The sequence below is a fragment of the Lissotriton vulgaris genome, chromosome 1_1 (assembly GCF_964263255.1).
Source record: "Lissotriton vulgaris chromosome 1_1, aLisVul1.2, whole genome shotgun sequence".
Lineage (NCBI taxonomy): Eukaryota > Metazoa > Chordata > Amphibia > Caudata > Salamandridae > Lissotriton > Lissotriton vulgaris.
Window position 1 is genome coordinate 212153207 of NC_141685.1, and position 140760 is coordinate 212293966.

General features: G+C 48.5%; 1 protein-coding gene across 1 annotated transcript; it reads right to left on the bottom strand.

Moving 5' to 3' along the window:
• Window positions 1-13787: 13787 nt before the first annotated feature.
• LOC147740903 (cathepsin S-like) lies at window positions 13788-90442 on the bottom strand. Its single transcript, XM_086952196.1, has 8 exons — window positions 90371-90442; window positions 89039-89142; window positions 78589-78731; window positions 72816-72998; window positions 66955-67137; window positions 52562-52721; window positions 49164-49263; window positions 13788-14779 (listed from the first exon to the last, which is right to left on the bottom strand). Exons 2-8 carry the CDS (start codon window positions 89139-89141, stop codon window positions 14680-14682), a joined length of 972 nt encoding a protein of 323 aa, XP_086808322.1. The 5' UTR covers window position 89142; window positions 90371-90442; the 3' UTR covers window positions 13788-14679.
• Between the last annotated feature and the right edge of the window lie 50318 nt (window positions 90443-140760).

Here is a 140760-nt window from a genome sequence, read left to right on the forward strand (position 1 = left end):
AATCATCTACCATCTCCAAGTTGGTAAGGCACAAACTTCTCACAGGAGACACGAGACGTGAACATAAATCATATACAATCAAAACAGATCGTCTGCAGATCTCGGGGTAAGGTAGGGTCAGATTTCATGCCAGTGACCTCCAGTTCTATGTTATCACCTTCCTCACTGATGTGAGTTGAGTTACCTATGTCCAATGGGCCTTTAGGGGACCTTTAGTGCACCAACTGTTCAAGGAACCGGGCATGCTCTGTTGCTGTTTGATATTTCATAGGATTTCCACCTGGGAGATGGCATTCAAAATGCCAGCTCAGTTGACGACCCTCTTCTCCTACCCCAAACGGGAGTCATAAAATGATGTTTTGCTTTCATGCACCACACATAGGTAAGCCTCAAACAGCAGAGCATATTGGAGGTCAACTTTGACTGAAAGAAAAGAGCTGCCGTATAGTCAGGGAAAGTTTGTTTTACGCCATGATTTATGGGCCATGTTTCTGAGCAAAATGTAAAATGTGGTCCCTGTACCTATAATTGAGCAAATGTGCTACTGTTGCCCTGGGTGGTGCTCCAAGAGGGGGGCCACGTCAGGAACCCTTTGTGCCTATTCCACAGAGAGCAATTTAGTGGGATCAAGTCAAAGTTCCAAGCATTGACCCTCCATGCCTTCAAGAAGTCCCCCTATGCATATGTTATTTTGCATCAGTCGACTTTCGACATCTTCGGACCGCACCTGCAACATAACAACTTCTCATTGTTGTACTTTTACTGTGCGAGTATCCGTGGCAGGCATGGCGTCTGTCGAAAAGACCTAGTTAGCCAAGACGTTTTCTTTGAGATTTTTCTAATTATCTCAGTGGAGGCTAATATCAGTTGTTTCCAGAGCCCCCTTAGATTAACTTAAAGGAAATAGGTCTGCATTTATGGAAAAAATGTAATTTAAAAAAAGTTTGTTTTAGAGTTGCCGATGGTTATATGGATCACTGCCCAATCAAACTTTTTTTGTAAATGTATCTCACATGGACCTTTTCCCCTCTGCAAATGATTAACCACTTACTTTAAGGAGACTGTGACCTATCAATAGCTCACAACCAAAATTGCTTTGCAAACCACTGACACATAGTATTCCGAATCACAATTTGGAAGGTACTCACTAAACAGGCCTCTTCCAATTTGTGATTCGGTATGTATTCTGAAACCCATCCTACAATTGAGTAAAATGCAAAATGGATTGAGCACATTGAAAAACAGTTAGCAGTCTCAAATACAAGGATCTAGGAAATCACAATTACTAAATGGCTTCATCCATCTGGCTCCAGGTTTCAGGTTATGGGACATGTGCAGTCTGAAGGTATTGACACATAAGAGAATGCGCAGACATCTGTATTCTCAGCACAGGACCGTCTCAAGGTACTTTGGTGACGCAGGCGGGTTCCATTTTTTGCACCCCATCCCTTTCTCATGAACGCACTCACACCAACCCACTCCATTCTACTAAAAAAGGAGGAAGTATTGGTCCATCTACATGTACTTATTGTATGCAGTCACTTGAATAAGATTAATGAGTTTATATTTCACAATCAATTCATTTGAAAACATGTGCAACAGTGTCTATGTGTTGCTAATTACATTCAGTGTCTATGTGTTAATTAATTTTCTTGACTGATTTTGTGCATGGGGGAAGGGGGTCGCTAGTACTTCTGCTGTTGGGTAATGTTGGACCTATCTGGGTTTATTTTTTTTAAGATACTACAATGGAAAATATTGCTGATCTCATTCACTCTTCTGACATTATCAAATATGTAATATTCAGAAGGTCCTTCCATTGTCCATTCGATAAGCTAAAGACAAACTAAATGTTCAATCGATGAGTCGAGCCAGGCAAGGTTGTAGGTGAAGATGAGAGGGTCCGGACTGAGGAGGTGTGTGTGCCCATCACTATGGGTATGTGGGGGTTTTGATGCAAGTGCCACATCTGAGTCCCATATGATGGATCATTCTTTCTGCACTATAATGTTTAGAATCGTTTTACAGAGCCGGGGAATGGTAACACCTGTAATATGATAGTCCAAAGACACCAGATCTCATGATTCACAGAAGGCCTCAAAACCAGACTAATTTCCCCTTTCCAGCAGTTGAGCGCAGTCAGACATTGGTGGAGTTTCAGGAGTTCTGTAGTGATTCATTTATATAGCATTCTCACCTTTTGTCTTGCTTCTCACTTTTCCTCATTTAAAATCTTCGCATCTTCTTTTGTGGGTCTTTTCTCTCATTGGTTTGCAAAGTTTCAGATTTACTCTTTGTCTTTCATCTATCTTGGTTATCTTTCTGTTTTCTTTCATTATTGTTTATATATGGAAGGAAAGGGGATATGTTGTATCCTGGCTTTGATGTTATTCATGCAAACTCTTGCTCTGCCAGTGGAATGTTCATTGGATGATGTGTTACAGAATGTTGGGAGCCAGAGATGTCAGTTGAGAAGGGCTGAGCAGCATGCTGGCTGCTCCTGGTGAAGTTTTGTACTGGACTTAACTGGATGACCTGTAACTAACTATAAATAAACATCTGAAGATCCTCTATATGTCTGGACTCAGTTACCACATTTAAAAAAAAAGATTTAAATTAAATTATCCCCCACCCCCTCCCCGTGCGACACCCTCCCGTCATGCCAGCCGTGACAGTCCTGGGGGGATTGCTAGTCCCCGCTCGGGTCAGTGCAGTGCTAATTTCACATAATGGGAGCCGGCCATGTCTGGGATGCGTTTCACGCCTGCTTTGTGGTCAGGGATGATTCACGTGTTCCAGAGATGGTTCTGCTCTGATTAGGAAACTATGGATTATCTGAAGCAGTTACTCATGGCCCCTCTGTTTGGGCCTGGTGCACGCCTGGGCATTGTGGCAAATTCACTTCCCCCAGCTGTGTGAATATCTTCGGTGCGGTGTGTCTGATGCTCCCCTAGCCTCCGAGGGTCCATCACCCCGACCGGCACCAAATCCCAGATACCCTGGGCTGCGGCTCCCATTGAAGCCCGTGGTGAGGCTGCACAGCGCCTCTTTCAGTGAGCACACATCGAGGGATGGCATTTTACGTTTCTTCAATGGATAGCAATTACCTACATATATTCTTAAAGCCATGGACTCACAAAGGCACACCAGCTGGCCACTCTTTGTTCTGTTTTTAAAACGATGAGAATGCGTTATTTTTTTAATTTAACGAGGTCTATTGAGTTTAATGAGTTTATATTTTGCAATCAATTCATTTGAAAAGATGTGCAACAGTGTCTATGTGTTGTTAATTACATTTTGTGTCTATGTGGTTATTAATTTTCTTGACTGATTTTGTGCATGCGGAAGGGGGTCGCTAGTACTTCTGCTGTTGGGTAATGTTGGACCTATCTGGGTTTATTTTTTTTAAGATACTACAATGGAAAATATTGCTGATCTCATTCACTCTTGTGACATTATCAAATAGGTAATATTCAGAAGTTATAGGCAGAAATGATTACCGACTGTTGTGTTATGTTATGTTTGCTACGTCAACTTATTTCATGTCCAGTTCTTATGTGCTATTATGGCAGTAATTCTGAAAAATACTAGGTTTTTGGGAGGCAGTGCCGAGATGCCCCATTCAATTTTGAAGAGATTTTCTTTTTTGTCAGCATGAACTGCTATTGCTTGACCAGTGTCCCATTTTAACCTGCTCGTAAAGCTTAGCCTTTGTTGTTGTTCCTCGGGCTGCAAAAGGTGAATTGAATTCACAAACAATGCATTTGCCATTGATTGGAAACTTGCAAAGTTAATTAGGAACCTTGCTTAATGTTGCTTAGGAGGTTCAAGTTGAGAGCATGTGTGGAGAACAGGTATTCAAACTGCAAGGCTTTTTCTGCTTATGTTTTTATGAGCAAAGTTTGTGGACTGTCGACATGATGAGCCCAGATACTAAAATATGATCGGCCACAAGTTAAGATAATTTCAAATGCTTAGACTAATAATACCGGTATTGTGTTTTTGGATGTGCACGGATGTATATTTGCAATATTGCCACATTTTTAGGTCGAGCAGACCTACTCTCAATGCGTGAGCATTGAGAGTGTCTGCTTCAGACCTTTTGTGGCCCGTATTTAGGAATGTGGACAGCTACCAGACGCGCGCTTTGACGAGGTCAGATTTCACCTCGGGAGCGAGCGTCTGGTAGCTGCGCATGCGCGAATGAAATCCCTTGCTCACACACACACACAGGCAGCCCCCACCCCTCTGCATGCACGCACACACACACACACAGGCGCGCGCATGCACACGCAGGCATACAACACACATACAGGCACACATACAGGCACACTATCCCCTACCTCGCATTCTCTCTCAATCACACAGTCACGCATGCGCACACACATTCCCACATGCACACACGCGCGCACACACTCCCCCTCCCCCTCCCCCACCCCTCCCAGGCATACACACAGGCACGCACGCACTTCACTTCAGCCCTGGGCCCCACTCACCGACTGCGCTCTTCCGGCGGGCTCCTCTCGCGCTCCGCGCGCCTCGTCTCCTCTTCACAATCGGGGCTCCCTCAGGTCCGAGGAGCCCCGCAACAGGCGCCACACTCCTCCTTCTCCCCGGCCCCCTCCTGGGGACCCGGGCTGATTCGAACCGGCAGGGCGCTCCATGCGCCGGCAGCTCGCGGACCTCGGGAGGCGGGACTTCCGGTCGGCCGCGACCGGATTGGCCGGCCGGCTAAGAGCTTCCGGGTCACTGCGGGCCGCCTCCTTCCACCCAAAGCGGCCCGTAACCATCGATTTCCTCTAGTTTAAAGATTGCGGTGGGTTGACCATGAATTCAGAATCCTTTTCGGAACAGGGAACAGAGGATACCGAATTTGCACGGTATGCTATATTTGGCTGAATTCGAGAATGCTTGGTTTACCACTTAAAGTTACGATGCAAATGCGATAATTACTGCTACAAGCCATGGTGTATTATTGCCTGGATTTGACAAGGCTAACTATTAATTTGAGGTTATGCCTGCTAATTGTGTGATGATGTGGCCTAAAAGGGACTATTGCTTCAGGTTATGCCTCATAACTGTGTAAGAATGCGGCGAGAAACTGACTTAGACCATTGTCACAACGGCCGATATAGTGTATTGCTTTACAATTGGCGAAGGCGAGATTCCCCCTAGTGTGTGGTTCGCCGATTTCCTTGTCAACATGTCCATGGCGCTACGGTTAACTCAAATTCCCCTTGATTGAATGTCTTTAAATATGAGGGACACACTATGTGTGATGGAATTTTGCTCCCCTCTACCCTCCCCCTTTTGTAGTTGTTTAAGCTGATTTGGTTGTAATGATTTTGCTAACCCGGATGCAGGAAGTATGACAAGGACAGAGGGGGCTCTGTGTGTCCTCAGTCCACCATCTCGGCACTGGCACTGCACCTCGCAGCCTTCCTCTCTTCGGCACAGCGCCTCGCAGCCCTCCTCGCTCGGCACAGCGCCTCGCAGCCCTCCTCGGCACAGCGCCTCGCAGTACTCTCCTTTGCAGCACAGCACCTCGCAGCTCTTGTCCACTTGTCCGGCTGCCATCAGGACTCTGCAGTGTTTCACGCGCTGCACGTGCTGCGGTGCTCGGCACATTTCAGAGTGGCTGGGGGGTGGGGATTGGATAAAAGGTGTGCTCAGCTGTAGACATTAACAGCCCATAAAGGCCTTTTAATAGCCCTCCTGCCCTGCCTTCCTCAAACACCCCATCCTCTGTTCAGAGGAGGCGTTCATTGCTGGGTTACTGACACCCCTCCTCGCCCCTTCTTGCCCCCTCCCCCACCCAGCAGACGGCACCGTGAGTGGGGATTATCTGGGCAGGGGGTGGGGTATCCAGGTACCACGTGCAAGACCACCTGGCAGAGGCGCCCCCCTCCCCCCCCAGCAGGGAGGGGGGCAGTGTGTGGGGGGGGGGAGCAGTGTGAATACCTTGGAACCTCTGCGAGGGTGACTCCCCCGTCCAGACACCCGAGGCGCTACCCGTGGCACGCCTTTCATCTTGTCTGACGTGGGCTCTCAGCTCAGGCTTTTGGCACCGGGAGGGCAATTTGGCGGGATGGGGCACTGTAGGGGAACAGTGTGAATACTTTGGAACCTCTGCGAGGGCGCCTCCCCTCTCCAGATACCCGAGGCGCTACCCGTGGCACGCCTTTCATCTTGCCTGACGTGGGCTCTTTTGGCACAGGGAGGCAGCAGCGCCACAGAGAAGCCAATAAATAAATAAACATCCATCGGTTGTGTCAAAAATACCAAAACTCCAAAAGCAAAACACTTGAGTGCACGCCTTCAGCAAGCACGGGACCCGTCATGCCAGCTGTGCTCAGGGGCTGTACGGGCCGCCTACGTCATTAGTTACAGTGTGTGCGTGCCACAAGCTACCGTCACCAACCCCAACAGTGCGCATCTTATCGACCGCAGAATGATGAAAGGCTTAGCAGGCATAACCTTCATCAGCAAAGAGACACACCCCAGCAGTGCGCATGTTATCGACCGCAGAATGATGAAAGTCTGAGCGGACATAGCATTCAGCAGGCAGGAAACAGACCTCAGCAGCAGGCACTAAACCCCTTGAGCTGAGATGAGCGCAGCCTTGTGATGGCAGAGGAGACTCCGAAGCTGCGCTTACCACGTGTGTCTCTCGAGGTCCCAGGGCTCCACATTTCACGTGTGTCTCTCGAGGGCCCGGGGTCCGCATTTCATTTGTCTCACTAGGCCGCACATTCCACTGTTCACAAAACCAGGCCTTTTAAGAATGTTGCTGGCCTCGGGGTACACACTTCCTCGCCTCCAGTCACGATTAACAGTTGAGCTTCACAAACCCAAGCACTTTAAAAACGTGTTCTTTGAGTAAACACTTGGAATGACCCTGTTGTGGCCTCGAGGCACTTTACTGAGCCATAAGGCCACGGATTAAAGAGCGGGCTCAGGAGACGGCTCTCCTCTCTCACCACTCTCCCCTCTCTCACCACTCTCCCCTCTCACACCACTCTCCCCTCTCACATCACTCTCTCCCCTCTCACACCACTCTCTCCCCTCTCACACCACTCTCTCCCCTCTCACACCACTCTCTCCCCTCTCACACCACTCTCTCCCCTCTCAGACCACTCTCCCCTCTCACACCTCTCTCTCCCCTCTCACACCACTCTCTCCCCTCTCACACCACACTCCCCTCTCACCACTCTCCGCTCTCACCACTCTCCCCTCTCTCCTCTCACCACTCTCTTCTGTCCCCTCTCTCTCCTCTCTCCCCACTCTCCCGACTCTCCCCTCTCACCACTCGCCACTCTCTCCACTCTCCCCTCTCACCACTCTCACCACACTTCCCCCTCTCACCACTCTCCCCTCTACCCTCTACAACTATTAGCATTGTAAATGACAAAGCTATTAATTGAACTATTTTCAAACCAAACGCATAAATAAAAAATTTGTCATTTACAATACCGATAGCTCAAACTTTCCTAATGCGAGACCTATTGCATTGCAAATGCTTGTTTAAGTTTCTTTTCATCTTAGTTTCTCGGACACCCCAGTGCGAGGTACCTTTTACTGTATAACCGCAGCAAACCCTGAACATTATTTATTACCTACTTTATATTACACGCCTGCAGGTATTTATTCATTGCATTTTGCTAGAGCACTTCATGTAGTATTAAATTCCTATAGCAGTAGCATGTCACCTATTTATTAAAACCGCGGGTCACATTTCTTCTGTGACCATCATATTCCCACTGCTTCTGATTTTTCCATGATGACAAAGTGCCCTCGGAAACACCCTGGTAGGCTAGAGGACAGTGCGCTGCTCTCACTGGATGAATTATCTGGGGAATCTTAAGTCCAACATTCATGTAGAGGGAGCGTTGCACCGGCACTTTGCAGACACATGTCTTATGATGAGGGTAGAGTCGCCAGGTAATAGTGCACAAGACCTCCATGGCATAGGGAGAACAGGGATATCATGTGGTCTAAGATTGAGAAGGATTCCAAGGACATAAGGAGCCACAGGGGACCAGAGATGTGAAAATAAGCCTATAAGTCCTACCTCGGACCCTAGGATGCCTTTTTTACTGAGAATTTTGGGAAAAGGTAACATGGGAAGCCTTTGCTGTTACAAGCAGCATTTTTTACACAAAGTACTACTTGAAATGCATTCATATTTTCTGCACCTCTTTTTAAAATGGCTTTACTTGCATGATCTCTTCTTGTTCCCTATCTTCCAGGCAGAGCCCTTCGATACTCCGCCAAAAATCTTCTCAGTCCCTAGATTTTCCAAGACAAAATGGGGAGGTAGAGCTTTCTCCACCTTGGCTCCCAAACTCTGGAACTCCCTCCCCTCCGCCCTTGCAGGGCAATCATCCTTCCACACTTACGAAAGGCGCTGAAAACTCTGCTTTTCCGAGAAGCCTATCTATAGCCATGGACCCCGGGACCCGAGACTGCCTTCCTGATATTTGTTTTGCCTGGCACCTTGATGTCCTTGGGCTAAGTTGCGCCCTATAAATAGTTTTCATTCATTCATTCATTTAAAACAGAAAATTAATTAGAAATAGTGTCATCATATTGTTGTACAGTACTGCACAGTCAATGAATGTATTTATTGTATAGTGAAAACCATTACAAGTGAATCAGTGTGTTCAAAAGCTAATATGGGCAAAAGATAACATGAGCATATGCAAAGATTGTCCTCCATAGCTCATAAAAATTGGCAATTTCTTAAATGAGAAATACTTCAATCGTATTGCTTTTAAGCATGGGCGAATTTTGCGAATCTCGCGTTCGCGAATTTTGCGGATTTGCGAACTCGCAATTTGCAAAATCCGCGAATTCTCGCGAATTTGCGGATTTTTTTGTGTTTTTGCGCGTGTTTCTGCCAGTTCGCGATGGTTTTGTACAATTTCGCAAAACGCGAACTTACCTTTCGGCTCGCAAGTTTTGCAAACTTGTTGTTTCTACGTGTCCAGCCTGTTTGGGACACTCTTCTTCATCACTGCCACTCTCTGTCACCACTGCCACTCTCTGACTACTCATGCCACCCTCTGGCCCACCCATGCCATCCTCTGTTTCATCACAGCACCCTCTGGTTGTCCAGTCAGTGTACATTATTGTGGCAAAGCAAAGCACACCTTCCCTGCCTCAAGTGACCTGAATTAATTTGGGGCTGATTAATGTGTCACAGAACATTTTTTTAGCTGGCACCTGCTTCCTTAGTGCTTCCTGATTAGTGATCTTTTGCACTTGCTAAGTGCTTTCATTGTTGCAAAATTAGTTACAACACCTGCCCTGCCCCTACTGACAATAATGAATTAGGGGCTGATTAATGGATTTGAACTTCCAGCCTGGCTCCTGCTTGTCTCCCTTAGCTGTAATTCAGGACCTTTGTGGCATATGTGTAACTATTCTGAGGTTCAGAGCTGGGTCACATAATAGTTGCAAGTAGGCAACTGAACTCTGGAGGGGCCCCTCAGGAAGCACTACAGGAAATGGCTACTAATGATGAGCCTGAACTTTTGAACCTGGTAAGTAGTTTTAGTTTTGCTAAGATCGTATTTCTGCAATTTAGCGCTTATTCGCGGGGCGCAAAGTTGTACTGGGAAGCCGCGAACTCACGCGAACAGTGCGAGCAAGCCATAAAATCCGCTGCTCGCGGATTTGCGGATTTTGCGGGAGATTTGCGAATCTCGCGGATTGCGAATTTACCGAAAATCCGCAAAATCCGCGAGCGAAACGGATTTTCCGCCCATGCTTAATTGCTTTATTAACCTTCTTGTTTCCTCAAATTTGCTTGAAAAGGCACCATTTGTCCACTCTTTTTCAAAATGTTCTCGGGGGGAGAACCCCCACAAAACCTCCATAGGTTTTTCAGGCTCGCTACGCTTGCTCGCCGGAGTGCAGTACAACAATAATTTTACACCCCACCATCAAATGTCACCAACCACCAATTTATAGACAGCCTTTGTTTTCTCTGAAATTAAAGTAACCAACCTCTCCGGCAGTGATTACGAGGTGTAGGAAGCTTAAAATGATAAAAACAGGGGAAAGAGCGGAGTTCAGGCAGGAGTAACAAGAAGAGCAATCAGTGAAAAGAGGATGGGACAAGGAGAGAGAGGAGTGGGGGTGTCAAGGAGCAACACAAAGCAGAAAGAGGGAGGAGCGAGAATGTGCAATGAGAGAGAGGGACAGCTGTACAGGAAACGGGGGACCTGAGAGGAATGAATACGGGAGTGGGACGTACAAGGGGGAGGCAAGGAGCTAACTGAGGAGGGGGCGACAGTAGTAAAATAGCTCCTCTAACTTTTCAAAGCAGGAACTCCATTGGAGGCACAGACTGCATTTATCCACATGAGCTGAGAGACACATCCTCCACTGTTCTAAGGAAAGGCTTGATAGTATCAAGTCAATGGCTAAAAGAGGCTGGTCCAAAGCAGACCAGGAGCTGAGGGAGTGGGCCCAATGCTCACAGTAAATATTTATGAACAATGGGTCTGCTTGACAGCTGTGCTGTCTAAATACAGGCTTTCATACAGTCACAGAGAGGTATAGGGATTTCCACTGCAGTACACAATTAAAATCTGCCAAGTATTTCTGGGTCCATATTTTTCTACTAAAACCCATATTTAGTGTTTGGTGAACTGGATGTCCACCTGATCCACCAAAGAAGCATTTTCCCATCTTAATGTAGACTTAGGGAAACCACTCATTGCACAGAGACAGCTGTGCTGTAGTTTTGAGAGTAAAATTACCAAATATGTGCAGGGAAAATATTACATGGCCCATTACCCAGGAAGAAAGATCACTGGGCGTATTTTTGTTCAGAGAAAACTAACTTCCACTTTGCAGAGCGGGCCTGCTTGGAAAACTTCAGTGGTGTGAAGGGAACCGATGTGGCAGCGGGTCCCTCCACAGAAGAGAAGCCCCTTTGCCGACATGCTGGGATTTTTAAATATGGAGGACAGTCTTCCTCCAAGATTGGGGAGGTCATGACCTTTGAAATTCCCCGCATCAGCCTCCCCGGTCCCCAGAGGGAGATTGGGATGTCTATTATTATTATTAATCGGGTTTTGTAGAGCGCAAACAACCCGGAGACCTCGTAGCGCTAAGTACCGTCATACTAAAAGGGAAGAGATTAAATGAACAGATACGTTTTCAGATCCTTCCGAAATTTTAAAAGGCTGGGTTCACTGCGAAGGGAGGTGGGCAGAGAGTTCCATTCCTTCGCGGCATTCCAGGAGAAGGAGCGTCCGCCCCATCTGGTCCGTCTGATTTTGCTGACAGTAGCCAGAAAGGCAGTGCTGGATCTTAGGGATCTGTGAGGAAGATAGGGTTTTGCCAAGGAACAGATCATAGTGGGGGCATTCTTCCACATAGCTTTGTGCATAAAGCAAAGAGATTTAAATAGCACTCTGGCCTTAACAGGGAGCCAGTGCAGTTTCCTCAGGGCAGTGGTGGCTGACTCTCGTTTGTTGAGGCCCAGCAGGAGGCGGGCTGCAGCGTTCTGGGTCACCTGTAGCTTTTTGATTGTAAATGCGGGGGCACCTAGATATAACGAGTTCCCGTAATCTAGACGGGACAGGATAATGGCTTGAACCATTATTCTGCGGGCTTCAAAAGGGAGAAGAGGCAGCACTTTTCTCAGCATACGCATTAGCCCAAAGCATGTGGCAGAGAGAGTGGTAGCCTGCTGCATAAAGCTGAGGTTGGAGTCCAGCCAAATGCCTAAGCTCTTTATGTGGCACTTTGGTTGGGGTATGGGCCCCATGCACAGTGGCCAATCTGACAGAGGGCTGGGAATGGTTGAATTGCCCAGCACCATGAGCTCAGTTTTCTCGCCATTTAATTTTAAATGCGAGATGGCCATCCATTGAGCCACCGCTACCAAACAGTTACTTAAGTTGGACGGGGAAGAGTCTGCCTGATTCATAGATACGACTAATTGTGTATCATCGACGTAGGTTATTATATCAAGGCCGAAAGAGTGCACTATGTCGGCTAACGGCTGCATGTAAATATTAAAAAGAGTAGGGCTCAATGAAGAGCCCTGAGGTACACCTTGATCCAGGGGCCTGACTTTTGAGTAAGTGGTACCCTCAACTACCCTGAAAGATCGATTCTCCAGGAATGACTGGAGCCAGTGCATGGCCTTTCCAGAAATTCCTATCTGATTGAGGCGGTGAAGAAGAATGCTGGTGTTAACGGTATCGAAAGCGGCACTGAGGTCAAGCAACATAATTGCTGTAGTGCCGCCTTGATCCATTTGCTTCCTGGCCAGCTCAGTTACCGCCAGGAGGGCCGCCTCAGTTCCCAATTTTGGGCGAAAACCCGCTTGGGAGTCGTGGAGAAGATGATGGTTCTCTAAGAATTGAGTAATAGATGAATTGACATGTTTTTCTAGGAGTCTACCAAGGTTTAAATGAAGGCTATTAGGCGCTTTACTGTTCCTCATCCTGTCTTTACTTTTGAGCATATGTAAAGGTCTTTGTGCATTCTTGACCTTAATAAAAATAATCATTAGTAGTAGTACATCAATACAAATCTCTCATATGTGTTTGGAGGGCTGATTACAAGTAATCTATGTAGAAAGGAGATACCTCTAGTGGGGAATAACAATTGCAAAATTTCGAATTGCCTGATTTATTTTTGGCTATTAAATTCATACTATGGAAGTTTTATTGCAATTATTTTAATGTATCTATTTCTCTATAGGGTAATCTGAATGTTTGTGATGCATACTACATATATAACACAACGCTCCTAGAATAGGAAGACATTGTACATATGAAGCGAACAGAATGAGAGATACATTGGTTTACAGGTCAGTACAGAGTTCATGGAAAGCTGAGGCTTGTACCATGTGAGCCACAGTTCCCCAGCTGAGAACTCGCCTGCATGTCCAGTGGGACCCCATCAGATGACGACTGCTCTTTAAAATGGTCCTGCTGCACAGCAGAGAGAGTTGCACAGAATGAAGGGTGTGGATTGCAGGAAGTCAAAGACAGATTCACTTATTCACTTGATTGTATATAGCTTCAAGCACTGAATGAGGATTCTTCACAGTATAGCAATACAAGGAACACACAGGTATCACTTTAAAGTACGAGAAACGTGGATACCCATCTGGGCTTTCAATGATAATGATTCAAAAGGGGTGGGTTTGCAGAGAGGAAAAGGAAGAGGTATTCATGTGTGAAGAAGGCAACAGGAAGAAGAAAGGCAGTAGCAGTCAGGGCATTTGTGAAAGTGCAGTCTGAAGACAGGTGTATGTAGGTGTTGTCGAATGACAGGAGGAGAGGACTTCTCCCGAGTGCATCTGGATGGTTGTTCCACAGCAGTGTTTCTGCTCAGGAAAATATTTTGGAAGCTTTAACTTTTCAGCAGGAAACTACTTTTATTTCAGATGAAGAGGTATTGTTAAGACAGAAAGTGACATTGTTTGGGGCATTTACAAGAAAGTTTTCCTCAGACTTAGAGACTTCCTAAATTTGTTGCCATTTGCTAAACTTGAATTGTGGTAAAAGCCATTGTTGGAAATTTGAGAGGCCATGGTCTGTGGTGGTCTGTGAATGGGGGCTGGAAGGACAGATATCAGACCTGGGTGACAGTGGCCTGCAGTGAGGACGGGCTTGGTCACGACACAAAGCTGAAGTTCTAATTTCACGGCGCTCTTTACTCTCACCCGCATTGGAATCAAATAAAGGATGCTTTATTGCAGGATTACACCTACTGTGTATAGTAGTGAACCAAGAAAATACAGAAGAAGTTGCTTGAAATATTCTTTTGCCTTTATTGTGTATTTTTAATAATGAGTAACTGCTGCAACACAATTTAACAATTCAAATGCTGGGACCAGTTGTAAAAAAAAATGTGAACACACTGTTTGGAATCGAAAACTAGGTTGACCACCTCCAAAAAGATCATTACAGACACTGTTTCCAGTCCTGGATGTTCTGTGATATGCTGATGTATTCTGGGAATTGTAGTCTTTTTTTGCTTCTGATGAGCTATTTAGGCTAACACTGAAGGAATTAATGATTTGTAGATGAAAAGTTCAGAATTGTTGACAGTGTCCATAATGACCTAGAGTGTGGATAATATGATGAAACAAATCAACCAACAGCAAGGCCCAAGGGGGAGGAGAGTGTCAGTTAAGTAATTCCAACAGGTGTGAGCGGAGACTTTTAGTGTCAATTTCTTGGCCTTAGCACATGCACTAGTGTTCATGTACAACAGAGTGTGGCAGGGCAAAGAGAACAGCCCGGTAGGCATTGGGTGGATAATGGGAAGGAATATTAACAAGTCAAAAGCTCCAATATAGACTATCTCTGGAACATGGTGGTCAATTGAATAGTGAATCGGCACTTTGGCTACAAGTGTTCCTGTCTTAGAGGATTTAAATCAAACAATATTTGGATTTTTAAAAATATGACAAGACATCATCTTAATTTTCTGAGAACATGTGTCCAATTTTGTATGAGCAATTTAAAATCTGAAACTCCTTGTAAGGTCTTAGCATTCAGAGCTAACCTACCAATGTAAAGTATATACTGTGCTCAATCATAGGTATTTTAATATTTTTTTTAACATTAACAGCGTGTATGACTTATTGAGATGCATCAACTTGAAAACTATGTTATCTTCCAGGTAGGACTGCAAGCCTCACAAAAGATCCATGACAGATCCCATGTCACCAATGGTGCAAACGTTGGAGTTGCGTCTGATCTTTGCATATCCCTGGTCGCCCCAGTAATGTCCCCAGCTGAAAATAAGAAAAAAAGAAAAACATTAAATAAGGAGTGAAGTTGCAAGACAAACTAAAGAGACACAACAGCGAGAACATGATACCACATCAACAGAAGAAGAGAAAAGAGAAAAGCAAATTTTCAGGGACAAAGAGAAGCAAAAGGAATTGACATTAATGTGTAGCAGATTATCGATAAAATGATGTGCTTCACAAAGTATCTTTTTTGCCTAAATAAATGAGAGTTAAACAACAAGTGAGAGATGCAAGGAAGAAGGAATGCACGCACAAATATTAATGGTGTACAATGGAGGAAGCCTCAAATTTGAAAAAAATACCATAGAGAAAAAAGAAGATATAAAAGAGGAAAAAAGAAAATGTACATTAGTTTTGAACTTGTGCACTGTGGCTTGATTACAAGCTGCCTGGGTAATTGGTGTGATTTTTATTGAGTCTTGATTTATTGCGTGCAATTAATTGCACCCAGTTACGATTTATGGGTGAATAACATGGGGATTTTGGTGCTCACTGCATAAAAATCTGTATGTTCCGGTAAATATATCATGGATTTTAACTCTGATAAATATCATCAGGTTTGACCTACCGATGTTAATCACAAAAACTCATAATTGTCATATGTTTGTGGTGGTAATTCACTGGGACGCGTATTGAGGTGCTATGTAATCTGAGTAAATGTGTGTGAGTTTCAGAGGGAGCAAGAGGGTGAAATAATGAAGAAATTAATTGGAAGGAATAATCAATTAAAAAAACAATAGTTGGAAAGTTGTTATCTGAAGATAAAGAAAAGATTGAGAATATTCAAGATAAAAAAACTAACCAAAGAAAAAGGGAGAAAAACTAACCGTATCACAGGATAAATGCATACTCAGAAAAGAAGCAACAGAGATACAGAAATCGTAAGTAAATGAAGCAAATACAGCAAGATGGTGTGCAACAACTGCTAAGGAAACAAGCATTGGAAATGCAATAGCGCTCGCATTAGGAAAGTTTGAGCTATTGGTGTTATAAATGAATTATTTTTATTTATGTGTTTTTTTTAAAATAGCTAAATTAATAGCTTTATCATTTACAATGCCAATAGTTATAACTTTCGCAAATGTGACACCTGTAGCATTTGCAATGCAACATGTTCTGTATTTACGTGACTTAGATGTATTGATATTACAAATAACAATGGCTTTTAATTTTTTTAAATAATTAATACTTAATTATTTATTTAATTTGTAATGGCATTAGCTTAAACTTTTGTAAATAACATTTGTGAAGATTATGTTCAGTGTTTTTTATTGCGACGAAAATCCAAGAACAGAAGTGAAATATTAACATCTTTTTGTGATTTGTAATAAAGCGTGAAAGCTTGAAAAATTGAAAGAACATATTTGAACCAGTCATGCTGTGGTTGCGCTGAGTGGTGTGTGCATCGGTGTAGCTGTTTGGTGGGTGCAATGGTGGAGCTTAGTTGGAGCATCGGTGGAGCTGTATGGTGGGTGCCACGGCGGAGCTGTGTGGTGGATGCCACGGCAGAGCTGTGTGGTGGGTGCCACAGCGGAGCTGTGTGGTGGGTGCCACGGCTGAGCTGTGTGGTGTGTGCATTGGTGGAGCTGTGTGGTGGGTGTATTGGTGGAGCTTAGTTGGAGCATCGGCAGAGCTGTATGGTGGGTGCCTCGGCGGAGCTGTGTGGTGGGTGCCTCGGCGGAGCTGTGTGGTGGGTGCCTCGGCGGAGCTGTGTGGTGGGTGCCTCCGCGGAGCTGTGTGGTGGGTGCATCGGCGGAGCTGTGTGGTGGGTGCATTGGTAGAGCTGTGTCGGTGGAGCTGTGTGGTGGCTGCATCGCTGGAGCTGTGTGATGGGTGCATCGCTGGAGCTGTGTAGGTGGAGCTGTGTGGTGGGTGTATCGGTGGAGCTGTGTCGGTGGAGCTGTGTGGTGGGTGCATCAGTGGAGCTGTGTGGTGGGTGCATTGGTGGAGCTGTGTAGGTGGAGCTGTGTGGTGGGTGCATCGGTGGAGCTGTGTCGGTGGAGCTGTGTGGTGGGTGCATCGGTGGAGTTGGGTGGAGGGTGCATCGGTGGAGCTGTGTGGTGGGTGCATCGCTGGAGCTGTGTAGGTGGAGCTGTGTGCATCGGTGGAGCTGTGTGGTGGGTGCATCAGTGGAGCTGTGTAGTTGGAGCTGTATGGTGGGTGCATCGGTGGAGCTGTGTGGTGGGTGCATCGGTGGAGCTGTGTAGGTGGAGCTGTGTGGAGGGTGCATCGGTGGAGCTGTGTGGTGGGTGCATCGGTGAAGCTTTTTGGTGGGTGCATCGATGGAGCTGTGTGGTGGGTGCATCGGTGGAGCTGTGTGGTGGGTGCATCGGTGGAGCTGTGTGGTGGGGCATCTGTGGAGCTGTGTGGTTGGGGCATGTGTGGTGGGGGCATGTGTGGTGGGTGCACCGGTGGAGGTGTGTGGTGGGTGCATCGGTGGAGGTGTGTTGTGGGTGCATCGGTGGAGGTGTGTGGTGGGTGCATCGGTGGAGGTGTGTGGTGGGTGCATTGGTGGAGCTGTGTGGTAGGTGCATCGGTGGAGCTGTGTGGTGGGTGCATCTGTGGAGCTGTGTGGTGGGTGCATCGGTGGAGCTGTGTGGTGGGTGCAGCTGTGGAGCTGTGTGGTGGGTGCATCTGTGGAGCTGTGTAGTGGGTGCCTCGGTAGAGCTGTGTGGTGGGTGCCTCGGTGGAGCTGTGTGGTGGGTGCATCGGTGGAGCTGTGTGGTGGGTGCATCTGTGGAGCTGTGTGGTGGGTGCATCGGTGGAGCTGTGTGGTGGGTGCAGCTGTGGAGCTGTGTGGTGGGTGCATCTGTGGAGCTGTGTAGTGGGTGCCTCGGTAGAGCTGTGTGGTGGGTGCCTCGGTGGAGCTGTGTGGTGGGTGCCTCGGTGGAGCTGTGTGGTGGTTGCATCAGTGGAGCTGTGTGGTGGTTGCATCGGTGGAGCTGTGTGGTGGTTGCATCAGTGGAGCTGTGTAGGTAGATCTGTGTGGTGGGTGCATCGGTGGAGCCGTGTCGGTGGAGCTGTGTGGTGGGTGCATCGGTGGAGTTGGGTGGTGGGTGCATCGGTGGAGCTGTGTAGGTGGAGCTGTGTGGTGGGTGCATCGGTGGAGCTGTGTCGGTGGAGCTGTGTGGTGGGTGCATCAGTGAAGCTGTGTGGTGGGTGCCTCGGTGGAGCTGTGTAGGTGATGCTGTGTGGTGGGTGCATCGGTGGAGCTGTGTCGGAGGAGCTGTGTGGTGGCTGCATCGGTGGAGCTGTGTGGTGGCTGCATCGGTGGAGCTGTGTGGTGGCTGAATCGGTGGAGCTGTGTGGTGGCTGCATCGGTGGAGCTGTGTGGTGGCTGCGTCGGTGGAGCTGTGTGGTGGGTGCATCGGTGGAGCTGTGTGGTGGGTGCATCGGTGGAGCTGTGTCGGTGGAGCTGTGTGGTGGGTGCATCGGTGGAGCTGTGTCGGTGGAGCTGTGTGGTGGCTGCATCGGTGGAGCTGTGTGGTGGGTGCATCGGTGGAGCTGTGTGGTGGGTGCATTGGTGGAGCTGTGTCAGTGGAGCTGTGTGGTGGGTGCATCGGTGGAGCTGTGTCGGTGGAGCTGTGTGGTGGGTGCATCAGTGGAGCTGTGTGGTGGGTGCGTCGGTGGAGCTGTGTCGGTGGAGCTGTGTGATGGCTGCATCGGTGGAGCTGTGTGGTGGATGCATCGGTGGAGCTGTGTGGTGGGTGCATCGGTGGAGCTGTGTGGTGGGTGCATCGGTGGAGCTGTGTGGTGGGTGCATCGGTGGAGCTGTGTGGTGGGTGCATCGGTGGAGCTGTGTCGGTGGAGCTGTGTGGTGGGTGCATCGGTGGAGCTGTGTCGGTGGAGCTGTGTGGTGGCTGCATCGGTGGAGCTGTGTGGTGGGTGCATCGGTGGAGCTGTGTGGTGGGTGCATTGGTGGAGCTGTGTCAGTGGAGCTGTGTGGTGGGTGCATCGGTGGAGCTGTGTCGGTGGAGCTGTGTGGTGGGTGCATCAGTGGAGCTGTGTGGTGGGTGCGTCGGTGGAGCTGTGTCGGTGGAGCTGTGTGATGGCTGCATCGGTGGAGCTGTGTGGTGGATGCATCGGTGGAGCTGTGTGGTGGGTGCATCGGTGGAGCTGTGTGGTGGGTGCATCGGTGGAGCTGTGTGGTGGGTGCATCGGTGGAGCTCTGTCGGTGGAGCTGTGTGGTGTCTGCATCGCTGGAGCTGTGTGATGGGTGCATCGCTGCAGCTGTGTAGGTGGAGCTGTTTGGGTGGGTGCATCAGTGGAGCTGTGTGGTGGGTGCATCGGTGGAGCTGTGTCGGTGAGCTGTGTGGTGGGTGCGTCGGTGGAGCTGTGTCGGTGGAGCTGTGTGATGGGTGCATCGGTGGAGTTGCGTGGTGGGTGCATCGGTGGAGCTGTGTCGGTGGAGCTGTGTGGTGGGTGCATCAGTGGAGCTGTGTGGTGGGTGCATCAGTGGAGCTGTGTGGTGGGTGCATCGGTGGAGCTGTGTAGGTGGAGCTGTGTGGTGGGTGTGTCGGTGGAGCTGTGTCGGTGGAGCTGTGTGGTGGGTGCATCGGTGGAGCTGTGTGGTGGGTGCATTGGTGGAGCTGTGTGGTGGGTGCATCTGTGGAGCTGTGTGGTGGATGCATCGGTGGAGCTGTGTGGTGGGTGCATCAGTGGAGCAGTGTGGTGGGTGCATCAGTGGAGTTGGGTGGTGGGTGCATCGGTGGAGCTGTGTGGTGGATGCATCGGTGGAGCTGTGTGGTGGGTGCATCGGTGGAGCTGTGTGGTAGGTGCATCGGTGGAGCTGTGTGGTGGGTGCATCGGTGGAGTTGTGTGGTGGGTGCATCGGTGAAGCTTAGTGGATGCATTGGTGGAGCTGTGTGGTGGGTGCATTGGTGGAGCTTAGTTGGAGCATCGATGGAGCTGGGTGGTGGGTGCATCTGTGGAGCTGGGTGGTGGGTGCATCTGTGGGGCTGGGTGGTGGGTGCATCTGTGGAGGTGGGTGCATCGGTGGAGCTGTGTGGTGGGTGCATCGGTGGAGCTGTGTGGTGGGTGCATTGTTGGAGCTGTGTGGTGGGTGCATCGGCGGAGCTGTGTGGTGGGTGCCTCGCGAAGCTGTGTGGTGGGTGCCTCGGCGGAGCTGTGTGGTGGGTGCCTCGGCGGAGCTGTGTGGTGGTTGCCTCGGCGGAGCTGTGTGGTGGGTGCATCGGTGGAGCTGTATGGTAGGTGCAACGGTGGAGCTGTATGGTGGGTGCAATGGTGGAGCTGTATGGTGGGTGCATCGGTGGAGCTGTGTCGGTGGAGCTGTGTGGTGGCTGCATCGCTGGAGCTGTGTGATGGGTGCATTGCTGCAGCTGTGTAGGTGGAGCTGTGTGGTGGGTGTATCGGTGGAGCTGTGTGGTGGGTGCATCAGTGGAGCTGTGTGGTGGGTGCATCGGTGGAGCTGTGTCGGTGGAGCTGTGTGGTGGGTGCATCAGTGGAGCTGTGTGGTGGGTGCATCGGTGGAGCTGTATAGGTGGAGCTGTGTGGTGGGTGCATCAGTGGAGCTGTGTGGTGGGTGCATCGGTGGAGCTGTGTGCATCGGTGGAGCTGTGTGGTGGGTGCATCGGTGGAGCTGTGTGGTGGGTGCATCGGTGGAGCTGTGTGGTGGGGGCATCTGTGGAGCTGTGTGGTTGGGGCATGTGTAGTGGGGGCATGTGTGGTGGGTGCATTGGCGGAGGTGTGTGGTGGGTGCATCGGTGGAGGTGTGTGGTGGGTGCATCATTGGAGCTGTGTGGTGGGTGCATCAGTGAAGCTGTGAGCTGGGTGCATCGGTGGAGCTGTGTGGTGGGTGCATCGGTGGAGCTGTGTGGTGGGTGCATCTGTGGAGCTGTGTGGTGGGTGCCTCGGTGGAGCTGTGTGAAGGGTGCCTCGGTGGAGCTGTGTGGTGGGTGCCTCGGTGGAGCTGTGTGGTGGGTGCATGGGTGGAGCTGTGTGGTGGGTGCATCGGTGGAGTTGTGTGGTGGGTGCATCGGTGAAGCTTAGTGGATGCATTGGTGGAGCTGTGTGGTGGGTGCATTGGTGGAGCTTAGTTGGAGCATCGATGGAGCTGGGTGGTGGGTGCATCTGTGGAGCTGGGTGGTGGGTGCATCTGTGGAGCTGGGTGGTGGGTGCATCTGTGGAGGTGGGTGCATCGGTGGAGCTGTGTGGTGGGTGCATCGGTGGAGCTGTGTGGTGGGTGCATCGTTGGAGCTGTGTGGTGGGTGCATCGGCGGAGCTGTGTGGTGGGTGCATCGGCGGAGCTGTGTGGTGGGTGCCTCGTGAAGCTGTGTGGTGGGTGCCTCGGCGGAGCTGTGTGGTGGGTGCCTCGGCGGAGCTGTGTGGTGGTTGCCTCGGCGGAGCTGTGTGGTGGGTGCATCGGTGGAGCTGTATGGTGGGTGCAACGGTGGAGCTGTATGGTGGGTGCAATGGTGGAGCTGTATGGTGGGTGCATCGGTGGAGCTGTGTCGGTGGAGCTGTGTGGTGGCTGCATCGCTGGAGCTGTGTGATGGGTGCATTGCTGCAGCTGTGTAGGTGGAGCTGTGTGGTGGGTGCATCGGTGGAGCTGTGTGATGGGTGCATCGGTGGAGCTGTGTGGTGGGTGCATCGGTGGAGCTGTGTGGTGGGTGCATCGGTGGAGCTGTGTGGAGGGTGCATCGGTGGAGCTGTGTGGTGGGTGCATCGGTGAAGCTTTTTGGTGGGTGCATCGGTGGAGCTGTGTGGTGGGTGCATCGGTGGAGCTGTGTGGTGGGTGCATCGGTGGAGCTGTGTGGTGGGGCATCTGTGGAGCTGTGTGGTTGGGGCATGTGTGGTGGGGGCATGTGTGGTGGGTGCACCGGTGGAGGTGTGTGGTGGGTGCATCGGTGGAGGTGTGTTGTGGGTGCATCGGTGGAGGTGTGTGGTGGGTGCATCGGTGGAGGTGTGTGGTGGGTGCATTGGTGGAGCTGTGTGGTGGGTGCATCGGTGGAGCTGTGTGGTGGGTGCATCTGTGGAGCTGTGTGGTGGGTGCATCGGTGGAGCTGTGTGGTGGGTGCAGCTGTGGAGCTGTGTGGTGGGTGCATCTGTGGAGCTGTGTAGTGGGTGCCTCGGTAGAGCTGTGTGGTGGGTGCCTCGGTGGAGCTGTGTGGTGGGTGCCTCGGTGGAGCTGTGTGGTGGTTGCATCAGTGGAGCTGTGTGGTGGTTGCATCAGTGGAGCTGTGTGGTGGTTGCATCAGTGGAGCTGTGTAGGTAGATCTGTGTGGTGGGTGCATCGGTGGAGCCGTGTCGGTGGAGCTGTGTGGTGGGTGCATCGGTGGAGTTGGGTGGTGGGTGCATCGGTGGAGCTGTGTAGGTGGAGCTGTGTGGTGGGTGCATCGGTGGAGCTGTGTCGGTGGAGCTGTGTGGTGGGTGCATCAGTGGAGCTGTGTGGTGGGTGCCTCGGTGGAGCTGTGTAGGTGATGCTGTGTGGTGGGTGCATCGGTGGAGCTGTGTTGGTGGAGCTGTGTGGTGGGTGCATTGGTGGAGTTGGGTGGTGGGTGCATCGGTGGAGCTGTGTCGGAGGAGCTGTGTGGTGGCTGCATCGGTGGAGCTGTGTGGTGGGTGCATCGTTGGAGCTGTGTGGTGGGTGCATCGGCGGAGCTGTGTGGTGGGTGCATCGGCGGAGCTGTGTGGTGGGTGCCTCGGCGGAGCTGTGTGGTGGGTGCCTCGGCGGAGCTGTGTGGTGGTTGCCTCGGCGGAGCTGTGTGGTGGGTGCATCGGTGGAGCTGTATGGTGGGTGCAACGGTGGAGCTGTATGGTGGGTGCAATGGTGGAGCTGTATGGTGGGTGCATCGGTGAAGCTGTGTCGGTGGAGCTGTGTGGTGGCTGCATCGCTGGAGCTGTGTGATGGGTGCATTGCTGCAGCTGTGTAGGTGGAGCTGTGTGGTGGATGCATCGGTGGAGCTGTGTGATGGGTGCATCGGTGGAGCTGTGTGGTGGGTGCATCGGTGGAGCTGCGTGGTGGGTGCATCGGTGGAGCTGTGTCGGTGGAGCTGTGTGGTGGGTGGATCAGTGGAGCTGTGTGGTGGGTGCATCGGTGGAGCTGTATAGGTGGAGCTGTTTGGTGGGTGCATCGGTGGAGCTGTGTGGTGGGTGCATCGGTGGAGCTGTGTTTTGCGGTGGAGCTGTGTGGTGGGTGCCTCGGTGGAGCTGTGTGGTGGGTGCATCGGTGGAGCTGTGTGGTGGGGGCATCTGTGGAGCTGTGTGGTTGGGGCATGTGTAGTGGGGGCATGTGTGGTGGGTGCATCGGTGGAGGTGTGTGGTGGGTGCATCGGTGGAGGTGTGTGGTGGGTGCATCATTGGAGCTGTGTGGTGGGTGCATCGGTGGATCTGTGAGGTGGGTGCATCGGTGGAGCTGTGTGGTGGGTGCATCGGTGGAGCTGTGTGGTGGGTGCATCTGTGGAGCTGTGTGGTGGGTGCCTCGGTGGAGCTGTGTGAAGGGTGCCTCGGTGGAGCTGTGTGGTGGGTGCCTCGGTGGAGCTGTGTGGTGGGTGCATCAGTGGAGCTGTGTGGTGGGTGCATCGGTGGAGTTGTGTGGTGGGTGCATCGGTGAAGCTTAGTGGATGCATTGGTGAAGCTGTGTGGTGGGTGCATTGGTGGAGCTTAGTTGGAGCATCGATGGAGCTGGGTGGTGGGTGCATCTGTGGAGCTGGGTGGTGGGTGCATCTGTGGAGCTGGGTGGTGGGTGCATCTGTGGAGGTGGGTGCATCGGTGGAGCTGTGTGGTGGGTGCATCGGTGGAGCTGTGTGGTGGGTGCATCGTTGGAGCTGTGTGGTGGGTGCATCGGCGGAGCTGTGTGGTGGGTGCATCGGCGGAGCTGTGTGGTGGGTGCCTCGCGAAGCTGTGTGGTGGGTGCCTCGGCGGAGCTGTGTGGTGGGTGCCTCGGCGGAGCTGTGTGGTGGTTGCCTCGGCGGAGCTGTGTGGTGGGTGCATCGGTGGAGCTGTATGGTGGGTGCAACGGTGGAGCTGTATGGTGGGTGCAATGGTGGAGCTGTATGGTGGGTGCATCAGTGGAGCTGTGTCGGTGGAGCTGTGTGGTGGCTGCATCGCTGGAGCTGTGTGATGGGTGCATTGCTGCAGCTGTGTAGGTGGAGCTGTGTGGTGGGTGCATCGGTGGAGCTGTGTGATGGGTGCATCGGTGGAGCTGTGTGGTGGGTGCATCGGTGGAGCTGTGTGGTGGGTGCATAGGTGGAGCTGTGTCGGTGGAGCTGTGTGGTGGGTGCATCAGTGGAGCTGTGTGGTGGGTGCATCGGTGGAGCTGTATAGGTGGAGCTGTGTGGTGGGTGCATCGGGAGCTGTGTGGTGGGTGCATCGGTGGAGCTGTGTGGTGGGTGCATCGGTGGAGCTGTGTGGTGGGTGGATCGGTGGAGCTGTGTGGTGGGGGCATCTGTGGAGCTGTGTGGTTGGGGCATGTGTAGTGGGGGCATGTGTGGTGGGTGCATCGGTGGAGGTGTGTGGTGGGTGCATCGGTGGAGGTGTGTGGTGGGTGCATCGGTGGAGCTTAGTTGGAGCATCGATGGAGCTGGGTGGTGGGTGCATCTGTGGAGCTGGGTGGTGGGTGCATCTGTGGGGCTGGGTGGTGGGTGCATCTGTGGAGGTGGGTGCATCGGTGGAGCTGTGTGGTGGGTGCATCGGTGGAGCTGTGTGGTGGGTGCATTGTTGGAGCTGTGTGGTGGGTGCATCGGCGGAGCTGTGTGGTGGGTGCATCGGCGGAGCTGTGTGGTGGGTGCCTCGCGAAGCTGTGTGGTGGGTGCCTCGGCGGAGCTGTGTGGTGGGTGCCTCGGCGGAGCTGTGTGGTGGTTGCCTCGGCGGAGCTGTGTGGTGGGTGCATCGGTGGAGCTGTATGGTAGGTGCAACGGTGGAGCTGTATGGTGGGTGCAATGGTGGAGCTGTATGGTGGGTGCATCGGTGGAGCTGTGTCGGTGGAGCTGTGTGGTGGCTGCATCGCTGGAGCTGTGTGATGGGTGCATTGCTGCAGCTGTGTAGGTGGAGCTGTGTGGTGGGTGCATCGGTGGAGCTGTGTGATGGGTGCATTGGTGGAGCTGTGTGGTGGGTGCATCAGTGGAGCTGTGTGGTGGGTGCATCGGTGGAGCTGTGTCGGTGGAGCTGTGTGGTGGGTGCATCAGTGGAGCTGTGTGGTGGGTGCATCGGTGGAGCTGTATAGGTGGAGCTGTGTGGTGGGTGCATCAGTGGAGCTGTGTGGTGGGTGCATCGGTGGAGCTGTGTGCATCGGTGGAGCTGTGTGGTGGGTGCATCGGTGGAGCTGTGTGGTGGGTGCATCGGTGGAGCTGTGTGGTGGGGGCATCTGTGGAGCTGTGTGGTTGGGGCATGTGTAGTGGGGGCATGTGTGGTGGGTGCATCGGTGGAGGTGTGTGGTGGGTGCATCGGTGGAGGTGTGTGGTGGGTGCATCATTGGAGCTGTGTGGTGGGTGCATCGGTGGAGCTGTGAGCTGGGTGCATCGGTGGAGCTGTGTGGTGGGTGCATCGGTGGAGCTGTGTGGTGGGTGCATCTGTGGAGCTGTGTGGTGGGTGCCTCGGTGGAGCTGTGTGAAGGGTGCCTCGGTGGAGCTGTGTGGTGGGTGCCTCGGTGGAGCTGTGTGGTGGGTGCATGGGTGGAGCTGTGTGGTGGGTGCATCGGTGGAGTTGTGTGGTGGGTGCATCGGTGAAGCTTAGTGGATGCATTGGTGGAGCTGTGTGGTGGGTGCATTGGTGGAGCTTAGTTGGAGCATCGATGGAGCTGGGTGGTGGGTGCATCTGTGGAGCTGGGTGGTGGGTGCATCTGTGGAGCTGGGTGGTGGGTGCATCTGTGGAGGTGGGTGCATCGGTGGAGCTGTGTGGTGGGTGCATCGGTGGAGCTGTGTGGTGGGTGCATCGTTGGAGCTGTGTGGTGGGTGCATCGGCGGAGCTGTGTGGTGGGTGCATCGGCGGAGCTGTGTGGTGGGTGCCTCGTGAAGCTGTGTGGTGGGTGCCTCGGCGGAGCTGTGTGGTGGGTGCCTCGGTGGAGCTGTGTGGTGGTTGCCTCGGCGGAGCTGTGTGGTGGGTGCATCGGTGGAGCTGTATGGTGGGTGCAACGGTGGAGCTGTATGGTGGGTGCAATGGTGGAGCTGTATGGTGGGTGCATCGGTGGAGCTGTGTCGGTGGAGCTGTGTGGTGGCTGCATCGCTGGAGCTGTGTGATGGGTGCATTGCTGCAGCTGTGTAGGTGGAGCTGTGTGGTGGGTGCATCGGTGGAGCTGTGTGATGGGTGCATCGGTGGAGCTGTGTGGTGGGTGCATCGGTGGAGCTGTGTGGTGGGTGCATCGGTGGAGCTGTGTAGGTGGAGCTGTGTGGAGGGTGCATCGGTGGAGCTGTGTGGTGGGTGCATCGGTGAAGCTTTTTGGTGGGTGCATCGGTGGAGCTGTGTGGTGGGTGCATCGGTGGAGCTGTGTGGTGGGTGCATCGGTGGAGCTGTGTGGTGGGGCATCTGTGGAGCTGTGTGGTTGGGGCATGTGTGGTGGGGGCATGTGTGGTGGGTGCACCGGTGGAGGTGTGTGGTGGGTGCATCGGTGGAGGTGTGTTGTGGGTGCATCGGTGGAGGTGTGTGGTGGGTGCATCGGTGGAGGTGTGTGGTGGGTGCATTGGTGGAGCTGTGTGGTGGGTGCATCGGTGGAGCTGTGTGGTGGGTGCATCTGTGGAGCTGTGTGGTGGGTGCATCGGTGGAGCTGTGTGGTGGGTGCAGCTGTGGAGCTGTGTGGTGGGTGCATCTGTGGAGCTGTGTGGTGGGTGCATCGGTGGAGCTGTGTGGTGGGTGCAGCTGTGGAGCTGTGTGGTGGGTGCATCTGTGGAGCTGTGTAGTGGGTGCCTCGGTAGAGCTGTGTGGTGGGTGCCTCGGTGGAGCTGTGTGGTGGGTGCCTCGGTGGAGCTGTGTGGTGGTTGCATCAGTGGAGCTGTGTGGTGGTTGCATCGGTGGAGCTGTGTGGTGGTTGCATCAGTGGAGCTGTGTAGGTAGATCTGTGTGGTGGGTGCATCGGTGGAGCCGTGTCGGTGGAGCTGTGTGGTGGGTGCATCGGTGGAGTTGGGTGGTGGGTGCATCGGTGGAGCTGTGTAGGTGGAGCTGTGTGGTGGGTGCATCGGTGGAGCTGTGTCGGTGGAGCTGTGTGGTGGGTGCATCAGTGAAGCTGTGTGGTGGGTGCCTCGGTGGAGCTGTGTAGGTGATGCTGTGTGGTGGGTGCATCGGTGGAGCTGTGTTGGTGGAGCTGTGTGGTGGGTGCATTGGTGGAGTTGGGTGGTGGGTGCATCGGTGGAGCTGTGTCGGAGGAGCTGTGTGGTGGCTGCATCGGTGGAGCTGTGTGGTGGCTGCATCGGTGGAGCTGTGTGGTGGCTGAATCGGTGGAGCTGTGTGGTGGCTGCATCGGTGGAGCTGTGTGGTGGCTGCGTCGGTGGAGCTGTGTGGTGGGTGCATCGGTGGAGCTGTGTGGTGGGTGCATCGGTGGAGCTGTGTCAGTGGAGCTGTGTGGTGGGTGCATCGGTGGAGCTGTGTCGGTGGAGCTGTGTGGTGGCTGCATCGGTGGAGCTGTGTGGTGGGTGCATCGGTGGAGCTGTGTGGTGGGTGCATTGGTGGAGCTGTGTCAGTGGAGCTGTGTGGTGGGTGCATCGGTGGAGCTGTGTCGGTGGAGCTGTGTGGTGGGTGCATCAGTGGAGCTGTGTGGTGGGTGCGTCGGTGGAGCTGTGTCGGTGGAGCTGTGTGATGGCTGCATCGGTGGAGCTGTGTGGTGGATGCATCGGTGGAGCTGTGTGGTGGGTGCATCGGTGGAGCTGTGTGGTGGGTGCATCGGTGGAGCTGTGTGGTGGGTGCATTGGTGGAGCTGTGTGGTGGGTGCATCGGTGGAGCTGTGTCGGTGGAGCTGTGTGGTGGGTGCATCGGTGGAGCTGTGTCGGTGGAGCTGTGTGGTGGCTGCATCGGTGGAGCTGTGTGGTGGGTGCATCGGTGGAGCTGTGTGGTGGGTGCATTGGTGGAGCTGTGTCAGTGGAGCTGTGTGGTGGGTGCATCGGTGGAGCTGTGTCGGTGGAGCTGTGTGGTGGGTGCATCAGTGGAGCTGTGTGGTGGGTGCGTCGGTGGAGCTGTGTCGGTGGAGCTGTGTGATGGCTGCATCGGTGGAGCTGTGTGGTGGATGCATCGGTGGAGCTGTGTGGTGGGTGCATCGGTGGAGCTGTGTGGTGGGTGCATCGGTGGAGCTGTGTGGTGGGTGCATCGGTGGAGCTCTGTCGGTGGAGCTGTGTGGTGTCTGCATCGCTGGAGCTGTGTGATGGGTGCATCGCTGCAGCTGTGTAGGTGGAGCTGTTTGGGTGGGTGCATCAGTGGAGCTGTGTGGTGGGTGCATCGGTGGAGCTGTGTCGGTGAGCTGTGTGGTGGGTGCGTCGGTGGAGCTGTGTCGGTGGAGCTGTGTGATGGGTGCATCGGTGGAGTTGCGTGGTGGGTGCATCGGTGGAGCTGTGTCGGTGGAGCTGTGTGGTGGGTGCATCAGTGGAGCTGTGTGGTGGGTGCATCAGTGGAGCTGTGTGGTGGGTGCATCGGTGGAGCTGTGTAGGTGGAGCTGTGTGGTGGGTGTGTCGGTGGAGCTGTGTCGGTGGAGCTGTGTGGTGGGTGCATCGGTGGAGCTGTGTGGTGGGTGCATTGGTGGAGCTGTGTGGTGGGTGCATCTGTGGAGCTGTGTGGTGGATGCATCGGTGGAGCTGTGTGGTGGGTGCATCAGTGGAGCAGTGTGGTGGGTGCATCAGTGGAGTTGGGTGGTGGGTGCATCGGTGGAGCTGTGTGGTGGATGCATCGGTGGAGCTGTGTGGTGGGTGCATCGGTGGAGCTGTGTGGTAGGTGCATCGGTGGAGCTGTGTGGTGGGTACATCGGTGGAGTTGTGTGGTGGGTGCATCGGTGAAGCTTAGTGGATGCATTGGTGGAGCTGTGTGGTGGGTGCATTGGTGGAGCTTAGTTGGAGCATCGATGGAGCTGGGTGGTGGGTGCATCTGTGGAGCTGGGTGGTGGGTGCATCTGTGGGGCTGGGTGGTGGGTGCATCTGTGGAGGTGGGTGCATCGGTGGAGCTGTGTGGTGGGTGCATCGGTGGAGCTGTGTGGTGGGTGCATTGTTGGAGCTGTGTGGTGGGTGCATCGGCGGAGCTGTGTGGTGGGTGCATCGGCAGAGCTGTGTGGTGGGTGCCTCGCGAAGCTGTGTGGTGGGTGCCTCGGCGGAGCTGTGTGGTGGGTGCCTCGGCGGAGCTGTGTGGTGGTTGCCTCGGCGGAGCTGTGTGGTGGGTGCATCGGTGGAGCTGTATGGTAGGTGCAACGGTGGAGCTGTATGGTGGGTGCAATGGTGGAGCTGTATGGTGGGTGCATCGGTGGAGCTGTGTCGGTGGAGCTGTGTGGTGGCTGCATCGCTGGAGCTGTGTGATGGGTGCATTGCTGCAGCTGTGTAGGTGGAGCTGTGTGGTGGGTGTATCGGTGGAGCTGTGTGGTGGGTGCATCAGTGGAGCTGTGTGGTGGGTGCATCGGTGGAGCTGTGTCGGTGGAGCTGTGTGGTGGGTGCATCAGTGGAGCTGTGTGGTGGGTGCATCGGTGGAGCTGTATAGGTGGAGCTGTGTGGTGGGTGCATCAGTGGAGCTGTGTGGTGGGTGCATCGGTGGAGCTGTGTGCATCGGTGGAGCTGTGTGGTGGGTGCATCGGTGGAGCTGTGTGGTGGGTGCATCGGTGGAGCTGTGTGGTGGGGGCATCTGTGGAGCTGTGTGGTTGGGGCATGTGTAGTGGGGGCATGTGTGGTGGGTGCATCGGCGGAGGTGTGTGGTGGGTGCATCGGTGGAGGTGTGTGGTGGGTGCATCATTGGAGCTGTGTGGTGGGTGCATCAGTGAAGCTGTGAGCTGGGTGCATCGGTGGAGCTGTGTGGTGGGTGCATCGGTGGAGCTGTGTGGTGGGTGCATCTGTGGAGCTGTGTGGTGGGTGCCTCGGTGGAGCTGTGTGAAGGGTGCCTCGGTGGAGCTGTGTGGTGGGTGCCTCGGTGGAGCTGTGTGGTGGGTGCATGGGTGGAGCTGTGTGGTGGGTGCATCGGTGGAGTTGTGTGGTGGGTGCATCGGTGAAGCTTAGTGGATGCATTGGTGGAGCTGTGTGGTGGGTGCATTGGTGGAGCTTAGTTGGAGCATCGATGGAGCTGGGTGGTGGGTGCATCTGTGGAGCTGGGTGGTGGGTGCATCTGTGGAGCTGGGTGGTGGGTGCATCTGTGGAGGTGGGTGCATCGGTGGAGCTGTGTGGTGGGTGCATCGGTGGAGCTGTGTGGTGGGTGCATCGTTGGAGCTGTGTGGTGGGTGCATCGGCGGAGCTGTGTGGTGGGTGCATCGGCGGAGCTGTGTGGTGGGTGCCTCGTGAAGCTGTGTGGTGGGTGCCTCGGCGGAGCTGTGTGGTGGGTGCCTCGGCGGAGCTGTGTGGTGGTTGCCTCGGCGGAGCTGTGTGGTGGGTGCATCGGTGGAGCTGTATGGTGGGTGCAACGGTGGAGCTGTATGGTGGGTGCAATGGTGGAGCTGTATGGTGGGTGCATCGGTGGAGCTGTGTCGGTGGAGCTGTGTGGTGGCTGCATCGCTGGAGCTGTGTGATGGGTGCATTGCTGCAGCTGTGTAGGTGGAGCTGTGTGGTGGGTGCATCGGTGGAGCTGTGTGATGGGTGCATCGGTGGAGCTGTGTGGTGGGTGCATCGGTGGAGCTGTGTGGTGGGTGCATCGGTGGAGCTGTGTGGAGGGTGCATCGGTGGAGCTGTGTGGTGGGTGCATCGGTGAAGCTTTTTGGTGGGTGCATCGGTGGAGCTGTGTGGTGGGTGCATCGGTGGAGCTGTGTGGTGGGTGCATCGGTGGAGCTGTGTGGTGGGGCATCTGTGGAGCTGTGTGGTTGGGGCATGTGTGGTGGGGGCATGTGTGGTGGGTGCACCGGTGGAGGTGTGTGGTGGGTGCATCGGTGGAGGTGTGTTGTGGGTGCATCGGTGGAGGTGTGTGGTGGGTGCATCGGTGGAGGTGTGTGGTGGGTGCATTGGTGGAGCTGTGTGGTGGGTGCATCGGTGGAGCTGTGTGGTGGGTGCATCTGTGGAGCTGTGTGGTGGGTGCATCGGTGGAGCTGTGTGGTGGGTGCAGCTGTGGAGCTGTGTGGTGGGTGCATCTGTGGAGCTGTGTAGTGGGTGCCTCGGTAGAGCTGTGTGGTGGGTGCCTCGGTGGAGCTGTGTGGTGGGTGCCTCGGTGGAGCTGTGTGGTGGTTGCATCAGTGGAGCTGTGTGGTGGTTGCATCAGTGGAGCTGTGTGGTGGTTGCATCAGTGGAGCTGTGTAGGTAGATCTGTGTGGTGGGTGCATCGGTGGAGCCGTGTCGGTGGAGCTGTGTGGTGGGTGCATCGGTGGAGTTGGGTGGTGGGTGCATCGGTGGAGCTGTGTAGGTGGAGCTGTGTGGTGGGTGCATCGGTGGAGCTGTGTCGGTGGAGCTGTGTGGTGGGTGCATCAGTGGAGCTGTGTGGTGGGTGCCTCGGTGGAGCTGTGTAGGTGATGCTGTGTGGTGGGTGCATCGGTGGAGCTGTGTTGGTGGAGCTGTGTGGTGGGTGCATTGGTGGAGTTGGGTGGTGGGTGCATCGGTGGAGCTGTGTCGGAGGAGCTGTGTGGTGGCTGCATCGGTGGAGCTGTGTGGTGGGTGCATCGTTGGAGCTGTGTGGTGGGTGCATCGGCGGAGCTGTGTGGTGGGTGCATCGGCGGAGCTGTGTGGTGGGTGCCTCGGCGGAGCTGTGTGGTGGGTGCCTCGGCGGAGCTGTGTGGTGGTTGCCTCGGCGGAGCTGTGTGGTGGGTGCATCGGTGGAGCTGTATGGTGGGTGCAACGGTGGAGCTGTATGGTGGGTGCAATGGTGGAGCTGTATGGTGGGTGCATCGGTGAAGCTGTGTCGGTGGAGCTGTGTGGTGGCTGCATCGCTGGAGCTGTGTGATGGGTGCATTGCTGCAGCTGTGTAGGTGGAGCTGTGTGGTGGGTGCATCGGTGGAGCTGTGTGATGGGTGCATCGGTGGAGCTGTGTGGTGGGTGCATCGGTGGAGCTGCGTGGTGGGTGCATCGGTGGAGCTGTGTCGGTGGAGCTGTGTGGTGGGTGGATCAGTGGAGCTGTGTGGTGGGTGCATCGGTGGAGCTGTATAGGTGGAGCTGTTTGGTGGGTGCATCGGTGGAGCTGTGTGGTGGGTGCATCGGTGGAGCTGTGTGCATCGGTGGAGCTGTGTGGTGGGTGCCTCGGTGGAGCTGTGTGGTGGGTGCATCGGTGGAGCTGTGTGGTGGGGGCATCTGTGGAGCTGTGTGGTTGGGGCATGTGTAGTGGGGGCATGTGTGGTGGGTGCATCGGTGGAGGTGTGTGGTGGGTGCATCGGTGGAGGTGTGTGGTGGGTGCATCATTGGAGCTGTGTGGTGGGTGCATCGGTGGAGCTGTGAGGTGGGTGCATCGGTGGAGCTGTGTGGTGGGTGCATCGGTGGAGCTGTGTGGTGGGTGCATCTGTGGAGCTGTGTGGTGGGTGCCTCGGTGGAGCTGTGTGAAGGGTGCCTCGGTGGAGCTGTGTGGTGGGTGCCTCGGTGGAGCTGTGTGGTGGGTGCATCAGTGGAGCTGTGTGGTGGGTGCATCGGTGGAGTTGTGTGGTGGGTGCATCGGTGAAGCTTAGTGGATGCATTGGTGAAGCTGTGTGGTGGGTGCATTGGTGGAGCTTAGTTGGAGCATCGATGGAGCTGGGTGGTGGGTGCATCTGTGGAGCTGGGTGGTGGGTGCATCTGTGGAGCTGGGTGGTGGGTGCATCTGTGGAGGTGGGTGCATCGGTGGAGCTGTGTGGTGGGTGCATCGGTGGAGCTGTGTGGTGGGTGCATCGTTGGAGCTGTGTGGTGGGTGCATCGGCGGAGCTGTGTGGTGGGTGCATCGGCGGAGCTGTGTGGTGGGTGCCTCGCGAAGCTGTGTGGTGGGTGCCTCGGCGGAGCTGTGTGGTGGGTGCCTCGGCGGAGCTGTGTGGTGGTTGCCTCGGCGGAGCTGTGTGGTGGGTGCATCGGTGGAGCTGTATGGTGGGTGCAACGGTGGAGCTGTATGGTGGGTGCAATGGTGGAGCTGTATGGTGGGTGCATCAGTGGAGCTGTGTCGGTGGAGCTGTGTGGTGGCTGCATCGCTGGAGCTGTGTGATGGGTGCATTGCTGCAGCTGTGTAGGTGGAGCTGTGTGGTGGGTGCATCGGTGGAGCTGTGTGATGGGTGCATCGGTGGAGCTGTGTGGTGGGTGCATCGGTGGAGCTGTGTGGTGGGTGCATAGGTGGAGCTGTGTCGGTGGAGCTGTGTGGTGGGTGCATCAGTGGAGCTGTGTGGTGGGTGCATCGGTGGAGCTGTATAGGTGGAGCTGTGTGGTGGGTGCATCGGGAGCTGTGTGGTGGGTGCATCGGTGGAGCTGTGTGGTGGGTGCATCGGTGGAGCTGTGTGGTGGGTGGATCGGTGGAGCTGTGTGGTGGGGGCATCTGTGGAGCTGTGTGGTTGGGGCATGTGTAGTGGGGGCATGTGTGGTGGGTGCATCGGTGGAGGTGTGTGGTGGGTGCATCGGTGGAGGTGTGTGGTGGGTGCATCGGTGGAGCTTAGTTGGAGCATCGATGGAGCTGGGTGGTGGGTGCATCTGTGGAGCTGGGTGGTGGGTGCATCTGTGGGGCTGGGTGGTGGGTGCATCTGTGGAGGTGGGTGCATCGGTGGAGCTGTGTGGTGGGTGCATCGGTGGAGCTGTGTGGTGGGTGCATTGTTGGAGCTGTGTGGTGGGTGCATCGGCGGAGCTGTGTGGTGGGTGCATCGGCGGAGCTGTGTGGTGGGTGCCTCGCGAAGCTGTGTGGTGGGTGCCTCGGCGGAGCTGTGTGGTGGGTGCCTCGGCGGAGCTGTGTGGTGGTTGCCTCGGCGGAGCTGTGTGGTGGGTGCATCGGTGGAGCTGTATGGTAGGTGCAACGGTGGAGCTGTATGGTGGGTGCAATGGTGGAGCTGTATGGTGGGTGCATCGGTGGAGCTGTGTCGGTGGAGCTGTGTGGTGGCTGCATCGCTGGAGCTGTGTGATGGGTGCATTGCTGCAGCTGTGTAGGTGGAGCTGTGTGGTGGGTGCATCGGTGGAGCTGTGTGATGGGTGCATCGGTGGAGCTGTGTGGTGGGTGCATCAGTGGAGCTGTGTGGTGGGTGCATCGGTGGAGCTGTGTCGGTGGAGCTGTGTGGTGGGTGCATCAGTGGAGCTGTGTGGTGGGTGCATCGGTGGAGCTGTATAGGTGGAGCTGTGTGGTGGGTGCATCAGTGGAGCTGTGTGGTGGGTGCATCGGTGGAGCTGTGTGCATCGGTGGAGCTGTGTGGTGGGTGCATCGGTGGAGCTGTGTGGTGGGTGCATCGGTGGAGCTGTGTGGTGGGGGCATCTGTGGAGCTGTGTGGTTGGGGCATGTGTAGTGGGGGCATGTGTGGTGGGTGCATCGGTGGAGGTGTGTGGTGGGTGCATCGGTGGAGGTGTGTGGTGGGTGCATCATTGGAGCTGTGTGGTGGGTGCATCGGTGGAGCTGTGAGCTGGGTGCATCGGTGGAGCTGTGTGGTGGGTGCATCGGTGGAGCTGTGTGGTGGGTGCATCTGTGGAGCTGTGTGGTGGGTGCCTCGGTGGAGCTGTGTGAAGGGTGCCTCGGTGGAGCTGTGTGGTGGGTGCCTCGGTGGAGCTGTGTGGTGGGTGCATGGGTGGAGCTGTGTGGTGGGTGCATCGGTGGAGTTGTGTGGTGGGTGCATCGGTGAAGCTTAGTGGATGCATTGGTGGAGCTGTGTGGTGGGTGCATTGGTGGAGCTTAGTTGGAGCATCGATGGAGCTGGGTGGTGGGTGCATCTGTGGAGCTGGGTGGTGGGTGCATCTGTGGAGCTGGGTGGTGGGTGCATCTGTGGAGGTGGGTGCATCGGTGGAGCTGTGTGGTGGGTGCATCGGTGGAGCTGTGTGGTGGGTGCATCGTTGGAGCTGTGTGGTGGGTGCATCGGCGGAGCTGTGTGGTGGGTGCATCGGCGGAGCTGTGTGGTGGGTGCCTCGTGAAGCTGTGTGGTGGGTGCCTCGGCGGAGCTGTGTGGTGGGTGCCTCGGCGGAGCTGTGTGGTGGTTGCCTCGGCGGAGCTGTGTGGTGGGTGCATCGGTGGAGCTGTATGGTGGGTGCAACGGTGGAGCTGTATGGTGGGTGCAATGGTGGAGCTGTATGGTGGGTGCATCGGTGGAGCTGTGTCGGTGGAGCTGTGTGGTGGCTGCATCGCTGGAGCTGTGTGATGGGTGCATTGCTGCAGCTGTGTAGGTGGAGCTGTGTGGTGGGTGCATCGGTGGAGCTGTGTGATGGGTGCATCGGTGGAGCTGTGTGGTGGGTGCATCGGTGGAGCTGTGTGGTGGGTGCATCGGTGGAGCTGTGTAGGTGGAGCTGTGTGGAGGGTGCATCGGTGGAGCTGTGTGGTGGGTGCATCGGTGAAGCTTTTTGGTGGGTGCATCGGTGGAGCTGTGTGGTGGGTGCATCGGTGGAGCTGTGTGGTGGGTGCATCGGTGGAGCTGTGTGGTGGGGCATCTGTGGAGCTGTGTGGTTGGGGCATGTGTGGTGGGGGCATGTGTGGTGGGTGCACCGGTGGAGGTGTGTGGTGGGTGCATCGGTGGAGGTGTGTTGTGGGTGCATCGGTGGAGGTGTGTGGTGGGTGCATCGGTGGAGGTGTGTGGTGGGTGCATTGGTGGAGCTGTGTGGTGGGTGCATCGGTGGAGCTGTGTGGTGGGTGCATCTGTGGAGCTGTGTGGTGGGTGCATCGGTGGAGCTGTGTGGTGGGTGCAGCTGTGGAGCTGTGTGGTGGGTGCATCTGTGGAGCTGTGTAGTGGGTGCCTCGGTAGAGCTGTGTGGTGGGTGCCTCGGTGGAGCTGTGTGGTGGGTGCCTCGGTGGAGCTGTGTGGTGGTTGCATCAGTGGAGCTGTGTGGTGGTTGCATCAGTGGAGCTGTGTGGTGGTTGCATCAGTGGAGCTGTGTAGGTAGATCTGTGTGGTGGGTGCATCGGTGGAGCCGTGTCGGTGGAGCTGTGTGGTGGGTGCATCGGTGGAGTTGGGTGGTGGGTGCATCGGTGGAGCTGTGTAGGTGGAGCTGTGTGGTGGGTGCATCGGTGGAGCTGTGTCGGTGGAGCTGTGTGGTGGGTGCATCAGTGGAGCTGTGTGGTGGGTGCCTCGGTGGAGCTGTGTAGGTGATGCTGTGTGGTGGGTGCATCGGTGGAGCTGTGTTGGTGGAGCTGTGTGGTGGGTGCATTGGTGGAGTTGGGTGGTGGGTGCATTGGTGGAGCTGTGTCGGAGGAGCTGTGTGGTGGCTGCATCGGTGGAGCTGTGTGGTGGGTGCATCGTTGGAGCTGTGTGGTGGGTGCATCGGCGGAGCTGTGTGGTGGGTGCATCGGCGGAGCTGTGTGGTGGGTGCCTCGCGAAGCTGTGTGGTGGGTGCCTCGGCGGAGCTGTGTGGTGGGTGCCTCAGCGGAGCTGTGTGGTGGTTGCCTCGGCGGAGCTGTGTGGTGGGTGCATCGGTGGAGCTGTATGGTGGGTGCAACGGTGGAGCTGTATGGTGGGTGCAATGGTGGAGCTGTATGGTGGGTGCATCGGTGAAGCTGTGTCGGTGGAGCTGTGTGGTGGCTGCATCGCTGGAGCTGTGTGATGGGTGCATTGCTGCAGCTGTGTAGGTGTAGCTGTGTGGTGGGTGCATCGGTGGAGCTGTGTGATGGGTGCATCGGTGGAGCTGTGTGGTGGGTGCATCGGTGGAGCTGCGTGGTGGGTGCATCGGTGGAGCTGTGTCGGTGGAGCTGTGTGGTGGGTGGATCAGTGGAGCTGTGTGGTGGGTGCATCGGTGGAGCTGTATAGGTGGAGCTGTTTGGTGGGTGCATTGGTGGAGCTGTGTGGTGGGTGCATCGGTGGAGCTGTGTGCATCGGTGGAGCTGTGTGGTGGGTGCATCGGTGGAGCTGTGTGGTGGGTGCATCGGTGGAGCTGTGTGGTGGGGGCATCTGTGGAGCTGTGTGGTTGGGGCATGTGTAGTGGGGGCATGTGTGGTGGGTGCATCGGTGGAGGTGTGTGGTGGGTGCATCGGTGGAGGTGTGTGGTGGGTGCATCATTGGAGCTGTGTGGTGGGTGCATCGGTGGAGCTGTGAGGTGGGTGCATCGGTGGAGCTGTGTGGTGGGTGCATCGGTGGAGCTGTGTGGTGGGTGCATCTGTGGAGCTGTGTGGTGGGTGCCTCGGTGGAGCTGTGTGAAGGGTGCCTCGGTGGAGCTGTGTGGTGGGTGCCTCGGTGGAGCTGTGTGGTGGGTGCATCAGTGGAGCTGTGTGGTGGGTGCATCGGTGGAGTTGTGTGGTGGGTGCATCGGTGAAGCTTAGTGGATGCATTGGTGAAGCTGTGTGGTGGGTGCATTGGTGGAGCTTAGTTGGAGCATCGATGGAGCTGGGTGGTGGGTGCATCTGTGGAGCTGGGTGGTGGGTGCATCTGTGGAGCTGGGTGGTGGGTGCATCTGTGGAGGTGGGTGCATCGGTGGAGCTGTGTGGTGGGTGCATCGGTGGAGTTGTGTGGTGGGTGCATCGTTGGAGCTGTGTGGTGGGTGCATCGGCGGAGCTGTGTGGTGGGTGCATCGGCGGAGCTGTGTGGTGGGTGCATTGGTGGAGCTTAGTTGGAGCATCGATGGAGCTGGGTGGTGGGTGCATCTGTGGAGCTGGGTGGTGGGTGCATCTGTGGAGCTGGGTGGTGGGTGCATCTGTGGAGCTGGGTAATGGGTGCATCTGTGGAGGTGGGTGCATCGGTGGAGCTGTGTGGTGGGTGCATCGTTGGAGCTGTGTGGTGGGTGCATCGGCGGAGCTGTGTGGTGGGTGCATCGGCGGAGCTGTGTGGTGGGTGCCTCGCGAAGCTGTGTGGTGGGTGCCTCGGCGGAGCTGTGTGGTGGGTGCCTCGGCGGAGCTGTGTGGTGGTTGCCTCGGCGGAGCTGTGTGGTGGGTGCATCGGTGGAGCTGTATGGTGGGTGCAACGGTGGAGCTGTATGGTGGGTGCAATGGTGGAGCTGTATGGTGGGTGCATCAGTGGAGCTGTGTCGGTGGAGCTGTGTGGTGGCTGCATCGCTGGAGCTGTGTGATGGGTGCATTGCTGCAGCTGTGTAGGTGGAGCTGTGTGGTGGGTGCATCGGTGGAGCTGTGTGATGGGTGCATCGGTGGAGCTGTGTGGTGGGTGCATCGGTGGAGCTGTGTGGTGGGTGCATAGGTGGAGCTGTGTCGGTGGAGCTGTGTGGTGGGTGCATCAGTGGAGCTGTGTGGTGGGTGCATCGGTGGAGCTGTATAGGTGGAGCTGTGTGGTGGGTGCATCGGTGGAGCTGTGTGGTGGGTGCATCGGTGGAGCTGTGTGCATCGGTGGAGCTGTGTGGTGGGTGCATCGGTGGAGCTGTGTGGTGGGTGGATCGGTGGAGCTGTGTGGTGGGGGCATCTGTGGAGCTGTGTGGTTGGGGCATGTGTAGTGGGGGCATGTGTGGTGGGTGCATCGGTGGAGGTGTGTGGTGGGTGCATCGGTGGAGGTGTGTGGTGGGTGCATCATTGGAGCTGTGTGGTGGGTGCATCGGTGGAGCTGTGAGGTGGGTGCATCGGTGGAGCTGTGTGGTGGGTGCATCTGTGGAGCTGTGTGGTGGGTGCCTCGGTGGAGCTGTGTGAAGGGTGCCTCGGTGGAGCTGTGTGGTGGGTGCCTCGGTGGAGCTGTGTGGTGGGTGCATGGGTGGAGCTGTGTGGTGGGTGCATCGGTGGAGTTGTGTGGTGGGTGCATCGGTGAAGCTTAGTGGATGCATTGGTGGAGCTGTGTGGTGGGTGCATTGGTGGAGCTTAGTTGGAGCATCGATGGAGCTGGGTGGTGGGTGCATCTGTGGAGCTGGGTGGTGGGTGCATCTGTGGAGCTGGGTGGTGGGTGCATCTGTGGAGGTGGGTGCATCGGTGGAGCTGTGTGGTGGGTGCATCGGTGGAGCTGTGTGGTGGGTGCATCGTTGGAGCTGTGTGGTGGGTGCATCGGCGGAGCTGTGTGGTGGGTGCATCGGCGGAGCTGTGTGGTGGGTGCCTCGGCGGAGCTGTGTGGTGGGTGCCTCGGCGGAGCTGTGTGGTGGGTGCCTCGGCGGAGCTGTGTGGTGGTTGCCTCGGCGGAGCTGTGTGGTGGGTGCATCGGTGGAGCTTTATGGTGGGTGCAACGGTGGAGCTGTATGGTGGGTGCAATGGTGGAGCTGTATGGTGGGTGCATCGGTGGAGCTGTGTCGGTGGAGCTGTGTGGTGGCTGCATCGCTGGAGCTGTGTGATGGGTGCATTGCTGCAGCTGTGTAGGTGGAGCTGTGTGGTGGGTGCATCGGTGGAGCTGTGTGATGGGTGCATCGGTGGAGCTGTGTGGTGGGTGCATCGGTGGAGCTGTGTGGTGGGTGCATCGGTGGAGCTGTGTAGGTGGAGCTGTGTGGAGGGTGCATCGGTGGAGCTGTGTGGTGGGTGCATCGGTGAAGCTTTTTGGTGGGTGCATCGGTGGAGCTGTGTGGTGGGTGCATCGGTGGAGCTGTGTGGTGGGTGCATCGGTGGAGCTGTGTGGTGGGGCATCTGTGGAGCTGTGTGGTTGGGGCATGTGTGGTGGGGGCATGTGTGGTGGGTGCACCGGTGGAGGTGTGTGGTGGGTGCATCGGTGGAGGTGTGTTGTGGGTGCATCGGTGGAGGTGTGTGGTGGGTGCATCGGTGGAGGTGTGTGGTGGGTGCATTGGTGGAGCTGTGTGGTGGGTGCATCGGGGAGCTGTGTGGTGGGTGCATCTGTGGAGCTGTGTGGTGGGTGCATCGGTGGAGCTGTGTGGTGGGTGCAGCTGTGGAGCTGTGTGGTGGGTGCATCTGTGGAGCTGTGTAGTGGGTGCCTCGGTAGAGCTGTGTGGTGGGTGCCTCGGTGGAGCTGTGTGGTGGGTGCCTCGGTGGAGCTGTGTGGTGGTTGCATCAGTGGAGCTGTGTGGTGGTTGCATCAGTGGAGCTGTGTGGTGGTTGCATCAGTGGAGCTGTGTAGGTAGATCTGTGTGGTGGGTGCATCGGTGGAGCCGTGTCGGTGGAGCTGTGTGGTGGGTGCATCGGTGGAGTTGGGTGGTGGGTGCATCGGTGGAGCTGTGTAGGTGGAGCTGTGTGGTGGGTGCATCGGTGGAGCTGTGTCGGTGGAGCTGTGTGGTGGGTGCATCAGTGGAGCTGTGTGGTGGGTGCCTCGGTGGAGCTGTGTAGGTGATGCTGTGTGGTGGGTGCATCGGTGGAGCTGTGTTGGTGGAGCTGTGTGGTGGGTGCATTGGTGGAGTTGGGTGGTGGGTGCATCGGTGGAGCTGTGTCGGAGGAGCTGTGTGGTGGCTGCATCGGTGGAGCTGTGTGGTGGGTGCATCGTTGGAGCTGTGTGGTGGGTGCATCGGCGGAGCTGTGTGGTGGGTGCATCGGCGGAGCTGTGTGGTGGGTGCCTCGCGAAGCTGTGTGGTGGGTGCCTCGGCGGAGCTGTGTGGTGGGTGCCTCGGCGGAGCTGTGTGGTGGTTGCCTCGGCGGAGCTGTGTGGTGGGTGCATCGGTGGAGCTGTATGGTGGGTGCAACGGTGGAGCTGTATGGTGGGTGCAATGGTGGAGCTGTATGGTGGGTGCATCGGTGAAGCTGTGTCGGTGGAGCTGTGTGGTGGCTGCATCGCTGGAGCTGTGTGATGCGTGCATTGCTGCAGCTGTGTAGGTGGAGCTGTGTGGTGGGTGCATCGGTGGAGCTGTGTGATGGGTGCATCGGTGGAGCTGTGTGGTGGGTGCATCGGTGGAGCTGCGTGGTGGGTGCATCGGTGGAGCTGTGTCGGTGGAGCTGTGTGGTGGGTGGATCAGTGGAGCTGTGTGGTGGGTGCATCGGTGGAGCTGTATAGGTGGAGCTGTTTGGTGGGTGCATCGGTGGAGCTGTGTGGTGGGTGCATCGGTGGAGCTGTGTGCATCGGTGGAGCTGTGTGGTGGGTGCATCAGTGGAGCTGTGTGGTGGGTGCATCGGTGGAGCTGTGTGGTGGGGGCATCTGTGGAGCTGTGTGGTTGGGGCATGTGTAGTGGGGGCATGTGTGGTGGGTGCATCGGTGGAGGTGTGTGGTGGGTGCATCGGTGGAGGTGTGTGGTGGGTGCATCATTGGAGCTGTGTGGTGGGTGCATCGGTGGAGCTGTGAGGTGGGTGCATCGGTGGAGCTGTGTGGTGGGTGCATCGGTGGAGCTGTGTGGTGGGTGCATCTGTGGAGCTGTGTGGTGGGTGCCTCGGTGGAGCTGTGTGAAGGGTGCCTCGGTGGAGCTGTGTGGTGGGTGCCTCGGTGGAGCTGTGTGGTGGGTGCATCAGTGGAGCTGTGTGGTGGGTGCATCGGTGGAGTTGTGTGGTGGGTGCATCGGTGAAGCTTAGTGGATGCATTGGTGAAGCTGTGTGGTGGGTGCATTGGTGGAGCTTAGTTGGAGCATCGATGGAGCTGGGTGGTGGGTGCATCTGTGGAGCTGGGTGGTGGGTGCATCTGTGGAGCTGGGTGGTGGGTGCATCTGTGGAGGTGGGTGCATCGGTGGAGCTGTGTGGTGGGTGCATCGGTGGAGTTGTGTGGTGGGTGCATCGTTGGAGCTGTGTGGTGGGTGCATCGGCGGAGCTGTGTGGTGGGTGCATCGGCGGAGCTGTGTGGTGGGTGCCTCGCGAAGCTGTGTGGTGGGTGCCTCGGCGGAGCTGTGTGGTGGGTGCCTCGGCGGAGCTGTGTGGTGGTTGCCTCGGCGGAGCTGTGTGGTGGGTGCATCGGTGGAGCTGTATGGTGGGTGCAACGGTGGAGCTGCATGGTGGGTGCAATGGTGGAGCTGTATGGTGGGTGCATCAGTGGAGCTGTGTCGGTGGAGCTGTGTGGTGGCTGTATCGCTGGAGCTGTGTGATGGGTGCATTGCTGCAGCTGTGTAGGTGGAGCTGTGTGGTGGGTGCATCGGTGGAGCTGTGTGATGGGTGCATCGGTGGAGCTGTGTGGTGGGTGCATCGGTGGAGCTGTGTGGTGGGTGCATAGGTGGAGCTGTGTCGGTGGAGCTGTGTGGTGGGTGCATCAGTGGAGCTGTGTGGTGGGTGCATCGGTGGAGCTGTATAGGTGGAGCTGTGTGGTGGGTGCATCGGTGGAGCTGTGTGGTGGGTGCATCGGTGGAGCTGTGTGCATCGGTGGAGCTGTGTGGTGGGTGGATCGGTGGAGCTTTGTGGTGGGTGGATCGGTGGAGCTGTGTGGTGGGGGCATCTGTGGAGCTGTGTGGTTGGGGCATGTGTAGTGGGGGCATGTGTGGTGGGTGCATCGGTGGAGGTGTGTGGTGGGTGCATCGGTGGAGGTGTGTGGTGGGTGCATCATTGGAGCTGTGTGGTGGGTGCATCGGTGGAGCTGTGAGGTGGGTGCATCGGTGGAGCTGTGTGGTGGGTGCATCGGTGGAGCTGTGTGGTGGGTGCATCTGTGGAGCTGTGTAGTGGGTGCCTCGGTGGAGCTGTGTGAAGGGTGCCTCGGTGGAGCTGTGTGGTGGGTGCCTCGGTGGAGCTGTGTGTTGGGTGCATCGGTGGAGCTGTGTGGTGGGTGCATCGGTGGAGCTGTGTGGTGGGTGCCTCGGTGGAGCTGTGTGGTGGGTGCCTCGGTGGAGCTCTGTGGTGGGTGCATCGGTGGAGCTGTGTGGTGGGTGCATCGGTGGAGCTGTGTGGTGGGTGCATCGGTGGAGCTGTGTAGGTGGAGTTGGGTGGTGGGTGCATCGGTGGAGCTGTGTCGGTGGAGCTGTGTGGTGGGTGCATCAGTGGAGCTGTGTGGTGGGTGCCTCGGTGGAGCTGTGTGGTGGGTGCCTTGGTGGAGCTGTGTAGGTGAAGCTGTGTGGTGGGAGCCTTAACGGAAATTACAACTCTCAAAACAAAAAAAATCTATCCTTAAACGGTGCTGGATAAATTATGACAAGTGCTTGCTACTGTTCCAACAGATACATGCAGAAAAATATGTAGGACGTTATTCTGGAAGGAAAACTAAATCACAGAAAAGAAAAGAGTACGAACCGTAAATGAGAGAGGTTTGTTTGTTAACATCTGCATTGGGAGAAGGTTTTGTTAAACCTGTCGGTGTTTAAATAATACCGAAGCTACACTATATTTTAAGGAATGACGAATTTTAAAGGTCTGCTTAGAAAATGATAAGTAGCAGGGCAAAATAAATCGCAACAATGTGTGCAGAAAGGAAAGAAAATATATATGAATGTTGTCTGGGCACGGCAACAGCACATGGCAACATAACTGCACCTTAGCTAGCTACTACACAGTGCACTCAGTACTTAAACCAAAACTCCGAAAAGCCCTCTTAAGAAGCATGGAATTCGTGGTCCTAAGTTATTGAGGCACATTTTTGGGGGAGATGTGTTCCCAAAAGACGGCACACTGATTCACTCAAAAAATGGTTTTACTGACAGAGCGGCATTTATCTTTACAGAAAAGGATACAGAATGCATTCCATGTTTCTTTTCAAGCAGAGCATAAACAGTTGTTGCAGCAAGGGGCGGGAAGATTAGGAGACGAAACTGAAAATACGGCCGGCAGGCAGTGAATAATTAGGAGGTGACAAATGACCTGGGACGGCTGCCTTTGATGTGGTAATGCGAGGCAGGCAGGCAGATGGCTGGTGGCATTGTGCACGCGCTTTTTAGGGCTTGCGCTTGCGCAATGACCTAAAAAGCACATGCACTCAAAGGAATCGCCAGTGGAATCGCCAGTGGTGGTTAAACACTGGATAAGCCCCTATAGAGCTTCCAGCTGTGCGCATGCGCACAGCAGGCGAGCCCTAATAAATAAAAAGGGTACAAAAGAGAGCACACGGGGGCACTACATATGACAATAACTGTGGGAGACAGTAGGAATGAGTGCACGAGGGAGAAAGAATGCATATGTTTCGGGATAAAAAGAAACAATTATAAGAGAGCATTGGCAAAGCCAGTAGGTCTCGCCTCGAACAGTCTGAGCTTTTGACCTTACTAATGTTATTTGCCAGTTGTATGCGAACCAGTGGGCTTATTTTCAAGCCTCTTCGCCACTTTGGCGTAATTTTTCCCATGTTAAAAATTATGAAAAAGTGGCGCAAGGGGCTTTAAATCTGCCCTCATGAGCTTGTGCACACACAGGAGGGAATTTGCAATGTACTTTCTATTACGGAAATCCATTCTATAATGGTCATTAATGCGTATGCATGCATGTGCACACATATGTTGTGATGCATGCACCAGGTGTCACGGCATACACATTGCTGGGGTTCATGGCAGTTATCATAGTTGGTGCCATGATGCATTTTTAATTGGCCGGTTATAACGGCAAAGTTGACTGTAAAAAAAAAAAGTGAATAACAAATCCGAGCAAAAATGGAAGCAAGAAGATACACTTTGCTGGTGCTAGGCCCTTGTAAAAATGTAAAAGTGGGACGGGAAGTGAGGCAGGGAGAATCAGGAACCAGGGCGAAGGAGCAAAATGGGAAGATAAAGGGAGGGGGGATACAAGGAAAGACTTGCACTCTCCTGGAGTGCTAAATAATAAATTGCTCCCTTCCTTGTGCTGCTGCGCCTGTAGCTGCTGCCCTGAGCTCCCTGCTGCTGACTATCTAACTTTCGGGTCAATCGTTCAAAGCCCTTCTCCACCTGCAGGCACCCGCCTGCGCCTCATCCCTGGTGATCTAGTTGTAGAGCATCTCTACTTCCCTGCCGGGCTGCCAGGCAGCCCACTTTCTCTGCCTTTCTCTGATTCATTTCTGTCCTTTCACCCTATTTTGCACTTTTTCCTTTTTCTTTCCTTTAGCACCTTTTTCACTGCTTTTGCACCTGCCGCTGCAATCCGCCAAAGTCCGCCCCCCTATAGTGGCACTTTCCCACTCCCGGTGTCTCCCGACTGCCAGCTGTCCAGCCCCCCCGCACAGTGCTTATTGGCAGCGGCTATGTGGTGAAGTTGCAATCCACTGACCTTTAAAAAGACTTCTCCCTTCCTTGTGACACTCTGCCTGGTAGTTGCTGCCCGCAAGCACCCTGCTGCTGACCATCTGTCCCCTCCCACAGCCCAGCCAACCCACAGCGCATCCGACTGGCTCAGCTGCATATTCCTCAACATGCGCTCCCTCCACAAACATGCCACAGAAATCTGGGACCTCCTCAACTCCATCTCTCATGACATCACCTTCCTCACGGAAATCTGGACAACCCCAGCTCTGGCCCAGGCATCACCACAGCCAACCCCAACGGTTACAAGATCACCCAAAACCAGCCTATGCTGCACCCTCATCTACAGACCTCCTGGCCTTCGCCCCCTTCACCGATGCCATTATCCACTTGATCGCACCCAAGGCTCTAGCATTCACGGATGACATCCTACTTGGCTACGTCAACTTCACCTGGACAACCCCAATAACCAGAACATCACATCCTTGCTGGAGAACCTCGCTAATATGGGACTCAAGCAGCGAGTAACTTCTCAAACCCATGCAGCAGGACACATACTCCACCCCGTCTTCGCAGACAATAAAAACATCACCTACAGCCATACCTCTGAACTCCTCTGGATCGGCCACCATTGTGTGCACTTCGCCTTCACCAAACTCACCATACACCACTGCGCTCAACGTCCCCCCGCAGTAGCTGGAACTAAGTCACTGAAGAACACCTCATTGCCTCTCTCAGTACAACCACACCGCCAACATCCATGGATGCTAAATTCTCAGCATGCAATCTGCACCAATGGATCTCCAACTGTTCAGACACTCTGGCACCCATCAAGAAGGCACCTGGGAAGTAACACTCCAAGAAAGCCAGTTGGTTCACTCCCGCCCTCCCCAAGTCCGGACTCACGACTCACAGAGAGGCCGATGGACGCGACGCGCTGGGCGTGCAGAAAAAAATCTCATTTATAAGATTCCAAACGCTTTTGAAATACGCCCAGATGCCTAATGAAGCCTTTCTACAAGGCGGTGTTGGACTCTATGAATAATTGATGAAATTGGAAATCCCTTATGAAACCATGAAGTATTCTCCTGGTTGTTCATGAAATGAATGAATGAATTAATGAAATGAAATAAGATTTGTAAAGCGCAAGGCTGCCCGTGAGTGTCCCAGCGCTGGTGAGTGTGCTAAAATAAGAAAAAAGTTAGAGGAATAACCAAGTTTTCAACAATTTACGAAAAGAAAGACGGTTAGGTTGAGCCCGAATTGCAGTAGGGAGGGAATTCCACAGTTTGGAGGTGTTATAGGAGAAAAGACGTCCCCCCATTCGGGCTTTCTTGATCCGGGGCACATAGACCAGGTGAAGGTGAGTGGAACGAAGGGCTCTGTTAGTTTTGTTGGGCACAATGAGATCCTACAGAATGGGAGGGGCATTGCCATTGAAGATTTTATGACTAGTGCATAAGGATTTAAAATATACTCTTTCCGGTAGAGGCAGCCAGTGAAGTGACCTGAGAGCTGGTTTAGCTGAACAGCGGCTCTTAATGCCTGTAAGGAGACAAGCAGCTGTATTTTGGACAACTTGAAGTTTAGCAGTTACCTTCTTGCGGGCGCCAAGATACAGGGCATTGCCATAATCCAGCCTTGACAAAATGAGGCCCTGAATCAAGAGCTCCCTAGATTGAGGGGGGAAGCAAAGGTAGGATTTTCCGGGAGTTGCGCACAAGACCATAACAGATCCCCGCAGTTTTCCTGGCTTGAGTGTTAAACGTGAGTTCCTGGTCCAACCAAATACCCAAACTTTAAATGTCAGGTTTGGGAGTCGGGGCGGGCCCATACAAGGTGGCCACATGGTTTCAGGGCGGAAGTGTGATTGATTGCCCATGACCAGGATCTCAGTTTTGTCACTATTATCTTTAGATGGGAACTGTCCATCCAGCTAGATATGTCTTCAAGACAGAAATAAAGATCCGAGAGAGAACGATCCAGCTGACTCAAGGATACGATAAGCTGGGTATCGTCAGCATACGTCAAGAGTTTGACCCCATGTGCGGTAACCATTTCTTCAAGGGGGGACATGTACACATTAAAAAGCGTAGGGCTCAAAGATGAGCCCTGGGGGACCCACAGTGTACTGGAGTAATATTGGAAATAGAGTTCCCCTCAGCCACCTGAAAAGTGCGGCTGTGGAGGAAAGATTTCAACCAGGATAGGGCAAGCTCCAAGCCGGTGAATCTGGGTTAGATAGTTCACGGTGTCAAAAGCTGCGCTCAGATCCAGGAGGATCACTGCCACTGATCCTCTTGAATCTAAGATCTTTCTGGTCTCCTCTACCACCGCAATCATTGCCGTTTCCGTACCCTGACCAGGGCGGAATCCTGTCTGAGATGGCTGGAGTAAGTCCCCTGATTCAAGGAAGGCGGATAGCTGACGGTTAACGCATTTTCTGCCACCTTGCTGATACCTGGAAGTAGGGAGATGGGCCGATAATTGCTCAATACCGAAGGATCAAGGTTGGGTTTTTTGGGAAGGGCTTTTACTATTGCCCTCTTCCAGTTCAGAGGGACAATGCCCTGCGAAAGAGAGGTGTTAATCAGTTCGACCATTGGGGTAAGGATGGTAGATGTAACTAACTTCAAGATGTTAAGTGGAGCTGGGTCTCGCGGGGAGCCGCTCTTGATGTATTCTGAGCGTCTTGATACCCCCTGTCCCCGTCCAGATGAAGACCCGCAGCAGAAGATTTTACTAACCCTTATGCGTTAGGGTCGAAACGTCGACAACCCCTGAATAGGACTATACCCTACCTCGACCCCCCATACCGTATTCACAGATGTGGACACACTGTGACAAAAAAACGAAAATTACTACTGAAAAAAGCATTGTATTTAATATATAGGGGCTGGACGGAAATTCTGAGGGAAGACCCTTTTTGTCAAGTTTATCACTGGATCCTTTATGCATTATTTAATTTGAATTATTCGCCTGTGGAAATCCACTCCTGTTTCTCTATTTCTTCTTCACTAGAGCACATTTTCTCACACCCTTTCTCCTTTTCTTGATGATAACCGTCACGTTTGAAACTGTGTATCATGCATTTGAACTTTTGATTTGGGAATAGTTGTCTTGTACTTTACTATGACTAAATAAATAGAACATAAACTTGTTATTTTGAAGTAGCCTGTAGCCTGTTTGTCTTTTCGTATATGTGCCTTTGAATGCCTTTATACTCATTTAATGATATAAAGTGATATGCTTAAATAAGAATTGTCTAGGACCACTGTTTTCTTTACCGATCGACACCCAGGTTCTTTGACATATACTGGGTCACCCCATTCCTCAGCACCCTGCTGTAGCAATAGGGAAATGTTTTACAAAAACAAGCATTGGCAAAGCCAAAAGGATTTGCCTTTGCAAAATCTGTTGGCTTTGTTAATGTTTTGTTTACATGCTGCAGAGCAGCACTACCTGCTGTGCAACATGGCTTGAACTTTAAAATTCAGATAAATTGCATACTAAATAAAAAATACAATTATTTAAATAACTCTTAAACATGGTTCTAATAGACTATATGAGGAGCGACTGTATAGAAACTAGAAGGCACCACAGAATTTGCCTGAACATGTTACCACCATCATCAACAAAGAGAGAAAGGGAACATGTACTGGCCCCACAACAAAACAAAACAAGAAGACAAAGTGCTGGGAGAAAACATGGGCAAAACTCAGTCCCAGACTATACTAAACTTAAAATGATTGGATGCAAGTGGAAAAGCCAATAAAAAAATGTACATGAAAAATTAAGAGTTAGGGAGTGAAGGAATGAGTGGTGAATGGAAAGAATCCATATGAAGAAAGAGACAAGAAACAAAAAGCAAAATATAGAATTAGAGAAAATATAGATTTCTTGGGTGTAAAGGAAATACCTCGTTAGAGTAGTAAGGGCTGAATGGAGAATTGGCCACAGAAACATGAAATAGAATAGTTTTAGTGTGAAACAAGTTGGCTTTAGGTTAAAAATGGGAAATTAAACTTCTTGTTTAGAACAAAACATTACATAAAGAAAGTGTAGCAATGTGACTTGCATATCCCTGTGCAGTTGCAAGTACCCTCAACATATAGCCTTTATTACAGGTATAAGTAATCTTAAGTCTTGATATTGGATGATAAAGGCCACCAACAGGAGCTAGATGATTGTTGATGCTCAGCCCACGTCCTTCTGCCAACATCAACCTCCGAGACCCAAGAGCAGGCACATACTAAGATCTCACGGATGCAGCCAGGAGGTTGTCCATGACACCACCAACACAACATACTCACTCAATCACCAGCATGCCACACAAAGGCAGGAGGAAAAGTGGAATATAAACACCCCACCTGTTCTTAATGATCCAGTAGCCCTCGTGATCTTCCTCTCCATATCCCACGATTATGATGGCGTGATTGGCATCTGGACAATCTTCTTCCTCATAAATTCCTGTATGGTGATAGAAGGCAGCAAAGTGAGCTATTAGATGAGAATCCATGTTAGCTAGGCACCACTCTAGGTCAACAAGCTGAACTAGCAAGACCTAAAGGCACACCTTTCTTTTAAATAGCATTACATAGATCCATAAACTCACAGGGTGAACAAATAAAGTCACAAATCAAATGGGATCATTCTTGATTCAGTAGCTAAGAATGTACAACTTTTCTGTTCAGACTATGTGTACGCAAAGGAAATTGAACCATGACGCACAGGCATGGATCTGTCTGCACTGGCTTCTGGCAAAGCAGAGAACTGTCTTCTAGATCCTGTGTGTGTCTCTGTCCTAACTCTCAGCTAATGATTTCTATTCCATATGTTCAAATCTCAAGGTCTAGTGGGCAGGATATTTTCCAACTTTGTCCTCAACTTTGGAATGGACTCCTGGGTCTCCATTCCATTCCATCTCTTCTGTGCCTCGGAAAGGTTCTGTAAATATTCTGGGTTGTTAATTGACTCGTTGATTCTTCTTTTTAAATCTAAAGTTGTGGACTAGGAGCCTAATAAACTCATTCCATTACATTCCTGGAAATGCGGTTACACCTGCCCCTGACAGAAGTAAGTTCTCAACCGTTCCCAGAGCAGAATGGGTTAGAAATACATTTGTGAAAACTCAAAAACTTGAAATTTAGGAGAGTTTCTGATATTTAAAAAACATCCTTTTCCTAGGACGCCTACTTCCAACCCCAGGATTAGGACTGTGCATACAGAATATTAAACCATCATGTGTGGAACGGGACATATGTCTAAAACATTTAGATATTGATCATGCCACACTTGGAGTCACAGTGGTGAATTTCACACTTGAGAAAAACAAGGGAAACACTGCGTTTATGTTACAGAAATTCTTACAGAGCGCACAACCATCCCAGGGGGTCTCTTAGCACAACTCCACTACACAATGGGAGGAGGATGGGGGAGGGGTCAGCGGTATCTGCTGATCCGCTGATCCCTATCAATCTCAATCCATAGGTGTCCAGTATGGTGTGCCGCAGCGGTCTGCTATTAGTCCCATTTTACTTAATATCTATCTGAGACCTCTGGTTGCCATCATAAAATCACATAATATCAGTCTTGTGAATTACGGTGATGAAACCCAACTGATCCTGTCGTTAGAAAGCCATCATTCACTTTCATTGGAAACATTTCAAGAATGTCTGCAAGACACTGCTGCATGGCTACATAATAACTATTTGCAATTCAATGGGAACAAAACTGAGATTTTGTGTTGTCCAGTCGGGAAGGTTTCCCGCCCATTGCCAATGGACTTCTGGCCATTCCCGGTGACAGCACCAATGATCCCTGTTAAAGTAATACGTAATTTAGGTGTCAGTTTTGATTGTAATCTAAGTTTAGAGCCCCAAGTGACTAAGATACTTGCTAGCTGTTTTGCTCTGATACGAGTGTTGCAAGGGATCCTTCCGTTGCTCCCTACACAAGCAAGATCATTCGTGGTAGGGAGCATTATTTTAAGTCGACTAGATTATTGTAACAGGTTACTACTGGAGTCTCCGAGATATCTGATTGGAAGAATCCAGAGAATCCAGTAGAATCCAAACTAGCTCTAGGGAAACCACGCCCATCATTGGCATCCCAGGCTCTCTCTGAGCTTCACTGGCTTCCAGTCATGCAGAGAATTTAGTTTAAGTCCCTCTGCATAGTTTTTAAGGCTCTGCATTGTCTTAGGCCCAAGCCATTACAGTGGAGAATTGTGTGGTACATTCCAGTGCTCAATCTCCGCTCCTCTTCTGCTAAATTGGTAAGAGTGCCCAGGGTTAGGAAAGCCAATACAGGAGGTAGGGCTTTCAGTACTGCAGCAACATCAGCTTGGAATAAACTTCCAGCCCAAATTAGGCAGGTGGATAACCTGTTACAGTTTAGAAAAAGATGAAAGACCTGGCTTCTTCCTAAGATATAGCTGTGATGTTTTTAACCTCTGAATATACACCCTCCTTACACTCTATTATCTAGTTCACGTGTGCAAGCGCCAGGATACCCGTAAGGTCACAGTGCGCTTTATAAATGTGGAAATCAAATCAAATCAAATCAAATCAGATCTGAATGGCTATTTTCAAGTTCTGAGTGCTGTGAGGAAGTCACTTGGCTGAGGACGAGGGGCCCTTACCATAGAAAGAATGGTGCTAAATGCGCATGTCATTCAACACAATGCAAGCATTCACAAGGAGCTAGTGCAAGGACCATGGAAGGAGCAATGGGATCAAATGTGTGAGCTTCACCAAGAAGGCAAGCCGCAGCATTTTAGGGTGCTTGAAAGACACCAAGTGTTTGAAAGGTCAACTAAAATAACATTTTCATAATTAATTTGTGAGTGTATCAGGGCTGTAATGAGCAAAGTTCTACTAGAAAAATCCATTAAGATGGGGACACTTCCAAGATGTGGGCATCCAATGAGAGTTTTTCATCAATAAACAACTCAAGATTGCAAGTATATGATACTGGAAGAGAAGAAATGCTTATCAAAGAAAGGCATTAGGACTTTGGTGCTCAAGGCTACACCCACCACCACTATTAACATCCATCCTGTCGCATTAAAACAGTAACCACATTTTCTTCAATCAGTCCTAACTTTCCAAGAAGCAAGAAATGCAAGATTGAGATCAAACATGTAGGTCTGACGCATCTTGGTCCACATAGATGTTGAGGTTGCAGCACATTAAGTGAATGCAATGGGAAAGTGGCTTGACATCAGAGTTAAATATGAATCTACAAAAAAGGAGTGTACCATGCTCATTGTGTTGCAAGTCTAGGCATGCCTGTGCCACTTACAGTGATCAGTAATACTGTGCATCAAACACATGAAAGGTGATGGGTGGTATGCTTGAAATGTGTCTAACCACTGGCAGGTGCTAAGTGGCAAGGGTGTGCCACTGGGTCCAAACTACACACGACTAATCGGGGTGAAACCAGCCTTGTGTGGCACTCCTGCGTACTGTGAAAGGGACGTTTGTGCATGACCACCAAATTACATCATTGTGGGCATTCACCAACCTTTACAGATTACCAATAATATTCAAGCATGGGGTCATTAATATTCGACTAGAATAAAAGGATTTATGAGTGCAAATTCACTTTAAGCACCCTTAGCATAATAGCTCGCACTGTACCTTTTTGGCGATGATGGGTACAGTGTTTTTTTAACTCTTGGTGGTACCTTTCTGTTGGCAGGTGTCCTTTGTGAGGGAAGGAGACATTCAAAGATGGCTGCGGTATGGAACAAACTTGCCATTACCTTCACTGTAGTAGAAGAAGGTGTCCGTCACACCGAAGCCCACGGTGATAGGTCCATCATAACCCACAGCGGCGGCCATGTTGTCTTCGCCGGTCAGCATATAGAACTTGGACATGTTCATTGGGACAATCTTCGAGGATTTCAAGCGACAGTCTCCATCCTGAAAGGAGATGTAGAGGATCACACAGAGTGACTCTGACACCATGATTTAATGCCATTATCAAGTTGAACTTACATTTAATACTAGACTGCTACTTTCAGACAACTTTTGCGTTGTGCTTAACATTATTCTATAAAACACCGCTAAACAAATATTCACTGAATGAAGAGATTTGAATACAAAATTCCAAAAGGGCAAAGTTTATAGGGAGCGAGGCAGTGAAGTAAGGAACATACAAAGAATGTTGCTTTTCTTGATAAGTTTAATTACTGATCTCCATCACCCACGACATGAAGCGTCCCACTGACACTTGCTATTCGAACCCCTTAGCCTAAGTTAAAGCATAACAATTACACAGAACAGCACACAAGATGTGCGCGAGAAGCATGTTCAATACAACATCATATTACATCACCTTCCCCCCTTGGAAATAAGACAGGAATATTAAAAGTACTAAACTTAAATCAAGCCACATAAACCATACAGGTGTAATATTTAATATCTAATGAAATTATCAATTTTTTAGGAAATTTTCTGAGCCACAAACCATTTGCACTTGCAATATTATCAAGACTGGGGTCAACTCCTGTAGCACCTGAACATGAAGTAACCACCTAACTGATACGCTCATGCACACCACCTGACACCGTCTTACCCTCCACTTCAGACTGCAATCAGTGCGCCCAGACTTATACATGCAAGCAACACTTCTTCCATTGCATGATGTTAGCCTGCTATGTCCTAACCTTCACAAGTTGTCTTTTGTTCCACCTATCTTTATCCAACACAAACGCTGCCTCTGTGCTGACTTTACTGACTTGCACTGGCATGAAAAATGTTAATTCCACTTTCCTTACCTTGAGGGGTTTCTTAATTAAAACCCACTCACCGACTGACACACCCCTGCCGCCTACTCAACACTTCTTGTCGAAATTATCTTTCATAGAAATTTGCTTAAAGGCAACCTTAGAAGATAACTTTTCAGTACTAGACTTACCAATTCTGGGCACAGTTTTCAACGCACTCACCCAATATTGAAATAAAGACGTGTACACATCCTTGCCCCTTAATAGCTCAAATGGATTACCCCCTGGTGCAGTGTGGTGATGTATTATAATTCCACATCTTCTGTTCAATGAACTCCCTTACATCCACTCCAGAAGCAATGGAAGTCTGTATACCCTCTTTCATTACTTCATTACCATGCCTCACTAGACCATTCAAAGTGGGTGAGTATAATGCAACTTTGTGGAGTTTTATATCCTATGAGCTCATGAATTTACACATCTTTTCTAACATGAAATGTGTGCCATTGTCCGTGACTATGAGTTTGGGCGCATCTTCAGTTAAAAATATCTTACTCAGGAATTTGATGGTTGCATCTGTATCTGGTGTTTCCACAAACTTTTAATACATCCACTTTGAGAAATAACCAACAGCCAGAAGTAAATACATCATATATGACAGCAATACTGAGCAAGTCCAAATCAACTGTTTCCGATGCTGTGTTTTTGAATCTGGATTGGGTTCAATGGAGTCTGTAATGTTCTCCAATGTTTATCTGATAGTAAACATTCAGAACATTTATCGACCAGCATTTTAACCTGAATCTTCCTGAGTACGGTACGTAATGGTTCCACCGTTTGAGCATAATTAGGCACAAATCTGGCATAATACTCTACCAACCCATGAAAAGAACGAAGGTATCCTTATCCATGGGGGCCTTAGCATTGCTAATTGCTTTAACAGAAAACTTGGGTTTTATGCCAGCATCCGACACTATGTGTCATAAGTATTCCAACTCTTTCACTGCAAACTTGCATTTGTCTGCCCTGGTGGTCATATCCTGTGCCTTTAATGTAGGTAGTATTTCTCTCAATATTACATTATGCTCCTTCAAGGTCTCTGCATATATTAAGATGTCATCCAAACATGCTTTTACCCCCTGGTGCCCTGAAACAATGTGTCCATAAGTTTAGGGAACATACTGGCTGCAGAGGCCAAACCAAATGGGATCTTCAGAAACTTATAGGCACCAAAGGGGGTCACAAACGTCGTCAACCCTGAGATTCAGCCGTCAATGACACTTCGTGATATGCTGACTTCAAATCAATCAGGAAAACCACTTACCTCCCCCTTCCCCGAGGTTTGCCAATAACTCATGAATTCTGGGCAGTGGGTGGCATTCTACAACAATATTTTTGTTCAGAACATGTAAATCAGCACAAAGTCTGATATCTCCTAACTTTTTCCACGTAACGGCTATGGGTTCCACCCACTGCGACAAATCATTAGGTTGAATGATCCCTTGTGAACATAAATTTTGTAAACTGACCTTCAATTCTTTCCTGACACTCATAGGCATGGGTCGTACCTTGTGTGCTACTGGCTATTGATGTGGCATCAACCTAAAGTGGTGTCCAACACCCTTAAGAAGTCCAACCTGGCCATTAAACATTCAGCTAAAATTTCCTTAATGGAACCGCCCACACAATCCACCTGGCAAGCTGACAAATCTTGCACCCTTAATTGGTTCTTGTGCCCAGGAACCAGATACATATTATTTCCCTTCACAGATACATATAGCATTGTATTTGTTTTTCTGCCTAAACATTGTACATTGGTTAAAAAATACCCAATCTTCTCAATGTGTTTTTCTGCAAATGCCTTGGAGTATACATCTGACTAAGACAAAAGAAAATCCTTCCCCCATTTTTCATATAAGGTAGTGTCTCTTAGGATGGTTATAGGCGATCCCAAATCAGATATGACCAGCAAGTAAATGTTATCAATGATGGCCGTACATAATAATGAACCTTTGGCCACCTGGATCCATCATCACAATCCAGTGTTAGAACCACAATACTAAAAGAACCTGAACTTGTAGCGACCTCCACATCAACACTGCCAACTCTTACTGGTTTCCTATTATTCCTGCAAGCATTGTAGAAATGACTTAATTGTTTACAAATTAATCAGGTTTGTTAACAGCTGGACACCCTGCAAAGAACAAGTTACTTACCTTGGGTGACGATGTATTGGTAAGAGACATATATAGTTATAGATTCCTTACCTTTACCTTTAGAATTACCCCTATGCGTCAGACTGGATCCATAGAATTTTTTGTAGCATTGTGACGGTAGGTGGGGTTGGTCGACTCCACGTCCATCGCTGGCATCGTGGTCGCCCGGATGACGTTGCAGTGACTACTTAGACGCCCCCCCCTGCACGCTGACGTCAGTTCTGACATGACTTTCCAAGCCAGAAGCTCAGAGCCATGCAAGACACTGACCACTGGTCTACATTACTAGGGCCATAGAAGGGAGTCCCTATTCCTAGAAGTCAGTTCGCAGAATGGGGAGGATGGGTGGGGCGGTAAGGAATCCCTTACAGATACATTGTTACAGAAGGCAAGTAACTTTTTCATCTAAAAGAGACTGTAGTTATAGATTCCTTACCTTTAGAATAGATACCCTAGCAATGCCAACCCCGGCAGTGTGTCTGCGAACTAGGTTCACACCAGGAAGTCCTGTAGGACTGAACAGCTGAAAAGCCTTTCTCTCCGGACTTGGCTGTCCAGGCAGTAATGTTTTGTGAATGTGTGCAGGGATGCCCACGTGGCTGCCTGGCAGGTGTCAATCAGTAGTACTCCACATCCCAAAGCAGTAGTTGCGCCCGATGCCCTGTTAGAGTGAGCACGTATTCCTACTGGAGGTTCCTTTTTCACCAAAGAATAGCAGATTTTGATGCATAGCACAACCCATCGAGAGAAGGTACGTTTTTGCACAGCCACACTTTTCTTGGTGCCCACATAACCTACAAAGAGTTGATTGTCCATCCGGAAATCTTTAGTGTGGTCAGGGTAGAAGGGCACTGCATACTTTGGGTCCAGATGGTGGAGTCCCTCCACCTCTTTGGAAGGGTGTGGAGGCCAGAAGAAGGTGGGCAATATGATGGTCTGGCCTATGTGGAAAGAGGTAACCACTTTGGACAGAAAAAAGGGCCTAGTGCGAAAGACCGGATGAATAGCAAGAAAAGGAGGCTTGGAGGACAGAGCCCGAAGCTCACTCACCTTGCAGTAAGAGGTGAAGGCGAGCAGGAAAGCAGTCTTTAAAGTAAGATGACAAAGAGGACAATTATGTAATGGCTCAAAGAGAGCACACATAAGATAAGTAAGGACAAGATTCAGGTCCCATTGGGAATTTCCGACAGGAGAAGGAGGAAAGAGATGAGTATTGCTCTTAAGAAATCTATTTTCCCTATGGGACTTAAAAAGAAAAGGCTGATCAGGAAGGCAAAGTAAGGCTGAAATGGCCGAAAGATAGCCTTTAAGGAACCCTGCTGGGCCAAAGATAGAATGAAGAGGAGAACCTCTAAAACAGGGGATCCACCGCCTTTGCTGAGCACCATGCCACAAATTTGTTCCATCAACAGGCCTATACCATTTTAGGGGAAGGATGCCTGGCTGCCAAGATACCATTACAGACTTCGGGAGGAACGTTGAAAGCTGTCAACTTTCACCACTGAAGCTCCAAGCAAGGAGGTGGACGCCGGACAGATTCAGGTAGAGGACTGTCCCCTGCTGCTGAGACAGAAGATCCTCTTAATGAGGCAGTCTGATCGAAGGATCGATGGTCATGCTCAAGAACTCGGGGTACCAACCTCGTTGGGCCTGGTCCGGAGCCACAAAAATGACTTGGGCCCAGTGATGCTTGATCTTCTTCGGCCGTCTGGGTAGAAGTGATGTAAATGTAAATGTAAATGTACAGGAATTTATATAGCGCAAATCACCGAGCGGTTTCTAAGTGCTTGCTTAGGGAACCCGTCCTGGTATTGCCCTGTGAGATAATCCCGGCAGGGTATCCGCAAGGTGAAAGCCAGGCATCCCGCCGCGAGGGGCCGTTGTGGAGATTAAGCAAGCTATTGCCCAGAGTCGCAGAGTGTGAGCCCGTGAATCGAGTAGGCACCGGAGCGAGAATTGTCGAGTCCATGGACATTTTAGGACTCAAGACCCCGCCGAGCCAGGAATTGAACCCTGGTCCCGGGCTGACCTCTGCTTCCAGGTCTGCCTTCTCTAACCAGTGAGCCACACTTCTCCAAGTGGAAAGGCGTACAGGAGGCCGTAATTCCACTTGTGATAAAAAGCATCACTGAGCGAGTGCTGCCTTGGAAACTCCAATGCGCAGAACTGCTGACATTGTTTGTTCTCTTTGGTGGCGAATAGATCTAACAAAGGCTCTCCCCACTGCTCAAAGAGACCTTGTACCACCTCAGAGTGAAGACGCTATTTGTGATCCGTCATGTACTGGCAGCTAAATTTATCTACCCTGGCGTTCAGGGAACCTGCAGGTGTTGAACCACCAGGGATAGGCCCTGATGTTCCAGCCATGTCAAAAGGCAAAGCGTCTCTTGACATAGGGTCCATGACCCCACCCTGTTCTGTTTGTTGCAGTACCACATGGTGGTGGTGTTGTCCGTGAACACCTGCACTACTCTTCCTTTGACAGGAGGAAGGAATGCCCTCAGTGCAAGACGGATCACCCGAAGCTCCAGAAGGTTGATGTGGAGCCTGGACTCCAGCGGAGACCAGAGTCCCCTGATCTCTGCCTCTCCCATGTGGCTGCCCCATCCCAGGAGTGATGCATCTGTCACCACTGAGAACTCTGGTTGGGGAAGGGAGAGGGATCTGCCGTTGACCCAATCCTAGTTCGCAAGCCACCACTGCAACTGACGTGCAGTCCCCTCTAAGATATGGACGACATCAGGAGGATTCTGCTGATGCTGCACCCACTTGAACCTCAGATCCCACTGCAGAGCCTGCATGTGTCAACTGGCATGATCCACCAGCAGGATGCAGGAGGCCACGAGGCCCGGCAGCCACAGGGTCCTTCTAACCGAAATCCGGGATAGAGGCTGAAACATCGGTATCATAGCCCAAATATCCGGGACTCGCTGCTCGGAAGGATAAGCCTGAAACTGCGCTGTATCCAGAACTGCTTTGATGAAAAGGAGCTTCTGATAGGGAATCAGGTGAGACTTCGGCACTTTGATAGTAAACCCCAGCGAATGCAGGAGGTGCGCCGTAGTCTGGAGCTGGGAGACTACAGACTGGGGTGAGCCCGCCTTCAACAGCCAATCATCGAGATAGGGGAACACTGGAACCCCTGATCTGCGCAAATGAGCTGTGGCCACAGCCATCACTTTTGTGAACACCTGAGGGGCGCTGGTAAGGCCAAAGGGGAACATGGTGAATTGAAAATGCTTGTGGCCCACCATGAACTGTAGGTAACGCCTGGGGGCTGGCAGGATGGGGATGAGGAAATACGCATCCTGCGCTAGCATCCAGTCTCCAGGACGAGGGCAGAGAGGAACTGAGCCAATGTGAGCAATTTGAACTTCTCCTTCCAGAGGAAGCTGTTGAGGGCCCTGAGGTCTAAGATAGGATGCAGGCTTTTGTCCTTCTTGGGTACCAGAAATTAGTCGGAATAGCAACTACAACCTACTTCTGGCACGGGGACCTGTTTGATAGCTCCCTTGTCCAAGAGATCCAATAATTCCAGGTGGAGAAGGGCCAAGTGAATCTCTGACATGCGATGGAGTGTTTGTGACATGGAGGGAGGGATAGTCTTGAAGGGGAGGGAGTAAAGCCTTTGGACTATCTGAAAATCTCGCCTGTGTGACATGATGTTTTTCATGGTGAATCCTGTCCCCCACTGGCCTTTGGTGCCCCTGAAATGTCGAACTAGAAAGGTTTGGAGGCTGCTGCAGGGGGGCATGGGTGGACTGCCCACCTGCTAGCCCCCAGACCCGTGTCGCTGGGCCCCATGCAAAGACTTGGTAGCTTGTGTGGCCCTGTCCCTCGATTGGGTGGAATGTGGTTGGGCACCCCTTCTGTAGCCATCAAAGGGGCAAAAGGCAGACTGCATGGGGTGAGAGGTTGCTGTGAGGTCCAAGGATCTGACCGTAGCCCTAGAATCCTTGAAGCGCTCAAGGACTGAGTCTGCCTTGTCACCAAACAGGCAAAGGCCGTCAAAGGGCATTCCAAACGAGTAGATTGGACATCCCCCGAAAAACCAGACATCCTCAACCAGTTGCAGCGCCTCAGGGCTACCCACGTGGAAATCGTTCTGCCCACACCTGTTGGTGATTTACTGCATCTTGACTCTCAGCAACTGCGTGGGTGAGCATGGCCCAGACCTCCTCTGGGCACTGTGGCAGCACTTGTTCAAAAGTATTTCACACTGTATAGGTATAACAGCATAAGAGGCATGCTGTGTTCACTGACCACAACCCTAAGCAGGCAGGAGAAAACAACTTCTTCCCAAGGTGGTGCAGCTGCTTGGATTCCCTATCTTGGGGAGCAGTAGGGAATGCACCTTTAGAGGACGAGGCTTACCCGATGAGTACGAAGACTTCGATGATGAACGATGGTGGCTCCCCGAACGGTCCTGCAACCTTCCTCATGACCGGGAGTTCAAACGGCACGAAGAGGACTGCCGGGCCGCCAAGAACTTTCGGGAATGGTCCCACAAAGACTTCAGATTCATGGCCCGCAGTCGGAGCAAAACTTCGGGTCGCGCTCCAGCTACCAGAGCCACATGAGGTACGGATCTGTGAAGGACATCAATTTGGGACAGGAGTCACAAGGCTTGACGCCAGTCCGATAATGGAACACCGCTCGTGCACTCAAAAATGATGTCGACAAAAGTCGAAAAAAGTGACTAAGGGGCACACTCTCTCCAGATCTGCGTTGGCTGGCTTGGCAAAGAAAGAACTGATGTCAGCGCGCAGGTGTGGTGTGTAAGTGGACACTGCTATGTCATTCCGGTGACCACGAAGCCAATGCCGGACGCGGAGTTGACTGACGCCCCCTACGGACGTGCAGGGGTACTGCTACGAAAAAATTCTCCGGATCCAGTCTGACGCCTGGGGGTCATTTTAAAGGTAGAGAATCCATAACTACAGTCTCCTTCAGCTTTTGCTGATACATAGGCTTTCCTGTTTTCAGTTTCTATTTTTGGTAAATTCTGGTAGGGTTTTTTCAGTGTTCTCAATACATATAAAAAACAGTGGTTATCATTGGTTACACATTTTCGCACCATTAAAACCAACAGACACAGTGTTTTCCCGTTATTTATGGAATGTTTTTCTTTCATTTTTGTTTGCTTTCTTCGCTGATAGTGCATGTGTTTAGACAGTGTGCATACAAAGTATATGAGGTCCAAATAAATGTTTTACTAATCAAACCTATTGTAGTACACCATACAATACTTCTTTAGTGAGTCTTTGGTCATGTGCACTCACTCTTTCCTTCCCATGTAAATGTTTATCTGTGAAAGGGCCCTCTCAGCATTGGCGCTTGAGACGGGCAACACCAAAACAGCCAGTACACAATGTGCTAACTCTAGCCACTGACGCAGCTTTCCATGCCAATACTGGTGCACCTGAAGATTATGTTTCCCTGACAGGTTTTGCAACATATGCATTGAACTGGGCACATATGCCCTCAGTTATTGAAAAGGTCAAAAATTAAGCAGTACTTTTCAAAGTCCGGAGGAAATTCCCCTTCAGGAAGGGAACTAGGAGTTGTGCAGAGTTCCTCAGTGAGGATTCATTGACTTCAAATGCCATGGTTGGCGAACAGACATTCCTATGCATCACTGCAAGCCTTATCTCTTGTACTGTAAAATAAAATTTCCTGAATTGCTCCTCAACATTTTTTTGCTTACCAAGTGGCAAGAACTGCAACTTGGAACACATTGTAGTGCCAAAGTAACCAAAAGTAAAACCAAAGGGGATGATGGTCAGAGTGTTGAACATTGCAAGCACTCACCCCCAGTCAACTGATCTGGGTTTAATCCATCATCATTCTGTAGCTCACTCCGCCACTCCAGTTCAGACATGGCCATATGCAAATCAGTCTGACCCTGTGCCTCATGGGAACAGTCCAGCCCGAACTGCCAAGCCATGTCTTCCGTGGACTGGAAACAAGCGTCCTGGGACCGGTTTGTGGCATTCTAGCCGTCTTCAGCTCGGCTTGCTTGAATCCAGTGGCAAAGTGAGCAAGAGACCCATGTCTGGGCGTACCCTGCCAACATAGGGCGAACAAAGCAAAACCAAAGGGAATGATGGACGGAGTGTTGAACATTGCAAGCACTCACCCCCAATCAACTGATCTGGGTTTAATCCAACATCATTCTTTAGCTCACTCCGCCACCCCAGTTCAGACATGGCCATATGCAAATCAGTCTGACCCTGTCCCTCATGGGAACAGTATAGCCCGAACTGCCAAGCCATGTCTCCCCTGGAACGGAAACAAGCATCCTGGGACCGGTTTCTGGCTAATCAACCGTCATCAGCCAGGCTAACTTGAATCCAGTGGCAAAGTGAGCAAGGGACCCACATCTGGGCATACCCTGCCAACTTCAGGCGAACAAAGCAAAACCAAAGGGGATAATGGACGGAGGGAGGGCCTGGCTTGGCAGTTCGGGCTGGAATGTTCCCATGAGGCACAGGGTCAAGTCTGATTTGCATTTGGCCAGGTCTATACTGGGGTGGCATGGTGAGTGAAATAATAATGGATTTAACCCAAATCTCTTGACTGGGGTGAATGTTTTGATTTGTTCTGCATTCCGTCCATCAATTGTGTGTCTGTTGCTTTCTCGCCCTAAGTGCACCAGGTATGCCCAGACATGGGTCCTGGGCTCACTGTGCCACTCGAATCAAGCTATCCCGGCTGAAGAGGGGTGAAACCTCGAAACCGGTTTTAGGATGCTTGTTTCTGGTCCAGGGAGGACCTGGCTTGGCAGTTCGAGCTGGGCTGTTCCCATGAGGCACAGTGTCAAGACTGATTTACATATGGCCAGGTCCAAACTAGGGTGGCATGGTGAGCAAAAGAATGATGGATTTAACCCACATCTCTCGACTGGGGGTGAATGTTTTGATTTGTTCTGCATTCCGTCCATCAATTGTGTGTCTTTTAAAGTAACCAAATGTGTCGGCCAGCCAATACTCAAGGACATGTTTAACATCTACACCAATTACGCTGAACACTTGTTAGACAAAGGTGTTTTCAGACTGTAGTGTTTTTATTATCTCTACTACAGCAGTCATGTTTTCCTGTAAAAATTTAAGAATGCAGTAGAGTGTACTTTGTTTTATATAATAATCCATATGCTTCCAAAGATCCTCACAAGTCTTGCCTTCAATAAGCAAAACATTGTATGTAAATAAATGTAAATGTATTGGCATTTATATAGCGCACTACTTACCCGTAGGGTCCCAAGGCGCTTCGACCGCTGCGAAACCCTTCCTGGATTCCCTGAGAGATGGTCCCTTAATGGGTATCTCCAGGGTGAGACCAGGCATCCCCGGCGGTCTGGTGGGGCCGTTAGTGAAGATGAGGCAAGCTAATGCCCAGAGTTGCCGAGTGTGATCGCTGATCAGAGTGGGCACCGAGGCGAGAGAATTATCGAGTCCGCTGACCCTGGTCCAGAAACCTGCCGCGCCGGGAATCGAACCCTGGTCCCGGGCCGTCCTCTGCTCTCGGGTCTGCCGCCTCTAACCAGTGAGCCACACTACTTCCCATTCAGTAAACAGTCGCCACATGGATAATATAGCATTCAAGGCCTCTAGGACAGCTGTGTCATTTAGTGGCTAAATGACACAGCTGGGATGACTCTTACTTTGATGCCACACAAAGCACAAAATGAGAATTATTTGTGTATAGTTCCTGCGCATAAGAAAACAATGCACCATAATGGACTACAAAGTCAACAGCAATCTTTCTTAACTCTGAAGATTGTAAAGATGCTCTCAGCATACCATCTAGCAAATGACAGGGATCTCTTACAGGGAAGCACTTCAGCTCAGGTATTGATTTTGACAGGTCATCACACAACTTTTTCATATGCGTAGATGAATTACTGCAAATACAAACAATAACACTCCAATCTTTGTTGAACTTGGTAAGACGTTTTTGATGGCAAACACAAAAAATGTTTAAGTGTTGCTCATTCCTTGCAAAAGGGAATTGTTATGGAAATATGCATACACAAAAGCATGTAAGATAGCAAAGCCTGTTCCAGATGTGATAAACTTATTACATACATAACAGAGAGTCAGTTAACGTCAAGTAATTTCAAAAGGAAGACATAGAGGGCTAGTTGATCCCAGTACTTAAATGTTGATAAAAAAACTTCAGATATCACAATACTGCTTTTGAGGTCTCTACATAACAGGCACCTAGTTTTTGTTAGTGAAGTATATATGTAACATATTTACACAATTGACCTTTTAGAGAATCTTTTAGTGAATCTGCTCTGTGAACTAGTGCACCTTTCTCAAGAGAACCCCATGATACTTGTGAATTTCCAGCCTTCAAGTATAGAGTCCAGCCTTCCTAACTCTATAATATGCCTCTGTTAATCCAAGTCCCTTTAAAACGTTTGGACAGATACAGAGGCATCATGGGATATCAGGCATGTGATCTGCATTAATGTTTAGTACTTGGAGGCTCTGGCTGTTACAAAAGTAGCAGCCTCCTCTGAAATCTGGTGATAAAGAGCTCACCAGGAGGCTTTCAGTAAGTGATAGAGCAAGTGATAACCATACTGAGCTTACTTTGTAAAATAATAAGTGCTATGGCACCGACAAGGTGGCAACTGCATCTTATATCACCCATCGCCCCTGCCATCACTGCCAATGATGGTACCAAAACAACTACTAACCATCTCTCTTGCCTGCAAGTGTGACAGTTCAGGTTATTCCTGGCCCCCAAAGCTATAGTAATGCAGTAGCAGCTGACAGGGAATGAATGTGGAGGCGAAGGGAGGGTGGAGATGGCAAGGAACAAAATAAAAAACAAAATTAAAATTTCCACTTACCTGTTCCGGCGGTCTCGTCTCTCCTCCTCTTCTCTAGTTCCGGAACCAGGAAGCATATAGGCTCCCCATAGCTAATCACAACGCTGAAATGCAGCATTATGATTGGTCTGAGTGCTGTGGACCGATGTTCAGATGGGGCCTGGATGCCTTGGCATGTTTCCCACAAGGCTATGTAATGAAGCCTGATGGGGAACATGCAAAGTGAGCATGAATGTTGGGCCAGACTAAGACGGCCGGTCAAGCATTCATGGGCACTTGGAGTGTACAAACTACTTCTCACCCTTTGCCTCCAGCCCAGCCCCACCCTAACACAGCCATGAACCTTCAAAAAATAAAACGATAATAGCATAGCAGTGGGGCGGCACTCCTCCGGCTTAGAGGAGGAGCCACCACTGAAGGAATGACTGGGGAGGCAGGTATTAGTATTTTTTCAAGTATATTGTATTATTAAACAACTTTTGTTCTGTTTATCTTTAATGGCAGACTGTCATAAGTGCGGTGTTTACAATTAAGGGCCGGTGCTGAGCATCAGATACCCATTAAGAGCCAGTTCCAAGCACCTGGAACCGCCGTAGTCTTGCGGTCTCCCTTCCATATTCTGACTATGGTTGTCAGACCGCCACTGGACCACTGGTACGGCCGGGGATCCGTGATCCGTCAGCGGTGGCACAGTGGTTTTATGCTGCAACAAGCTGGCAGTGCCGCTGTGGCACCGCCAAGAGTATTAAAAGTTTCCACACCGACACAGTTTTCATGGTGGTGATCCCGGCATGTAAAATGAGGGCGTGATGTAATTAAGGAGGCCCTACAGTGCTCTCTGTTGCCTCGGTGCCAGGGGATGCATGCAGGAGGGCTCATGGTGTTCCCTTTGTCTGTATGCACCCCCAGTTCCTACATGGCAAGGCAGAGTCGGAATTCGGCGGGCCGTTTCAATATAGATTTGGTGGGCTCAAGCAGAGGGTTGGTATGGCCACACGCTCCAAGACCGCCAAACTCATAATAAGGCCCAAAGGCCCACATGCATCAATATGGGCTTTTGCGATTTCTAATTTGCGAAAATTAGGGAATCGCAAATTAGAAATCGCAAAAGCCTATGCATGATTTTTCTCGCATTTTTTTTGCAATTCGGTAAAAATCGCTATTTTTACCGAATCGCATAAAAAATGCGATTTTTCAATTGCGATTTCGCAATCCCCATTCATTCCTATGGGCTAAAATGCCCATAGGAATGAATGGGAATTGCGAATTCGCAATTTGAAATCGCAATTCATCAAAGCATTTCAAGGGTGGAGAGGGGGGTCCAAGTGACCCCCCCCCCCCTGCACCCATGAAATGTACTTTTAAGTGTAATTTACATACACACATGTCCTAAGGACATGTGTGTATGTAAATTAACAGTTTAAAAAATGCATTTTTGTGCATTTTTAAACAATTTCGCAAATTACCATGAGGTTCAACTTCGTGGTAATTTGCACTTGCAATTTCAAATTTCGCAATTTGAAATCAAATGATGCATAGCATTTCAGAAATCGCAAAATTGCGATTTCTGAAATGCTATCACAATTTTAGAAATCGCAAAAAAGATGCAATTTCTAAAATAGCATGATGCATCTCAAAAAGCATTTTTGGAATCGCAAACGGCCGATTTTAAGGAATCGCACCGTTTGCGACTCCAAAAATGCTTGATGCATGTTGGCCAAAGTCTTCTGAAATCCATTTTTGTGAAGAAAGCTAACCAGTAGAAGGAAACAGTGTCAATAAAACCATGAAACAGAGTTTAAAAAATATACACCTGTCTACCGAGGCTTTAACATTACATGGTAATCAGAAATGGTCTCAAGGATATGGGCCAGAAAAGGTATTTAAACAATTTATTTTACTGGCAGTCATTTTGTCAACTATCACACTATCAAATCAATGTGAAATGCACAATCATAGGTAGCTTGGGTCTTTTTGGGGAGAACAGCAATGTTTTTGCTCAATATCCTGTGAATCTTTTGGATTACTTGTTTTTGTAAATGTGTTTATTGGCTGTTTTTTAATTTCTTTTATCACAGCAGATGATTCATATGCTGTATGCCGGGTTTTCAATGGACTCTGAAAGGGAAAATATTGAGCAGAAATCTCCCAATAAAATCTACAAATGTACACATTTAAGGGGAAGAACGGCATTAGAAACAACATAAAATACCAAGGATATTCATGTCAGAAAAGAAGACATCTTTTCTAACTTCAGCAAGTGACAGAGTGAATACAATGCACAAATCATTTTGCAGATGTGAACTTTGAGGACAGATGATTATAATGCAATTATGTGGTCGAATTGATATAAACCACAAAGTACTTACACGTCCTTTGTATTTGTATTTATTAGAGGGCATTATGCCATGCTGGTAGATGTACTTAAAGGCGGAGTATGGAAACCCGCCGCAGCAGCCGCCATCTTCGGAATCGCAGTCGACAAGCTCTTGTTCGCTCATCTCGAACAGTTCCCCGGTCTTTATGCAATAGCGAGATTCAAGGGCTCCAACCTATGGGTGTAGAAAACACACATTTAGGACCCGGAGAGTCAAAGAAACGCATTTTGTGCTTTCTCCACCAAATGTTGCATGTGCCAGTAATTACCAGACTTTTTAATGCCTTTAAGTTTCACTAGGTTTGTCCAGCCAAAATTTAACGGGGAATTTCTTGAGTGCAGAAGTGATCGCCCACAGTAACTGCCCTAGGGCACTAATCTCCACGCCTTTTGCTATTGCAACACCAGGCGAGCAGATGTTTGCCCATTAGTTGTAAGACAATAGGGCACTTGTAAAGAAAGCCTTAGCGTTATATCTTCTGGAGAATTTGCAGGATCTGTTGCTGCACATTTCACTCTTCAACCTCTGTGCCTGCTTCATCAATCTCTTGATGCACAGGTGACTTCTTCAGTAGAGCAGCCTTGCAAGACTCTGTACATTGGCTCATGAGTAGAACCTCCCAAGCTTAGTGGAGGGACCTCATCTATCTCCTGGTTACAAAGTGGTTGGTACTCTAATGATTGATTCTGGCCGGTGTCACTTCACTATTTTCTAGCCTTCACAAGTTGCAGGCCCGGCATGTAGACCTACAGTGTGACACTTCACAGATTTCCACTGATTTTGAGCCAATGCCTGCCTTACTAATCCTCCACCTGACTACTGTTCATATAAATCCCACCACTGGCCCAACACTATTGATGAGATGGAGCAACATTTTAATAACAGGTTTATTGAAGCCTTTGATTGCATCCCTCTTTGTAAACAAACATTTGTTTGTACTGGAGGATGGCTGTAGACCCCATCAAGAAACCTGCTTAAATGAAAATGCTTAGAATTTATTAAAGAAACTCTGCAGGAAAGCTCGCACAGAGCTCAAAGAATTCCTGTAGAGAAACCTTAAGATTGTGCAAACACTTTTCTCACCCTATTCTTCCACCTCCTCTGTTCCTATCCCATAGGAAATTGTGACTTCAGGTCTTTTTTATTTTGAGGAAACATTTTAAAGATTTCTAGTTCTTTCAGTAGCTGGAGTCTACCATCAGCCTTTGTCAATTCAATGACCTCTATCCTTTCCAGGGCCTCCTCTGTTCTCAGTTATGCTGGATGAGTTTGTATTATTTACAAACCCCCATTCCCACTACAAGATTTCGTTCTCCAGACGACCCCTGTCCTCCTTGGTCTGCATGGGTATCCACAGAGGGGGAAATGGGGTAAGGGGCGCTTGCCCACTCCCCCTGGATTTTTCACTTGCCCTTTAAAACAAAAATTAAAGATCGTGCTGTTGGTATTCAGATGACGTCACTGCATGCCGAAACGTCAATGCCGATATTGAGGTTAAAATTATGGGCCCCCTGAAAAAAATCCAGCGGCAACCCATGTTTGGAATTCAGTCTGGCTCTTAACTCCACAACATGTTTCCTTGTGTTATAATTCTCTTTCTCCTGCTACTTCTCCTTGAGCCTGCAAAGAGGCACTAATCATTACAGCCCTTAAGAAGCCTGTTGATAACCTGCAGTGTGGGCTAATCCTCACCCTGGTTTGTTCCTCTTCCACCAAAGTTTCTGAAAGAAGAGGTAAATGCTCAGCTTTCAGATTTTACAGAATCCAGTCACCTTCTGGCCAACCACCAGGCTGGCTTCAGCTTGCTCTACAGCACTGATGTTGCCTCACTTTCATTGATAACATCATCTGGAAGCTGCTGGAGAAGGGCGCCAGTGCAACCTCGGTTCTTCTTGACCTGCATGCTGCCTTGGATGCGGTCTCTCACAACATCCTCTGTCAGAGGCTTCTCGATTTAGGCATCGAGGATAAAGCTCTGGAGTGGCTATGTTCTTAGCTGAAAGATCGCACCCGATCCATAGTCTTGTCATCCATCTGTTCCCAATCCAGATCTCTGCTGTGTGGGTACCACAGGGATCTTCACTCAGCCCTACTCTCTTCAGTATCTATATTATCACTCTGGCAGAGTTTATTTAATAATAATAATAATAATAATAATAATAATAATAATAATAATAATAATAATGATTATAGAGTTTATAAAGCGCCTGACTACACTAAATCAGTGTGTCCCCGCGCTGCAGATACAGACCATAAAAGAGCTTCAACAACTGTCAGGCTGGAGGCAGAAAAGGGGGCCAACCGGACATCGGGCCTACTACTTGGGAAATAGGCGCGTCTTTAATTTCTGACGGAACCTCACCTCAGACGGTTCCATATGGAGCTCAATGGGAAGTGTGTTCCATTGCTTACTGGCTAAATATCTAAATGAGCAGCCGCCCATCCGTGCTTTGTAAATACGTGGAACCTGGAATTGCATACTTCCTAGGGATCTCAGTAGCCGCTTAGGACAATACATGGTCAGCATATTATGTAAGTATATATGTCCCTTTCCCTGCGCAATGCGCTGAGCCATACACATAGTTTTAAACAAAATACGTGCCTGGATGGGAAGCCAATGCAAGGTGGCTAAAGCACAGCTCCCAGATGACTTCCGGGAGAGATTCAATGCCAACCTAGCAGCCGCATTCTGAACATATTGGAGCTGATGCAGTCCTTTCTTACTCAAACCGATATACAGTGAGTTCCCATAGTCCAGATGGGAGGTGACTAGGGTGTGTATTAACGTTTTCCTTCCAGTAACGGGGTGTAAGTCCAAAGTTTTGCGAAGACATTTCTGAATGCCGTAGCATTTGCCTGCAACCCCTCTAATATGATGTTCAAAGGAGAGATTAGCATCCAATCAGGTTTTTCACCTGCTCAGAGGGATTGGGAGTAGGACCTAGTTCAGGTGGCCACCAAGCTGAAGACCAGATTGATGGTGTTTTCCCCATCACTAGAAGCTCTGTTTTGCTCCCATTGAGGCGGAGACAGTTATTGTTCATCCAGCCCGCTAAATCCGCTAGAGAAGTTAGCCGGAGCCTCTTAAGGAAGTTGAGATAGGGTCACCACCAGTTGAGTGTCGTCAGCGTAGGACACAATCTCAACCCCATAGGTCTCCACAATCTTCGCAAGGGGTTCCATGTAAAGAGTGAATAAAGTAGGGCTCAGAATAGAGCCCTGCGGAACCCACTGCTTTAGGGACCGGGATTCCGATTTAAAGGGGGGACAGTAGACTTGAAACCTTCTATCCGCAAGGAACGAGCACAGCCAGTCGTGAGCCGGCCCCAAAACCACTGCCTCCCTTAGACAGGCGAGCAGTAAAGGATGCGAGAAGGTATCAAATGGCGCACTAAGGTCCAGCAACAGCAAGGCAGCCGTCCGACCTTCATCTACTTTTCTTCGAAGCAGCTCTGTAGAAAAAAGCAGAGCCGATTCCGTGGAATGGTTGGCTCTAAAGCCTGATTGTGAAGGGTGGAGAAGTTGACATTCATCCATATATTTCACTATCTGGGCATTGACTATTTTCTCCACCACTTTAGCACAAAAAGGTAGGAGAGAAATAGGGCAAAAATTGTCCAAATGGGACAAGTTCAGATTGACCTTTTTTTTATCGGAATTTCCTGAGCTATTTTCCAACCACATGGCACATAGCTTGCCTGAAAGGATAGCTCTGCCAAACGTCTTATATGATTTACAAGGAGTTCCAGCTGGTTCCTAAAGATCTTAGGCGGAGCAGCATCCGTTGGGGAGCCTGACTGAATACTCAGCACTATTTTCATCAGTTGCGGTTGGGCAGGGACCACAAACTGGTTTAGGCACTTATCCTTCATCAGCCTCTTTCTCCCAGCTCGTCCTGATTTTACCTCACCGCCCTCGTCGCAAAAAGCAAATATATAGTCTCAACCTTCTTCACAAAGTGGTCTGCTAGACTCTCACAGACCTCTTTGGAGTAGGTGTCCGGAGCCAGTATTCTGTTAAGTAAAGTAAGCTCCTTATATATGGAGAAACGTTCCTTAGAGGAATTCTCTGCTAACTCACTTTTCTCATTTAAAAATTCTCTTCTCGTTTTCCTTATCAGACCATAGTACTCTTTCAGGCTGTTCTTATAATCCAGCTTAAGAGTCGTACAGTAGTTTTTATGGCAAGCACGCTCTAGGCATTTGCATGCAGACTTGGCTACTCTTAAGTCATCATTGAACCACGGCGCCGTCTTAGTGCGTCTCGCCGGGGCACTGTTCGTCCACGGTGCCACCCTATCTAGCGCCCTGGTCGTCCAGTCCTCATACTCTTTCCAAGCTTCATCTAAATTCTCTCTCAGCGGGGGACAACCTTGCTTCAAGGCAAGCTTCAAGGATGCCTTGAAGCAATTTCCTTCGTTTATACACCACCGGTCTAGTTTGTGTAAACCTTCTTGACATACCTAATGTATAGAACTGAATCAGATAATGATCTGACCAAGCTACACTGATAGGAGACTGTACCATCACTCCATCCCAGTTAGAAAAAATAGTATCAAGAAGGTGGCCCGCTTGATAGGTAGGCATCAGAGATTGAAGGTTCAACATCAATGGCTCCAAAGTGGCAATCACCCCTGTGCCTCCTTATTTCCTACATCGTCAAAATGCAAGTTAAGGTCCCCTAAAATTAAGAGCCTATTGTATCGTAGAGCAGGTTGAACCACAACCTCCACCAGACTATCTGAGAATTGCAAAGCCACCCCTGGTGGACGATAGATAAGATAGCCATTTATAGTCAAATTACGAGAAGTTTTAATTGAAAAGAAATCTGCTTCACTATTGGTGATGTTCACTGATTCCAGGGTGCATATCACCTCCAATTTATGCACCAATGCGATCCCCCCCTCGTTGTATTCCACAATCTAATCTCAGCAGACCATATTCATGGGGGAGTGCTTCCAGGATTTCCGGGACAGATTCCCCATCCAACCAGGTCTCCGTTAAGAAGAGCACATCCGGCTGATAGTCGACTAATAGGTCAAAGATTTCTAATCTATGTTTTTTTAGGGAGCGGCAGTTCACCTGAATCATGGTTAGTGTCTCCCCTCAAAACCCTGGATTTCAAGGGGGTTATAGAGGCAGACCTTACATCGGTGAGGCATCAATTCCGCCTGCAATCTATGCTTAAATGCCTCCTTCAAAGGGGGACACATGCATTCCATCTGTTCTTTAGAGAACTGGAATCTGTTTTGTCCATTTGGGGGCTTTTGGGCAGGGGTTCTGGCCCCTGGCCCCGTCCGGCTGCGGACGGGCGCAGACGGGCTTGCCTTTGGCGCGGCTTTGGCGCGCCAGCAGTGCTGCCGCTGTCCTGCCCTCATTAAGTAGGGGGCATGACGGCAAGACTAGACCGCTAACCTCCTTGCAGTTTTGGGTTTACCCTGTTGCCTATTGCCAACGATAAACAAATTGCAATCTTTTTAGCAAATATTGTGTCTGCCAACTAAACGGGACAAAATAGAAAGACCACCCAGCAAGAAAGCAGCTGGATACTTGTTCCTGAGTTGCATTTCCAAAACACAGGATTTCGGATATGCCACAGACATGGCCGGCTTTAATACTAGAGGGGCACGGTGCAACAAACATATTGGTGACCCCCATGACCTCCTCCTTAGATTTCCTCACTTTCACCCAGCAGAAGTGCAACCCTTCCCTCCATAGCCCCTGTCGCACACACATTTAATTTGTTTTAAAGCAGCCGCAGCTGTCACACAGACGTAAAGCAGGCCCTGGCCAGAAACGTGCCGGGTATTTGTTCGCGCTATATAAATGATTCATTCATTCATTCATTCATACCGCTGCAAACGCCCAGCAGGAGCCGCAGCGTCCTTGGTCCTTGACGGCGGTGACGCATTTCTGGTCTCGCCAGTCCACCTTCGGCGGCAGTGACGACAAGCTCACGCCGCTGTACTTCGACGTACCGCCCGGCATCACTGCTGGAATTCTCAGGCAAGACATGGATTTCAGCTCGTTTGAAGTCTGCAAGGGTCAAAAACAAATATAAGTTGAATTTGCAATATTTTTCTAGGCTCCTTATCACCCTCCTAGCTGCTTCCTACCCCCTTTCACTCATTAATCGACTTGTTATTAGCGATAGCCCTGCATTTAATAACTTCTAACTGGAAACAAGCTGATAAAGTTACTTTTAAGGCCTGGTGGAATGCTGTTTGTTTTCATCATAGATTGGATACGTACAATATCACCCCCTTATCTCTACGCATTAAAAGAGATTTTTTATAGCTTCCTCTAACCTCCTATTTAACAGATATAGCTTCAGCCTCTTCTACCGAAGTTAATACTCCAGATGAAGTTAGGAAACCTCCATACATTTTATGTTATCTCCTCACCTTATATTCCAGATGTATTCTTTTATGATATTACTCCTTTGTTCCCTTCCAATTATTCCATTTCCATGTTTATGTTTTATACTACTCCTAACTATGTTCTTTGTGATGAATTTGTAGAAAGATTCAGGTAATACTTTTATTTATGTTTTATATGATACTCCCCCCTCTTTTTTCTCTATTTATCCCTCTTTCCTCCCCCTCTTAATTCTTTTCCAGATATGGACTATAATCTGTTACATTATGATTTCTTTTATATGATACTTATTTCCATTTATGTAATGAATTTCTCTCTTAATAAACTTTAAACTTAAAATATATATATATATATATATATATATATATATATATATATATATATATATATATATATATATATATATATATATATATATATATATATATATATATATATATATATAAGAGAGAGTAAGTGAGAGAGGGAGAAAGGGAAAGAAGCGAAGAAGGCAGAGTGTGGGGGGATAAAAGAGACAATGACCAAAAGAGATGAAGGGAGAAATGAACTGAATAGAAAGGAAGGAATTAGTGAGAGAAAAAGTGAAAGAAAGGAAATGTTGATCTATAGAAAAGGAAAAACAAGTGGAAGTGTGAATGGATAGATCCACAGACAGAAACAGATAAATCTGGTATTGGTGTATTGATGGACGGATGGGTGGTTGGGTGAATGGATAGTAGGACTAAAGGTTGGATGGATGGAATGCACAGATGGATGAATGGATTGATGGATGGACTGAAGGACAGACAGACAGATGAATAGACGGACATGCAGATAGGAAGGCAGTTCACTGGGGTGCTTTTTCTCCCTTGCACAGGATGTGTTAGCCAGTGCAGTGTAAGGGACATATTCATATTCATAAGCTGGGTTTTACACCTGGGCATTGATGGGCAATGTGGTGTAGGCAGGGGCAAAGGGAAGCTTTTGAAAATACACTCTTATCCTTTTGAGATGGTTAGTGCCTGCTCAGGGCAGGCACAGACCATTCGATTGTCTACAGGCCCAGAAGCATTTCTGTCTTCTAGTGCTTCAATAGAAATACATTCTTATTTAGCCCCGGTCAGACTTTGCATTGAAGTTGGACATTTAACTTTGTTTCCTTATGCATATATGTAAATGTGCTGCTAAAGTAGCATATAGCGTGCCTATTTTGTTGCTTAAAATTTGACAGAGAGGGATAAAGATGGCTGCTGGTAGGTGTTGACTTTCAGTTGTACACACTGAACAAAATAAGTAGATCTTTCTAGATGTTCTGCCTGAACAATGTTTTGGCAGGATCTTTCCCTTTCAAATCATCACTCTGGAATATCAGATGTGTTCATGAGCTGGCCAAATGAACAAGGCATGTAGACAGTTAACAACCATCCCACTTGGGTGACAAATGCAAAAATAACAATTGATGGACAGAGTGCAGAACAATGTCATTCATTCACCCGAGTACAGAGATCTGGACCTAAATCCATCGTTTTTTTTGCTCCCCATGCCATTCCAGTTTGAACCCAGCCAAATGCAAATCAGTCTTGACCCTATGCCCAATGGGAACAGTCCAGCCCGAACTCCCAGGCCCAGTCTTCCCTGGACTGGAAACAAGCATCCTAGGAATTTGTCAGAGAGGGATAAAGATGGTGACTGGTAGGTGTTGACTTTCAGCGGTACAAGTTTAAAAAAATTACTAGATCATTCTAGACGTATTGCCTGAACAATGTTTTGGCTGGATATTCCCTTTTTTAAATCATCACTCTGGAATTTCAGATGTGTTCATGAGCAGGCCACATGAACAAGGCATGTAGACAGTTAAAGACAAATGTGATGGGTTTCAGGAAGCCTGTCCAGTACTAGGCTGTTGTATAGCGTTTTAGGACCTGAGTGAAATTTTACCGATTCATGCCCTTATATAGGTACAATTCAAATTCCCCTTATGTAGGCATAGAAATCATAGCCATATTTAGACATAGCCCATGCAGTCCAAATACAGGCATGGATACTTCCACTAGTTCCAAAAAGCCACTGTGATTTCTTTGAAAACTTGGCTTAAGCAGTCAGGGACATCCCCTTGCTTAAATATTGAATTGTCCAAGAACTCATGGAGTTTTCAAAGAACTGCCATTCCCTTGGGGTTATTATGTCCGACTTTACGTCAAACTAGGCACCTTCAAGTTATAAATATGCCTGCACTTGCCCTACGCACGGTGGTTCGTAGAAGCTTGACTATCTACTTGCCCGACGCAGCTCGCTGCAACAAGTGCCGAAGGAAGTCGACCCTCCTGCTGACGCACTGACAGAGAGGCTGCCTTTCTCTCGCTGCAAATCCAGCTCCAGTGTTTCAAAGCTCCCCTTGCAGGGTGTTGGGAAATCGAGTCCAAGACAGAGATACCAGATCTCCTTCATTCTAAATCCAAGGTACGGAGCTGATTAGACCCTAAGAGAAATCTTGGATAGATTCTTGGCAAATTAACTAAACCTATGCTAAACCACACTTACTTCTTCCCTCGTACTAAACTTAGGTTAGGTACATTGGGGAAGGTGTATTTTAGAAGCACCAGTTGAGTACTTTTAGTCTTTGTTATTTATGTATGTATTCTTATGGCTCAGAAACCATACATGCTTTTAAAGTATTATTTTATAATACTCTTCTCGCTGTACGTATTATTCTTCGCAGCCTGTATTACGATTGTAGCAGTTCAATTTACTTGCATGAGAAAGAAGACTGTTCAATAAACCTTTTATTGAAACGCCCGTCTCTCTATTTCTCTGCACCTCTGGTGAAACAAAGCATGCACGATTGACTGAGTAAAATATCTATCTATTGTTTCCACGACTCTGAAGATACGTTTACTCTGGGGGAAACAAAGTTATCATGTTTATGCGGTTGTAAGAAACTAATCCCTTCTTGTTTATTCAAGAAAGTTTCTAGTGACCTCAGAGCTAGCTGGCACTCACAAATAAGTTTAATATATTCGATAGAGACCTAGTCGACCTATGTCCTATGTCAATTCTATAGAATATATTATTCCAATGCGCAGAGCCTATTGGGAATATAGGAAATACACTACAAGGCAACCCATTCAGAGAAGTATGAACAATATAATAAAAATACTTGAATGAATGAAAAGAATCTTGTAACGCGCAAACTTAGCCCGTGGGCATCAAGGCGCCTAACAGAAAGAGTAAAGTAGGGGCCGGGAACCAGGTTACAGATAAGCCTCAGCAAAAAGCCATGTCTTTAATGCCTTTGTGAAAAGCGAGATGGATGGTTGAGTTTTTAATTCAGAGGGGAGGGTGTTCCACAGTTTAGGGGCCAAGGAGGAGAAGGCCCTTCCTCCCCATTTGACTCTGCGAAATCGAGGCACTGACAGGAGGTTCTTGTTAGAGGAGCAAAGGCTCCTGCCAGGGACATAGAGAGCCAGCAGGGCCTTCACGCTCCCAGCGCCTTCGCCGGACAGGGCCCCATAAACCAGGCACATGATCTTAAAAGAGATCCTGGACTGGATCGGGAGCCAATGCAGGCTCTTCCTAGCGGCTGTGGCAGACGAGAGCCTAGGGGCGTCAAGCACAAATCTAGCCGCCGCGTTCTGGACAGACTGCAGGCGCTGTATAAGGCCTTTATTTATGCCGAAGTATAGCGCGTTGCAATAGTCCAGCCGCGAGGCGACTAAGGCAGCCACGATCTGTTTGCCTTAGAGGCACCTTAGATCTACTTGGTGCCTTATTTAGAGTTGGGCAATAACCGAATACACTCATATTTCTGTAGAAGTTACAGCATCTAAAATAACATCCATCAGTGTTTTCCCCCACTAGATGGATAGCACAGTGGAGGAATTTCAGCTGATGAATTGTCCTGTATAATTACAAATCCCTCTAGAAATCCGCAGATCTTCGATTACTATCCAGCTATATCACAAACCCCTCTAGAAATCCACAGATCTATGATTTCTATCCAGCTGAATTACAAACCCTTCTGGAAATCGACGGATCTATGATAACTGTCCAGCTAAATTACAAACCCCTCTGGACATCCACGGATCTATGATAACTATCCAGCTAAATTACAAACCCCTCTAGAAATCCTCAGAGCTTCGATTACTATCCAGCTAAGTTACAAAATGCTCTAGAAATCTGCAGATCTATGATTTCTATCCAGCTAAATTACAAACCCCTCTAGAAATCCTCAGAGCTTCGATTACTATCCAGCTAAGTTACAAACCGCTCTAGAAATCTGCAGATCTTCGATTACTATCCAGCTAAATCACAAACCTCTCTAGAAATCCACAGATCTATGATTTCGATCCAGCTAAATTACAAACCCCTCTGGAAATCCATGGATCTATGATAACTATCCAGCTAAATTACAAACCCCTCTAGAAATCTGTGGATCTTTGAATACTATCTAGCTAAATTACAAACACCTCTATAAATCCACAGAACTTTGATTACTATCCAGGTAAATTACAAATCCCTCTAGAAATCCACATTACTTCGATTACTATCCAGCTAAATTACAAATCCCTCTAGAACTCCTGAGGGTTTCGATTACTATCCAGCTAAATTACAAACCCCTCTAGAAATCCTCAGAGCTTTGATTACTATCCAGCTAAGTTAAAAACCGCTCTAGAAATCCTGAGCATTTCGATTACTATCCAGCTAAATTACAAACCCCTCGTGAAATCCTCAGAGCTTTTATTACTAGCCAGCTAAATTACAAACCCCAATAGAAATCCTACAGCTAAATGACAAACTACTCTAGAAATCTGTGGATCTTTGATTACTTTCCAGCTAAATTACAAACCGCTCTAGAAACCAGCGGATCTTCGATTACTATCCAGCTAAATGACAAACCACTCTAGAAATCGGTGGATCTTTGATTACTTTCCAGCTAAATTACAAACCACTCTAGAAACCCACGGATCTTCGATTACTCTCCAGCTAAATGACAAACCACTCTAGAAATCTGTGGATCTTTGATTACTTTCCAGCTAAATTACAAACCGGTCTAGAAACCCCCGGTTCTTCGATTACTATCCAGCTAACTTACAAACTACTCTAGAAACCCACAGGTCTACAATTACTACCTAGCTTTGCACCAGGCATTCTTTTCTGAACTAGTCCCCCAACAGACACTTCACTGTGTATCGATATTTCCCGTTGTCTGTTAACTCTCCTTTTAAAGCTCTAAAGTTATTATTGAATACTTCAAGCAAACTGATCTCACCCGGTCCGCAAAGTGGTTCAAGGCCATCCGGTAGCTCTTCTTTCCTTGGTCCGCCAGCTTGTTGTGCTCCTTGACCTTCTTCCAAGTCTCCGCCCACCTTTCTCGGCGAATTACCTCTTCTTCTTCGCTCTCATACTTCCTCTCTGCAAAATGTAATCAACATGCAATCAATTTAGCACTAAAAGCCTCAATAGTGAAGTCTATGTACCTGTATGTGGTGAACCAGCCTCACACCATTAATATGCACCCTTTCCAGAGCACTTGAACTGCAGACTGTTGGGTAAGATGAGACTGAAATATATCAAATATGGAGCCACAGACAGCCATACACAGCCATAAACATGCATGGATGTGTGATAGACACTAGCCACCACCACACGCAGTCGAGGCCTACCAAACAACAAGCCAACTCTCAGCTACAACAGACACTTGTTAGCCGCCATTGGGTTCTACTGCTTTATGTGCTGCAATGGCTGCTGTCCAATGCTCTGGACAGGCAAGTTTACCAGGGGTTTCCCTAAAAGATATCAATTTCACAGGTACTAGGGTCATCAAGAGTAATAACGTCTTGAAGTAACAAAATAACTGGAAATAAAGAAACTGTATGTATTCAGTGATGACTGTGGAGAAGTGTGGCTCAGGGGTTAGAGGCGGCAGACCGGGAAGCTGAGATCGGCCCTGGACCAGGGTTCAATTCCCTGCCTCGGCGGGTCTTGGGCTAAAAAATTCCACAGACTCGATAATTCTCGCTCCGGTGCCTTCTCGACTCACGGGTTCACACTCTGCGACTCTGGGCAATAGCTTGCTTAATCTCCACAACGGCCCCTGGCGGCGGGATGCCTGGCTTTCACCTTGTGGATACCCTGCCGGGGTTATCTCACAGGGGAATACCAGGACAGGTTCCCTAAGCAAGCGCTTAGATACCGACCTCAGTCAGTGATTTGCGCTATATAAATACATTTACAGTTACAAAGATCAGGAATATTTTTTATAGTCAAAAGAGTTTTTGTCAGGTTTTTTTACCCAATTTCCAAAGTTTTGCCTATTTAAAGAATTGATGCCGATTGTGCAGAAAACAATCCATTTATACAAATGCAAGAACAGTAAATTGCTTTCAATTTTTCCCTTTCTTTCCATAGTCCGACCATTTTGTGTCAACATTTTGTATTAATAACATCTATAATGGACACATACACATGAAGATATAGGATTATCAGTTAACATTTTTAATATATACAATTTTATCACAGAAGACAGAAATAATTCAAAGTTATATAAACCACCTTATATGGTATAAGCCAACCATTTTGAACCTATGGACATTTGTGCATCACCACCCATATCTGCCATTCCTAGTAACATAATATGTGTATTTGCAAAGCACACAATTACCCAAAGGTGTCCTGGTGCTGAATAACAGATGATTATTGTTACCCAACTCAATGGTACTCATTTTATCAAACTCAAATAGATGAAAGGCTGAGTGGATCCGCGGGTATTTGAACCTGTGACCAGGAGGTTGATCAGAGGCCCCTGCAGTGGCTGCTTTAGTCCAATGAGCCAGAAGACACCAGACCTTGTAGTCACCAATATTGTAATGTTAATTACAAATATAGGGGCCGATTATGATGGCGGACGGACCTGAGTCTGTCTGCCACCATAGAGTAGGAGGGACCGTCTGCAGGGGCAGCGGCGGTCCCTCCGTCCAAATTAGGATGTGACCGCCACCCTGGCGGTCACATCCTGTATCTTTAACATTGCGGCGGTGCTGCTTGAAGCAGCACCCGCCACAATGTTAAAAATGTAAGTTGTGCATTTGCATGCACAAAAAGGCAGGCACCGTGCGGTGCCTGCTGCTTTGGTCACGCAAATGCAGGGGGTCCCATAGGTACCCCCCATGTGCATCCCTCACCCCCCCTTCACCCAAGTGAAGGTCCGTATGCTTTTCCACGGTGGAAAAGCCGCTGCTGAAAAGCATGCATTTTACACCATCATAATATGGCTGGCGGTGTCTGATAGACACCGCCAGCCATGTTAAAGCTTTTCCACCGCGGTCAGACGGCGACCGCGGCGGAAAAGCTGCGGACAGATTTCAAGACCCACCGCCATCCTAATATAGCAGTGGGTCTTTTGAGGCTCAGCAGTGTTTTTCCCGCATCCTCCGGGCTGGCGGTGGCTTCCGCCGGCCCGGAAGATGCGGGAAAACAGCGATCCTAATGAGCTCCATAGTCTCTATAAACCTCTGTCTAATATCTCTGCATGATCCTCCTCCTCACATTCAAGTGTGAATGAGCTTTCTCATTCTCTCCTGGTGGTGAAAAAGGCAGATAGGCTAAAGCAGGCGATGTTTGGCCCAGGAATCGGGTGTTCCACTGTCACACGTCACTCCATCTTAACTCAACTAAGATATGTTTTTCTTTCATGATCAATTTGTAAATATTCTTTTATAATTCTTTGAATCGAAATAAAGAAATTATAGCATCTCTAGACCCCAAATGGTGAAAGAGTGTTTTACAACAAGGAATCAACTGTGAAACAGGAAGCCCTTTATATATTGGTGCTTCACAACCCTATTGCCAACGAGAAAGCCCTCCCAGGTATAGTTGTCTTCTGAGCATACTATAGATCAAAGCAAATTGCTTTCTTATTTGAAACCCAGCTTCTGACTGCAGCCTTAAAAATGTATTCTGATGTATTGTCACCGCTTATATGTTTGTGGATATATTTTATTTCCACTGTACCGAAGCTAACGGATGGCATTTGGGGGCATTTGATCACATATATAGCTGCAGGAAGAGGAGATAGCACAAGTGACTAGAGCCCACATTTACAAATGCTTTGCGCAAGGTTTGTGTTGGTAGCTACAATGCAATGTAAACCAGGATGTGCCTTGTAAAGTTGCCCAGAGTGACGCAAACTTGTACTTAGCAGTACTTTACATCTAGGAATACTTTCATGGGTGGTACAAAGGCGTTCACCTGCAACCGCCCATGGGTTTTATGCAAATCAGTCCCTTCTAACATTTGTGGACAGAGATTTGCGCCAAGACCTTACGCCTCCTTGAGGTAGGCACAATGCAGAGAAATGTTTTCATTTCTCCTTATTGCCCCAGCATTGCATGTGTGCTGCATTGTACAACTGTATGACTGTACTCAGTGGAGGAAGTTTGTAAGGATCGGTTTTGTGCTGGGAGGGTTCAGTTTCATACAAAACCGAAGCTTTAGAGAATTGCTACATTCTTGCACGCATGAGCAACGCCGATGCCCATTTGCTTCACAGCTGCACTGCACCAAGCGCGGGCAGCTGCAACGTTTTGCCATATTTGTTTCTAGGGCCCCAGTTGGGGCCCAAAGGGCACAGTGGTGCCCATGACTCTTTGTTTATCCCCAGCTGCGCCACACCAGAGCGGGCAGCTGCAAAGATTGGCATGTTTGTTTCGTTAGCCCCAGTGGGGTCCAGAGCACAGTGGTGCCCGTGTTCTCACTGCTGGTCCCAGCTGCCGTGTGAGAGCACAGGTAGCTGCAACGTTTGGGGGCACATTGTTTGCAGGGCCCCAGCGGGGGCCCAAAGGGCACAGAGGTGCCAGTGCCCCCTTTTTCAATTTGTGCTCACATCGATCTTCACAGCTGCATAGCAATTAGTGGCAGCTGCAACGTTTAGGCCAGCGCAATTGTGCACTTTTGGATTCTGCTGCATTGGCAGCATGCCCTGACATTTGGGACATAGGGCATTTGAGCCCTCTGAGAAGGACAATTGGCCAGGGGCTCAGCGTGAGGTTGGTAGGGCACAAGGCCCTAATGTGATTTATGTGGTGCCCAGGAAATGTGATTTATGCACCCTGATTTATGCCTCTAATGTGATTTACGTGGTATCCAGGAAATGTGATTTATGCACCCTGATTTATGCCTCTAATGTGATTTATGCTCATGAGGTTAGTGCCTAATGTGATTATGTTTAGGAGGTTATTCCCTAATCTGAGGTTTAGGCATATGAGGTTATTTCCTAATGTGATTTCTGCTTATGAGGTTTATTGCATAATTTATTTATGCTTTTGAGGTCATGGCATTATCTGATTATCCTGGTGAGATTTATTGCATAATGTGTTTCTGCTTATAAGGTTGGTGTATATTGTGTTTTACGTCTAATATGATGCTGATTGCATAATATGATTTATGTTGCAGGATAATGCTGAATACAGTGTTTAACCAGTAATTACTGGTTGTGTTCTACATTTACTATTTGTGCTTGGTGATGGTTCTGACCATTGGCCTAATGGGCCCTGTCATGTAAATATAATCCCCTGTAAATATTGCCTAGTGCCAGTTGGCAACGTGTATATTGTGTGATTACTATTCTAATGTGCTTTGGATAATAGAAAGGCTATATATATATATAACCTTGTGTGGAGTTCCTTTTGTGGTGTGCCTAGTGGGTTGCTAGTGTGTGTTTTGCGCAAACGCTTTACATATTGCCTCTGGGATAAGCCTGACTGCTCATGCCAAGATACCAAGGTGGTGAGCAGAGGTTATCTTCAGTGTAAACTCCCTTGCCCTGATTAAATTGGTGGTTTCTGCCTGGCTTAGGCCCAAGCCCTAGCCAATCAGAAATCCAATTTCTAACAGTCCACAAGATCTGAATAAGCTTGGATGACATTTGAAATACTTTGGTGAAATTTCTGTAATTTCACATCACACTTATGCGAAATTCCCAAAAGCACCACAGAGCAGAAAAAAACCACCATGAAAAGTATTCAAATATCCATGGTGAATATAACACCTTGTCCTAACAATGGGTACCAGACCCCTTGAAAATCTCATGAGACACCCAAAATATCAGTCGTCAAAATACAACTCACCCTTTTCCAATAACATGCCAACCTACCAGTGTTTGGAACCTACAACAATACTCACCTGGTACATACATGATCTAGCCTGGTAGCTTTCAGAAAACAACTCAGTGCTCACCTCTCACATACATGACCGAGCCTATCTGCTTTCAGAAAATAAATCAATACTCACCTGATACATACATGACTCAGCATATCTGCTTCCAGAAAAAAATCAATTCTCATCGGTAACTTCCATGGTCTCGCCTATCTGCATTCAGAAAACAACTCACTGCTCACCTATAACATGTATGACCCAGCCTACCTGCTTTCACAAAACAATGCAATACTCACCTGATACCCACATGTGCCCCAGATTGCTTTGAGCAGAGTCCAGGAAGTGGTAAGGAGACAGACTAGTGCTGTCTCTTCCCAAGACAAAAAGTTATTTAAAAACCGATTTTCACTTTCTGTGTTTACTGTCTATGCCTGTGGTTGTTACAGTTAAAATTGTAGTTTTAGCCTGCCTGTAATTGCATATTTTATCTCCTGTGCTGTGTTTTAAATGTGTGGTTTTCCCTGCCCATGATTGCCTTCATTTAGTGTGTTGAATTGTGGGATTTGCAGTCCAATTTCTGTAGTTTGTCCCTCTCATTCCTTGGTGACAAATCTGTTTTCCCTCCAAATTTCTCCTTTGCTCTGTGCTTAGGCCTGTGTGCTGAAACAGTGCAGCCCCAGCCACCATTTTGTGTTCACAAGCCAGTGAGGCCAGCCCCCCTGCCCCCCCCCCCCCCCCCAGCAACAGGGATTTTCTACATCAGAGGGTGCTTCTGTGAGCTGATGAAACTGTATTTACTGGGGCCTGTGCTCTTCGTTTTTTGGCCAGCAGGGGGAGTAAAGCTTTATCAAACAGTATTGTTAGATTTCGAGTTAGTGAAGCCTTTACCTGCTGAAGTCCAAAGTTGTGGATTGAGCCTGTCTGTCTCCTAGGAGATTCTGAACAGGAGCAAGTAGCTGGCCAGACCCCACCCCCAGGCCAGCAGACCATTGGCTATTCAGCTACCAGGCAAGCCTGAGCCCTCCTCTCACACCTGCCCAGGCCCCTGAAGGCCTTGGGTGAACCCCAAATCAGTCTCCTCCATCTTGTGAGTTGCAGCCCACATGTGCCCCAGATTGCTTTGAGCAGAGTCCAGGAAGTGGTAAGGAGACAGACTAGTGCTGTCTCTTCCCAAGACAAAAAGTTATTTAAAAACCGATTTTCACTGTCTGTGTTTACTGTCTATGCCTGTGGTTGTTACAGTTAAAAATTGTAGTTTTAGCCTGCCTGTAATTGCATATTTTATCTCCTGTGTTGTGTTTTAAATGTGTGGTTTTCCCTGCCCATGATTGCCTTCATATAGTGTGTTGAATTGTGGGATTTGCAGTCCAATTTCTGTAGTTTGTCCCTCTCATTCCTTGGTGACAAATCTGTTTTCCCTCCAAATTTCTCCTTTGCTCTGTGCTTAGGCCTGTGTGCTGAAACAGTGCAGCCCCAGCCACCATTTTGTGTTCACAAGCCAGTGAGGCCAGCCCCCCTGCCCCCCCCCCCCCAGCAACAGGGATTTTCTACATCAGAGGGTGCTTCTGTGAGCTGTTGAAACTGTATTTACTGGGTCTGTGCTCTTCGTTTTTTGGCCAGCAGGGGGAGTAAAGCTTTATCAAACAGTATTGTTAGATTTCGAGTTAGTGAAGCCTTTACCTGCTGAAGTCCAAAGTTGTGGATTGAGCCTGTCTGTCTCCTAGGAGATTCTGAACAGGAGCAAGTAGCTGGCCAGACCCCACCCCCAGGCCAGCAGACCATTGGCTATTCAGCTACCAGGCAAGCCTGAGCCCTCCTCTCACACCTGCCCAGGCCCCTGAAGGCCTTGCTGGGTGAACCCCAAATCAGTCTCCTCCATCTTGTGAGTTGCAGCCCACATGTGCCCCAGATTGCTTTGAGCAGAGTCCAGGAAGTGGTAAGGAGACAGACTAGTGCTGTCTCTTCCCAAGACAAAAAGTTATTTAAAAACCGATTTTCACTTTCTGTGTTTACTGTCTATGCCTGTGGTTGTTACAGTTAAAAATTGTAGTTTTAGCCTGCCTGTAATTGCATATTTTATCTCCTGTGTTGTGTTTTAAATGTGTGGTTTTCCCTGCCCATGATTGCCTTCATTTAGTGTGTTGAATTGTGGGATTTGCAGTCCAATTTCTGTAGTTTGTCCCTCTCATTCCTTGGTGACAAATCTGTTTTCCCTCCAAATTTCTCCTTTGCTCTGTGCTTAGGCCTGTGTGCTGAAACAGTGCAGCCCCAGCCACCATTTTGTGTTCACAAGCCAGTGAGGCCAGCCCCCCTGCCCCCCCCCCCCAGCAACAGGGATTTTCTACATCAGAGGGTGCTTCTGTGAGCTGTTGAAACTGTATTTACTGGGGCCTGTGCACTTCGTTTTTTGGCCAGCAGGGGGAGTAAAGCTTTATTCAAACAGTATTGTTAGATTTCGAGTTAGTGAAGCCTTTACCTGCTGAAGTCCAAAGTTGTGGATTGAGCCTGTCTGTCTCCTAGGAGATTCTGAACAGGAGCAAGTAGCTGGCCAGACCCCACCCCCAGGCCAGCAGACCATTGGCTATTCAGCTACCAGGCAAGCCTGAGCCCTCCTCTCACACCTGCCCAGGCCCCTGAAGGCCTTGCTGGGTGAACCCCAAATCAGTCTCCTCCATCTTGTGAGTTGCAGCCCACATGTGCCCCAGATTGCTTTGAGCAGAGTCCAGGAAGTGGTAAGGAGACAGACTAGTGCTGTCTCTTCCCAAGACAAAAAGTTATTTAAAAACCGATTTTCACTTTCTGTGTTTACTGTCTATGCCTGTGGTTGTTACAGTTAAAATTGTAGTTTTAGCCTGCCTGTAATTGCATATTTTATCTCCTGTGCTGTGTTTTAAATGTGTGGTTTTCCCTGCCCATGATTGCCTTCATTTAGTGTGTTGAATTGTGGGATTTGCAGTCCAATTTCTGTAGTTTGTCCCTCTCATTCCTTGGTGACAAATCTGTTTTCCCTCCAAATTTCTCCTTTGCTCTGTGCTTAGGCCTGTGTGCTGAAACAGTGCAGCCCCAGCCACCATTTTGTGTTCACAAGCCAGTGAGGCCAGCCCCCCTGCCCCCCCCCCCAGCAACAGGGATTTTCTACATCAGAGGGTGCTTCTGTGAGCTGATGAAACTGTATTTACTGGGGCCTGTGCTCTTCGTTTTTTGGCCAGCAGGGGGAGTAAAGCTTTATCAAACAGTATTGTTAGATTTCGAGTTAGTGAAGCCTTTACCTGCTGAAGTCCAAAGTTGTGGATTGAGCCTGTCTGTCTCCTAGGAGATTCTGAACAGGAGCAAGTAGCTGGCCAGACCCCACCCCCAGGCCAGCAGACCATTGGCTATTCAGCTACCAGGCAAGCCTGAGCCCTCCTCTCACACCTGCCCAGGCCCCTGAAGGCCTTGCTGGGTGAACCCCAAATCAGTCTCCTCCATCTTGTGAGTTGCAGCCCACATATGCCCCAGATTGCTTTGAGCAGAGTCCAGGAAGTGGTAAGGAGACAGACTAGTGCTGTCTCTTCCCAAGACAAAAAGTTATTTAAAAACCGATTTTCACTTTCTGTGTTTACTGTCTATGCCTGTGGTTGTTACAGTTAAAAATTGTAGTTTTAGCCTGCCTGTAATTGCATATTTTATCTCCTGTGTTGTGTTTTAAATGTGTGGTTTTCCCTGCCCATGATTGCCTTCATTTAGTGTGTTGAATTGTGGGATTTGCAGTCCAATTTCTGTAGTTTGTCCCTCTCATTCCTTGGTGACAAATCTGTTTTCCCTCCAAATTTCTCCTTTGCTCTGTGCTTAGGCCTGTGTGCTGAAACAGTGCAGCCCCAGCCACCATTTTGTGTTCACAAGCCAGTGAGGCCAGCCCCCCTGCCCCCCCCCCCAGCAACAGGGATTTTCTACATCAGAGGGTGCTTCTGTGAGCTGTTGAAACTGTATTTACTGGGGCCTGTGCACTTCGTTTTTTGGCCAGCAGGGGGAGTAAAGCTTTATTCAAACAGTATTGTTAGATTTCGAGTTAGTGAAGCCTTTACCTGCTGAAGTCCAAAGTTGTGGATTGAGCCTGTCTGTCTCCTAGGAGATTCTGAACAGGAGCAAGCAGCTTCCAACTCCCTTGCCAGCAAACCTTGTCTAAGGTTGCTGGGACCTTATATGGTGTGCTGATGGTTGGCACATGTGTACACTGATTGGTGGTTGTATCTGGTGTTTCTATTGGGTTAGGGTTAATGTCCTCATTGGCTGGGTATTTGAGGGTTCTGATTGGTTTCTCGGTCTGTGATTCAATCATTGCAGGGTTGGGACTAGGGCTAGGGTTCGGATTTCTATAGGAAGTAGGGACTAGGGCTTCCTATGTTATTGGTTGTTGGGAGTAGGGTGGGACTAGGGCTACGGTTAGACCTTTAATTGGAAGTAGCGATTTAGTGCTTCTGGTGTGATTGGTTTTTGGACCAGTTGTGGGACTAAGAGTAGGGTTAGGCTTTCTATTGGAAGTAGGGACTAGGGCTACTTTTACCATTGGCTGTTAGGGCTAGTGTTGTGATTGGATAGTGTTAGGGCTAGGGTTCCCATTGGCTGAAGGGGTCACCTGATTACTAGGGCTACAAAAAGGGGCAGGCTTAGGGCGTCTCAGCCCGGGCGTCAAGGCTAAGGGTGGAGAGGACAAGGGTAGTTGCCTGTTTGGGCCTGTTCGAGACTGGTCGGGACTAGGGCCTGAAATGCTGCCCTTTTTCTCTTAAAAAAAAAAAATATATATCCTTCACTCTTTTATCCCTCCACTATCCTTTTTCTATCAAAATTAACAGACTAACATGTTCACTTCTCAAATTCCATGTTCCATATTCAACTATACTAATATACTGCCCAAATAACTGAATAACATATCTACTACTCAAATTACTTCATATTCATACTATACTAATTTTCAACACTAATCCTTTATGGGTTCCGGAGTGGCGTGCTACTCGCCAAAAAAGCGCTTCAACACCCATCGGGGGTAACAAGTGCTATATAAATGCAAATCTTTCTTCCCTTTTATCCATCCTCTATCCTTCTCACGCCAAGTAACACACTAATATCCACCACTGAAATTACCTCATATTTCACCATATTAATTCACCACTAATCCTTTATAGGCTCCCTGAATAGCATGCGTCAACAAGCGAGCGATAAATAAATACTAACCATTGTCCTACTCTATCCTTCTGCTATCATTCCAAATCCAAATAACTGACTAACCTATCCACCACTTAAAATGTACTTGCATGTTTCACTATACTAATGCAAAACTAATCCTCTGTGGGTCCCGGAGTAGCGTGCTACCCGCCGAAAAAGCGCTTCGACGCCTCGTCAGGGGTAGTAAGCGCTATATAAATGCAATTACAATACAATACAATACCACCTTTTATGAATAAGACTAATGACTTGGGGTGGGTTAACACCTGTTAGTCTGTGTGTGTGTGTGTGTGTGTGTGGTGGGGGGCTGTTCCAGGTGCCACACCTCTGCACAATGCACAATTGTTGTAAAATCAGAGTTGTACCGTGTCGAGCCTTCCAGCTTTGCCATTCTGCTTCCAGGAATTCAGCAGCCAGAGCACAGGAGAGCAGTGAAGCCAGCAGCACTACAAGCCTCTGTGTGTGCATCCTGTGAAACACAAGAGAGTGAAACACGAATAAAGTCTCCTGTGCACTGAAAGAGCAGGGCGCGCAGCATAGGGCTCCGCTGGTGAACTAAGTGACATGACCTAATGAATTTAAAACAATTTTCCATTTTAGATATGTATTTTACACCCCATGTGTTTGCTACTGATTTAGGCTAAGAAAGAACTGTAGAGGTCTGTTCTTGAGCGGAAAGAAAGCCTTTATTGCAGAGAACAAAGATGGCGTGCAGTTGTTAAAAGTGGCATAAGGTTGGCATGAGAAGTGCTTGTTTCTGCAATTCTAGGCTCTTTCGTGCCTGCCCCAAACTCCTTCTTACTGATCTTACCCCTGTTTAATCAGCATTCGCTTCACTTTGATTTTCTTTTCATTTGTATTCTGACGTCATTGCTCTGGATAGTGTAAGTTTGAATCAAGAGCATCAAACACACAAAAGCTGATGGGATGAATACTGGCAATAAGTCCAACTACTGGCGATAGCTCGAGGCACCATCTCAACCCATTGCTCTTTCGCCCATTGTGCCACCTCAGTTCGGACCCAGCCATATGCAGATCAGACTTGACCCTGATCCAATGGGAAGAGTCCAGCCTGAGCTGCCAGACCATTGGTGTCCTGAACATGATAGGCTGAAGAGTGGCCTGAGTGACTGCCGGTGACTAGAGCTCACTCAAGCATTGCCGCCATCACCTTCAGTTCTGCATCCTGAGCAGGAAGCATGTGAGTGGACATGTGTCTGATATGAGTTCATTCACATTATGCATCTGGGCAGATCAGACAATGCAGGATTGCATACATGTTTCCAAACCGCGCAAACCACTAGCAATTGCTCTGGGTATCATTCCAATCCATCATTTTTCATCCACTGTGCCATTCTAGAGAAAGATGTGTGACCAATAATGGGTTGGATTGCTCCCCGGATGAATTGTCCGTGATCTAGACTGTTTGCAAGCTTTTCTCCCACAACATTTTGTGTCTTTGCATTTAGAGGCATAACGAAAGGAAACGTGCATAATACAAAGATTAATGTTAAGTAATAGAATGGAAGCAATGGATACCTAATGGAGAAAATTAAACATAAAGTAAGCAAACAGAAAAAAGAAAGGAAAAAACGGCATATTTAAGAAAATAACGACAAAAGGACAGCGCAACAAAAGAAAGTTATTGTGCACAGAAATATAATGTAGCCGCCTGACGTGGATAATGCTGTACATACCTTTCTCTGTAGGAAGCTCAGACTCCTGAGTGCCTCTTTGCAGACTTCAATGTACATTTGCTACTGAGAGCGTCTTATATGGCCCGGCCAAGCAGCTCCTGCCATCAGGATTGGCTGGAGGCTTTTTGTGTTATCAGAGACATCACTGAGCGTTGGTTATCAGGACTGACAAGGCAGCCCAGATTGCATATTTTTCATTATCGGAAAGTTCTTTCAGGGCCAAAATCAGTTGGTTTATTTCCCTTCAAACAGCCAGAGATTGTAAAGTGTGTAGGCATTGCGTGCACAGTGGATCTCGTGGATTGTGTTGCATTGAATTTTCTTGTATAGCATTGCCTTGCTTTGTTTTGTAATGCACTGCACTGTATTGTATTGCATTGCATTGCACTAAATAAATGACATTGTATTGTATTGTATTGATTTATATTGCATTGCATTGTATCTTATCTTATTGCATTGTATTGTATTTTATTGTATTGCATTGCTTTGCATTGTATTGTACTGTGTTTTATTGTATTGCATTGCTTTGCATTGTATTGTACTGTGTTTTATTGTATTGCATTGCTTTGCATTGTATTGTCTGTGTTTTATTGTACTGCATTGCTTTGCATTGTATTGCATTTTATTGTATTGCATTGCTTTGCATTGTATTGTACTGTGTTTTATTGTATTGCATTGCTTTGCATTGTATTGTCTGTGTTTTATTGTACTGCATTGCTTTGCATTTTATTGTATTGCATTGCTTTGCATTGTATTGTACTGTGTTTTATTGTACTGCATTGCTTTGCATTGTATTGTCTGTGTTTTATTGTACTGCATTGCTTTGCATTGTATTGTACTGTGTTTTATTGTATTGCATTGCTTTGCATTGTATTGTCTGTGTTTTATTGTACTGCATTGCTTTGCATTGTATTGTATTTTATTGTATTGCATTGCTTTGCATTGTATTATACTGTGTTTTATTGTATTGATTTGCGGTGTATATATACTGCAGTGCATTGTATAGTATTGTATTGTATTCCATTGCATTGTATTGTATTGCATTGCATTGTATTGCACTGTATTGCATTACATTCTATTTGCATTGCATTGCATTACATGGTATTGCATTGTATTAAGCGCTTAAAGACCAGTGGTGATTTGCCCTATAGAAAAATCTTTTAACTTAACATAACATAACATATTGCTTTACATGGTATTGCATTGTATTGCATTACATGGTATAGCATTGTATTGCAATGTATTGCATTGTGTTGCATTGCATTGTATGCCATTGTATTGTATTGCATTGCATTGTATTGCATTACATCGTATTCAATTGTATTATATTGTATTGCGATTTGTAACCAAGGAGGAGCCCTAGGCATCTGGAAGCACCAATGAGCCATCTGAATGGGAGATATGGTATGCAGTGTACATCAGTGCACCAGGACTGGGAATGGGAGAAGAATCAAGTGTAAATTCCAGTTGAATAGTTATAAATGGATCCTGCAGGAATCTTTGTTAATTCCTAGTGACTAATTACAAAGGGATTCTTTATTTCTCTCTCTCCCATGGGCTCTCATCTACAGTTTAGCAACTGAATAGGTGATTAAAGTGAGGCTTCAGCTGGCAGATGTGTGTTAACAGGCCGGTCACAGGTATTAGGTCTTCAGCCATGGATTGATGGCAGGAGCAGAAATGGGCCCACACCAGGATCACCAATGGGAGGAGGAAGATAGGGAAAGGGGGGGGAGATAGATCAGGAGGGGTGATAACTCTCATTTTGCCCGGGTCGCTGTCTGAGAAAAGCCTGGCTTTGAGTATCCCCTAAAATGGGATCTATGAAAAATGATGTTTGTGTAATAGAAATGACGCACAGATCTGTACATTGAAACTTCTAAAGAGTTCAGTTTTCCACTTAGCTCTTCAATAGGTGGATGGGTTGATTCTAAGCCCTCTGGCCCTTGACAGTTAAGATGTCTGCTTCACAGTGATTTGCCCAGGCTCTCACAGTTGAGTCAGACAGGGTGACTAGAGGTAGAAATCTGTGGATGAAAAGAAAAGAATTAATAATAACCTGTACATGACAAGGTCTTCTCCTGATTACTGTCAGCACCTGTGTACAATGAGAGGTTCAATGTTATCGTCCAGAAGTGGATCACTGATAGCGACTCAGTTGGCGCTCGCTGTAAACTTAAGACTGAAGGCAGGTTAGATGTTACTTTGGGTTGAAACTCAACTCTAGTGGAGGCATCCACCTGCTGCCTCTCTACTATGGTATTTTCGGGTTGTTGGCTTCCTTTTCTCCCCAAGCTGGCCTGATTAGCTTCAAAGGTTCCCTGCATTTGGAAGGTGGAAGTGCTCTGATATGTAGTGGGTGGTGGTTCCATGCTTCATGAGCGATGTGTGAGAAGGCCCTGCCTCAGATCTGATTCTGTGTATTCGTGGGATGTGTACCGCTAGGAGTCCCACAGAGCCGAGATGTCTAGGGATTGGTGGAAAGAGATGCAGATAGGTGGGAACCATGTCATGTAGGGCATTAAATGAGGAGTTTGAACTGCGGACCTTTGTGTATGAGGTGCCAGTGAAGTTCCCTGAGGTGTGGTTTTATGTTTGGTCTGTGTAGGAGGTTCAGGGCGAGCTTCTTTGCAGAGTTCTGGGTGGTTTGAAGTCTTCTGGTGAGTTCCTTGGTCTTTCTGGCTTAGAGAATGTTCTCGTAATAAAGCTTGTCAGTGAGAATGGTGGGGTGATGGTTTTTCTGGTGCTGTTTGGGAGCCATTTAACAACTTTCCTTTGAATCTTCAGGGTGTGGAAGCAGATTGCTGTGACAGCGTTGAATTATGCGGTCATTTGAACTTTGCTGTTGATTATCCTGAGGTTCCTTACATGGGTGCTGGAGGTGCATCTGGGTCCAGGGTGAGTAAGCAACTAGGGGGAGTCCCATGATGAGGTGTTCATGGTGAAAATCATTACCTCTATCTGATGAGGGAAACAGTCGGAACACCGCGGTCTGAACCACACTTATTCCGACTACGCTTAAATTAATCATGCATATGCCATAACCACGCATATGTTTGGTTAAGGCACTGCATAGTCTAGCTTCTGGAAGATGAAAGTAGGAAGATGCTACTGCAAGGTAAGTGGGGCTCGAAGGGGAGTTTTTAGGGCTGGGGGTCAGGGTGGGTTTTAGGGCAGTGGAAGGGGTTGGGACAGTTTAAGGGACAACGTAGGGGGAGTGGGGTAGTGTAACTTACAGGGCAGGGTTTAGGCCATAGGGCAGTGGGAGGGGAATGGGTATTTAGGTGAGATTTGAGGGTGGGTGGGGTGGTCGGGGTAGGTGTTATGGTGGTGGAAGGGGTTGGGGTAGTTTAAGGGACATGGTGTGGGTCAGGGTAGTGTACATAAACGGCAGGGTTTTAGGCCTTAGGGCAGTGGGAGGGAAATGGGTAGGTGGGGTAGTTTTTTTGGGTGGGGGGTTGGGGTATGTTTTTTGGCAGTGGAAGGGGTTGGGGTAGTTTAAGGGACAGCACAGGGAGGCGGGGGGTCGGGTGGTGTATGTAAAGGGGCAGGGATTTAGGCCTTTTTGGTACTATTTTCACTTAAACCTTTAAAATTGAATATCTCTGATTCCTACTACTTGAAATGTAGTCATTCTGGCCTTGTTTTACTTTTTAAGGGAAGTTCTATTGTTCTAACTTGGTGTGAAATGTGTTTTGTGTGGTGTTTCCACTTTATTAGTGTATGAAGTGATGCACGCATACTTTATACATTGGTTCGAAGTCAAGTCTGACTGCTCTGTGCCAAGCTACCAGACTGTTGAGCACATGTTAATTTGGTGTTTACTTGTGTCTTAGCCTGACAATGATTTCAGTTGCTGCTTGACCAGAGCGCACACCACAGTCCTCCAACAACCCAATTTCTAACATCCCATTTATGGATTAGAGGGTAGTCAATAGTCTTTTCCTCGCTCCTTCAGAATGATGTGTGTGGCCCCTACACTCAGGGGAGCCATGAGCAAATATAGTCCATGCCACCACATAGGCCAAGTGCAGGTCACGCCTCGATCTCCATGCATGCCCAGGTGCCCAGCTTAGTTCTGTCTCTGGGCGAGTGGCTGTCAAGTGGACACCAGCCATGGTTGACCATCACCTATTTAAATATTCTACAGAGCACTGCGTTTCATGGTCATGAAGGGCTTGGAACTTGAACAAAGTGAGTGGTTTGGTTCCCATATTTAAAGACTACTTCTAGACATGGGATGTGGCTCACTGCCTCAAACTTCAGAATAGGTTTGGGTTGTTTCTCTGTACAAGTGTTGTTCTGATGCTGCTCTCCAGATGCAGCCTTTGTGTAGTCATGCCTCTAATAAAACTGAGGTTTTTTTTTTTTAGCCAAAAAACAGCACCTCCCGCTACTCTGTGGTGGCCAACAGTTCTGAATCCATCTCCGATCCCAGTCTGAATCCCCCTCCGATCCCAGTCCAGTCAGCTCATAACCTGGGCTTCCAATTTGATAATACCATGTCTTGTAAGGCCCAGATCAATAAGGTTACATCTGCCTGCTTCGGTGAACCAAGCATGATCAGGAAGATTTTTCCTTATCTCCCTTTGGACTCCCGTAAGACTATTGTCCATGCCCTGATCACGTCGCATCTAGATTATGCCAACAGTCTTTATGCTGGTGCCCCCCTCTACCTTATTGAAAGGTTACAAGTTGTGCAAAACGCAGCTGCAAGACTGATCGGAAATATCCCTTTCCGCCACTCAGTAGCAGCCTACAGGAAAGAATTGCACTGGCTTCCCATCTCAACGCAGCATCCAGTTCAAAGCTTTGATCCTTGCCTTCCGTGCTCTCAACTAGGCCCGGTCTACTTGAGTAAAAGACTCAAACTATCTTTATCTGTCAGATCTCTGAGATCAAACAGCCTACGTCTCCTGGTGGTATCTAGATTTCGCCGTGCCAGGAGAGGGAGCAGAACGTTTGGAGTGGTTGCTGCCAAGCTTTGGAACAGTCTCCCACTGGATCTTAGGTTCATTGAGTCGGAGCTAGTGTTCCGCCGCAAACTCAAGACCTGGCTGTTTACTACCTCTTAAAGCAGCTTTCCTCACTCTGTTGGTATGTAATCTGTAGCGCCGGGACACCCCCTCTGGGGGTAGCTGTGCGCTCTATAAGCTTCATAAATAAATAAATAATAAAAAAAAAATAATAGCAGACACCTCCGGAGTTGCCTCCAGATATGAACACTCACAACACAGGCACAATGAGTGTGAGGTTTCTCTACAGTGGCAACTCCTCCGCTAAGGTGGTAGAGTGTCGTTCCAATGCTTCAGCTGCAAGTTGAATGTCAAAAATAAATGTTAATAACGTTTGTTATTCTCATTTTGTTTTTTGCATTCAGCTTGCAGCTGAAGCCAGGTGGGCGGTGGGCTTCCTGCGGGACAGGGGGAGGAGTGGTGGCAGCACCGAAAGTGCGCATTATGCTTTGGCCGGCCGTCTTGGGCTTGCCAAAGCATCATGCACACTGTGATTGGTCAGGGGATTCTGGGAGGCTGTGTGCTCCAGGAGGATGGAGGAAGAAGAGATGGCGGCCGGCAGTCAGCAGTGAAAGGATAAGTGCTCATTTATTATTTTGTTATTTCCATCCCCCGTCCCTCCGTCCACCCTTCTCCCCGCCCCACCACCTGCTTTTGTGTCTCTAGCTGAATGTCAACAGCTTCTATCGAGTGGCAATCAGGGATAGACAAAAGGATAGTCCCTACCTAGAAACTTTCTTACCTAGCAAAACAAAAACTGCAGTCCAAACTCTGGCCCTACCAGCAACAAAATGGCAGTGCTGAGCCAATTAGCAGACCCTAGCCAATAGAAGACCTCGTAGAGTTTCTGAAGATAAAAGTGCTTCCATCTCAGTCAAGGAGACAGAAGGAGATTTTGTGCTGGGAGAATGGGCCACCCTGCAAGGATGGCTGGGAAGGAACTATTCTCTGCCCCCACTTATCTTTCAAAGGGCTTGCCTCCAGCACACACATAGTTTTCTGTCACCACAGACCTCTTGGAGCCCTGGCAGTGGAAGGGAAGAACTTTCTAAAACTTGATGTGGGGGTAGTACAGGGCATCCCCCCACTTCAAAGGCTGGCACTAGGTATGAATATTGGTTCCTCAGAACACTTCTTCAGTACACCCCTGGACCTGTGAACATTGCAGTAGAAAGTCTGCTTTGTACCCAAGGGGTCTGTCCTGCTGCTTGTGGCTTGACTTAACCTCCAGTGGGCTGCCCTACTGCTTAAGGCCTGTCCCGTGCTCTGAGAAGGAAGGCTGCACCTGCTCCCTTCATTACAGGCTACCGATGTGACTACAAGGGTCAGGTGGCTGACTTCCTATCTGAGCTACAGGAACACACCACGCTCCCAATGCCTCGCTGGAGCTGCCCCGCTAACCTGCTCTACTGGATCTGCCTGAGCTCTGATGGCCTCTGATGGAGTGAGTTTCCAATCCCCAAAATGTGCCAACCTAGGTCCTGGACCCTGGGCTGGCATCATAGAGAACTCCTCTGTGCCTAACTGAATGTTCCATCAATTCCAGCATGAAGCATCCTAAAGACCCGCAAATCCTTGCCACACAGCTGAAAGCTTCATCGGAACCAACAACAAGCAACATAAAGCCCTGCAAAGACTTGATGCACAAGAGAAGCCTCATTGAAACTAACAGCGAGCATTGCAAAGGCTCACAAAATAATGGCATATAGACCTCCCACTATGAAAATAAGGTACCCCTCCAAGTGGAGTAAACTTAGTCCTATTCTTGGCATACTCTCCATCATGGCCAGCTTGAACCTGTGATTTGCTCAGGTTGTCCAGGTCCAGCTCACCCAGATAACCTCAGTTGTCTCTTTGCACCTTTTGGCACTATTGGCACTATTGGTGCTCCAATAACATCAACACGATGTTATTGGAGCACTTTACATTACACAGGGATATATTTAGGTCGAACATTCGAGACCTCTTGTATATACCCTAGTATATACTTATATGTGTATGTACTTTGTGGGCTCTGGAGATCCGCCCTAGGACTTGTCTGCTTCCGCGGAGGGAATTTTTTTTCTGTTCAACTGTCTCAATTTAACTGTCTTGATAGAAATTGATCACTTGAGGTCAATAAAATACCAGAATTGCTTTCTGCTGAGGGACTTTCTTTTTTGTGTGTTTCTGGCAACAGCCTGTTTTTATTAACTTTCTTGATAGAATACGACCAGCAGTGGCCAGCAAAATACCAGAATCATTTTAGCATTTTCTAGATTCCAGTCCATAGACAATAATATTTTTTTCAAATCTTGTCTTTTCAGTGATATGACCACCGAAGGCCCTGATTTTATATTAAAAACAGAGCTTTGGACTATACCATTTCCAGCTGAAAGTCAATATTTCTCTCCATGTGTTCCCATAACTGGTATGTCATGCATCCATGTGTTCCCCTACCTGGAGTGTCACGCAGTTTGGTGCTTACTTCCCTCCATGTTCAAGAACAGTAGATGTTTAAGCACCCAGGCTAACGTGCTGCATAGCTAAATACATATAAGGTCCCAAAGGCGAGACCGATTGCATTGCAAATGCTGGTCATTTTTTGTAGGCATGGGGAGATTATGTGATTTGCCCAGAATCACAGGATGTTGAGCCAACGCCAAAACACAAATCTGGTTCCCCAGTTCCAAAGTCGGCCCCTCTAGCCATTATACCACATACTCTCCCCACTGAGATTCTTTATTACATTTAATAACTGCAAACTTTTGATTGGAAGTGTGGCTCAATGATTAGAGCGGCAGACCCTGATGCAGAGGTCTAGCCTGGGACCAGGGTTCAATTCCCCACCTTGGGGGGGTCTTGGGCTCAAAATTCCACGGACCTGATAATTCTCGCCTCGGTGCCTATTCCAATCATGGAGTCCCACTCTGCAACTCTGGGCAATAGCTTGCTTAATCTCCACAACGGCCCCCACAATGCTAAGGATGCCTGGCCTCCACCTTGGGGGTGCCCAGGAGTGGACGCCTCACAGGGAAAGCCAGGATGGGTTCCACAGCGGTATTTGTACAAGCGCCTTGAGACCCTTGCGGGTGAGTAGTGCGCTATACAAGTATCAATTTACATTGGGAGCAGGTAGGAAAGACATGTTTAGTGTCTGCGGAAGTGTAAAACTCTTTAATGGTAAAGTCAGATTTCAAGTAACTATTTTGAAAATGCAGCTTTTAGAAAGTTGGCATTTTCCGGTATACACCCCTTACAACGCATCTTTTACAACTACCTACCGTTACAACGCATCTTTTACAACGCGAATACTGTTACAACTCATGTATTTACAAAGCATTTTTTTACAACGCAGGTACCTTTACAACGCATACCATTACAACGTAAGTATTGGTAAGTATATAATTATATTTTAAATGTTATATGTTTGGGGTAAAGGGGTATTTTTAGGGTTTAGGGTCAGTTTTGGGTTTTTGGGTAAAGGGGTAATTTTAGGGTTCAGGGTCAGTTTTGGGTTTTTGGGTAAAGGGGTATTTTTAGGGTTTAGGGTCAGTTTTGGGTTTTTGGGTAAAGGGGTATTTTTAGGGTTTAGGGTCAGTTTTGGGTTTTTGGGTAAAGGGGTAATTTTAGGGTTCAGGGTCAGTTTTGGGTTTGTGGGTAAAGGGGTAATTTTAGGGTTCAGGGTCAGTTTTGGGTTTTTGGGTAAAGGGGTATTTTTAGGGTTTAGGGTCAGTTTTGGGTTTTTGGGTAAAGGGGTAATTTTAGGGTTCAGGGTCAGTTTTGGGTTTTTGGGTAAAGGGGTATTTTTAGGGTTTAGGGTCAGTTTTGGGTTTTTGGGTAAAGGGGTATTTTTATGGTTTAGGGTCAGTTTTGGGTTTTTGGGTAAAGGGGTATTTTTAGGGTTCAGGGTCAGTTTTTAGTTTTTGGGTAAAGGGTTATTTTTAGGGTTCAGGGTCAGTTTTTAGTTTTTGGGTAAAGGGGTATTTTTGGGGTTCAGGGTCAGTTTTTAGTTTTTGGGTAAAGGGGTATTTTGGGTTTCAGGGTTAGTTTTGACTTTTTGGGTAAAGGGGCATTTTTGGGGTTGAGGGTCATTTTTGATTTTTGGGGGTACAGGGGTACAGGGTAAAAATAAATTAAAATTAAATTTAAATTAAATTAATTAATTGAAATTAAATAAAATTAAATTACATTAAATTATATTTTTGAAAATAAATTTACGATTATAATATTAATATTAATATATACTTACCAATACTTACGTTGTAATGGTATGCGTTGTAAAGGTACCTGCGTTGTAAAAAAATGCGTTGTAAATACATGAGTTGTAACAGTATTTGCGTTGTAAAAGATGCGTTGTAACGGTATGCGTTGTTGCAGTATGCGTTGTAACATCATATATCCGCATTTTCCTGCCCTAACTCTTTGGAACAAGCAGCCTGTTCCTGAGTCACATGAATAGGTGGGACTGTCAGTTTGACTTTGTATATTCGTCGCAGATAGCCACAAAATAGAGGAATTATGTGTCCCTAGATGGTCCATCTCTGGCAGGATCGGGGGCAGGGCTGAGAACAGACCCACTTGCAAATCAATAGACTGTGCTCTGAAAACTCATAAAGGATTTCACATTAGTCTATTGTACCTGTAGCCATACTGGAGCCAGACAGGGAGGCAGGAAATCCCAACACTTTTGAAAGGCAGGCTTCTAGAAACTTCTCCTACTTCAAAAAAATCACCAGGTAAAAAAAGGGGACCCTCAGACTTACTCTTCAGTTCACTTTCACAACTTGCAAAAGTACTCTCAGAGGCCTGCCTGCTGCTATGATCTGCTGTGCTCTTCAGAAAACTGCTTTTCTGCACAAAAAAAGTCTGCTCTGCTGTTCAAAGCCTGCCCGACACCCTTGGGGTATATCTTGCTGCTTGAGCCCTGCACTTCACCTTGGATCCTGGACTTCCAGAGTAATTCCAACTGCTAATTGTCTGGCCTTCTGATCAGAGCCTCAGGTGCAGAAGAGGTTTCAACCATCATGAACCCACACCTGGACCCACTTGAGTGAGTTCTGCCCCTCCAAGTGGTGCCTTTCCAGTACTGAACCCTTAGAAGTAGTGTGAAAGTTGTTCAGATAACTCAAATCCAAAACTTGGGATTTAGAAAATGTTTGCCCAAAAACTGCTCTGAGAACCGAGAGAATACCAGGCTCAACCTGCTTGTCAATCCACCAAAGATGCATCACAGTTGGCCTGACTTCATGGCAGCTGCTGCACGTTCTTCTCAAAAGCAGCAAATCCTGTTCAGAGGCCCCTTGGAGAAGGGGTATCCAGCTTTATGGAGCCCTCGCGAGTTACAGCCTGCAGCTTCATCCCTCTGGAGATCTTCAGCTTCCAAAAATTAGACTGTGCACAAAATAAGGATTCTTCACTGGGCATTCTGCCAGCGGATACCCAACCATGATGCCTCCTCCTTGTACCTTGCCAGCTACCTTGCCACACTGAAAATTCCTTTTCAAATAATTTTCTATGAAAATTCTTCTATGTCCTAAGATAAGCTGAGATTGAAACTGTTAGAAATTGGATTCCTGGCAGTCAGATGTATGCACCTTGTCCAGGGAAGAATCACATATCTAGTAAGGGTTAGTCGGATATACACTCTAAATTAACCTATGCTCAAACCCTGGTAGCTTGGAACAGAGTAATTATAATCCCCAGCACACGTTTACCATCAACAATAGAACAGATGACAGCAGTAGGTATTGTAAGTCACAAGCAAATATAAACAGAATGCAAAGTTGTTTCTTTGTTCTTTTATTCCATTCCATTGGATTCTATATAAACAGATCTTTAGCCAACACGTGTTTCGTTGCCTCAGTTATTATGTGCATGTGACTTTTTCAAGGCTTCACTGTCTTCAGTTCGAAATATTTCAAGTGTGGTGATAATTCCAACCCACACGATCCTTCTGCGTGGGAAAAGTAATAGCGGTGAGTTTCTAATATCACGTATCTTGATCATCAATATAAGGGATCAGTCATGTGACACTGCGATCATCCTATGCCCAAATATCGACTTCTTGAGTACGAAGAAGAGTCAGCATTTGGACATTCACAGAATCCCTGCCCTTCCTTCCCCGGCTTCAGACTCACTACAGGGGTATATGCAGCCCTTTGTGTGTGGACATGACACAACCTATTCAGGTGAAAGTGCAGGCCCTTCCCTCCAAACCTTCCCAGGATGGCCATCAGGATGTGGTTGGCCCATGAGTCACACATAAGCTCTCTTTATGTGTGGATGTCTGTAGGGAATGTACAAGGCCCAGCTGTAACCCACCCTACACATGTATTCAGAGACTGGGAGAAGGCACCAAGGGCCAGATGTACAACCATAAATTGCATGCGCAAACGGGTTTGCGACCCGTTTGCGCATGCAAAATGGCCCAGGGCTATGTACAATTCTTAAATAGTGAATCACAATTTATTTGCGAGTCGCTATTTAGGAATTGCGATTCGCAATTAGAAAGGGGTTTTCTCTTCCTAATTGCGTCCGCAAATCAATGTACAAATGTTTAGTGACCGGAATTGTGGTTTTAAAACGCTCACAAACTAACACATTATTCAAGAAGGTGGTAATGCAGTCGCTATTCGGAAGGTGACACCTTCCACTTTGTGACTGTCTCTTAAAATATTTTTTAAGGGCAGGCAGTGGTCCCAGGGACCACTGCCTGCCCTTAAAAAGAGAAACTAAAACTTTTAATTTAGTTTTTTTAAATGCATCCCATTTTCCTTTAACTCCTTGCACACTATGCAAATTGTCGCGCTGTGTCAGTGAAATAAAGAGTAGGCAGGGTTCGGACGGCCGGGGGGCGTCCTTTGCACACGCCCACCGTGACGTCGGACAGCCGGCGGCCGTCTGCAGCATGCAAGGGGTTAAGGAAAACGGGCTGCATTTGAAAAAATAAAAAACTGCTTTATTTAAAAGCAGTCCCAGACATGGTGGTCTGCTAAGCCCAGCAGCCCAACACACCTGGGAGGGCCTGTCATTCCCAATGGGCTCGCAAGTTGCGAGAGGTTCATTGATATTAATGAGCATCGCAATTTGTAACCCCATTGGAAATCATAAACAGTGTTATACACACTGTAATACATGGCAAATGGCACCTCACAAATTGCAACTCCCAAATGAGTCGCAATTTGCTAGGCGCAATTTTGCTGGTCGTACATCTGGCTCCCAAATGACTAAAGAAAGAAAATGCAGACTTCACCGTAAGTTGTGTTTTTATACTGCGATTCCAGAGACAGCAAACATACGGTACCAACTCTTCCAAAAGTGAGATTACATTTACAAAATGTAATAAGGTAATCCCAATGTTATTTTATGGGAGATATAGACTTTGCAGTAGTGAAACATGACTTTAAGGGATTTCACTACCAGGACATATAAAACTTAAATGTACATGTCCTACTTTTTAAGTAAACTGCACTCTGCCCTTGGGCTGTCCAGGGCTTACCATCAGGGTGAATCAAATGTATTGAAAAGAAAGGTTTGGACCTGGCAAGAGGGTTAACGTGCCAGGCCAACAAAGCAGTTTAAAACTTCACTCACAGGCTCCGCAATGGCAGGCCTGAGACATGTCTAAAGGGCTACTTAAGTGAGTGGCACAATCAGTGCTCCAGACCCACTAGTTGCATTTAATGTACAGGCCATGAGCACAATGGGCATATCTAGTGCACTGTTCTAGGGATATATAAGTAAATTAAATATGCTAATTGGGGATTTGCCAATGTTACCATTTTTAGGGGGAGGGCACATGCACATTACGACTGGTTAGCAGTGGTAAAGTGCCCAGAGTTTTAAATAGGAAAAACTTAAGTCAGCAAAAATAAGTTGTCTGAAGGCAAAACGTCAGTGGAAACTACACCAAGGATGCCAGTTCTAAGAGGGACCAATCTATGCTTGTATTTGACTGCCCTTCCTTGCAGTCAGTCAAAACTGTTGACTTTGCCACGGTCTCGAGCAAAGAGATGCCCAGGGTTGACACTTTGATCTTTTAGGCACTAGACTTCTCTTTAAACTTTACAATTTTAGAACTCCGGTTCGACTAATTGGATGTTTGTTACTTTGGTGTCAAATAATTTATTAAAATGTACTCTATTTCTCAAAATTGGTGTGGGATGTTTCTTGTGTTGTCTTTTCACTTTATTGCTGTTTGTGTATTGCATGAATACTTGACACATTGCCTCTAAGTTAAACCTGACTGCTGCCAAGAGGGATAAGCACAGGTACATTAAGTGACTTTAGTGGCTCATCCAGACATGGATTGTGGGCTGTTGCGTGAGCAGAGTTTCCCCCCCTCAACCAGCAACCTAGTTTCTCACACCCTCACTTTTAGGTCTCACAGACAAAAGCGCATGTACTATTGCATGCAATATTTTTGGTTAGCTTTGAAAAACTTAAAAAGGACTTAGAGCTTGCCCATTACTCACCTTTGGTTGGCTTCTTAGGGGCTGATTCACAGAACTAACTTAAGACAAAATCCTAAACTTACTACTTTTGGTATTCACAGAAGTTAGGATTTTGTCTTAAGACAGACTTAATACAGACTTAAGACAGAATCCTAACTTCTGTGAATACCAAAAGTAGTAAGTGTATTCTGTGAATACCAAAATAGTAGTAAGTTTAGGATTGAGTCAAGTTCATTCTGTGAATCGGGCCCCTTGTGTTTGCTATTCCATGAAGAGTGGACCAAGTATGCTTTGTTGCGGCCTTGCGGGCAGCAGTGCCCTTCCACTGGTTCTGCACCTTCATAGGCACTTTTTCCAGATTTTAGGTCTAGCACTTCATAAAAGTGCATGTGTGTGCAGGTTGTCTCCACCTCCTCCATGCTCCATGTTTTTGCCATGTTCCCCTCCTGTCCTTCTTCTACTGTCAACGGTGTTGCCTGCCTTCTCTTCCCATCCTTCGTATCACATGACCCTCCCACTCTCCTCCCACTGTCCATTGTCGTGGTGCCCTTCTCGCACTCTTCCTGATGTCTTTTGTCTTCCTGACCCAAGCCACCCTTCCGCCTGCTTCCATCTTGGCGCACCTCCATCGGCCTTAACAAAAAGAGAAGTATGACACAGCCAGTGCTGATAACAACATAGCCCTTTTTTGTTACTTTTCTATTCCTTACAAACTTCCTTATCTAAAACGTCTTGTGAAGGTGGCTGTCATGCTCTTGAAATGGGAACCACTATAGTCACACCAAAGCTGTTTGTCACATGCTAAACATGGGCGCTCAGTTTTCAATGAGCAAGCTGTCTTTACAGTGTGTGAAAAGCAAACATAACACTCACTTTAGAAGGATAGGCTTCGTTCATTCAATGCCTTCGTCTTGCTGCCCCCCTATTCCACTCTCTTCCTGCTGTCCCTTATCTGTCCCTTATTTTGCTGCCCTCTTCTGCCCTCCACTCGGTCTCACTTGGCATAATTTTGCATCCCACTCTTCTTCCCACTGTTCATGCACTGGCAAAGCCAATAGATCTCTGCAATATCCAAGCTATTAGCCTTGTCAATGTGAATGTCTTTTAGCCATGTTGTCTAGCAACAAATCTGCTTTTCATCATGACTAAAAGCCACTGAAAGCACAGAATCGTGTAACTCAAATCAACGTGCACCGGACATTGCGCCTCATTTCCAGGGAGATATGGAATTTGCTGCTCTTCATGTGTGTGACCTGAAGTGTCTGGTGATACTCGTACCAATGGGCACCAGACCATGTGCCCAGACTGCTTGGGTACGGCATTGATCAACGTGTATCTGACGGGGTGGCTTCTGCACCGCAAGGTTCCCCTGTGTAATTCCTATTAACTGTTGCTCCCTTCCTGACCCTCAAAAAGGTGGACCAATTATTTTCTTCTCACCTTGCCCCTCTCATAGATATCGTGGTGCCAGGTAGTAGCGAGAGATATTCATAGGGCGAGAGGAACAAATCCGAGACAGTTCAGGAGCGGGTCAAGAGACTGCATGACTCATTTGTGTTTTGTGACCTTGTAACAAAGTCGGGAAGGGTGGCCGGGAGGACTGGTGGACACCTGATGGTATTTCCCCTTCTACTCTACAGACTGGAAGAACGAGGGATACGTGGGAGCTTCAGGAGGAGGAGAGCGAAGAAGCGTCCTCGGGCTCCTTTAAGTGGGCGTATTGCAACGAAGAGGGATCCCCGCCTCCTGATGACGTCTCCTCTCCCGGATGGATGAATTCGGGGGAAGTCCTCTACACGGCGTGTGACGACACCGGGACAGGAAGGACCGGCGGAGGCGAGGCGAGGAGAACGGAGACGCGAGCTGAGGACAGAGAGACCGACGGGAGCGACTGTGGAGGAAAGCCAGGAGGCCAACGTTTTCACGCTCCGCCGTGCCATACTCCCGAGGGAGGAGTATGGCTTAGCCAGGTACGCCGGCGTTTGGCGGGCTGGTTGGGGAAGGGTTCCCCTGTTGCTAGCGTAAAAGATCCTTAAGTCTGTGCGCGTCCGACCACAACTTTACCCCCCCCCTCTTTCCGCTACCCCTACCTGCTACCCTATTTCCCGTACCCCTGTACCTCACAAGTATCCTACCTCATCAGAGCACGCTAGTTAGTACGGGTGTCCCTGCACAAACACTGGGTTCCTTTTGGGCAAAAGCGATAAGGACAGTAGTAGCTAACGGCGTCCCTCTCCTTCTTCTCTTTCCATGACCGGAGTCCTGAGACCTCACGGCGGTGAGAGACGATCCAGGAGGGAGACCAGTAACCCGGGACACTAGAAAGACCAAGAAGACCAACAACACGGATAACTCAGTGTTTGCGAGGGAGAGACTTACGTATAGAACACGTCGTACCATAAAAATAAAACCCAGTTTAAAGAAGTATACTGGTCAGCCTCTTACTGCTGTAACCCCTGTTCCAATACCGGAAACTGTTCCTAGTACCCCTCCCACGCTTACAGACCTATGGCTGACTTCCTCGGTGGCTACAAAACACCGCTGTTTACTTCAAAACTCTTAATTAAACGTAGTACTTTCTCCTCCTATTCCTAAGAACCCGGACTAGGTGGGACCTGGAGATCTTCCATCCGGGGTGTTCCTTCCTGCACAAAAGCAATCCTGCCAACAACACAGGAGCCTGCTTTGGCTCTAGGCACCATATTGCATGCTGGCTGAAAAGACAGGAATGCACTGTATCTAAAAAATATGGTGTATTCCTGTCCTATCAATTTGGTGTAGGGAAGTGGTTCAAAAAGACTTCCAGCACTGCCATATCACTGTAAACGAGGCCCAATGTTATTACTCTTCTTTGCGCCTCCAGTATGCCTTCCCTGGGGAGGTGTAGGCTTTTGACGCATTCGCAAGTTTACAACCTGTTGTAAATCTGGTAATGTGTCAAAGTCCATGGGTGTTGCATGGGAACATCCACAGTGGCACCCATGGAACTCCTCTTTAACTCCTTCCATGCTCATGACGAGCTCAGCTCGTCATGATGTACACCTCTCGTACACTCATGACGAGCTCAGCTCGTCATGAACAATGGGGTTCGTAAATAATCCGCACTGGAGGGGAAAAGCCATAGCAGTCATGGAGTTAAAACAGAGTGAGGCAAGGCAGCAAATGTGCTAGGTTGTCTTACACAACATCTATAAGTTCATAAAAAACCACGCAGGGTAGCTTTATATGGCTTTGTAGATATGGCTAAGTCCTGTGCGCCATCTGAAAGTCACAAAACGTGTTGTTACATCGGCGCACAGGGCTTGTAAATGAGCCCCCCAGTTTTAATGCTGAGGCTATGAAGGCGAGAAAGCAAAAGACACACAATTGATGGATGGAATGCAGAACAAATCAAAACATTCAACCGCAGTCAAGAGATCTGGGTTAAATCCATCATTCTTTGCTCACCATGCCACCCCAGTTTAGGCCTGGCTGTATGCACATCAGTCTTGACCCTGTGCCTCATGGGAACAGTCCAGCCCAAACTGCCACACCAGGTTCTCCCTGGACCGGGAACAAGCATCCTAGGACCGGTTTCGGGGTTTCACCCCTCATCAGCCAGGATAGCTTGATTCCAGTGGCACGGTGAGCCCAGGACTGTGTGTCTTTTGCTTTCTCACCCTAAGTGAGACTTAGGGTGAGAAAGCAAAAGACACACAGTTGATGGACGGAATGTAGTACAAATCATAACATTCACCCCCAGTCAAGAGATCTGGGTTAAATCCATCTTTCTTTTGCTCACCATGTCACCGGAGTTTAGACCTGGCCGTATGCAAATCAGTCTTGACCCTGTGCCTCATGGGAACAGTCCAGTCTGAACTGCCAAGCCAGGTCCTCCCTGGACGGGAATCAAGCATCCTAGGACGGGTTTCAGGGTTTCACTACTCTTCCGCCAGGATAGCTTGATTCCAGTGTCACAGTGAGCCCAGGACCCACATCTGGGCATACCTGGCACACTTAGGGCGAGAAAGCAAAAGACCCAAAATTGATGGACGGAATGCAGAACAAATCAAAACATTCCCCCCCAGTCAAGACATCTGGGTTAAATCCTTCATTCTTTTGCTCACTATGCCTTGCTCACTTTGCCACTGGATTCAAGATATCCTGTCTGTTGAGGGTTGTGAGCCCGAAACGTGTCCCAGGATGCTTGTTTCCAGTCCAGGTAGGACATGGCTTGGCAGTTCGGGCTGGACTGTTCCCATGAGGCACAGGGTCAGACTGATTTGCATATGGCCCTGTCTGAACTGGGGTGGTGGAGTGAGCTTAAGAATGGTGATGGATTAAACCCAGATCAGTTGACTGGGGGTGAGTGCTTGCAATGTTCAACACTCCATTATCCCCTTTTCTGAGGCTATGAAGGCTGCATAAATGCTGCACAGGGGGTTGGAGAGATGCCGAAAGGCGTTGCAGGCCAAATGCTTCCTTGATAAATATCTTGAGGCTTAACTCATGCTCTCAACTGCCCAAGTGTGCCAACTGTCGAAGATACAAACACTCACACTTGTCACTTAGCAGCGGTCATGCCAGCCTTCTGCGGCTGCTGGATGCACAGATAAATGTGTCATTGTCATCTTTAGTGAGATAGGATGGGCACAGCACGAGATGTGACTGACGTCATCCGGGGTCACGCGCTGACCTGCACTGGCCAGTGAGTGTGTGCAGAGTACAAGAGGGATTGCAGCGGTGACCATTCCTGACCGGTGAGAAAAAATGTGAACCAATCACAAGCAAGGGCCATAACAGAACAATGTAGTATGTATTTATTTTTAAAGAAGTGCTAGCTTGTGGCAAGAAGGCACATGGTAGCGCTGAGTTTTTCCCAGGTGTAATGGAGGCGCTCTTGTAAAATATGTATGTATTACACATCTTTAGGGGTATTTATTGCAAAAACGCAGACTTATTAAAACACCAATTTCACAGAGAACCCCGAAATATGGAACGTATTTCACAGTTCAATGTGAATGTGAGGTTCTCAACATCATAATGAGAGCACACAAGTCACTCTGCAGATGTTTCCCATTGTCACAGCTGCTGGAATTATGCGGCAAAGTTATCTGAATGAGGCGCACTACCACATCTATATGGCTCATGATCTTCTTTTAAGACAGCATGTGAGGTCCAGCTCAACTGTCGACAAAAAACTGGTATGTCCTCGAGAATTGTCTGTTCAATGTGGCTTCATGTTCACAGCTGTCACTGACACATAATGCGAGCTTGTACATTGTACATTCACTTTGAAGGGCTTCTTGGCACTACGTGGCTGATGCTGTATGTTACCTAACTCAGCAGCACTCATTCATCAGCTTCACAAAGATGGAATGCTTAGGACTGAATGACAAGGATTTGAACTTGTGACATTAAAATCACACAAATTCTGTCAGTGGTGGCAATAGACCACACCCCCAAGACCTGGCAGTGGCCCCAGGATGTATGCCCATGCCCCTCCCCCCAGCCATGTCCTAGCTTCAAAGGGTGTGGTTCATGGGTACTGTATCAGATAAAGACCTGTGGTTTGCTGATACCTACCGTTGACTAGCAAACTCTTTACTGGTCGAGGTCTCCTCCCTGCAACCACCCACCATTTACTGCAAGTCTCCTTTACTCTGAGTCCGGGCCTTCCTCTTCCTCATCACTGTCCTGACTCTAAGAGACCTTTACTCACAGAGGAAGGACTGTGATAATAAACATGGGCGAGGGACAGTGTTTAATTTGTGCCGGTGGATTTCGGTGCTGGGCACCCACTTAATTGTCAACACTGGCTCTTATGTCCGTCTGCCACATGGTGGTGCTGTTTGTCTGATTTAGAGATGAGCACAACAGCTTATTCATTCAATCTACATTAAAAAACAACTCATACCTGCTGCCCGGGATATCCTTATAGCTCTGGGGGCCTGGAATAGTCTGAAATGTCAGACTTGTAGGAGAGTGATGGTTAGTAGTTGTGCAGGTACTGGCATTGGCAGCCCTGGAGGGAACTGACACTTATTGCTTTACAAATTAAGCACTGACGAGGGGGTAACGTCTAGATTACCTACAGTGATCTTCATTACTCCAGGGGCAAACTGACTTCATGGCAATCCTTTCTTTATTAAGTGAAGACCCAAATAATAAGAACACTGCTAGGCAGCAAATACAGGGGGTAGACCCCTAAATACTTCCTGATACCCCTGATTGCTTCAGATCCAGGCCTTTTGAGTCAATGCATCTCCCCAAAGACACAGAATGGGTGAAACACTTTTGATGCATCAAGCACTTAGCTCCTCCTTGTTACTCGGTGTACTCTATGTGGTGTGGCAACAAACAGTTAGAACTGTTACAAGGGATACCAAGCATTGGCAAAGCCAATTGGTTCACTGCGCTTTGTAAATGTTTTGTTTATCCATGTTGTACAACACCATGGCTGAAAGTACCAAAAAAGGCTTTATTATGCAGTCTGTGCAGACCATGTAATTGTGCTTTTTACTTTAGTTTCAGCCATGCAGCTTACTATCCATGCTACAAGGCATTGACAAAGCCAGTAGCTCCTGCATAGACGAGACCTATGGGCTTTGTCAATGCTTTATTCACCTCCAAGGCCTGAGTCTTTCACTGCTCTTCCAGGGGATTCAGTTTGAGCTGGAGCCCTTGGTTGGTGGGAGCTCCATTGCTTTAGTCTGCACTCTGCACAAATACACACAGTACCTAATCTAGGGCCAATATTGAGGTGCACTGGCAGAGCTGGGAGCCTGGGTCACAGTAACTGAAGACCAATAGGCGATGCAGCCCAAGGCTGATGTGCTCTAGCAGTGAACCCAATGTTGATCTGCGGCATTCTGCTGTTTTTGTGCAGTGACCCACACTCTGCTCCGCCAGTGCACCCCAATCTAGGTCTGTAACAGCGGAACAGCAAAGAGTGAGAGTGTGTGGCAATAACTGGACAACAAAAGGTGATGCAGGTCAAGACGGAGGTGCACTGGTAGAGCAGAGTGTGGGTCACTGTACCGGAATAGCCCAGATCAGTATTGGGGTGTACTGGTGGAGCAGCGTCCGGGTCACTGTACTAGAGTAGCAGAGTGCTTCAGATCCAGATTGACGTGCACTGGTAGAGCAGCTTGCGGGTCACTGTACTGGAACAGCAGAGTGCTGCAGATCAAGATTGGGGTGCACTGGCGGAGCAGTGTGTGTGTTAGAATTGATACTTATCAGGTAGGGTTTCACTTAACTTTTTCCTTTTTCCTGCTGAGTTTTGCTTATTCTCTTATAGTGACCTTTTGGCTCTGAGAACTTTCCCCTTGTGAATGCAGTGTGAAAGTGCGTGCACACTTCTTGTCTATGTTAGGAAGTGTTGCTTGCAAAGTGTTATATTTGGCTAGCCTGCTCCTGCAGGTCTTTGTGTGCGCTCCCAGCACCTATTGTGTTTTTAAACAAATATTCAGCCTGCCATTACAGGCCTGTGTGGGCGCACTTGCACCTGTGGTTTCATAAGCATGTGTCCAGCCTGCCGTTGCAGGCCTGGGTATGTGCCATAACACTTATGCTCAGGCTGGCCAGTCCTGAGGGGACCTTCCACTCCCACTAGAGCACCCCTCGGTAAGTCCTGAGGGGTGACTAAAGTGGGAGGTGAAAGGCAGGACAGGTACACATGTGTATACCCTGCCCAGGTAGTGAGGAATACCTAAGTGTGTTGTCACTGCCTATGAGGTTTGTTCTCCCCATAGGTTAACATTGAAGAAAGGTGGAAATAACCTCAGGTCCATACTGTTCGACAAAGATAATGATGGGAATCATGAGTTGTGGGATGAATGCAAACAGAACAATTCCCACAGACTAGCTCATGCAAGCTGAAAAATTGTAACTTTATAAAGGTTACCGTGTTACAGGTTTGTCACTGTAGTGATAGACATATTTTGTTAATATCAGTTGGAGAAAAGCATGCAACTGGTGTTTATTGTTCAGTATAGTATGAGCTTGTGTTATGAATGCTTAACTTTCTATCATTATTAAACTGAGCAATGTGCAAAAGTGATTTTTGAGGAGGTGAGTACCTATCTCAAATAATAACCACAACCTTTGTAAAAGGTGACCGTCCTGCTTTCAGCAGAAGTGGCCGCTCCTCACGCAGCTCCCAGCCTCCCAGAAGCCTCTCAAAAGCGGTTTCATTACTAAGATAAGTTCTACCTTATTTAATATCCTGCTCATTTCAACTCCTTTGCAGCCAGAGCGTAACGCTACAGTGCCCCGCCCGCCGAGCAGCTCTGTTTACATTTGGCGAGGCCATCTGACCCATATCGATTGACGAGCTCAGTGCGCTAGTTGGACTGTTGTTTGGCACATCTCTGCCTGTGTTTGACCTGCGCCCGTCATTGCACTGTGTACCTGCCTGACCGCCTTTGTCATCGCGATCGCCTACTCTGTGCCCCAGTGTTGTTTGCAGTTCGACTGCTTGCTGCCATTTTGTTTGTTGTTTGTGCTTCCTTCCCCCGATCTCCACCCCGCCTCCCTGCTGACCCTCCCTCGCCCCTCCCCTTCCTCTATCCACATATGACAGATGCACTTGCGCGCAGCGTTAACGCGCAGCGATCGCCCCCAATCCGCGCCGAAGGTGCGCCAAAGGTAAGCCCGTCTACGCCCGTCCGTGCCTGGACCGCGCCCAGTGCCAGACCCCCTGGTCCACGCATTGCCCAGCCCTCCCGCATTACATACGACGCCTCCACCCTCCTAGCCCTTAACCCCGGCCGACTTTCCAACTGCGCCCAAGCCGCTCCTGGACACACCCATGGACCCTTCACATGCTACTCCTGCAAGTTCGACGGCACCAAGAAAAACTCCTCATCCACGAACACACAACAGATATCTGACTCCAACCACCTAAAATGCATCCTGCTCAACACCCGCTCAGTCCACAGACACGCCATCGACCTCTGGAACCTACTAGACACCATTTCTCCCGACGTCGCCTTCCTAACAGAAACATGGATGAACGCCTCATCAGCCCCAGACATCACCATTGCCATCCCGGAAGGATACAAGATCATCCATAAGGACCGCACCGACCAAACAGGAGGAGGCATCGCTATCGTCCATAAGAACTCCATCCGCATCTCAACCAGCTCAGACGTCAACCTTGCCAGCGCCGAGCACCTTCACTTCCAGATCCACACCGACCCCAAGACCACACTCAGAGGCACCCTCCTCTACCGACCTCCAGGACCCCGTGCACAATTTAGCGACGCTATCACTGACTTTATCACCCCACACGCCCTCTCCTCCGAGGAATACATTCTACTGGGAGACCTCAACTTTCACCTGGAAAAGAACAATGACAGCAACGCCACATCCCTTCTGGACAATCTCGCCAACCTCGGACTCAAACAACTTGTCACTACGCCCACCCACATCGCAGGTCACACACTCGACCCTATCTTCACCTCCAGCAAACATTTCTCCTTCAGTCACACCACTACTCTCCATTGGACGGACCACAGCTGCGTACACTTTATCTACAATAAGACCACAACTCACAACCATCCTCAACCTACTCTGGGAAGAAACTGGAACAAAATCACCATCAACCAGATCTCCTCATTGCTTCTTCAAAACCCCCCTGCCCACTCCTCAAACCCCGACCAAGCAGCCATTAGCCTCACCCAATGGCTATCCAACAGCGCCGACATCCTAGCACTACTGAAAAAACGTCAAATCAAACTAGGCAGCAAAAACGCCTCCTGGTTCAACGATGATCTTAAGAAATCGAAGAAACTCTGTCGCTCTCTCGAGAAGTCCTGGAAAAAAGACCCAAACACCAGCACCAGGGACGCCTTCAAAAATGCCACCCGCATACACCACCAACTAATCCGGTCTGCCAAGAAAGCCGCATTCAAAGACCGACTAGACAACAACGCCCACAACAGCAAGGAATTATTCAACATTGTCAAAGAATTTACCAACCCCTCCGCCAACTCCAACGACATCACCCCCTCTCAAGCCCTCTGCGACTCCCTAGCTTCGTTCTTCCACAACAAAATCGCAGACATCCACAACAGCTTCGACAACCGACCCGGAGACCAACCCACCCAACCCTCTGCAGGACCTTAACCCCCCTTGAACATCCTTAATAACTGGAACCCAATCTCCACTGAGGACACCATCCACCTGATGAACTCCATCCACTCAGGATCCCCCACAGACCCCTGCCCTCACCACATCTTCAACAAATCAGGCTCCATCATAGCACCACACCTCCGAGACGTCATCAACTGCTCCCTCAACTCCGGCACCTTCCCGGAAAGCTGGAAACACGCAGAACTTAGCGCCCTTCTGAAAAAACCCACAGCGGACCCCACCGAACTCAAAAACTACCGCCCCATCTCGCTCCTTCCATTCCCGGCCAAAGTCATCGAGAAAGCCGTCAACAACCAGCTCGCCGCCTTCCTTGAAACCAACAAATCCCTCGACTCCTCACAGTCCGGCTTCCGAGCCAAACACAGCACTGAGACCGCCCTCATCGCAGCAACAGACGACATTCGAACTCTACTGGACAATGGAGACACAGTCGCCCTCATCCTCCTTGACCTCTCCGCAGCCTTCGACACAGTCTGCCATAGCACCCTTCTACAGCGCCTCAGAAACATCGGAATCCAAGGAACAGCACTGGAATGGATCACCTCGTTCCTCACCGGAATAACCCAGAGAGTCCGCCTCCCACCATTCAACTCAGAGGCCACTGAAGTCATCTGCGGCGTACCACAAGGATCCTCACTCAGTCCCACCCTCTTCAACGTATACATGAGCCCCCTCGCGGCCATCGCACGCCAACACAACCTCAACATCATCTCCTACGCGGATGACACTCAACTGATCCTATCACTCACCAAAGACCCTAACACCGCCAAAACCAACCTACATGAAGGAATGAAAGAAGTAGCCGAGTGGATGAAGCACAGCCGTCTGAAACTGAACTCAGACAAAACAGAAGTCCTTATCTTAGGTACCTCCCCCTCCACCTGGGATGACTCTTGATGGCCAGAGGCCCTTGGAAAAGCACCCATCCCGACGGACCACGCACGGAACCTGGGCGTCATCCTGGACTCCTCACTCTCTATGAACAGACAAGTCAACGCCGTTTCATCATCTTGCTTCAACATTCTTCGCATGCTCAAAAAAACATTTCGCTGGATCCCCACCGAAACCAGAAAAACGGTCACCCATGCACTGGTTACAAGCCGCCTGGACTACGGAAACACCCTATACGCCGGCATTACCGCAAAACTCCAGAAAAAACTCCAACGCATCCAGAACGCATCAGCCAGACTCATACTAGATATCCCGCGTAAAGACCACATCTCTAGTCATCTGAAAAACCTCCACTGGCTCCCCGTCAATAAGAGGATTACTTTCCGCCTCCTAACCCATGCACACAAAGCACTTTACGAACTTGGACCAGAATGCCTCAACACACGACTTTCCTTCTACACCCCTTCCCGCCAGCTACGATCCTCTAACCAAGCCCTTGCTACCGTACCTCGCATCAATAAATCCACCATGGGAGGTAGATCCTTCTCCTACCTCGCAGCTAAAACCTGGAACTCACTCCCCACCCACCTTTGTCTCACTCAGAACCACCTAGCATTCAGAAAGCAACTTAAAACTTGGATATTCGACAAGTAATTCCCCACCCTTCTCCAAGCGCCTTGAGACCCTCCGGGTATGTAGCGCGCTATATAAATCTTTTGACTTGACTTGACTTGACTTGACAAAGGCGATTGTTCAAAGGGACTAAATTAACCTTAGAACAATCAGCTGGTAGTCAACGCACAGATCATATAGGCTTAATTTAGAAGGAATGTGAATAAATGTATGCAGTAACAAAACAATAATAACATCAAAACACTACAAACAAAAAATCCCAAACCAATTTAGAAACACCTAAAGGCAAAAATCCAAGCAAAAAAACTGAGGTTATGATTTTTTAAAGTTTATGGTTAAAAGTGTATTTAATAAGCTCCAACCGTGGTGAGTTTCAATCCATTGACAGTTTTACCTTCACACTTACTCTCTGAAATGGAAGTCAAATGTCCTCAGTGGCTGAAGGCCGCAGGCTGTTGGAGAAGAGGGCTCCACATTCTCGGATAGCTGCTGAATGAGGTTTCAGTGAAGGTTTTGGCTAGGCCTGGGCAGAATTCAAATTACGCCGGATTGATCAGAGTATTTTAGAAATTCCATGTTACTGTTTAACACGGAATTGCTAAGTAATAATGTGATCACTACCATTTGTCTGATTAACAATAATTTGAGGGGAAAATGCTATAGTGATAGCTGCTGTCCCTCTGGATGTTTTTGAAACCAAAATGTTTCTAACATCCTGTATTCAAGAAGGTTTTGGATAAGTACACTTTGACACCAACCAAGGTCCCAGGACCTTGAGGATAGCACTTGGGAGTCATTTCTACTCCAGCAGAGGCCAGCAGCAGAGCCCACTGCACTTCCAGTTGGAGCTGGTCAGCAGAGCTGCTGCTGGAAATGTCTATTGTTGCTTGCTGTGTCTATTTATGAACAGATCAACCTTGGATCTTGGAGTCCACTTTTTGTACTGGATACAAGAGAGTAAGCAGGTTCAGTCTTCCAGACCCTTCTCACTACACTGACAGCAGGCCCAGTCTTCTTCTGTTCTTCTGCATGTCCAGAATGTGTCTGAGGAGGATACTGTGAGTGCCATGTTTATGTCTGGCCCCAGCCTGTTGATGGGGGTAATTCTTGGCTCCTCCCTGGACAGGCTCAATCCTCTCTAGTTTTGCAGCATTTCCTATGTGTCCTACTGCAAATGATCCCACAGTGCCCCTCTAAATTCAAGAGTGTGAATCCCTCTCCAATTGTGTAGCACATTTATTCCCACTCCAGTGCCGTGGCAAGGGATATTAGCAAATCTTCCCCTGGGGTCGGTTTAAACCAGTTCTGGGGGCATTTCCTCTCCCAGTGGGATTGGTGCCTGTCTGATTGAGGGAACAAAGGAAAGTCCCTCCTAAGGTGTCTGCTAACATTTACCCGTGACAGAGTAGGCCTCTATGACATTGATTAAGCTCTTGGTTTACAATCTAGCTGGCTATCCTGCCAGAGAAACAGAACATTTCCATGCTAGGCTTTTGTGTTAGCTCTGGGAGTAGGTTAAAGGAAGCGATTCTGTTGCTAGGTAACAGTTGGACTTACCATTCACAGGTTTTAAACGTTGAAAATATAGCTTTTTAATAGTACATTTTCCAAAATATGTATTACAAATCCAAATTCACTGGTTAATTGGGCTTGTCATGAATATTTAAACATGTTCAATAATTACATCTATAGCAGCGTCCTTGCTGGAGATAACATTACAAAATGTAACATTGTATCAAAATGTTTTTCTACTGAGTAGCCAAACCTGTTACAATGAAAATAGCTTTTGGGGCCTATTTACTGTGTTTAATATTAAACATTTGCATGTTTAACTTTTAAATACTGTGCATCCCGGCTTATGGACTGATAGCCCTATATAGGAATGACATATTAATATTTAAAAGGAATGTTTAGGCCTGTCAAAAGGGGTAATTTTGACGGGTTGAAATTGCAGTTTAAAATTTCACAGGCAGGCTACACATGATAGGCCTGCAGTCATGTTTACATTGTCACTTTAGCAGGTGGCACAATGTGTGGTGCTGTTCATGTGTGACATTTAATTTACAGGACTTTGGTACCATATACTAGGGATTTGTAGCTAAGTAAAACATGCCAATTTGGGGGATTCCACTTATGTCATGTGAATAGGTGGAGCACAGGCACTTGCCTATGGCTAGCAGGGGTAACATATACAGAGTTCTACAACCTGTAAGAACAGTTAAGGCAACCATCAAGGGGTACACCACTCTAAGATGGAAATTTCCAACAATTATACATAAATGCACACAATTTGAAGTGCAATAATATTTGCTGCCTTCACTTCTTTTTCACTCAGAAGGTGCTCCTAGTTATGAAACTTTCATTAAACCCCTGATTTCAAAACATTGGAGAACAGGGACACTAGTAGGTACATTTTATTTGCATGATTAACACAAATCTTACAATTACTACAATCTTAAAAAAACACTCCAATTTTTAAATTACAGACCAATAATTTTGAAATTTCTAAAAGTCTCAAAATAGTTTTCTCAAATAAAACCTGAATATAATTTATAAACATTGCATTAGTCGGTCATCTTTCCAGGACTTAATATAAATAGTATCAATTAATATTTCTGTAATTATGTGCAGTTTCGTAAAAATAGACCTCAATTTTATCCCTAATTATTTTAGACTTGCAGATTTCCGGTGGTGAACTCACAAGTATCCATCTTTTTTTTTACAAGTATTACAAATTTAGTAAAATTGGCGTTCATTTTAATATTAATAGAACAGAGGTTGTTTGGGTCACAGGGAGAATTTTTTATGACCACTCAGCACTATATTCCCCGAAAGTAACTAAGCAAAATACAAATAATAGTGGAGGGTCAAGGTTTGGATTTTTTCTGAAAAAACGACTATGTGTAAGAGTCAGTGGCAATAGTCCACTAATCTGGGTACATCATTCATGGTTATTGAAAAAATACCCATCAGTAGCTCTTCCTTGGCGCCCTTTTCATCATATGGGTTCCTTCCAACCAAGAAGGATAGTATTTTGATGTGGTCAATTGGAACAGCATAAGGACCAGTGATGGTATAATCAGGTCACAGGGAGCTTCTGAAAAGCAGTGCGGGGGGTGTGTGTGTTTTCACGTGCAAAAGGTGCAGGGTAGTGACATTAAAATTAGATAACCCTGAGGAAAAATTATTTATTAGAGACCTCAGTGTTTCTAAGAGTTTAAAACGTGCGAAATTGGTAGTTTCACCTAATAGCTACCAACAGGTTGGTCGACATGACATGTTTCAGCAGACTTTAGATCACAGAGGTATCAACTGCATTCATCAGGACCTGTATCGCTACTGCTAGTAGTGTATTATGAAAATAAATAAGAAAAGGAAATCTTTCACCTGGGTATTAATGAAGGATCATTCTCCCAGCTAGGAAGTCCAATGTGAGACAAACATAGTCGAAAAAAGAACAGAGAAAATCAACAATTAGTGTATCTACAATATCCAGAGTAATTTGCATGGTATATCATATCAGTTAAGAGAACCACATATGTTATCCTCTTCGTAATACTTTAATTATTACTATAAACCACCATACCTCGAAATGATATGTGGTGGGACTCTCACTTACCATGTTGTGCAGGAGAGTACTGCCTCACCTCACCTGGCTCACAGCTCAGGTAATTGAAGCACCGCTCTAAAATGAGAAGAAAAATGGACAAAGACATGTCAGCATACGCCGACTTCACACTTAATCACAGCTAATTTCAGCGTGCTTGTGGGTTTATGCGGCCGATTTTACCAGTTTAGGACCTCGGCGGACTTAAATATCATTGTAGATGTCAAACCTCTATTATTGAAACGGAGTGTCTCTTGTTAGTTATTTTCTGAAAACAGAGGTTTCAAAGCGGCAACTAAGTATATCTAAAATCACCGTTTGGTCGTGGCTTATGGCGGGTGAGCCTACGAGATGCGCGATGTGTGTTAGCATCTCCTGCGTCTCCTGGTATTTGTAAGCTCGCGTTAGATTAAACACGCACTGAGTGGGACTATGTTAGTCACCACGTATATGTCGCCGCTTTTGGTGGCAAGAGAACACAAGCGCCTCCACTAACTCAGCGTTTTAGTGTCAAAGATCGGGCGGGTGCAGGCTCTCACCAGCGGCGTAGTCCTGCACACCCACTCTGTCCAGGTCTCGGAGGAGCGAGCGCATACGGTTATGGAAAGCTCGTATCATCGCTAACAGACAGGCAAGAAGCCATCGTCTCTTACCTCTCCATCGATACTTCCAGCGTCCCTCTGGCTGTAAGGGGAGGTAACGCGCGTCGTTAGGAGCAACAGTTATGCTCCCCTCGCTAGGCGTGTACCATCACGCCCACTGCCCTGTGGATTATGGGGCATGTAGTTCTAAGGCACAGGAGTCCGTTAGTTTGCCTAATCCAAGGCGCTAGAAATGCAGTAGTTAGATGTGCAAGCAAGCGGACCAATGGGCAATACAAAATAGTATTACTATTATAGGAATTAATTTGCCTAATTCGAGGCGCTAGGCATACGGACCAATGGACACTACAAAGTAGTATTACTAATGTAGAGTTAGGAATGTTAACCGGCTTAGCCAATAAGGGGATCTGCACAATCAATTGTTGTGGAGTATGTAATGTAACTGATCATAAGGTGGGAGGCAAAATCTTATGTTGCAATAAGATCTCGCACAATGTGAAAGATCATGACTGATGTAAATAGCATCATAAGGAGAGGACAGACATAGCCCTTTAACCTGGTCAGAACTAATGCCAAAACCCTGAATGGTTTAGTATATTCTGAATGTACCATCACATTAATATAATGGATAGAAAATTAAAGTGACATCCACGGTATGTCATCATTCAGCCCATCTTTGTCTGAGTTCAGGGTATATACCCATTTCTGTTCTTTTCTGAACAAAAAACTGTTTATGTCTGTCACCTGATTAGGTATAAGTGGTTGTTCGAGCACAGTCCAACGAAAATCATTTGGGCCATGTCCCACCTCTAAGAAATGGTTGGTCATTTTGGTAGACTGTTTTCGACACCTGATAGTGCTCCTGTGTTCGGAAATGCGTGTCTTCACTTTTCTTGTCGTCATCCCCACATATTTATACTCACAGGGGCATACAATTAGGTAGATGACATTTAGACTGTTACAGTTGGTAAAACGCCTTTGTTCCCACAGACGCCCACCCCCAATGTCGATGGTTGTTGATTTGGAAGTTAGCGGACATGCAGCACAAACACCACAGGGATGGTGCCCTGTCACGGCTGGCATATCCCAGAGTGTTCCTATTGCTCTGGGGGTCACTAATCTGGGTCTAGTGTGGACCAGTTGGTCCTTTAGATTTCTACCTCTTTTGAAAGCAAACAGAGGGGGAGGCAGGCTGTCATTACCCGTATTCAGAATACTCCAATGCTTCTTTATGATCTTTTGAATCTGATTGGAGCGAGTGCCAAAGGTATTGACACAGGTGATTCGGGGTTCTGGCATTTTGGGTACCGATGGCTCCAGAAGACTTTCACGGTTGTTGTTGAAAGCCCGCTTTTTTGATCTTCGTATCAGATGTTTAGGATACTTTTTTTCAAGCAGATTGTTCTCCAATGTTTTGGCATGGTTGTCGAAACTCTCCTTGGTGGAACAATTCCTCTGTATTCTAAGGAATTGTCCGTAAGGCAAGTTGTCTCTCAGAGCTTTTGGGTGACAACTCTCATAGCTCAATAGCGAATTTCTCGCCATTGGTTTCCGGTAGAGTTCGGATTGGAGACCAGTTGGGGTCACATTGATCTGAAGGTCCAGAAAGGCCAGGTGTGTATTGCTGTACTCAACTGTGAACCGAAGGAATGCATTTCTGCTATTCAGCCATACGTGGAAGGTTTTCAGGTCATCCACAGTACCGCGCCAAATCACAAGGACGTCATCAATATAACGTTTCCATAGACGTAACGAGGCTAGGAAAGGATTTGTTTCTGTGAGGATGACTTCTTCTTCGAACCGGTGGACGTAAAGGTTCGCCAGGCTTGGGGCAAAAACACTGCCCATGCTGGTCCCAGAGACCTGTAAGTACATGGAATCTTCAAATTGGAAATAATTTTCGGTCATTGCTAGGGTGGCCAAGGTCATAATAAAAGAGACCGGAGTGATTGAGTCTAAATCACGTGTTCGTAGCAGGGTCTCAACAACATCAAGGGTCTCCCTTTGAGGAATTGACGTGTAGAGAGATTCTACGTCGAACGATACCAGTAGGTCCAGGTTGGCATCAAACTCAATATCTGGTAGAATCTTTAGAACATCCTTCGTGTCTTGGAGGTATGTCGGCATGTCATGGACCATGGGTCTCAAAAAGTGATCTGCAAAAGTAGAGAGAGGTTCGAGCAATGATCCAATGCCCGATATTATTGGACGTCCAGGTGGGGGCCTTTGGGGTTTGTGTACTTTAGGTAGCACGTAAAAGTATGGGATAACAGGATGTGACAGTTGTAGATATGATGCCTCCTTAGATGTGGCACACATACATACCCTAAGGGCATGTATGTGTGCCACATGGCACAGGTGTAAATGCACATATTTGCATTTACATAGGAATTCATTATTTGCCACCAACTAATTGTTGGTGGTAAATAACGATTCCTTAAATCCCTGTAGTACGGTTTACAGTGCTACCTACATAACAAAATACAGATTCAGTAATTTTACCGATTCGGTAAAATTACTGATTCGGTAAAATTACTGAATCTGTATTTTTTCATTGCCTACATCTCAATATCCAAATACCGGTCGGTAACGGCCGAAAATCTGTATTTTCGGCCTTTACCGACCGGTTTTTGGATACCTACATCTGGCCCTAAGTCCTTTCTGATGGGTAAACTTCTCCCATAACGATCAACAGGGGTGTCTAAGTCTTTATGGAAATGTGCTATCAGCGCAGCGATCCTAACTCAGATGGTCAAGTAAGATATTGTGAGCAGGACTAATACCCTGCTAGTCACAGAACAAAGAAACTGTTCACCTCCCGATTCAAGCTACTGTCATTGACTGAGGTTGAATGGCTATCCTCAACTAGGGTGGATTCAGTTAATCTCCTCATCCACCAACATTGATGCTGTCTATGGACAGATACCTATACACCAATACATAAATATATATGATTAACCTAACAATACTATAACCAGCTTCGGTATAGAAGATCTCAGGAGGGGTCTTATCCTAAAATTAAGTATGACAAGACGATCTTGATTGTAATCTAATGACTTCTATTATTCCATATTATATTTGTTTTGTGTATGGATAAATATATGCCAATGTTAGCTGAACACATAGACATGTTCTTGACGTGAAAGAATTGGATATCTGCTGATATCGAAGTTGGTTGACATGTAAAGCGCTCTCAACTGTGGCACGATCGTGGGAAGACAGGGTGGTCCAGTTGCATCTAAAATTCTGGAAAAGCAATGGAGGAAAACGCATATTGTGAACAATTGGCTCTCATGACAGTGAAAAAAATTCAAAGCAACCAATGGGGATATCGCTACTCACAGCACATTTCAGATGAATTATCCAACTAAAAGAACTCTTCAAAATCATTGATGAATTCTACTACTTGGACTTCACCTAAACCCACACTCTCAGAAACTCTGCCACTCAATAACACTGTTGTATCATACTTCTTTTTGATAACAGTGACCATCTCCACTTGCCAGTTATGCTAAAGCCTGCTTCTGTCACTGGGCAATCAAAACTCTGCTCAAATTGATTTCCATAAATCTGTCATTATTTGCAGACTGCACTCAATTTCAATATAATCAACATGGGATGAGAAAGACAGAGGGGCATATTTACAAGCCCCTAATGCCACCTTTGCATCACTTTGTCAGCGCTCCAATGGCGGTCCACTCTTCCCCATATTTACAAGGTAGCATTAAGCCACTTAATGTGGCGTAATGCCACCTTATAAATATGCTCCATACTGCAGCAGTCCGCTGCGGCAAAGTGGGTGGCGATGGGTGTTGCTGTGGGCATTCCAACGCAACACTCATTACTTCGCAAAGCTGCCCCATATTTACAAGGATGTGGCAGCTCCAAAAAGTAAAACCAGGTAAAACCTGAAATTAGGGGGGCGTGGCTAGCAGCCAACGATGGCGGCTGAAGCTTAGAGAGGCTCCCGAGTAACGGCGGCTTCCCACGACTATCCGTCGCATTAATCCTGATTTTTATAGTGCTGGCGGGGGAGGATCGGACCCGGAGTCCGTGCGGCACCCAGCGCTGCAAAATTGGAACCAGTGGCAGCCTGGACGAGCTTCAACACACCAAGCGGAGACCGGAGGTGAAGAGGGCCTCCTGCCAGCCTGGACACAGCAGTGTTGCGGAGAGAGGGTGACCGGCCGGAAGTGGCCTCGAAGCGGCGGGGTGCGGCAGGAAGTGTCGGTCACCGGACGCGTTGTCCAGAAAGCCCGCAATCGCACCCCCAGCAGTCCCGACGTAAGTGCGGCTCCCCGCGACACCTGGAACAGCCCTACAACACCGTTTGCATTCTGGACCTCTGGCTACGGCAGTGACGCCGCCATTAGATCGCGCCTCACGCGAGCGGCACCCCGGCACCTAACAGCGGCTCTCCCCACGGAACTGTAATTGCCCCAGCTCACCGGATTAATACGTGGGGGACAGCGGATCCCTGGAGATCCCATCCTTTAGCGTGTTCGACCTCCTGCAACGCGCTCCGCGTGGAAGACACCAGAGGGGGCGCTGTGACTCTGTGAGGTACTGTGTCCCGGCGCAGGCTGTACCCACGCCACCAGACTTTTTGGCAGACTCAGCGAAGGTAGGGGGGTCGGCAAGCCGCCTAACTTCTAGTGCCACAGAAAGAGGCACTGCATAGATTACCAAAACCCTTACCAACACTCAGCAAAACACAACCGAGGTGCCCTCTAGCTGCTGTAAACCTGCGGGGGGGACTCTTCACCCCCTCATTGCGAACTCGGCTCTGCGCCCGCGGCAGGGGTGTTTTACTGGTGCGGCCGTGAACGGCACAACCGCTGGCATATCGTGGCATTCAGTGCCGCCAACACCACACATCACCATGTCCAACAGAGGCCCCAAACATAACTCTACCCAAGCCAAACTGGATAAATTTGCGTACGAGAGGCAGACACCGCCCCAGGAACAATGCAAGAACGCGGGGAAAGCGGCGGACGCGGATGGGGCTAAGAAGGCCACACTTGAAGATGTCCTGGCGGCGTTGGCCCAGGTGCAGACGACTGTCGGAGCAACCGCCACTGAAGTCACCCTGATACGGGCGGACCTCCAAAAAATGAACGAGAGGGTCAAGCAGGTAGAAGTCGTCACTAAATCTTTGGTAGAGGACGTGTCTGAACTGCAAACGGCAATGGAGCGACTTCAAGCCGACAACAAACTACTAAGGGACAAGCTGGATGATCAGGAAGGTCGCTCCCGACGCAACAACGTCCGAATTTTAGGTGTGCCAGAATCGGAAGACACGGGGGCGATGGATCTCTACGTGGAGGACTTGATAAAAACCCGACTTCAGCCCAAGGGACTCTCACACTTCTTTTCGGTAGAAAGGGCCCACCGCATTCCGGGGGGAAAACCGAAGACAGGAGGCCCACCGCGGCCGATACTAGCAAGACTGTTTAACTTCAGGGACCGAGACGCCATTCTGCAGGCCGCCAGGGTGGCACCAGCCATCCAAATCCAAAACTCGAGACTTGCATTTTTCCCTGACTACACGGCTGAGGTATCCAGGAAGAGAAGGACGTTCCTGGAAGTTAAAAGAACGTTGAGGGAGAAAGAATTACCGTACTCGATGATCTTTCCAGCACGACTGAGAGTAGTTGCGGACAAAAAGGTGTGGTTTTTCGACTCCCCCGAGACTGCCCGGGACTGACTGGAGGGGTGGCACTCGGTGGGCCGGCAACGCAAGAATCATAGACCGGATCACGAACGCAGAGACGACAGCAGACATGGTTCGCAAACGTCTGGTCGAGGAGGGGGGGCAGAGGGCTCTCCCTTCCGCGAAACAGGAGGGGCGGATGGAGAGGGGTGACCCTTTCCCCGGGATCTGTGCTGATCACAATTGCTGACCATCGACTTCACATTTCATTTGCTGCACGAAGACACTGGCATGACCTCCCCTGAGGCACGCAGGGATGCCGCCTGCTCGGGGAGAAACTCTCCCCCCTACACGCAAGTACTCTGGTTGTGGGATGGGTTAAGCACTCTGCTCAGTTGGGGGGGCGGGCAGTTGAAAGTCCGTTAGGCAGGGGTGCAGGGAGGGGGGGAAGGGGGAAGGGTTGTTTTTTTATAGTTAGGAAATTGTATGTTGGGAACACATATGTACGGCCAAGTACTGCACCACACTACTCAAGGGACATATCGGACCGTTTGACCCGGTTAGGCACGAGAACGGGGGGGAGGAATTGTTTTGTAATGTTCATGTTGGAACTGTACACACATGGTCATGAACGATGTTTCCATTGTCATAGGACTCAATGCGCGCAGGCAGGGACAGACAGCGATTTGATGCCCCCATGAACTCTTTAGGCTCTTCACTGCGCGGTGTCGCAGCTACTGGACCACTTGTGTCTCCTGGGTACCCCAATGTGCACCTCATAATCCCTAATGGCTAACGACACAGCACCATTAGGGGGAGCAGAACCCACCGATACACAATGCCCGACTCTGTCCTTGATGTCATGGAATGTACGGGGGTTGGGGGACAAGATTAAACGGGGGTTGGTATTGGCTGCTATTAAGCGACTGCGACCTACTGTGGCCCTGCTGCAGGAAACTCACCTGGTAGGGGGGGCTAGAAAAGCTCTGGATAGACGAGGTTACAAAATGTGGGCCCACTCTGAATTCACGTCCGGTTCCAGGGGGTGCGGCATTCTAATACAAAAAAACTCACGATTCATGCCCCTTTCGTCTCGAACTGATGACCAGGGCTGCTTCGCGGCTGTGCATGGGCAATGGGAGGGGACACTCTTCAATTTTGTCTCGGTATATATTCCGCCGGCATTACATTCGGTACACCTCCCGAGACTAGGGGACTTTCTTCTGACTCTCCCGGAGGGTAAGATTATTCTAGGGGGAGACTTCAATGCAGTCATGGACACGCAACTAGATAAACACCCCACACCGGCCCTGACGGGGGGAGACACGTACTTACGGCGGTTTGCAATGGCCATGGGAATGACTGACGTCTGGAGACACTTGCACCCGGGCGTAAAACAATACACCTTTCTCTCCGCAGTGCATGGAAGCCTATCCCGCATCGACTACTTTTTGTCGATGGGTGACGGCCTTCACCACGTAGACAGCCTAGTGATCCACCCTCGGGGTATTTCAGACCATTCACCCCTCACACTGAAACTTTCCATGCAGACGAGAGCACGCAAACGCATCTACCCCATTCATGCATCCTACTTTAAAGTTCCACAGGTCCGCAAGGCCCTTAAACGTGCCACGAAACAATACTTTCTTGAAAATGTACACTCAGTACGCTCCTCAGCGACACTCTGGGAAGCCTATAAAGCGGTCCTGCGAGGTCAAGCCATTAACACTATAACCGGGTACAAGAGGCAACAGTCCCAGGCACTGGCCGAATTAGAGGTGGCATTGAGGGAACGGACCACGGCTCATGAGATACACCCCTCTCCCTCCACCCTACACGCACTCACTCTCCAACAGCAGTTATATAATGATCACCTGCGCTTGGTTGTTAAAGGACACATAACCGATACTCAAAATAGAATTTATGACGTGGGGGACAAAGCAGGGAAAATGCTAGCATGGCTGGATAAGCGTGAGACCAATTCCAGGGGGATACAACGGCTGAAAGATGTGCATGGAGTGCCGCATTCAGATCCTAGGCGCATCACAGAGATACTGGCGACCCATTTTAAACAAGTATATTCCCCGGAGCAGGTAATCACATCTGAAACCGCAAAGGCTCTCTTAGCTCCGATTGAGGTCCGAACATTGTCACCAGAGGCATCAAGTGACTTAGAGGCAGATATAACTGCGGAGGAAATCCAACTGGCCATTCAGGCTCTGAACCCGGGCAAGGCGATGGGGCCGAATGGAATACCCATAGAATGGTACCAGGCGATGCCGGAGACCCTCAGCGTACAGTTGTTAGGGATGTTCAGGGACTGTCTAGAGAAGGGTTCCCTTCCGCTGGACCAGCGAGTGGCGACTATCGTAACTATCCCCAAGCCAGGTAAACCGCCGGAGGAATGTTCCTCCTATCGACCCATTTCCTTACTAAACGCGGAAGTGAAAATTCTAGCTAAACTCCTAGCACAAAGGATTCTGCCCCATCTGTCATCAATCATACATCCGGATCAGTCTGGATTTATGCCACACAGTAACACAGCGTTGAACCTGCGGTGACTACACGGTGTACTGGCTAGAACGGAAACCATTAACTCGCCGGCAGTGATTTTAGCGCTTGACGCCAAAATGGCATTTGACCTGGTGGAGTGGGAATACTTGTTCGAAACGCTGACACATATGGGATTTGGCCCTCGCTTTCTCGCATGGGTCAAGCTGCTATACACGGACCCAGTGGCTCACGTGGTGGCTAATGGCCATATTTCGCATGCATTCCCGTTGGGAAGAGGCACGCGGCAGGGATGCCCTCTGTCACCCTTGCTGTTTGCCATCTCTCTAGAACCTCTTGCAACCCTCATACGAGCTTCACCCCTCGTTAAAGGTATAACATGGCCTGGGGGCTGGGAAGATCGGCTGTCCTTGTACGCGGATGATATGTTAATATATCTAACTGACCCCGATGAAGGCATACCGGCGTTGTTACACATCTGCGACACGTACGGCAGTATCTCAGGCTATACACTAAACTGGGCCAAGTCTGAAGTTTACATTCTGCAGGGTCCAACCCCGAACCTCGACAGTGCGTGCCCGCTGAAGTTGGCGGGAACGTCCTTTAAATACCTAGGCATACATATCACTAGGGACCCGGCAAAATTCATAGAAAAGAACCTGAAACCACACCTGGTCCGGCTTAAACGTGATGTAGAATTTTGGTCGAGCCTGCCGTTAACGCTCCTGGGCAGGGCGGCACTCTACAAGATGATGGCATTACCACGTTTTTTATACGTCCTTGAGAACTCACCGTATCCTGTGCCCCCTACGTTCTTCCAGAAAGTGGCTGCTCTGGTCTCCAACCTTCTATGGGGCAACCTCCCGGCACGAGTGGCACAGTCCAAGCTGCACAGAGACTGGTACAGCGGGGGTCTCGCACTACCAAATCTGAAATTGTACTACTGGGCTGCACATCTCAAGCCGATTAATCAGTGGATCCACGCGCCACATACTGACCCGGCATTCCATTCGGACAGGGCACAACTGGGCACAAATAGTTTGTTAGGTCCGTTATACGATCGCCACAAGGTGCGGGCACTACTGGGCCCCACAAAACTAACAGTTCAAACATGGCACACGGCAACGGCAGCTCTGGGTTGGAAGGGGAGGATAACCAATATGACTCCGCTGTGGGACTCTCGAGCATTGGGCAATCTCAGAAACACCAAGGGGTTCGCACAATGGGACGCGATTGGCATTACCACAGTGGGTGATCTGTGGGAGAGGGAGGAGGTAGTCCCCTTTGCCCGACTAAAAGAGCTATATGATTTCGGTGACAGGGAACTTTACAGATACATTCAAATCCGCCACGCACTGCTCACAGCCCTGCCACCCGACACACCACTACCGGAATCTTCTCCTCTGGAAGACCGCCTCCTCACTGATTGTATGCTGGAAAAAGCGACGTCCCTCACATACCGTAAACTGCTTAATAATACCCCAGATCCTACACTCCACCTGAAGGAGAAATGGGAGGGGGACATTCACGATATGGATGAACATGAATGGAATGCGGCATTGGGGTCCCCTAGGGAAGTGGGCATCTCTGCACGCATGAGGCTAGTACAATTTAAGATCCTCCACAGGGTTTATTACACGAGGACTGTGCTACACCGCATACAGCGGGCGCCCCATCCTTACTGTTTGCGTGGGTGCGGGGAGGAGGGCACATTCTTCCACACCATATGGGACTGTCCCAAAATCCAGGAGTACTGGAGACAAATACTCCGCACACTCTCACAAACACTAGACCAATCCCTACTGCCTGACCCGAGGAGGTGCTTACTGAATATATGGGAACCTACTGACCTGTCCAGGTATGAACAACTCTGGATCACAGCGGGGGTAATGGTGGCGAAACGCGACATAGCACAGCGCTGGGGGGCAGCAGACCTGCCGACTAAGTCCCAATGGTGCCTGAACATGGACAGAGTAATGTTGACCGAGAGAGCAGTGTACTCCAGCCGAGCCTGCCCGGGGAAATGGAACAAGATTTGGTTAAAATGGAATGAATATAGAGGGGATATTTGTGAACCCTTGCCCGAGGATGACCAGGAAGATTCCGACAACGAAAGTGATGAGGGTTGAGAATAGGTGGGGTGGAGGGTTAGAGATACGTGAGGATGTCCTGCAGTGAGCACCGGGGTGGGTCGGGCAGTGAGGGGGAATGTATTGAATATAGGCAAATCTAAGTACTAGGAGATGAGGCTCGACTTACTGTCCTCCAAAAAGACCCTTACAGCTTGAACTGCATTGTTTTGTAACAGACTGTAATGTCGTTCCTAACAGGTTAATGTTACTAGTTTGTTGTTTTTCAAAAAGAAAAAGTGAAAAATACCATCAAAACCGCATTTTCCGAATGTTTTACTCGCTAGTACTGCACTTTTCTTATGCAGCGTGTTTCAATGAACAACTATTCTGATTATTGCTTAACTGACCTTTTCGCTGTCATACGCTGTGAGTAACGATCTTACAATAGCGGCCGGCCCGCAGGGTTGTAGGCATTCCGCTGTGTAATATGCAAAGTGCAATAAAGGTTTTGGAAAAAAAAAAAAAAAAAAAAAAAACCTGAAATTAGGATGGTGAAATAAGGAGAAATGATTAATTTCTCCTCGTATTTTGCTCTTTCTATGTCATTCTGCAGCACGCATAGAAACAGTAAAGCGCCTTTAAAGATTGTTTATGTGCAGGATTGTGTCCCCTGTAAACAATCACCCCTACAGTGCAGGCACCCATGCAACATGGTGCAAGGGTGCCTGGGCTTGCACTATGCAGCTTTTTTAGCACTAGGGGAAACACAGGAGTTCTCCGTATTTTTGTGAAAACGATGCATCCCTACATTTTAAAAATCTCTGTGCGTGGTGTTACCAATTTTGAGGAAACACCACGCACCAATATTTTCTTGTAAATATCCCCCAGAATTTGGATTAGACACTAATGCACAAGACACTCAGGTTGAGTCAAGAAAGACACAATGTTTCAGGGATCAATGAGATTCTCACAAGACGAGCGATGGTAGTGGTTATTTAGGTTCATTACTGCTTCCTCATGTTCATAGCATTCTTTGATAGACAATCCAAATACTTAGATGCAGCAGCTGGATACTGGCAGAGTTAGGAATTCACAGTGCTTCACTTGCATTAATCAAAGACTTGCTGGATAGAGAGAAGAACTCTGGTAAGAACTTAAGATCATGGATGTAGGCTATTGATATTTTCTAATTATTACTGGAGTCATTATTTTAAAGATAATGAACTCTGAGAGTAGTCCTCAACCAGGGCTGACTTATTTATATTTTCTTTGACTCACCTGCAGTAATAAGGTATTGCCAAACATGATTGCTTGCTAACAGGCAAAGGTGTATTCATTAAGTTACAACTGATGAACTCGTTCAGACCACAAACTTAATTTGCAAATCACAGAAGGTAATATGGAAATGATGTTGTATTTTTGGTATTTTGTAACATGCACTTTAGAGGTTTCATTTATATTTGAGCATTAGCAAGTCCCAGAGGTTCCACCACATGTACAGTGGTGAGCGTAAAGGGATTGCCAAAAGGTTTATTATATGTCATATTAGGAACCATGACGTGGAATTTCAAAGGCAAAATATTAAGAGTTGTTCTTTTTTAGATGAAAAGGCATCTGGAGAGCAGGTTCAGCTCTGCTGCAAGAGAAGGCTGGGGGAAGCCCAACTTCAGGAATTCATTGAATATTTCATGTTGCAAGGTAGAATGCATTGCCACTACTCAGCACTCTGTGCACCAGCACCATGTAAAGTGATGTGATATGGCCTTTAAAATGTTACAAACGATGTACTCCTGTCATTTCTCATTGCAGAGCTACATTAGTCTGCCTAGGGCCAATGGTGTCATGGTGGAAGGGGGCCTGGGATGATGCTGACCAGCAGTACAGAAGACATCACATGCCTGAGGCACAATTCAGGCATGTGATGATAGATACCTCTGACTTTCAACATCTAGCTCAGCCTTGCATGGTGACTAGCTGCATCCCATATTACTACAATGTATACATATTTGTGTCAAGAGTGTTGAATATTTTTAAAACACTGTGATATCCAAGTAATTTGAATGAAATAATGACCTGTATAAGATGTACAACATAATGCTGAGAAATATGTCACCTTAAAAATCAATAGAAATGTGTTTAAAAAATATATATCTATGGTCTTGATGCATTTGGCAATTGAACCATCATCTGGTGCATAATCTACAGAAATTCAAAACAATCATACGACAAATGACACAAACTTAACAAACCACATTTCAACAGATGTAGCAGCGAAGTGGAATGACCATCGCTAAACTTGTCTGTGCATGTTTCTTTGTGTATGGAACAGCTGCTGTTCAGGTGCAAACAGATTACCAGAGACTGTTACCAAGTGTTAACATAAATGTATTATGAAATCAGATTATTACAAAATGTGTGTCAATATGCCACTTATATTGATTTACCCTGCAGCATACTATGCTCACACATGCTGCATACGTTTAACCTCTCCTGCTATATAATTCCAGTGTGACTGACTATAGGTATGTGTTAGACCTGGAATTATTGGCCTCGGTTTCCGCTGTATTCTTGCCTTTGCCTCCTTTTTTTTTGCTGGTCTAGATGCCTTGGGCACTTAGGCACTGCTGTTCAGTGCCAAAGTGCAAGTGCTCCCTGTAAATTGTTGTTATGGATTAGTGATCTCATGATTGGCTTATTTGATTTACTGGTCAGTCCCTAGTACAGTGCAATGTGTGTGCCAGGACCTGTAAATCAAATTCTGCTAGTGGGCCTGCAGCATTGATTGTTCCACCCACATAAGCCGCCTGTAAATGTATCTCAGACCTGTCACTGCAGTGTCTGTGCACAGTTTGGTACTGCAATGTCGACTTGGCAAGTGCTCTGACTTGCTAGGCCCTAACCTTCCCTTTTCTTACATGTGAGTCAGTCCTAAGCTAGGCCCAAGGTACCCCTGTGGGCAGGGCGCAGTGTATGTGAAAGGTAGGACATGCTCTGATGTGTTTGTGGCATGTCCTAACAGTGAAATACTGCCAAATTTGTTTTTCGCTATTGTTAGGCTATCTGTCCAATAGGATAGAATGGGGAGTTGCTTATAACATCTTATGAACACAACTGCCCAGGGGAACAAGTTCGGAAAATAATAATTTGAACTATAAATATTAAGATGCATCTTTTAGTGAGGGTGATATTTACATTCTGGGTTTTGAAAATACCACTTTTAGAAAGTAGGTATTTTCTTGCTTAGCCATACTGCTAGGTTGTGTATTGAGTGTCTGGTTTTGGAGTGACAGGGGCTGGGGATGTGCACTCTGTTCAGACAGCTACTTGGGGGGGAGTGTAGGTGTGTCATGCCCTGATGAGTCAGGGCTGGGCTGAATAGACCTGGGCTGCATTTAGAGTAGGGGAGAAGAGAGATTTCCTTTAACCTGAATGGGTCCGGGCTGCCTTACACAATGCTGTCTCTACCTGCGGCCAGGAAGCAGCACCAGAGAGGACACAACTGGTTTTGACTGAGCACAGGACTTCTCTGCAACCAGGGAACAGAGGAATTTGCTGTGTAAACAATGGGGCCCATTCCCCAGAACTTTAGAATACTTTGTACTTCAAGAGGAACCTCTGCCAAGGAGAAAATTTGGAAGAAACTGGAGGAGTACTGACCCCTTTGCTACGTGCTGTCTGGGATTGGCCTACAGTAGCTGTTTCTGCCAATCAGAGGAACAGTTTGTGTACCCTGCTTGAGAAGTGTCTCCAAGAGTTTGGAAGTGGAGCTTGCCCCCTTGTCCACGAGATCTCATAAACAGAAAAGACCACACCATCCTTTTGGGCATTGTCTCTGGAACCAGTGATTTCAGTCGCCGCCTAAGAAAAGAGCAACAGACTCTGTCACTGAGTCCGTTGCAGGATTCCGTGTCCGGAAGGCCCTGTAGAAGGTACCGCTGCACTTCACACCACATCCATGGTCTCACTGAGGCCATCTGGATGATCTTAACCGAGACGTTGCTTGCACCGCATCGTGTGAGCACCGCACTCTGCACAACCTCATCTGATCCTGCCTGAATGTCACCGACACCGTCGCTGCCTGACCGGTACATCGACTGGCTCTGTCGCCTGCCAACCATTACCAAGCCGCTGCTTGCAACACATTGTGAGGGCACCGCACCCTGCACCGATTCCGTTTGTGTGCAATGCAACCACAACTGTTGCCCTCGACAGACTCGCACTAATGTGTCAACGCTTTAGCTGGCACACACTGACGCGGTGAGTTGGAACTATTAGACTTTGTTGTTTCAGGATCAAGGTAGCCCCGGACAGAGCTATCCACTTTGAGGAAGTATGTTTTTCAGCTATTTCTCACATTTAAATGTTATCTTGCAAAGTTACTATTGTTATATTCATTTTGGATTCTTGGTTTATTTGGTCTTGTTTTGATTTAGATAAAGATGATTTATTTTTCTAAACTTGTGTGGTGTCCATTTGTAGTGTTTTCACTGTATTACTGTAGGTATGCGCAAATGATTTACACACTGCCTTTGAGATTAGCCTGTCTGCTCATGCCAAGCTATTAAGGGGGTGATCAGGGGTTATATTAGAAGTGTATCCCCCTTACCCTGATTAGGAGGAAGGGTCCCTCCTTGGACAAAGGTGCAAACCCTTGCCAGCTAGAAACCCCCATTTCTAACATTGTTGGTCAGCGGTGAGGATCTGGACTTGTATTTGTGCCTTACATACAGTGATTAGAGTACACTGAGGCTTACTCAGAAATGGCTTTTCAAAATTCTCACAGTTCTAGTAAATCAAATTGATCCGCATTTGTTACCTCCGCAGCGGATTCGGTCCTACATCTGCCCATGAACCTACGGTCCGAGCAGCATATGATTTCTTGGGAGCAAATAAGCATTTCAAAAAAGCTATTGACTAGTCAGTCAGTCAGTCAAGATACTTTTACTCGATTAATAAAAAACAAAAAAAGACATGAATACAAATACATCACAGGGAATAAACAGTAGCAGTCCAATGGGAACAAATATGACATTAGTATAAATAACACTTAAATAAAACACAATTAAAAATGTTTCTCAACGTTACATTTAAAAACAGACAATTAATTCATATGCTAAAGGAGAATGCCCTGAGACCTGCGGCGACTTTTATTAACACGGACACACACTACCAAGTAGCTTGCTACATGAAAAGTGACTCGTGCGCTAGATAGGAGTTGCAAAAACAATAGAGCGGGCCTCACCTGGATGAAACCTGCCTCCCTCAAAATTGGCAGGAGGTATTTTTTCCTAAATTCTGCGTAATTGTCACAAAACATCATAAAATGTAGTGTGTCCTGTGTTGAAAAATTGTCACAGTCACAGGGTTTAGCCTTATCTGGGTTGGTCCATGTAGGGAAGGAACCAAGCATAAAATGTATTAAGTTAAAACGAAATCTTGTTAAAAGAAACCAATGAAACGGTCTCGTTACCAAAATAAGATAGGGTTCGAGACCAGGGGTGGGTAAAAGTGCATAGTTTCTTCTTACAAGCGGTTTCTCCATCTCCGTTGCCTCCTGCTTAACAGTAAATAAATTTATCTGAGCAATTTTAATCTCCCTCACGTCTTCTCTTTTGATACATCCTGTTCTGCCTAATTTCATGAGCATAACCTTGATATAGGCCAACCATGGGATCTTGTGAGCTTTGTCCAGAGCAAGACAATCCTTGAGAATCAACTGGTTAAGGGATATTTCCTGGTTAAGACAGGATTTAATCCAGCAGATCACAGGGGCGGATTTCACTAAATCTGTGACATAACCCAGCCCTAACTCTGAATGAATTGAAAAGGTGGGGGTGGACTGTGGAACGGAGAGGAGAGATCTTAAAAATATATTCTCCACCTTTGGATGCTATCTTGTTTTATGTACCCCAAATAGAAGAGCCGTAGGTGGCTATCGCCAGACATCTGGCTTTATAGACTTTAAGTATAGCCTCCATTGGTCTGGCTCCCAGCCGTTTGGTGAATCCCAGCAAAGCCGCAGACGACCTGGCGACTGCGTTGCTTTTAGACTTTTGTTGGGGACCCCAGGTTCCTTTCTCATCACAGATGACACCCAAATAAGAGAAATTCGGAACCCTCTTTACTCTTTCCCCCTCACAGAAGAAGGATCTGCATCTCATTTTCCTACTACAGGCTCCCACCACCATTACCTGGGATTTAGCGGTATTCATTTTCAAATCTAATGATGACATAAAGTCACCGAAAGAGGCGAGCAGTCTGTTCAGGGCAACTCCCGATCGGCTAAAAGGACCGTGCCGTCCGCGTATAGGGGGACCGGGATATTGGTTGCTCCTACGTCCACAGTGGCCTCTGCTAGTGCTGGCTCCAAAGCGTTTATATATAATGTAAAGAGAAGTGGGGCCAGGATACATCCTTGCCTGACCCCCCCTCTCCGACTTAAAGTGTCTTGTGCACCTCCCCACTTGGGTAACTCTAACTGAGGCTAGGAGACCACAGTGAAGGTCGGCTAAGAAACCAACTAAGGGAGGATCGATGCCTAGTTCTAAAAGGACCTTACATAGCTTTGACCAATTGACTAAATCAAAAGCAGAGGAGAGGTCCATAAAAGCCATGTATAAGGACTCCTCCTTATAAATCGTGTATTTACTGATTAAAAGTTGGAGATTCAGGCACTGATCCACAGTGCTTCTGCCGGCCCAAAAGCCGTACTGGGCGTTGGACATGATACCACTATCCTCAAATAAGTCTGTGAGCCTACCTAATATGACTCTGCCTAAGATTTTAAAGGCAGAGTCAATTAGGGAGATGGGCCTGTAACAGGCCGGATCTCCACGTTGTCCCTTTTTAAAAATTGACTATTAGGTAAGGCGTTTCTTCTGGAATAACTGAATTTCTGAAATAACCCCTATGCCCATATTTTAGTCGCTGGAAATAGTCTCTCAGTTTTTAATATAAAACAAGTGACATGGTGTATTCAATTACCCAAACCTGAGTTAGTCCATATATAAAAGAATGATGAACTAAGTATTAAACTGCTCTTTTATACTTTTTGAACAACAACAATATTGAAGTGTACTTGTTTCCTTTATTCATTTATAGGACCGCCTTTAAATCTCTTTGAAAACTCAGTATGCAGAGATTAAAAGCCTGCTACATCATGAGAACATAGATTCATACCTACGCTCCGTGGATAAGGTAATGACACGTCCATAATTCTTTGGTTCAGAATATTATTGAAGAATCACAAGAGAGTGAGTCAAATGACTACCCTATTATGTTTTTAGGAATTATTCATTAATCTTGGGACAAAGAGTGAAGACATTCCACTTGGTCCACCTCTACTATAGGGTAAGCAATTTTCCTTCCTTGACCTAGGGTTTCTTTGCGACACTGATTTTGGTTGCAATTTTAATGCAACAGCCTGATGTACTTCCTTACTTCATTTCAGGGCCAACACTACTCCTCGGGTTGCCCAATGTACTAGTCCTGATGAAGACTCGCATGGCCACGGCCCAACTTATCTTTAGGCCCTAAGACGAGTCGAAACGTCGACGCTCCTTTTCTTTAATACCTGGATTGTGAAACACATTTTCTGGTGCAATAGGTTCTTGTAAGCAATGTCTCCATTCAATGAAAAATGTGTATAAAATGTATATCACAGGCCAGGTTATTGTAAGATGGTGAACTGTGCAACCGATCTATTGTGAACATAATATTGTAAATATCTCTATGTCTTTATCTACCTTTTTCTACTAAGCACCTGACATTTCTTTAGCTCCTGCACGCTCTCTTAGGGCAACCTTAATAGCCTCTTACACAGAGATAGTTGTAAATGCAATGAATTAAAATTGCCCCTGATTTTGTAATTACTGCTGTTGCACTTTTTGTTTTCTTCTTCGTATATGATTTAATACATTGAATGTGTAGGGTTGATCTGAGAGACATATCCCGTAACTATGTGGCAACATTGAACATGTATTGATCAATTCAATTTAAGTGAAAGCAATGGTTGAAGACCACTGTATTTCAATAGAGTACACTACTAGCATAGTGCAGACCATTACGCAACCACATACTAGTAGTGAACTTTTCTTTTTGGATTTTTTCTTTCATCATGACCAAGCCAGCATCCATTGCATGTATTGATATTGAATTTGAGGAGGATAGGGTGGAAACCTACACATTGTCTCAACTAAAAGCCACCTGCAAGAAGTTTAAAATCTCTGTGAGAGGCCTCGCCAGGAAGGATGAATGCCAAAAGGCACTGTGGGCCGGGTTGGAATCTAGAAATACCAGTGGGAAGGATGAGGAGCCTCTGGTGGAGGCAGAGAATTTGGATGGGCAGCAGGAGGGGCTGTTGAATCAGCCAAGGGATGTTGTACCTTCCAGAGATGGCAGGCTGGGGAAGGAGGGTGACATGGAAAGTAAGAAACTTGGAGTTAGAGAAGCAGAGATTGGCCATGGAGGAAAATAAGATGCTTTTAGAGCAAGAGAGAGGTTTAAGTGAGCTGGACAGAAAAGCCAAGAGTTTGTAGTCCAGTCCCAATGGAGGCAGCTTGTTGTTAGTGCCTGGAAAAGGGAGGCTGTACATCCCCCAGGAGGTCATGAAGCACTTTGTAAAAAGTGAGGACATCATTCAGTGGTTCAAGGCCTACAAGATAGCAATGGGTTCCCATTGAATCCCTGAGAGAGACTGGGGAGCGGAGTTGTGGAGCAGCTTTGTCACAGAAGGGAGGGATAATTTGCTTGCCTTAAAAGGTGAGGACCAGATGTCTTATGCCCACATGAAAGAGGCCTTAATCAGTAGATATGGTTTGACCCCAGAGATGTACAGGTAGAAGCTGAGGGCCCATAAGAAGCTTGAGCCAAGCACTTATGTGGAGTATGTGTCCTATCTTTGAAGAGTACTGGATGGTTGGGTGAAGTGTAGCCAGTTAAATGATTTTCAGGGGCTCTATGATTTGGTTGCATTGGAGCACTTGCCAGTTAGTTGTTTTCCAGAGCTATGCCAGCCCTTAAATGACAATAGGCTGGTCCCAGGAAGCTTGCTGTGGAGGTGGACCGCTGGGTCAGTACCAGGGTCAACAAAAGAGTGGGGGGACAAGGTTAAACAGAAGGAGTTCCAGAAATGGCCATACATTAATTCCTGAGGGAACCAAGGGAAGGGTTCCCAGCCCCCCCCCAGTGAGGAGAAATAATGGTCCTAGGATGTAAGCTTTCCCAGAAGAGCCCCTGGGCATGTTATGCTTGTGATCAGGTGGGCCACTTCCTAGGGGATCCTAGGTGTCCCAAGAAAGTCACTACTGTAACCACAGATGCTCTGCCCTGGGAGTTGGCTAGTATAGTGTTGGAGGAGTGGTTGGGTTCCAGGAGGAGTGTGAGTCTGCAGAGATGACCCAGATCTCTTTATGAGACAGTGAGATGATCCCAAGAGCTCATCTGCCTGATAACACTAAAAAGTACAGGCCAGGGATGACTATCAATGGCCATAGTGTGGAAACTCTGAGAGACACTGGTGCCAGGTGATCTCCAACACATTCTACCCAGTAGTTGCAGCTGATAACCCTGAGTGCCTCTACAAAGTGGGGCAGATCCCTTTGAGTGGGGGGTCTCAGGTACCTTGAGAGTAGCTGTGAGGCTAGCCATGCCTGTTGACTGTCTGCTAGGCAATGATTTGGAGAGTTCCACTTGGGAGAAGGTGGAGTGGACGTCAGTTTTGAGATGTTGGGTCCGCCTTTAGTTAGAGGGTTTATATAGCGCTGGCAGGACCTGTGGGTATCAGTACGCTTTACAACATGTACAGAGGTAATAAGAAAGACCAGACAGACAGAACAAAATGGACAGCCCTTCGGAAGGCTGGTAAAAGAGTTGAGAGTTACTAGTGTATTGTTCCGAAGGGTAAAGGTGCCGAACGAGGAAGAGATCCTTTAGTTTTTTCTGAAGGTCACTGATCTGCTGGTAGGGAGTTCCAGATTTTGAGGGCATTGCCCAAAAAGGAGCAAGCCGGGGCTTTTTCTTTAAGACTCTTTGGGGGAATGAGAAGTAGGTTGTTGGTGCTCCTCAGGTTGCTTGCCTGGCCTGCCTTGGTGAGCTTGGCTGCCAGGTAGACTGATTTACCAGTGTGAAGGACTTTTTGGGTGAGACAAACAGTTTTGAAAAGACAGCGAGCTTCAATAGGGAGTCATTTGAGATCCTTCAAGGAGGGGGATATATCATCGTGCCTTTTAGCTCCAGTAACCATCCTTGCTGCTGCATTTTGAGTTGATCTGATGGGGGGTAGGTGGGATTTTGGCGTGTGACCATTCGGTCTATGGCAGCTGGTAAGTGCAATTAAGAGGACCTGGAGCCTGAAACAGTGCCCCAGGTGCCTACCAGAAAGGGAAGAGGCAGGGGTCACGGGAAACCAGCCCCTGAAGGTCTCATGGTCCAGGATGAGGCAAACCTTGAGGGGGAATCCCTGGAGCCTACATGGGAGCAAGTGGCCGAACTGGGGGACCTGCCTGAGCTGACCCATTTGCAGCAGGAAGAGGGCCCCTCCAAGAAGGAATTCTGCAAGGAGCCACAGGAATTCCCCTCTTTTGTTGATTTGTGGCAGCAGGATGCAAGCCAGGCAGCAGTTGATCAGTCTGGATCACTTTTGATGTACTGGAAGAATGGTCTCCTGTATTGTGAGCCTAAGGTTGCTGAGCCTGGGCCAGCCCATGTGCTGGTGGTACTCCAGTGCTTCAGAGTCTTCCAACTGGGTCTGGCTCTTGATGTGCAATTGGCAGGGCATTTGGGGCAAGACAAGACCTTTGAAAGGCTTGTTACCCACTTTTATGGCCCCAAG

Excerpts from the sequence above, each read along its gene's own strand:
- LOC147740903 (XM_086952196.1), bottom strand. The coding sequence starts at position 89,141 with ATGCACACACAGAGGCTTGTAGTGCTGCTGGCTTCACTGCTCTCCTGT. Across the intron at positions 67,138-72,815 it reads CCTGCTGGGCGTTTGCAGCG|GTTGGAGCCCTTGAATCTCG; the intron begins GTATGAATGAAT and ends CTACACCCATAG. Across the intron at positions 49,264-52,561 it reads CTTCTTCTACTACAGTGAAG|GAATTTATGAGGAAGAAGAT; the intron begins GTAATGGCAAGT and ends ATCACCATACAG.